The 141,326-nt window shown below is 52.0% G+C and overlaps 1 protein-coding gene across 3 annotated transcripts; it reads left to right on the top strand.

The window, feature by feature from the left end:
- Positions 1–32,858: 32,858 nt before the first annotated feature.
- Positions 32,859–139,166, top strand: LTBP2 (latent transforming growth factor beta binding protein 2). 3 transcript variants are annotated; one of them, XM_058739664.1, is made up of 36 exons: positions 32,879–34,054; positions 41,484–41,554; positions 56,075–56,324; positions 83,444–83,634; positions 85,588–85,758; positions 86,563–86,769; positions 87,578–87,855; positions 88,932–89,034; positions 100,671–100,745; positions 104,141–104,263; positions 108,480–108,644; positions 108,905–109,120; positions 110,216–110,235; positions 111,357–111,396; positions 112,106–112,219; positions 114,354–114,482; positions 115,139–115,267; positions 120,098–120,217; positions 125,468–125,587; positions 126,666–126,788; positions 127,033–127,158; positions 127,602–127,727; positions 128,499–128,621; positions 128,723–128,848; positions 129,254–129,376; positions 130,074–130,205; positions 130,493–130,618; positions 131,188–131,331; positions 132,173–132,364; positions 132,485–132,568; positions 133,252–133,380; positions 133,704–133,841; positions 133,930–134,097; positions 134,390–134,671; positions 135,654–135,803; positions 136,251–139,166. In XM_058739664.1, the coding sequence occupies exons 1-36, from the start codon at positions 33,561–33,563 to the stop codon at positions 136,394–136,396; spliced, it is 5,454 nt and encodes a 1,817-aa protein (XP_058595647.1). In that variant the 5' UTR covers positions 32,879–33,560; the 3' UTR covers positions 136,397–139,166. The 3 variants fall into 3 exon arrangements, with proteins under 3 accessions (XP_058595649.1, XP_058595648.1, XP_058595647.1); XM_058739665.1 differs by lacking the exon at positions 125,468–125,587 and having other exon boundaries at positions 32,878–34,054; XM_058739666.1 differs by lacking the exons at positions 134,390–134,671; positions 135,654–135,803; positions 136,251–139,166 and having other exon boundaries at positions 32,859–34,054; positions 133,783–133,841; positions 133,930–134,045.
- The last annotated feature ends 2,160 nt before the right edge of the window (positions 139,167–141,326 follow it).

The raw sequence follows: 141,326 nt of genomic DNA, 5'->3' as shown, positions 1-141,326 counted from the left end.
GTGATCTGATTCCTGCAACTGGCCTGGCCTGGCTGTAGTTAAATCCCTGGATTTTTTTTTTTTTTTCCAGAAGAAACTTTGGTTTAAAAATTAAAGAGGTAAATTGAACCAAGAAAATGCAAAAGGAGAGCAATTTGGCTTATGAATCCTGATATCTCCTGCTGTGAAGTCCAACCCTGAGTCACAAATTCACTTTGAACGGTGACCACAGGCCTCATCTGCAATCTGTCCTTTGCCTTGCCTGATGGATTCAGGGTTGAGGGGCACCAAAGGAAAGGAGAACCCAGAATAATAGTGAGGCACCCTCTTCTCCTTCTCACACACCTACAAAGGAGTGGCTAAAACCCACAGGTCTTCAAGTATGATGCCTCACATTGAGTCCAGCCACCAGAAGCAGGTGTCCAGAGAAGCTAATGGGCCATACACACCTTGGAGCTCCTGGCTTGCACGATCCCCTTCCAAGGCCATATTTTTTTTTTTTCAAGATCACGTATTTTATAAGATATCACTGTCTCCATGACTTCCTCTGACACACCCTTATGTCAGGTGGGGGGAGGTGGCTGTGGCATTCAGGGGCATGACTAAGGGAATTTGAACTGGGAATACATTCAGTTGGGTTTACTGTCAGATTGTCATTTAGTTATGTTGGGAAAACGTTTACTTGGGTTATGTGTAATACGTTTATGCTGTATAATGCATTTATTGCTAGCTGACGTGGTTAGAAGTGGCTTTCTGGAATGTTCCTACTGCCCACTGTAGGGATTCACTTGATACAGTGACAAGTGCAGCGCCTAAAGCTTATCACAGTACCAGAAGTATTCAGGTAGGAGAAGAGAAACAAGGGCTAAAATACACAGATTCAGAAGGCAGTCTGTGAAAATTCTTTTACTCATCAGATGGTCAAAGTATATTGAGGTTTCCTGTCATCTGAAGCTAAAAACTTTGGGGATCCCTTGTTAAGAAAAATAATACAAATCAGGTATGAAGGAGGATATTTATTTAAAATAAGAAAAAAAAGGTCACAAAAGATTTTTAAGCTAGCGAATAGCACACACATCACAAAGACTAGAAAAGTAATCCAGACCAGCATCAGGATCTGCCTCTGTCAGCCACTGTATGTCTCTGTGTGGGTCTGCCATTTCCCCTCTGATGGGATATGGGAAGAGAAACAATAAGGGATTAATTTCAGGATAACCATTGGGGGTTCCCAGAGGTAGAGAAAGATGATAATGGTTAGATACGAATTTTATGCCATCTTTTGGCACCTTATGCAGGTCCCTGGAGGGAGGACACAGACAGTCCCAAAGCTAGTGTCTCCGTTTCTTGAGTTGAGGGCTGAGAGCTAGAGGCCAGGGACCACCCTGCCAGCTTCCTATGGCACTGACCTTTGTGTGTTCAAATACAGAGAGCACAGATTTCCTCAGAGTTAGGAGCCTATTGTCACTGATTCTTTAGGAACAGGCGAGAACCCACCTTGACGGGAAGGTAGCACTGCACGAAGACGGCTTCAGGGACACCTCCTAGTGTTTATTGGGCATTTCCCAGTGTCTTCAGTTGGATTCCCCAGAAGTAGATCCTGCAACAAGGATTTGGGTGAAAGTGATGATTTCTTTAGAATATTCCTAGGAGTGGGGGAGGGTCCTGGAAGAGGGGGGCGCCAACCAAGGATGCAATGTCAAGCCAGAGGCCACAGCAGGAAGTGGCTCAGTGTGCAGGGAGCTCTGGAGATGGAGCTGTTTATACCCCACCCTGGAGCTGTTGGTTGGGGGCTGCCCTTGGGGGCCAAGGGCAGAACTCCACAGGCACTTCCCTGACCTCCACGCAGGTGGCCAACGCAGGTTCTAACAGCTGGAGACAGGTGCTGGCACGGTGTCCCCAAGTGGTACAGAGACCGGAAGACACAGGATGGGCAGAGTACTGACAGCACCTGTTGTATCCATGCCCTGTCTGCTGCTAACTGCTTTAGCTACACGGTCCTTATTCTCTCTAGTTATCACGTATTGATTATCTCACCAAATCCTCCCAATTTCACGGGTGAAGCAACCTGAAGCTCAGAGACAGCCGCTGTGACCTGTTCCCTCCGCAACGTGCACTCCCAGGCCCTCCCTGACCATTACCCCTGGTCTCACCACCCTTTGCTTGCTTTCTGAGCAGAGTGCCCCGATGTGGTTTGCTCACCATGCGCACGCATTGCCTAGCACAGCGTCAGCACGTAACAGGTGCTCAGGGCCTAGGTTCTAGAACCGAGGGTTTAGCCACCACAAGCCTCCAGAGTCCAGGCCTCGTGATGTGGTGCTGTGGTGATGCCCACTCGGCGCCAGCCCCAGGCTGGGAACCACAGGGTGCCCCAGGGTGCAGACCAAATGCCTGCTTGGAGAAAGCAGCCCTGAGCAGAGACTTGGAGAGTGCCAGGGAGACAGGCCCCAGCTGTATTCTGACAGCATCCTCATTCACAGCCGCAGAAGCATTTGTGAAACTGCCCTCTAAACAATTCCAGTTTCCTAGGAATGACAGCAGCCTGTTTTCAGTGTGCCCTCAAGATCCACACCCCGCCCCCCCCCCCCCCCCCGCAAATTTGTATAGCACTCACGGCCTGTACACAAATTTAAAGTTAACGTGTGAGATTACACAGAGAGACATTGGGAGACACTAGTGGCCTCGGGAATGTGCCACAAATGGCCCCGAGGCCCTGCCTGAGGGCTCAGAGGGCTGTGGACAGATTCATAAAAGAAAATAACACAACTGGATTGTGGAGCCCATATCAATTGGATAAAGTATTTAGACTGTACACAAGCCAAAGAAAAAGCACATTTGCCTTTGGAGACTGTCTGAGGCCCCGCAGGGGTTGAAAGGGAAGGGCTGCTCCCAGCTCTTGGGAGAGCAGTGGGGGAAACAAAACACACCCCATCCTGTCCTGCCTGCCCTTCACCTGGGCCTGTGTTCTTGGGGGAGGCAGTGACCGTGGTGCTCAGCTGTCCTGCCTCTCCCTGGTGCTGGAGAGGGCAGGGTGCAGACCAGGAGGCAGAGAGAGACGTCACACTGAAGAACCTCAAGCCGGAGAGGGGCTGCCGTGGAGCTGCTCTTGCAGACTCTGGAGCTCCAGGCTGGTTGCCACCTGCCCTCCCCAACTCAGACTAAATATCCAGCCCTACGGGTAAGTGAGAAATTCTTGGCCTCGGCCTGCCCAGGCCTCTCTGGCTTAAAATCTCCTTCTTTCATGGAACTGGGGCGTCTGCCCTTAGCCTGTTCTTCCTGTTCCTCACCCCAGGGGCTCAAGCTGATTGGCAGATTTATCCAAGCATGGAGGGTAGGGGCACTGGCCTTGGTAAGCAGCCAAGAAGAGGGAGGGAGTGAGAGCCAGAGACAGAGGACAGACATAGAGTCAGAGACCGTCTGAGAGCAAGAGACAGAGTAAGGCTGGCAGTGACATGAAGACAGAGACAGAGTGAAAGAAACAGGGAGACACTGGGAGATGGAAAGAGAGACAGAAGCTCAGAGAGACACAGGAGTACAGGCATATCCTATAGGAATGCAAGACAGAGAAATGCACAAGGGAAGAAAGAGAAGAGGGTCCACAGCTGAGCAGACTCGGCCAGGAGCTGGGGCTCCTGTGGTTGGGGTTGGTCCCAGGGCAGCCTTGCCCATCAGCCTCGCACAGGGAAAGGGATGAGTTCTCCAAGGTGGGCCTTAGAAGCTGGAGCAGGGACTTTCCACATCCCACATCTGCTTCCCATCTGCATCCCACTCATGGCGGATTTGCATCCCCAGGCTTTCTCTCCAGAGCCACAATCCATTCAAAACAAACCTTGGCTTTTCGTTCGTAGCTGCAAATCCGTGCAGACATCTGCAGCTCTTCTGGTCATGTGGGGCCCCTCAGCTCAGGCAATGCCAGTGTAGAACCAGGGATGTGGCGTGGGTGACAGAGGGCAGAGAAGGGGAGCCTTTGGGGGAGAGACAGCAGCCCAGCAGCCTTGGCCCTGCCCTGGAGAGGACTTGGAGTCCTCACTGAAGGGCTCTCAGGAGGCACCTCAAGTCCACTGGACCTCCCAGGCCCTTCCCCAGAGGCTGCACCTGGTGTGCTGGTGATCTGACCAGCTGTCCTTCCCACATCTGGGGGAGTGATACGCCAGAGCAGAGCCTTCAGCCATCAAGACTGACCACGTCAAAGCAAGATGCACAATGTCCTTGACAAATAGCACGTCCATAAAAAAAAAAAAAAAGTTTTACAAAGCTAATAAATGAACTCTGCAAAAAGCCCAACCTCCAGGTTTTATGTGAACACTAAGAGATCTGGTGGCATATCTCTGTCCTGCCATTTTGCCATAGTATCTGCCCCATCATCCTGCCTGTCTCCTATCTCTGCTCCTCTCCTCCCTGGGCCCAAGCCCCTCCCCTTCTAGGGCTTTTTGATCCTTCTGCCACTCCATCCCAGTCCTGTTACTGTCTCTCCTTATTGGTCTATTCATTTATTCATTTGTTCACTCATTTCACCATCCATTCAGTAATTCTTTATTCAACCACTCTTTTCTTCATTCAGTGTTCATAGGCACTGTGCTAGGCTTACATTTGCTATGGTCTGAATGTGTCCCCCTCAAACTCACATGTTGAAGCCCTAATCCCCAGTGTGATGGGGCCTGGAGGTAGAGTTTGCGAGGAAATTAGGTATAGATAAGGTCATGAAGGTAGGGGCCCACGATGAGATTAGTATCCTTATAAGAAGAGGAAGAGTCCAGAGCTCACTCTCTCTCTGCTATGTGAGAACACAGCAAACCAGGAAGAAGGCTCTCACCAGACACTGACTCTGCTGTCTCCTTGATCTTGAACTTCCCAGCCTCTAGACTGTGAGAAGTAAATTTCCGTTGTTTAAGCCACCCAGTCTATGACATTTTGTTGTGGCAGTTTGAACAAGACAGCAATCAGTCAAAGAGGCAAATCATATACTGAGTAAAAGCTAACACAACAGGGATTAGAGGACAGTACAAGAAATGTTAGTGCAGTGGTATAGACAGTGAGTTCCCTAGAATCTGGAGAAGAAAAACAGCAATCTTCTCAAAGGAAGTGGAAGTTTGGGTTCCTCTGGTCTGCCATTAGGAAATGGCTTCTACCAGGGCACAGAGAGTTCAAACATCCTTGAGTCAGCTGCTCAGGCCTAGACTTAAGAAAGACCCTGGGGACAAGTTAGGTTATGAAAAGGGGGTCTTCTAGGGTGTGAGCCTCAGTGTGACTCCTGAGGTTGCAGGACGATCTCTCTCCTGGGCAGCACCCCTCAGTCCTGCTGGACAGGAGGAGGCGGGGCTGCAAAAGTCGAGACTGAGGACTGGGAATTCAGCTAGACTTGCCTCAGAAAGAGGACAGACGAGTTGAGAGGTGTGTGTGTTTGGGGGGCAGGGGGTAGGGTGAGCAGAAGGGAGAGGCTCCAGCTCTGGAGAATGGGGGAGGGAGGGCTGATCGCTGCTCTTGGGAAGCAGGGGAGTGGGCCCGAGGTAGGAAGTGGGATGGAGTGGTGACGGGTGTGAGTGTGCGTACGTGCGTGTGTGTGTGTGTGTGTGTGTGTGTGTGTGTGTGTGTGTGTGTGATGGTTTGCCCTCGAGGTCAAGGCAGGAAACTCAATGCTTAGAGGGAGGGCAGGAGCTCAGAACAGGGTCCAGCTTCCTGCTGAGGTGTCAGCTTTCTGAAGGATTGAAGTAAGCTCAGGATTCTTTCAGTAATGAGTAGTAAAAGGGAACTTATTGGGTTGTGTAATTGAAAAGTCCAGAATAGGGCAGATTGCAGGCCCGTTCTTGACTCAGGAGCTTGACTACGGCCACCAGGGCTCGGTTTTCCCCCTCTCAGCTCTGCCCTGTGTGGTCGTAGCTTATTCTCAGGCCATCCGCCCACTGCCTCAGCTCTGAGTTCAGAGGTTCTGACCAATAGGAGCCCCAACACAAATATCTCCCTGTTTCTGATTGGGTCGTGTGTCTTTGCCTGGACCAATCACTGTAGCTAGGACAGTACGATGTCTTGATTGGCTTAGACTTCAATCCCGTCGTACCACGAGGAGGCTCCCCAGAGGAAAGGGAACACTTTTACCGGGAAGGGGTGAGTGGTTTTGGTGGATGGCCAAAGCAGCTGTTCCCATCCCCCCCACCACTGTCTTAACAAGTATCGCAGCCTCTTGTGGCGTTAGGCTATTTGTGCTCTAAGAGAATGTACACTCCATGAGAACAATGACTCTTGTCTTTTGTTCACGGATGGAACCCGCTCACAACAATGCAGGCCCCAACGCTCAGTAAATAATTGCTGCAAATGTGAGACCCCTGGCTAATGGCTGTTGAATGTTTACGTGTACCACAGACTGTCCTAAGCAATTTAAACGTTTAAACTCATTTAGGCATTACACAACATCATGGCAAGTGCTGTTATTATTGCTTGCATTTTACCACTGGGGAAACTGAGGCACGGGGAGTTTTCACAGTAAGGAGCAGAACTAGCCAGGCATCTGGCTCCAGCAAGTGTGCTCTTAAGCACCACCTCACACTGCTTAGAGATGTTAAGCCCATGAATTGAACTTGCAGGGCAGACCAATGACCCAGCCTACAATCTCCACAGATACCCTTTCTTCTGCCTTCGGGTTAAAAGTTTCTCCCACTTTCCCTGACCCTCATAGGGTAGTGGAAGTGAGTGATGCCGTGAGTCATGGGAGCATCTATTCCTCCTTCCAGCTGAAAATGGAATTGGATGCATCTCCTAGATGGGGAATCACAGAGGGGCTGAGGTTTCTATACACGCACCTTCTTTTTCATTCTACCATTCAGTCATTCAAAAATATTCACTGGACAAAATGAACCTGGAACATCTTGTGGTGACAGAAAATAAGGAAATGCTTGCAAAAGGATTGGGGGGTGGCAAAAGGACAAGGCACCGACTTGTGGGAGCTCCCGGTGGATGGAACAATTTGAAGAACAAAATAAGATAATAATAGTAAGATTGGAGTATAGCCCATAGAAAAAAAATAGCCAAGAGTCCTTACTGAGTCAAAAAAAAAAAAAAATTAAATTTTTTTAAATGCTCATTTTTTGAGATAGAGACAGAGCATGAGTGGGGGAGGGGCAGAGAGAGAGGGAGACAGAATCAGAAGCAGGCTCCAGGCTCTGACCTGTCAGCACAGAGCCCGATGCAGGGCTCGAACTCACAAACCGTGAGATCATGACCTGAGCCGACGTCGGTTGCTCAACTGACTGGGCCACCCAGGCACCCACCCCCACCCCCATTTTTTTTTTTTTAGAAAAATGGGGAAGAAGGAGCCGGTCTTCTTTGTAGAAGAATTGCAGTTAATAAATACAGAATGAGAGGGGCGCCTGGGTGGCTCAGTCAGTTGGGCTTCCGACTTGGGCTCAGGTCATGATCTCAGTTGGTGAGTTCGAGCCCTGCGTCAGACTCTGTGCTGACAGCTCAAATCCTGGAGCCTGCTTCGGTTTCTGTCTCCCTCTTTCCCTCCGCCTCCACTGCTCACACTCTGTCTCTATCCCTCTCAAAAATAAATAAACATAAAAATACATACATACATACAGAATGAGGGAAATACAAAACCACCACCAGACAAGCACAACAGCAGTAATTGTTGTAGGCAAGATCCACCCAGTGATGGATGCTAACATTACTTGGCAAGAAGTTTGAGGACAGTCATAATATTTGCAGAGTCTCAAAAAAATCCCTCTCCTCCCCTGCCCAAGATACTAACTACAAAGGGAGGGACAGCAGTGGTTTTACAGTAGGAAAACCAATGGACAACCCCAGCAAACCCAAGCTTACCCAAGTGATCAAGGTTCACATCACCACTAATCACTTCTGTGATATTCTTGCCCAAAATGCCTAACTTTAATATAATCATGAAAAAATGTCAGGCATACTCAAGGAGACAGACTAAAAAGTAACTGAGGAGTACTCATTAGCAAGAAAGGGACAAACTGCAGAACTGTCACAGATCAAAAGAGACTAAGGAGACCCAGCAATGAAATGCCATGAGGGGTCCTGGAATAGAAAAAGGACATTAGGGGAGAGTGATGAACTTTGAAAAGGAACTGTAGTTTAGTTAATTTACCCATGTTGAATTGGTAACCACACTGTGGTTATATGCGCTGTTAACATCAGAGGAATTGGGTGAAGGGTATATGTGAGCCTGGTATGATTTTTGCAACTTTTCTGTAAGTCTAAAACGATTTCAAAATAAAAAGTTGAAACATATTTATTGAGTACCTACTTATTGCCAAGCAGCTGGGATACAAAGCTTACTTGTCCAAAGATAACTTTGCCACGGATAACTCTTGCTTCCAAGTAGGAGAGTTTTTCAAACTTTAATGTGCATTCAAATTACTGGGGATCGTGTAGTACCCCTTTATTTGTGGTTTTGCTGTCTGTGGTTTCAGTTACCTAAGGTCAGTCATCGTCAGGTCCAGGAGCAGATGAGTCTCCTTCGGACATATCACTGGACGGTTACTGGTAGCCTAACACGGTCACAGCGCCTACGTCATTTACCTCATCTCATCTCATCGCCGAGGCATTTGGCATCTCACATCATCACAAGAGGAAGCGTGAGTACAGTGCCCTAAGATATTTTGAGAGAGAGACCACATGCACGTAACTTTTATTACAATGTATGGTTCTATTTTATTATTATTTATTGGGGTTACTCTATTACTGTGCCTAATTGATCAGTTAAACTTTCTGATAGGTATGTACTTATAGGAAAGACCATTTTGTGTGTGTGTGTGTGTGTGTGTGTGTGTGTGTGTGTGTGTATGTATATATATATGGCTCAGGACTCTCTGTGGTTTCAGGCATCCACTGGGGGTCTTGGAATGTATCCCTCACAGATAAGTGGGGGGATTACTGTATGCTGATTCCGCTCCAGTATTCTGTGAGGAGATTCAACATTCCTAACAAGCTCCCAAGTGATACTGCTGCTGCTGGTCTATGGGCCACACTTGGAGTGACAGCGACTTGAAGTAGAATAGGAAAGCAAAACGTGCACACACATGGCCACAATAAAAGTCAGTAAGCTCACTGTGCAGTGAGGGCTAGACAAGACAGGTGACAGGAGCCAGGGGCTTCTCATGCACAGGTGCCTGCCCAGAGAAGGATCCTCCAGGCTTTTCACTCCTCTGGCCTAAGCCAGGCTCTCAGAAAGGTTGGCCATTTCTTTCCAGGCTGCCTTTGGCTGCAGCCTTGCCGGGCCAGGCCAGGCTGGAGCTGAGTGAAATTCCATCAGTGCATGTGAGAGCCAGGACTGAGCCTGGGCTTGCACACATGTTCCCGTTCAGACCTCCGCTGGCCAGCAGTGGCTCATCCCTGGCCCGTGGGCCCCTCTGTGTCCACACTTGCTGGGGCAACTCTACCATAGTCATAGCAAAGCAAAACATCTGCCTCAAAGCAAGCCTTGTGGTCAATGTGAAGATGACAAGGCCCACCTGACTCTGGCCCATCCTATGCCCAGGGCCTCCCAGGAAAGCTGTTGTCATTCTCTCTCTCCATTCTGATGCTAGAGACCCCATAGGTTCCTGTTCAAGCTCTGGGCCCTTTGTTGGACAGCCACATGACCCTGCTTTAGAGGGGTAGCAATTCTTCATGTTCCAAGGATGGGGGACCTCCTGATGTTCCACTTTTGGGTCCCATGTGACTTCTGGGATCATCTTCCAGCCTGAAAGTTACCTCTCTTTTGCTTTACCCGTCCTGTCCTTCCTTCAAGTAGGGCCCACTCCGTCTAGGATGCTTTCCCTGCCTACCCCAGCACACAACATCTTCCTTCTTTGTCATTGTCCCTCATCACCAGAGGCTGTACAGTCTGGAGGTTAGCAGTGCAGGTTCTGGACTTAGCTATCAAGGTTCAAACTCAAGGCGTGCCATTTGGGAATTGTGGGACCTTGAGCAAATTATTTACTATTTCCAGGTCTCGGTTTCATCATCAGTTAAAGGGAAAGACTAAAAACAATTTCTACCTTTCTGAGTTGTTATGAAGATTAAAAGAGAGAATGTAGGTAAGCTGCAGAGTCTAAAACCTGGCAGGTAGTAACTGCTCAGGAAATATTACTTGTCAGTAGCTGTTGGTATCAACTTGCAATTCGTCATCAATTTTATATTATCTTCTACCAAGGGGATCAGGGATAACTTGCTGATGTGGTCACAGGAAGAGGTCTCTCAATGATGATCATTGCAACAACAATATGCTGAATACGGATTCTATGCCCGGCCCTGGGTTAAGGGCTTCACTCACATTATCTCTGGACTTCAGGAACCATCAGCCCAGTGACTGACCAATGAAATATGGGAACTATATTATGTCATGAGGGTCATTTGAAATGAAGGGGAAGTACAAATACAAGGGTTTTAATTTATTGTTTTGTTTTGTTTTGTTTTGGTCTGCATACGTGGGAAAAGACAAAGACCCAGAAGGTACAGATTCACCAATGTGTTTCCAGCTTTGTCCAGGAGGAAAAGTGTTCTGATTCTTTCATGAGCAATAGATAAAATGTCTCAGATAGAGCAGTGGGGCCAAGCTGAAGCCCTTCAGTTTAGGATCTGGGTGACTCAGGCTGTGGCAGCTGGGAGAGTTGTACCCACCATTGCCCATCTCTTTTTTCTAGGTGGTTAAAAGCCAAGGTTGATTTGACTCCCTGTTCCATTCCTCACAAACTGTGTGACCTGGATAAGCTGCTCAACCTCTCTGAGCATTTGCTTCCTTATTTGTGAAATGGGAATAGTAATGCTTGTCTCCATGGGTACCCTTGAGGATCAAACAAAATAACATATATCAAGAGCATAGGATAGTATCTGATACTTGGGCACAACCAATAGCTCTTATGACTTTCCTTATCTTAGGACATGAAAACTGCCTTATAAACTCATCTCTCCCCAGATTCTTGGCTTTTTATGTTTTGCTCTATTTTCTTCTCAGTTTTCTAGATAAGTTCCTTTTGAAATATTCCGACCATGACTTAGATACACTTTGGGAAAATAAGTGTGACCAACCCTAGACAGGGAGTGCCATCTGCCCTTTGAGTCCAGCCACCATAGTGGCAGGTGGAAGTCAAGGGAAACTGAGGTAGGCGGTGCAGTGGAACTGTGAAATGAGCTATCTGAGATTGTGGGAAGCAGTTCATATTTTTTCCCTTCTCACATGAAGCCATTAACCTATAGTCTCGTGACCCCAGTGAACGATAAGCCCCTTTGTTGAGGTCCTTAGTTACTCTGACTCAACTTCTCTATCTATACATTAGAAACAATAATGGTATCAATTTCATAGGGTTGTTATGGGGATTAAATGAGATAATATATTTTAGTGCTTAGCACAAAGCCAATAGTGTGTGCTCAACAAACAGTAGCTTTTTATATTTTATGGTGTCCCTGATGCTTAGCATTGCTGGGTACACAGTGAGGTCTCTGGGTCCTGGATCCCACTCTCAGGAGTCAGTGCTCTCTGTCCTGACTCCCTGCAGTCTGCCCTAAGTTTGGCCCCACCTTGTTGATCCAACCAGGAGGTGAGGTTGAATGTAGCTGATGCTGTCTTTGTGGGGACTCTGAATTTTTCTGGACCTCGTGTGAGCAGTGTAAAGGGGACCATCCTTACAGACATCCTTAATGAGGAAAACAGGAGCTAAGTGGCTGCCAGAGGGCAATGGAGCAGAGAACACCAGCCCTTCCTCTGGAGGAGACACTGTCTGCCCAGGCTCTTGGCTGACGTGTGTTGTGAGATCTGACTTTCCTCTTCCCGTTTTCTTTATAATAGAGAGTACCCGCCCACTATCCAGCCCAGCCTCTAGCTTGGAAATGAGGTGTGAAACTTTTGGAAGCTCTCCCCACTTATCAAGTACCCCATCCTGAAAATTCAAATGTGCCCCGGTACTTCCCCATTTCCCCCCTCCTCTCTCCCTATCACATTAGGAGTATCCATGGTTAACTAAGATCTCTTCTTTCATTTTCTCATCCAATCATTTCTAGAGTCCTACTGTCGGTTTCACGCATCCTGCTTTTACAGAAGGGGAAGTGAAGTCTCAGAGAAGTGGCAGTCGTTGCTGAAGACCACACAGTTACAATGCGAAGCAGCTAGGACTTGAATTCTGGCCTTCCGACACCTGTTCCCTTGTTCCTCTCTACTTGCCTTCCTCTGGGGGAGGAGGGGACGATAGGCAGGTGCCAGATGCTCACCGAGTGCCCAGATAAGGGGCTGAGGGAGAAGTGGGAAGGAGGAGGCTGTCATGGCACAATTTAGCCTCAGGCCAGCCCCAGTTGATGAAACCACCTTCTGGACCCCAGGAGACTTCTTTCTCCAGAGCTGCTCCTGATCTCACCCAGACGCAACTGCCTCTGCCTCCTGCCTCATCATCAGAGCCTTTCCACTGCCTGACCTTCTTGGCCTTTGTCCCCTTGCATGGCTGCAAAGGGGTCTGTAATGCCTGTCTCCCTGGCCCCTGCTGGGGGGTCTTGGTCCAGCTTCTGTCTTCAGGCTTTCGCCTAGGAGCTGCGGAAGGCCAGTGAGGGTCTCCAGAGAGGCCAGAGCCTGGGGTTTAGTTAGATGAGGACCAGCCGAGTTGGGGCAGGAAAATCCCAGCCTCAGCTCAGACTCCTGCCATGCACCCCTCTTTCTTATAGCCAGCTTCTATTTCTGCTTCCCCGGGCTACAGTTGGTGATCTCAGACCCCTCCTCCCCAGCTTTGCTTTGAGAGCGGGCTGGCTGCTCTCCTCTCCAGACTGTCTTCTCAGTAGCCGCCCTTGTAGCTGAGGGCAGTAGCTGTAGATGTCAGGAGGCGCCTCCATTCCCCAGGGCTTGGGAAAATACCCCACACTTGACCTTGACCCCCGGGTGGAGAGGAATGTTGAGGCTGGAGCTTGAGTGGGATCTGCTATCCTGGCAGGCAGCCTTCCTGTGCCTCTTGATGAGTGACGGGGAGGGGCCGTGGGTGTCAGGGACTCTCTCAGCACAGGGGGAAAGACAGGGGCAAAATCCCATCCTTGGGGGCCATCCCCCATGCCAGACCTTGGGCTGGCCCCCAAGACTGCCCCTCCTTCTTGCAACAATTGGTTGTGCAGTGTTCTCAAAGTTTGTCCCCAGATGGTATCTGGCCAACCTCTCTCCAGGGAGGCTGGGTGAGGTGCCCAGAGTTGACAGAGAGGGCACTGGGGGTGGATGACTGCCAAGTCTCTCTCTTCTCATCTGAAAATGGCAACTAGGGCCAGATTAGGAGTTTCCAAGCTGTGTTCTGATAAACTCTGTGATTCCTCCAAGATGTTTCAGCGGCTACAAGGCAAGTGGATATGGGTGTGTGCGTGTGGCAGGGAGTAGGAGGAAGGCCCCTTCTCAGCTACAGCAGCTCCCCAGTTTGCTGCCTCCATCCTTGAGCTGGCCCACGAGCTGGCATTCTGGTCCCTGCATCCCTTCACCTTCTTTCCCTACCATCTGACTTGCCTGGCGTCACCACAGCGACCTTCTGCAATTTCCTCCGACGTAAGTGCTTTCCAACCTCAGGGATTTTTCTCATAGTATCCCCTGCCTAGACCTCTCTTCTCCCAGTCTCTTTGCTTGTTTCCTACGCACCTGCCAGATCTCAGCTCACATGTCACTTCTCTGGGGATACCTTCCCCAACACCAGCCCCCAAGTCCATATGAGGCCACCTAGCCACATGCAACTTTTTTACAGTTCTACTTCGACTGTAACTCATTATCGATCTACTTACCTCCTTATTGGCTTAATGTCTGCCTCCCCCTGCTAGGCCATAAGCTCGTGAGGGCAGGAATCATGTCCGTATTGCCACTGCTGTATCCTCTGGCACAGTGCCTGGCATACAGCAGGCATCCAATAAATATTGTTGAATGCTGAAATACTGCACAAAGATTTTTTTTTTGCTAATTTTTAAAAAAGTTTGAAAACCATGACCTAGAGGCCTCCTTGAGCCCCGGTGAGTTCTGCACTCACATCTTTAAAGCTTAGATGCAGTTACTTTCACCACCAAAATATTTCTGGCCCTCCCCATCAAACCCTTACCTGGACTTCTCCTAACTTCCAGGGTGCTCAGAGGGAGGACTGTGGACAGGAATGGGAAGAAAAATAAAGGAATCCTAATAAGGACAGGGTAACAGCCCCTCCTTCACCACTGGAGAACCATGTGGGAGTGGGGAGGGCAGCCATATGATGGAGGAAGAGGGCAGGACCCAGTATTGAATCCCAGGGGTTTTGCTCGTCCCAGGACACACTTGTCCCATGTCCATCAAGCTGCCTGGTGGGGGAAGGGTGTGCAGCCGCTTAGGACACAGTGACCATGGCTCTCAGGCCAGCTGTTTCCTTGCCTTGGAATTGGTGGCTGACCCTGAGCTGTCCCCGGTCTGTTCCAAGCAGCCTGGGAGACTTCCAAGCATGTCTCTTGCAGGCCAGATGTGTGTCCATTGGCTGTGAATTGTTGCATGGAGAACAGGTGGGTGGTAATGACTCTAGCAGAAGCCGAGTGTGACTGGAAGCTGAGGAGACAATTCTATCAAGCTGTCAAGACCAGAAACAGTGTTCGCTTTTACAGGGGAAGAGGGAGATGGAATTCAGGGCTGGAGCAAGAGCCTTGGCCCCTATGGAAGATTCTGGTGTATCCTGGAAATTCCCACACTCCACCCCACTCATCTCCCTCCACTGTAAATTGACATGCCATGTGTAGTGAACATCTGTTGTGTGCCTACCACCCCTTCCCCTTCCTCGGAGAAAGGAGCTCTGTTTTCCTTCGGGGAACTCCACTGCACCAATCCCAGGCACTCCTGGTGGGACTGCCAGCCATGGGGACTCTCCCACCCATCCACCCCCAAAGGGTGGGCACAGGACCCCAGGTACATTCATCAAACTCTCTCTTGGGGAATTCGAATCTGGAGTGGGGCCACTACTGACCACAGAAAACAGTTGGTTTGGAATCATCCAAGCCAGCCAGCAAATGGGTTCCTATGACCCAGACTCCCAGAGCTTCCCTGGTTCCCTGGCTTCCCAGGCCTAGCTAATTGAACACCTCCTTCAATCTCCTTCACTTATTTTATGGAACAGATGCAGGGTACTTTCTTTCTCCCCACTTAAGTTTGCCTGAGTCAACTTCTAGAACCTGAAGCCAAGGCCGATGTGTATCTCATGCACTTGGGCCAGGCCTTCTTTCCTAGAAAATGCTCACCCTCTGGTTCCACCTATAGACTCCTTTGCACTTTCCACACCCCGTGGAAATGCTCATAGCCCTTTTTCTTCTATCCAGGCCCACTCTCATGATTTATATTTCAGAGTGAATGAAAATACTGTTTTCACTCTTCCAGGGGTAGATGCATTTTCAGCTCTATATCTAAGTGTTGCCTTTTGTCTCAGGAATTAGAAGTATTCTTGAAGAGGCAGAAGAGATATTTTGGGGGGCAGAGTGGGCCTTCCCCCAAACACCTCGAAATGAGCCCTGACCACTTCTCCCCAGCACTCATCACTTGGATGCCTTGGGATTCGCCTTGTCCCAGCCCTGGTCTGTTCAGTAGCTGATTCTATCTGCCCTCCACATATTATCCCCTGATATTTGTTAGGTTTTGTCCCCATTGCAGTTACCTGCTTCAAGCTTAGATCTTCAGTCAACGAAACTGCACACTTAAAGCACGCAAGACCCCAGACCATCTGTATCTGGAATACAAATGTCCTTAGTTGTTGATGCTTGCAGTCTTGTTAAGCAAATAGACCCTACTCACCCTTGTCTCCTCTATGACCTGAGTGCTATTGGAAAGCTGAGCCAGTTGGAAAGCAGGATCACAAAGGAGGGAGGCCTGCGGAGAGGAGGGGCCTAGCCTCTAATCCACCTAGCCTCTCTCTCTCTTGCTTTGTGTATAAATTAGGGTTCTTTGGCTGCAAGCAACAACAACAAGGACTCTGACTAATTTGTACATAAACAAAGAGTGGGGTTACCAGTGAGATTTTAGGAGCAAGCAAAATGAAATAAGAATTAAACAGGTAGATATCAAGAAGGTCAGGGGGCGCCCGGGGGCTCACTTGGTTAAGCATCCGACTCTTGATTTCGACTCATGTCATGAGATTGAGCCCCATGTTGGGCTCTGCGCTGGGCATAGAGCCTGCTTAAGATTCTCCCTCTGCCCCTCCCTGTTCATGTTCGCTTGTGCTCTCTCTCTCTCTCTCTCTCTCTTTCTCTGTCTCTTAGAGAAAAGAAAAGAAAAAAGAAAAGAAAAGAAGGAGGAGAAGGAGGTCAGGAATCTAGGCAGCAATAAGGGTCTCAGCCCCAAGAACTCCTTGGAGTGTTTTGTTTTGTTTTTTTGGAAGCTGCCATTGGATGGTCCAGTTATAACTGTGTGTCTCTGCTTCAGGGTCAAATCATGGAAGAGAATCTGATTGGCTACTTTGGATCATGTGCCCTGTGGCAGGTATTGCAATTGGCTGCCCCATTAGAATGATCTAGGAAATGGAAGGAAATTCCGTAAAGAAAAAGGAATGCTATTCCCAGAATAGGACAGAGCAGGGATGCTTGGCAGACACGTTGATAAAGCCCACCTTCCTCACAGGCTAGTGACTGCCTGCCTGCCGGGTCCACCTTTGACTTGGGCTGTTCCCATGGCAACCGCAGGCTGAGGAAAAGGCTATACCAATGAAAATCATTGCATACAGAGCTCGCTCAATCTCCTCACGTTGCAGGTGGATAAACTGAGGTCCCAAGACAAGAGGTGACTTGTCCCTGGTCACAGCCTCAGTTCAGGTCACAACTTCAGTCAGTGCTGAACAAGGAGCATACAGATCAGACCGGTCAGACGGGCTTCTACTTCTGGTAGATTTCTGCCATCCTGCCCTGGCCCCACCTGACACTGGGAGGCAGAGTTGGCTCCTGCACACCAGCGCCGTGCCTAGGGTCCAAACAGAAATGCCAGGATTGAGTTCCCGGACCCTGGGCCCCTGAAGGAGTGACCAACCCACCTGGGGCTTTGTCAGCTCCTGGTTCTAGTGGGGCTTTGTGAGCTGGCTGCGGAGCTCCCAAAGTGTCCCTTCCTTCAGGACCTCTGGACAGTTCAGTGAAGAGAATGCCAGGCTCTGCCCTCCATCTCAGCCCTACCCCTCCCCTGCCCGGCCTGGCCAGGTCCCTGCAGACCCAGACAAGCCCCGTCCCTCTTGGTGTTTACAGTCTATGAATACTTGTGGCCATTTCTGCCGCCCCCGGCGGGGTTGGGACGACTCATCCGTTCTGTCTGCCCTTATTAAGCCAGTTGGCCATGCAGACTTTGCCTCTGTTCAGTTTCTCTCCTCAGGATCTGTGGCTACAGCTGATGACCCCCCTGGGGACTTTACCCTCCGCAGGGTTGGCAGGGTGCCTCTGTAACCCCTTGGCTCTCTCTCCCCCTATGCCACCGACCCTTGGCATCTTTCTAATCCCCTTTCCCCCAGGAGGCCTCATTCCGGCCTCAGCTGATTTGCCCTGACCTCCCAAGTCCCTTCTCCTGGAAGTCCCAGCCTCCAGTTTGTGAATTCAGGGTGTGGAGAGGGGACGGGCTTTGTTCCCACCCCGCTTGGTCCTCTCCCGTCCAGCTGGCATGGGGAGGGCCTTCCCTTTGCTGGCTTTCACATGCTGAGCTGTTTCCGCCTGCTTCCAGCTCATTAGTGCAGGTACAACAGGAGCCAGACCGGTCTCCCACCCAACACTGAGCTCACAGCCTGCTAGGGGCCCCTTCCCGCACCCCTGCCCCAGCGCCCTCTGTTTCTCACCCAGTATAGAGCGTTTGGCATGCAGCATGCAGCCCTCCTCCCCTCACCGACCCTGCCAGTCCTCTCTCTCTCTCTCACTTTCCCTGGCCTGGCTCTCTTTCCAGGGTCTGCAAACGGGGAGGCCATTCTGCTCAGGGATCCCACCGATCTAACACAACCTTCCTGAGCTAACACCCAGCCAGCATGAAAGTCCCCAGGTGGCTTTTGTTGGGGCGATCTGAGAGGTCATGAGCGCTAAGGGCTGGACAAGACCACCTCAAGCCATGAATCCCTTCCCCATCTTCTGAAAAAAAAAAACAAAAAAAACACAAAAAAAACCAAACAAAACATTAAAACCATTCCAGATTGACAAGAATTTAACCAGCCTTTAAGGACATCTGCCTTTCTTTTGCCTTTAACAGAAGGAATGTCACATGAACCTCTTTCAGCATGTAAAGCTCTTGCTGCCCCTTCTTCACATGTACTCACCTGCAAATCCTGTGTGGAACTGAAATCTGTTCCACTGCAGTGTTCTGTCATCTTCCCTCCACACTGTCCTCAGCAAGCATGAAGAATATGTCCTCACCGTTTCTCTACATTAAACAAACATCCTCATACATATGAAGACCTGATAGAATCTTCCTTTGCCTCCTTTTTCTCTGAGCTGAGGGGTTCAAACCTTACTTCTGGGGCATATACGTTGACGATCCCAGTCACTTCTAAATGACTGGCCCCCTTGATTTGCCTAGTTATCCGACCTCTTCGGGACCACAGTCCTAGGTGAGCATTGTAATATATTCGTGGGTTGTGAAATCAGTGTAGTGAGTCACAAACAGCACTCCAAAAGAAAAAAAAATGAGAGCACATCGCATGTAGCAAGGGTAATTTGCTCGTTAAGGATATGAGCCCATGTGTGGTGAACCATGCTGTAAGATGTATTTCTTTTTTTTTTTTTTTTTTTTTTTTATTTATTTTTGGGACAGAGAGAGACAGAGCATGAACGGGGGAGGGGCAGAGAGAGAGGGAGACACAGAATCGGAAACAGGCTCCAGGCTCCGAGCCATCAGCCCAGAGCCTGACGCGGGGCTCGAACTCACGGACCGTGAGATCGTGACCTGGCTGAAGTCGGACGCTTAACCGACTGCGCCACCCAGGCGCCCCTGTAAGATGTATTTCTTACCATGAGCTGTGGTTACAGAGTTTGAAAGCCACTGGTCCCGGCTGACCTGTGCTTCTGGTACCATTTGGTGCGGAAGTAGGGAGGCCACGATCATCTGAGAAACTGCCAGGCTCTAGGACTCCCTGGGGTCAGGGCATGTGGAAGGAGAGACCAGAGAAGGCAAAACCTGGAACCCTCTGTCTATTGGAATCTGTGGTTGTTGGGGGAATTGGAGGGGAGGTGGATGGGTGGAGATTAGGTGACTGCTGAGGTCCCTTTTGATTCTGAGATTCTGCTGAGACCCCACCTTTACACTGCACACCTTGATACTTTTCCTTTACTCCTCTCGAGTGCTGGGACAGTAACCCAGGCCCCTTGGTTCTGATTCCTCGTGGCATGAGCTACGGCATTAGGAAAAGTAGTTCTGGTTACTTATCTCATGCCAATGCCCCGGTGGCTGGGAAAGCAGCAATCCAGATATTGGTAATGTCATCTATCCAATGAGACAGCAACCACACACTGTTGCTGTCTCCTCCTTCCTTCTCACTTCTCCAGCTGTGGTTCTTGTCTAGAGAAAAGAAAGACCGCTGGGTTTGATTCCATGAGGCAGGCTCAGAAGCATGCACTTAGCTTGTCTTTCTCCAGCTCTGTTACCCACCTGGGTTGGCATATTCCCTGGAACTTTGGGCAGTCTTCCTTGTACCTCAGAATGAACAGACTTCAAGCTCTGTGAGGGGCCCTGGCACATGGAAGATTTTCTGGATGAATGAATTGCCTTTTGAGTGTCTGCTTTGGTGACCAGGAAGCACCGTAGCTTGTCAGGTCCACTAAGGAGCTAAGAAGGATTCTTTCCCTTTTGCATTGGAATCAGAGTTCATGCTGGAGCAAAGCCAGCAGCTACAGTCATGACCATGGCAGCTCGGGCCATCCAGCAGCTTCACCCAGCCTTCCAAGTCCTTGAAAAATAGACTCTTCCAACCTTTAGATGTTGGTTTTTATTTCTATACCATGGAGGCTATTTCTGGCAGGTGACAAAGATTGGGCACCAAACAAACAAACAAAGCTCCAATTAATAAAGCTGCATTAAATTCTTCTCAAATCCACTCACACGGTGGGTCCCGCTCCCTTTTGCCCCTCAGGAGATGTGCATTTACATTTGTGTTTCATCTCCTCCTCTTCTTCCTATCTCAGGACCCCTCCCCACGGTGACCGTGAACTTCATCTTGCCTTCTCTCCTTCCCATGTCCTAACTCTGGGGGGATGGTGGACAAGTGTGACTTTAAAATGAGTACTAATCTTCTCGTGCCATCTCTCTGGCTCTTCAGTCTATTTTCCCCTGGTCTCCCAGGACTACTCGATTCTTTGCATTGACTTTGGCATGCTATTGTACAGACTGCTACCCCCTGAGCTAGCTCACAGCTCTAAGGAGCCCTCAGTGGCTGTAGGACGCCTAGGGTTTCAGGAGGCAGAGCCACTCTGCTTTCCCAAAGGGCAGCCCTCAATGTCAGAGACGAGGACCTCAAGGCCAAGAGTGGAGAGGAGGCCTTGGACAAAGAGAGGTAATCAAATCTTCGGAAAACCCTGGCCCTTCACAGACTCAGATACTCCTTGGAGGTCTTCCTCCCACATCGAAATCCTTTCTGTGATGCCCACCCGACCTCTCTGTGAACACCTTCACTGTCACAGAGCTCATTACTCAGTAATGGGATCTGTCCTGCTGTTGGACAACTCCAAAAGTTGCATCTACTGTCAGTGGCAATCTGTTTTTCCTCATTTCTGATCCTGGATCTGGAACAACACTGTGAACTCTGCTGTGGCAGAGACAATACTATTATCATTCTATGTGTCACCTCAATAACTTTGGTCAGAGTTGTCTTTTTTCAATCTTCTCTTTCCTTGGATTCTGTGTCACTTCCTTCTCCCACTTTGGATATTCTTTTTAAATTTCTTTTATAGGATTATTCTCCTTCCCTCAACCTTGAAGTACTAAATGCTTAACTCTTAAAAAAAATTATTGAGGCATATTTGTATGTAATATAATTCACCATCATCAACTGTAGAATTCAATTATTTTTTAGTAAATTTACTAAGTTGTACAACCACCACCTACACTCAGTTTTAGAACATTTGTACCACCCCAGTAAGATCACTTGTGCCCATTTCTTGTTAACTCCCCTCCCCCTTCTCCCATCCTTGTCCCTGGGATCTACTGTCTCCACAGCATTGCCCTTTTCTGATATTTCATATAGACGGAAGCATACAATATATGGTTCTGGGACTGGCTTCTTAGAGCATAATGTTGTTGAGGTCCATCCATGTGGTAGCAGGTACTGGTAGCTCACTCCTTTTTACTGATGAATAGTATTTCATTGTATAGATATACCAGATTTTACCAGTTGATGGGCATTTAGCCAATAGCTAAGCTTTGGTTTTTATGTATAATGTTGCTAGGTCCGCATTGTTTGTGTGCAAGTCTTCATGTGGATATATCAAACTCTGAACTCTTCCCACTCCTAAAGCAGTCTTTTCCAAGTCCACACCCACAGCCTTTTTCTCCAGTTAGATTACATTTTCCAGCCTCCTTTGTCGCCAGGTATGATCATGTGACTGTTCTCCTCAATGGAATGTGGACAGAATGGTCCTTGCTTCTTCCAGACATTATTGCCCTTAAAAACCCTGTGCGTCCTCCACCTTTTTTCCCCCTCTCTCCCTCTATTTATTGGCTGAATTAGGAGGAGGAAGAATGTCTATATTGGAGTTCCATGATGGAAGGATCCTAGGGGGCCCTGCATGACCCTGTGAATTGGAATCCTACTTGACATGAGCAAAAATTAACTTACTCTTTTGAGGTTCTTTGTTACTGAAGTTAACCTGTTATGACTAATGCAAACACAGAACAACTGTGTTATTCTCTTACCCAATAATCTCGCAAACAGTTGAAAATTGCTAGACTCTTCTCCAGTATCTCAAGTATTCCTCCTAGGTTGTATTTATCTTCATTCAGGTCACCTTCTCCTGGACATGCTTCAGAGTTGTAACAAGCCATCTAAAACATGGCAGCAGCATTAAGCACAAAACTGCCATTCTAATCTTTATAGCTTGGAGTACATTGTTGCCCTTCCTGTTCTAAGCCCTGGATTCTGTCCAAGAGGGCACTAGACTGTTTAGAAGTTTGGTTTGTTAGTTTATTTCAAACCAGTAGTTAACCGAGATCTCCCTTTTGGACAGTCTCTGTACCTCCCCTCAACACCCTGCCCAAATAAAGTCCTTTCACATGAATTTCTATCAAAGTAAGTATCGCTCATCCTTTAATCATTACTTATTTTGGACCAAGATGTAAGACTTTTTCACTTATCTCTCTTAAATCTTGATTTATCTAGATCAGTTTATATCTTGCTTCTATCATCCAGTTTTTATCATTTATTCCTCCAGTTCTATGTCATGTGAAAAGTTCATAAAAATGCTTTTTCTGACTTCATCCAAATTGCGAGAAGTCTTGTGAAGGTGCCAGCCCTGGCTCATACGCTACTATAGACCTCAATGATCTCCACCTATTCTTCAATGTGAGGAATGGTGGTTTCAACATCTACACATAATTCTAACTGCATTACTGTAGGCTCCACATTTCCCCAGCCTATCCACATTGAATATCATTTGAATATCATTTGACTACCATTCAAAAATCTGGCAAAAACTTTTCTGATCAGTAACTCCGTTGAAGAAGGAAATGGGGTAGACTCTGGCGTGGTTTAATTTTTGCAAACTTGACTCTGGTATTCATTGCTGTGCCTACTCCTCACTATCCTTTCCTCCTGCTCCAGGCTGAAACTTGTCCTGCTTTCCAGACCCTGCTCAAATGGCATTGTCAGTAGGATCTTCCCTGACCAAAGTTGCCCCACACTCCCAGCTGGGAGCGCTCTGTCCTTATATTCAGTGATATTATATTGAGCTTATCTCCACCATAGCATTTACCATGATAGATGTTGCTGCCTTTCCTACCACGACGGATGCTCCTTGGGGATAGGGACTAAGCCTTATTCTTCTTGGCAATCCTGATGCCTGACAAAGGGATGATTAATGAATGATGGCTGAAATGCACCAGGCACTCCCCAGTCCTCTGTTTGACATCAGTGCATATGGCTTATCTATGTATGGGGCAAAGCTAAGCTGGAGGGTGCAGAGTGGGACTTGGAGATTCATATTATGGTATGAGGCATGACATAGCTTCAACAATATGAATTTATGGGATTGGAGAGGAATCTGAGACCAAGCAAGAATGAGACTGGGGGACAGGAGACTGACTGTGGGGCGGGGGGGAGCTGAGTCTCTAGGAAAATCTGGGTCCAAAGAGAGTGGAGGAATTCAGGACAGTACTTGGTGAAAGGGTTGGAAAGAGTTGGTGGGTCATGGCAGTAGGAGCCTGGGGACAGGCCAAACCTGCCAAATTGGCAACTCCACAATTTCTATAAAAGTGGAGCTGTGTGGGGGAATAGACTGATTGGAAGTAGGGCTTGGGGATTGCTTTTAAGCATGGCAGGCTCACTGGCTTTATGTCAATTGGTGTTTGTTTGGGGTGGCTTTCTGTGGGTTGACAGGTTATGAGTTATGAGCATTTGTATGCTTCCTCCCCATACAAATGACCCCCTGCTATTGACCAAAGGACATCAGTTTCAGAATTCCAGATAAATAGTCTGTCCCCTCCAGGGTGATGGCTTGGATGTGGGGAACAGGTTCATCTTTCTGAGAAAAGGAGCAGACTAGAGTTAAGCCTCCCATGAGCTGACCCCCACCTACCCCTCATCTCTCCTTCCATGACCTCTGTTCCTGTCTAAATTCCAGCCATATGAGCTTATTGAAATTCTCCCAATAGCCCAGACTTCATCTAACATCCTGCCTTTGCATAGGCAGTACCTGTGCTTGGCACATTCCCCTCCTCTACATGGTAAACTCTCCTTTAGCCTTCAAGATTCAAGTCAAAGTCAAGACTCTTAGAAATTCCTCCTAACCAACTGCCACTCCGCATGGCAAGCAATTCTTCAGTGAGCCCAAGAGACTGTTAATTCCCTATTGAAGCACCCACCATCGCACTGGCAGTGAGGATGTCCAACCCATCCCCAGTGCCTAGCGCAGTGTCTGGCAAATATTAGACCTTCAAAAATGTTTGTGGAAGGGGAGGGCATCATGACAGGTCAAGCATCAGAAGGTAGACAGATCCTTAGCGACATCTCAAGCAGTGAAAGCAATTCCAGGTCGCACCGAATAGTGCCCTTGAGAATATCAATACACATCTTGAGACCAAGGATGTGGGGTGACAGTTTTCAGCAGCTAGGCAGGGGTGGATAGTGTATGTGTGCATGTGCGTGTGCATGTGCATGTGTGTGTTTATGAGAGAGAGAGAGAGAGAGAGAGAGAGAGAGAGAGAGAGAGAGAGATGCCAGCCCTCCATGGAGCAATGGCTCAATCAGAAGTGGGGGTTGTTTTCCCTCAATCATCATGGACCCTTCTCTGTTTCTTCTTGCCAACTGGAAGAGGAGAGATGCTGACAGCTTATCTCCAATACGCCCTCCCTGGCTCCTAGCCGCATCCCTCCCCACCAACAGCTTTGGCACTTGTACCTATCCTGTCGGAGATGTTCCCAGGCTCTGAGGCTCTGCTGCTGACATGCATAGCCACTCTTGGCTCCCCTGGCTGAGACAGCCAAATAGCTCCCAGCTTCTTGAGGGAGTTGAAAGGGAAAGACTTAAGAGGTCTGGGAGTCAGGAGACCCGGGTTCAAGAGCTGAGGCTGCCAAGAACCACTCATGTGACCTTGGACAAGTATCCCTCCCGCTTTGGGCCTCAGTTTCCTTGGCTGTAAATTGAAGGAATGGGCTGGCTGATCTCTCGAGGAGGTCCCCTCCAGCATTCACATTCTGTGGATCCTACAGTTCTTGGAGCCATACCCACCCCTGTCTGTCTGCTCCTCAAATCAAAATCTTAGTGTTGACATTGAATTTGAGTTCATCCAGTAAAATCCTCTCTTTTTAGAGATGAGGAAACTGGCGTCTGGAAGAGGAAGGGACAGGAACAGGCAGACACCAGGGGCACATGGGGGACTAGAACCAGGGCCTTTGCTCCCTGCTATGATCTGACCTTGTCTGTTAAAGGCTTCCTTCAAGGGTGTAGCTCTTTGTGCAAAAGCTGGGCCGGCACAGGTTGATGCAGGCATGGTGCCTCCTTGGTCTCCTTCAGACAACTAGCTCAGAGTCACATGCCTTTGAGCCTGTAGCAGGGGCCAACCACCCTGGAAGAAACCCAGCTCTAGAGATCTGAGCTCTGGCCCTCTCTGTGTTTCTGACTAGCTGCGTGACCCTGGGCAAGTAGCTACACCTGTCTGGCTTTTTTGTCCTATGGTTATATGAACCACCTTGGACTGCAAGCTCACAAGAACTGGGACTTGCCTGTTCTGTTTTGATCCCATGGCTTGGCTTTCAAAGTAAAGTCTATTAGTTCAAATTTTCAACACAGAATCTGATTTTTCCAGTAACCATTGATGTCTGCATTCAAGTCAGACTGCAGAAGTCTTAGGTCACTGACCAGCTAACGAAAAGGCTACCCTTGGGTCAGGTGCTCCTCTCTGGTCTGGTCAGTTATACCTGGAGTGTTGTGTGGTCGGTAAGTGCAGGTGCTCTGTCTAGATGTGATGCTTAGAAAGACACTCATTATGGTTTCTATTTCATTGGTAAGGAAACTGTGGCTCCAACAGGTTATGTCACTTTAGCCAGGGACATATGGCTGGTAAATGAGAGTGCAGAGTGGAACTCCAAAGCCCCACGTATTTCCCACCACTAAGGACTGGCAGCTGTGGACTAGTCATGTAGGGTGGAGTGAGGTACACTGAGAGCTACAGGGGTTGAGTGGAGGGAGCAAGCTTTCCAGACTTGGGGTGGGGTAGGGGTTCTGGGACGTCTTCTTAGAAGATGTGGCCTTTGAGATATGAGTTAAAGAAGAGGCAGACAGTGATGGGAAGAATATTCCAGGTGAAGGAAATGCTGTGAGCCAAGGTATTTGGGTGAGGAGACATGGGGGAGGAAACTAGGGGCAATTCTGAGCAAGTGGGAATACCATGAGGGGACGTGTGTGAGACAAGCTTGTGTGCTAGGCCTAGTAAGAAGTTCATGCTTGATTTGTGAGGCCATGGGGAGCCACTGAAGGTTGTTGAGCAGGTGAGAGGCCTGATCAGAACTCTGTTGCCAGAAAACGTGTGATGAGCTGTTTACAAGTCTGTTTCTCCTCCACTGTTGTCTTCAGGCAGAGGTGGGGAGGAGTGCAGTGGAGACAAGGAGTGCCCATGGCACAACCATCTTTGGGCGATGACCTGAGGAGGAGTGAGAAGAGAGTGGGCAGTGGCCAGGGCTTCACGACTGATGTAGGGGATAGAGAGGAGGGGGAGATGTCGGAGACGCCTTTCCTTCCTCCCTTGGCCATCATCGTCCTCTGGCCTGAGGTCTGGTCTGGTGAGGCAGAGCACAGAGCATGCCTCTGCTGTCTGTGTAAGTTCCTGAGCAGTGAGATCTTTAATTTTTGTCTGCTGAGCCCCGATGGGCGAGGGGCCAGCCTATGTTACAACCTTCTGGAGGCCCCTGGGCCAAGGCACTCAGACCAGAGTGGACGGAAATAAGGAATGAGTCATGCAGGCAGGCTGGGGCCCACTGGGATCTGGCTGCACCTCCTCCCCCACTCCCCAGACTGGTGTCTGTGCCCTGTCTTGAAAAATTTTAGGGTCCAAGCGTATCCCCAAGGGCTTGGGGTCCTAGAGAGAGTATTGAGGGCACCAGGATATCTCCATTCTCAGCCTATGATCCAGGGGACAATAGAGGTCAAGAGATGATAGCAGGTGTTATCCCCCTTTTCTTTGCCTGGATGATAAAGAACGCATGGGAGGCTGCTTACGAGCCTCCCTGGGAACGGCTTTTTCTGGAAAAGACTGGACAGCACCTTTTGTTCTCTATCCCCACAACTCTTATCCTTTGGAGCATGAGAGAATGCCACTGCATCCAGCAGGACGCCATGGTGGGGACAGGCTGGGAGACCCCAAAGACAGCCAAAGGAAGTTGTTCCTACTTGCCTTGTCCTCAAATTCCAGTACAGCCACTCCAGAATCCTGGCTAAGTCTACACAGTCCTTTGGCCCACGGGACTACAGAGTAAGGGATGCCTCCCCATCCAAATAAGCCCCCGCCCCCACCCCCAGTAGAGCACGTGAAGCCCCTGTGGTCTTACTGGAAGGAAATAAAAGGAGGATCCCTTCCAGGCTGCCCACATTGTTTTCTTGCTCAGGTCTTCAGAGACTCTGCTTGGAGAGAAGCTATGCTTCAGCCCTCCAGGAGTTCTAGAAGATTCTATTCTGGCCAGAGGCTGAAGGAATTTATGCAGGTGAATAGGAAATGTTGCCTGAGCTTGAGCTAAGCGCCCAGAACTTTCAGATCAGCCCACTCTGAAAGAGACTGGAAATGAAGAGAAACGGAGTAAAATCAGTTATTTTGAAGAATTGCATTTCCACATCATTGCAAAACATTCTGGAGCAGGTGTAGCCTGCTATAGTGGAGACAACATGGGCTTTGGAGCTGTTAGACTCTTTAGTGGAATTCTGGCTTGACTCCTAGCTGCATGACCTTGAGCAAGAGTCTTCACCCCTCTGGGTTTGTGAAATGGGAATTATAATGCCTACTGCACAGGGGCGCACACGTGCTCTATTGATGTCATTTTTCTTTTCCAAAGAGAAAAGCTGAGGGGGGAGATGAGCCTTACTTAGCAATTGAAACCGATTTGGTGTAGGGTAAGCTTGATTCCCTCCTGCTCCTTGATGAGAGGGAATCAGATTCACTGAAACTCCCCTTGGCTTGATAACATTATCTGCCCCTGACCCAAAATGGATACCTAGCTGTAAACAGATTGAGGAGGGTGGGGTGTGCTTGGTGGTGGCTATCTTATGACAGCAGCCCAAGTGGCCATCGGCACCCCCCCACACACACACACACAACACCACCCCACAAACAGCTGTGAATGTTTCCAGTTCCCAGTCAGAGGTGCGGAAAAATGGTCCTCTGGAAGCTGACATTAGTTTCATGTCTGAAACCAGACAAGCCAGGAATGAATCCTAGTAGAGCCATTTACTAGCTTTGCGATTGTAGCTAAGCCTCTTTACCTCTCTGAGCCTTCATTTCCTCGTCTGCTCCATGATGAAATAGAGCACTGTGAGGATCAGAGGAGAAAATGTCTGTGCAACACTTAGCACAGTGCCGGGTACATTTTAAGCGCTCAAGAAAGATCGGCTGGCAGATGCAATCATGGTAATTGATTCCCCGTCACGGGTTAGATGGGCTGCTTATCTTATCTGCCCTGGAGATTGGGGTGGCAAGAGGAGTGTCTTTGTTTCCATTTTCAGATGAGGAAATAGAAGCCAAGCACAGCTGAGAGCTGAGCTCAGTTCACAGAAGACAGAGGCATTGATGCCCACCCGGAAAAGACAGTACTGGCAGACCAAGGCAGGGTGGTGGTGAGCTCTGGGCAGATGCCAGGCCGTGGCGTCTAAGGTGGAATGGTCTCCGCAGCCCCTGTGGGCCTTGAAGGCCTCATGCAGGAGGAAGCTGGGGGCTCTTCATCCAGCCCCCACCTTCCAAAAATGGAGGCTGAGGCTCACAGTGTAGAGGTCCCAGCTGCCCAGCGTCTGGACAAGAACATCTGAGCCCATGGGCTGTTCCAGTCTGGAAGGCTGGGGGCCCAATCCAGCTTCCGTCAGCTGTTCTGCCCACTGATTAACCAGGAAATGTGTTATTTGTTCTGAGCAGGGGAACAAGCTCTCCTGGGGAGAGGAATTCAGGGCTGGAGGTTCAGTCACTTCCAAGGAAGAAAAATCCCTGGAATTCTGTTGGAAGTCTGGGTCTCAGCAAAGGGAACAGAAATTCATTCCTTGCTTTTGGTCCCAATTTACCAAATTAGTTTAAGTTCTGGTAGCTATGTGGCTGCCAGCATTATTCCCACAAGACACAGGAAAGCAAAAAGGTTCCCCTGGGTGTCCAGCAGACTGCCGTGGCCTTCTGTGGTGCATGCATCCCGGCAAACCTTTCCGACAGGAATCTTTTATCAGTCCCTTCTGCCTCTCTCTGCAGGCCTTCCAGAGATGGGGTGACTAGGCTCAGCAGCATTCTGTGCCTCATTAGGGAGGAAGCTGGGATCAGGGGTGAGGAAGTGACACACAGTGAGTCAGGGGCCATGCTGGAAACAGTTAGCCCCCCTTCTCTTACCGGACAGATGGGTAGAGAGGGACAGAAGGTTCTAGGAACTCATTACGGGGGAACTGAGCTGTGAGCTCGCAGGCAGGGAAAGGGGCAGTGGGGAATATACAGTGGACGGGCATAGGTAGTGCCAACAGCAGAGGTGCTGGGAAAGGTACCACTTCAGCTATGAGGAGCCCTGCCCAGGCCCAAGCCCCGGGTTAAAACAGCACGAAACAGGCTTCCAAGCTTGGCTCAGGTGGAAATGGCCAAAGTTGGAGTCCTGCGTCCGCTACGTGCCAGCCGAGTGATCTTGCACAAGCAAGTCGGTAGCAATTCCCAGCCTCAGTTTCCTCCTTTGGATACGGGGAAATCATAATGCCTCCTCTATTTCCTGAAATGAGCCAATTTACGTAGCACGCTTAGCACAGTGCTTGGGCCATAGTAGGCTCCATAAATTCTGGCAGCTCAAAAACAGAAAAACAAACAAAAAGCTCAAGTGTTTATGGGACTGGAGAGGCTGAAGAGCTGTAGCAACAAATCCAGTTATAGGGAGAGGAGGGATGGGCAGTGAGCGGGAGCCAGGACAGGAGGATGGCACCAGGGTGGGGCAGAAGGAGAGTCTTCAGGGTAGATTAGCCAGGCTGCAGCCCCTGGAGACCAGGGTGGGAACTTCCAAGGACCACTTGTACTCACCAAGGAGTAGGCGGGGCGCCTAGTGGTGAGGGAAATGTGTCTGCGTGAGGGTTTTGGCTGAGGCCAGCGGTGAGAGACTGAATGGGCGGCAGACTTCCAGCAGTGCAGACGAAGGAGACGGAGCAGTAATAATGACTTGGACACATGGGAGGAAAAAATAGCTCAGGGACGAAGATGACGCCAAGGTTTCTGGCCTTGGGAGGCTCGTGGGGCTGTAAGGTGAGCATCGAAGGATGAAGCGAGCTCCTGAAGGAAAGGGGCAGGTAATGGGGAGCCCAGAGTTAAAGAGTGGGGTGGATCAGGGGGCAAGGTGGGGGGGTGGAATGTGAAGCCGAGGTTTTCCCAAATCTGGGAAGGTGCAGTGTCTCAGGGAGACAACCGAGCATTCCGGAAATTCAGATGGCATTCATCTCAAAACACAAGGCACAAGAGTCAAGGAGATCCTTAGGACCAGGCTTGGAGGAAGCCAGCACACGAATTTAGACCAGTAACTAATACCAGGAACTGAGTTTTTCTCTCTTAAAATGGATCTAGTGATACCATCCCTTAAAAAAAAAAAAAGTTATTTATTGATTTTGAGAGAGAAGGAGAGAGAGTGACCAGGGGAGGGGCAGAGAGGCAGGCAGAGAAGCTCAAGCAGGTCTGCACTGTCCGCACAGAGCCCGACATGCGGCTTGATCCCACCAACCGTGAGATCGTGACCTGAGCCGAAATCAAGAGTCGGATGCTTAACCAGCTGAACCACCCAGGCGCCCTGAAACCAGCCCTTTTTACTTGATGGGACCATTGTGTCATTCGTGTACTTAGCCACCCAGTGAACACATATTTCATGGCTGTCTGTTGGAATCAAGCACTGTTCTGGGTTCTGGAGAAAGAGTGGTGAGCCACGTGGACAAGATATCTATTCCTTTATCATTGTGGCTTGGAAAATCAGACATGATTTTATAGGTTGTTGAACAGGATTTTTCTGTGATCTTTGAATTTCTTCTGAGGCTGCACAGCCTAGAACAATAAAGACTAAATATTCTCACATTCCAAAGAGAAGTACTGGACACCTTCCTAAAGGCAGAACAAGTTCAACAACACTTAGCCACATCCCTCGATTCCAGTCTATACATGAAAGGGATTGAAGAAAGTTGTTGAGGTAGGGAACCGCGGTATTAGTAGGCCAGGCTGAGATTTCCCCTGAGGGCACTCCTCAATGCAAACCAAGCCCCAAAAGAACCAGTCATAGAGATTGGGGGCCTCCAAGAAGAGGAGACTAGCATTCTCCTTCCATGGATGCTGGCTGAGTTGCTGGAAGTCGCAAGCATTCCAGTGCCCCCAAGCACATCAAGGACATTCTGGAAGGATCCCAACACATGTCTTCAGGATTTGAGGATGGGCATAAGTGAAGAGACTTGTGTGCATTTCTTTTGTCTGGAGAATTCTGACTGTGGAGCCTGGCTGGAGTGGCCTCTATGGCAGAGCAAGAGCAGCCAAGTCACCAGTGACTTGCTGGCATTGGCAGGCAAGTCCCACAAGAGGCAGGAAATACAGGGGTCTGTAAGAGGCTGGCCAGAGAGCGCTCTGGTACAGCAGTGCAGGATGGAGGTCCTGCAGAGAGCCTCCCAAGAGCCCACAAAGGTGCCCATGAAAGGGCAAGCGCTTGGCACCTGCCAGCCAAGGGCACCTGTCACATAGGATTTTGCCACTTTCCCTCTGACACCTCTCCCCCAACTCTGACACAAGGGAGCCACAGCAGCAAAGGAAGATTAGAAAAACAGACCATGCCCTACTCTCCCCACAACAGGATCTCCAGCCAGGGGACAGGCCCATGGGGGAGGGGAGGGGAGGAGTATTAAATTGGATGGGAAGATTGATTAAATTGGATGAGGTTTTGATTTGGATAGGACCAGACTTTTTAGTGCCTGGAAATTGGTCTTAATTGCAGAAATGAGACTGTTCTTGTGAGTGGTGGGGATGGGCAAGCCAAGGACTCTGCTTGAGATGTCATTAAAGGCAGAGAAGAGGAATTCACCGTAACATGGGTAAAGGCAGTGAGGGGAGGAAACTGGAGCTATTTCCCGATAGTCCCTCTTCAAGGTCAGCCCATTCAATAGGTCAGTTGCACAGGCAAGCAAATAAAAAGGATACTTTCAGCTAGGCATTAGAGCAATGACCGCAAAGCAGGGTGATGTGCTGCAAGTGAGCGGGAGGGCTGCTCTAGATTGGAGGCTCAGAGAGACCACTCCAGGAGGTAGGTGATATTTGAGTTGGGAGGGGAAGTGACAAAAAGCTAATTCTGTAAAACATCTTGGAGGTGAGTGTTCCAGGGAGAGGGAAGCGGGCATGAATTCCAACATCAGGTGTTGGCCGACCATACTTTGGTAGTGTGGGAAGTTATCCACGGGTGCCGTCCTGCCTGCTCTGTCACTCTTCCTCTCTGGGAAACAGGAGGCTGTAGAAAGCCACCCGGGACAGCATGGTTGCCAGGCCTTTAGACTTTGGGGCCGAGGGTCATGGTGTGAATGAGCTCACTGCGCCCACCCAGGTCAATCACAGACTCATTGAATCCGCCCGCCCGCTCCCCCACCTCCAGGAAATTCCCTTGGGAAAGAGGGGCTGGGGGGTCCAGAGAATGGGCTTCTGAGCTTGAAGCAGGAGGCCAGGATTTCATTCCCTTTTTGGATACACGCTGTTTCCTGCGTGACCTTATTCTAGATCCTCTATATCTATACCTTTGTTTAAAAGATGGTATCTCTTCCAGGATCCGCCATCGCCGCCTCAGGCCTAGTCTGGACCCTGACGCAACAGGAAAAGGATTAAGACCTAGGAGCGAAGGCGGCCGGCAGCGGCTGCAAGGTGGCGGAGGACGCAGCCAGCTCCACTAGAGGGCGCGCGCCCCAGGCAGGGCGCGCGCCCCAGGCGACCTTCCAGCGCTCACGCGTCCTGCCGCGCGGAGGGGGAGGCGAGCTCCGTGCGCTGCCCCGCGCTGCCCCGCCCCCGCCGCAGGCTAGCCGATCCCGCAGAGGGCGCCCCCACTGGCCGGGGCGGGAAGCGAAGGGGCCGGACGGCGGTCCCGCCGGGCCAGTCTCTTGTCACGCCGTTCTTAATACCTCTCCTGGCCTCCTTCAGACCTTCGAGGCCGCAGCCTGGGTCACCCAACCGGGAGTTTGTCCCCGAGCGCGGGGGCAGGACATAAATGCGCACAGGTCAGCAGTTCGAGCTTGCCCAGCACGAGAGAAAGGTGACCAGGTGCCCCCGTCCCGGCAGGCGTCGTCTCCCCCGCCAGCCGTCGGGTCAGCTCTGCGCTGCCCCCAGCTCCTCACGGGTTAACCCCCCTCGCCGCCCGCTCGCGTCCCTGTGCCAAAGTGGGTGTTGCTGGAATTCCTCTCTCCCTCTCCCGTAATGAGGGGGCTGAGCTGTCCCTCCGAGGAGGGGGCATGATGTAGATAAAAGAGACGAAAAAACAGGGGGAAGTTTCCAAAAATAAAAGCGTCCGTCTCCCCTTCAGAAGGCCGCAGAGACCGGGAGAAGGCGCGAAAAGTGCAGCGGCGGTGCGCACCCGGCTGGAGACGAGCGGACGCCAGGCTCGGGGCGCCCAGCCCCGGAGCGCTCACGCCGCCCAGCCCTCGCCCGGGGAAGGCTGGCTCGGAGCCCCTAGACCAGGAGTAGCGGGCCGCCGGCAGGGGAGCGGAGCGCAGGCGCCGCAAGCCCCCGGGGCTGTTCCCCGCGCTCACCGCTCTCCAGTCGCCCCCGGAGCCATGAGGCCCCCGACCACCCACCGCTGCACCGGGCGCGCCCTGCGGAACCCCTGCGGGAGCCTCCTGGCCCTCACCCTGGCTCTCTTCGTGGGCATGGGTCACGCTCAGAGGGACCCGGTGGGAAGATACGAGCCGGCTGGCAGGGAGGCGAACCGGCTGCGGCGCCCCGGGGGCAGTCACCCCGCCGCGGCTGCGGCCAAGGTGTACAGTCTGTTCCGAGAGCAGGACGCGCCCGTCCCGGGCTTGCCGCCCACGGAGCGGGCCCAACTCGGCTGGGGGAGCGCCCGGAGGCCCGCCAACGCGCTGGCCAGGAGGCCGCCCCGCGCGCAGCAGCCGCGCCGAGCCCAGCCACCTGCGCAGACCTGGAGAAGCAGTCCCCTGGGCCAGCAGCAGCCCGCAGTCCGCGCCCGGGCCGCCCCGGCTCTCCCGCGCCTCGGAACCCCGCAGCGGCCCGGGTCTGCGCCCCCAACCCCGCCGCGAGGGCGACTTACGGGGTGAGCACTGCAGAGGGGTCGGGGGAAGCGAGGGCGGGTCTCCGTGTGCTCATTAGTGGAGGGATGGGCAGGCGAGAGGAGAGAGGGCCCCGGGCTCGTGCCCTTGGTTCTTCTGGCCTCAGGACTGCAAGCATACAGCACCGGGGTCCCGAAGCTGAGGCTCGGAGATCCGCCCCACTTTCGAAGAGTTGAGGGCAGAGAGAAACACCATCCTCACCCTTTCGTGCCAGCTCGCCGAGACCTGACGTTAGATCCTTTCGCAAGGCGCGGGTGCATTCGCCTGCCCTCCGCTAACTGGTGCCCGCAGACTCCCGCAGCGCTGCCGGGAACCAAAAGGGAGCCCCGAAGGGGCAGCGGGGTGGGCGTTCCAGGCGCCTGAGACCCGAGAGCGGTCGAGCGGGCTCAGAGCGCAGGTAGGTAGAGGAGGTCGGGGCTCCAGAATGCCAAGGCAGATGCATCTCCGGGAACGGAGCTGGCAGCGACGCCTCAACTAGGCTATAAGTGTATATACAGTTGGGACGCAGGTCTGCCTGGGCCCTCGCGTGGCTGGACGTGGGAGGGGGCAGGGGCTCAAGGGCACTTTGGGTTCGAAGCCTGTACCCGCTCGAGCTGGCGTACAGTAGGTACGTGGGAGAATGGGTCTGTGTGCTCGTCTGTGCAGCTACGTGTCAGCACGACTCGTGCAATCTACAGGACTAAGTCTCTCCCCAACCTTGCGAGTTGCTTTTTTCCCCTCTCCCCGGGCATCCCTGCTGCCCGCTGGGGGCGCCCTCGCAGCGTCGGGAGCGTCCCAGGCAACCCTCATCCCAGCTGGGATCCTCATGGCTGAGGGGCACTGGCCTTGTCTGGGTATGACAGGTGTCTCTAGAATAGAGGACACGGGAGCCCTGGGCAGTGAGCGGCTGGTTGGGGGCAGGATGAGGGAGGCTGGGAAGGGCTCTGGCTTTATGGCCTGGGCCCAATATACCAGTTGGTTTCAGTCCCAGTGCACAGTAAGGACACTTGTACCCTCAGTTTTATCCTGGAGGACCGTGTGCCTCATGGCCTTCCACCCCGGGTTTTCCTTGGCTGCTGCACTCTTCCCACTTCAGCAGGATTGCCTCCCTTCGTTCAGATCTCTGCTCAGACAGGTCTCTGATTACTCCTGCCCCACCCTCTCTCCCTTCACTCTGCTTTACCTGTTTCTGTTTCCGCATTTATGGTTTGGTCTCCCAGCCCGCACTAATGTAAATTCTATGAAAACAGAGGCTTTGTTTTGTTCATTGCTATATTACCAGTGCCTAGAACAGTGCCTGCATATAATTGATGCTCATTGAGTATCTGTTGAATGAGGGGATGAAGTCCCTGCTGCCCACGGAAGGCCCAGCTTCAAGCAGGCCGAGAGTACACCCACGCACTGCCAAGTTGCTCACACCCAGGATCAGCCAACAAGGGTTAATGGAGCACCCACGTGTTTCAGTTTTTTCCTTTCGGGATGTGTGCAAGTTGATACATGCTTCCTAAGAGCTAGTGTGCAGAGCAGGGGATAGGAGATGGCAGCCCAGTGACAAAGGCATTGTTCCTGCAGGGAAAGCAACTCAATTACTTAAAAGTTAGAGAGAGGGAGTTAGAGAGATGAACAGATATGTGCCAGTGAATGTGCTTTCTAGTAACGGAAAGTTCATGTTAAAGCATAAAGAAATGGGACAGCTATGGCTGAGGAGCTCGGAGGAGAAGGCAGCCCTGTGAGCTGCAGTCCCTGGGGGTCAATGGACAGTTTGTGGGGAAGCAGAGGGGAGGCGGCAGGAGTGGGGTCCAGAGGTGTAGCAGTGCCAGAGGACAAGGCCCTTTCACTATTGGCACTGGCCTGGGAACAAGCGGGCACCCTGGTGTAGGGAAGCCATAGGAGTGATGCTGGAGCCATAGGTTGGGCCAGATCATGGGGGAACTTATTCATTGGCATTTAGGTGGAAGTTGGGGGGGGAAGGTAGGATAGTGCAGGGTGGGAGTGGAAGGGTGCACTATTAGAAGTTGTGAAATGAGGGGCGCCTGGGTGGCTCAGTCGGTTGAGCGGCCGACTTCGGCTCAGGTCACGATCTCGCGGTCCGTGAGTTCAAGCCCCGCGTCGGGCTCTGTGCTGACAGCTCAGAGCCTGGAGCCTGTTTCGGATTCTGTGTCTCCCTCTCTCTGACCCTCCCCCGTTCATGCTCTGTCTCTCTCTGTCTCAAAATTAAATAAACATTAAAAAAAAAAATTAAAAAAAAAAAAAGAAGTTGTGAAATGAGGTGAAGATGTGCAAAGCAGATTGTCACCACAATAGAGCCGGTATATGTGCACAGGCGTGTAAGGACATGGACAGGGTGCCACCCGTAGGCACCTATCATACACAGGCGCACACAAGGTATCACAAGTTGTGTATCTGGGGGTTCGGCTTCTCCCCCAGGTAGTCTTCTGCAGCTCTGATAAAGGGTGAGTTCATCTGGCAGTCCACACAACCGCTCCAAATCAGCTGGGGAGGGCTGAGTGGCAGTCTTGTCCATCTGCTTCCTCTACGCAGGCCCATTCTGGCTAATGGCTTCTGGCCAGGCTGACCTCTCTGGCAATCGCCTAGTGGGTTGCTCAGGGCCAAGGACCAAGTGCCACCTTCTGGTGGAGCTTGGAACTGCGTTACTACTTCCCGGATTCTTTATTCTTTCAACAAGTATTTGAAAAGCCTCCTGTGGGGCGCCTGGGTGGCGCAGTCGGTTAAGCGTCCGACTTCCGCCAGGTCATGATCTCGCGGTCCGTGAGTTCGAGCCCCGCGTCAGGCTCTGGGCTGATGGCTCGGAACCTGGAGCCTGTTTCCGATTCTGTGTCTCCCTCTCTCTCTGCCCCTCCCCCCCCCTTCCCTTCATGCTCTGTCTCTCTCTGTCCCAATACGTTGGAAAAAAAAATTTAAAAAAGAAAAGCCTCCTGTATGCCAGGTGCTGCCTGTATGCCAGGCGCTGTGCTGGATCATGGAGATAACAGCAGTGGCGGGCACAGCCCGTGTCCTCACGAAACTGGCATGTAGTGGGAATTTATTGCACACAAGGATGATTTAGTAAGCATGTGCGAGGCACAGAGGCACAATGCTAGGTGTGTGAGATACATTGTAACCATGGCCGAAAGATCCTGCACTAATAATGAAATTTATGGTCTACATGGGACTTAAAAAATTTTTTTGATGTTTATTTTTGAGAGAGACAGACAGAGCACGAGCAGGGGAAGGGCAGAGAAAGAGGGAGACACAGAATCTGAAGCAGGCTCCAGGCTCTGAGCTGTCAGCACAGAGTCCTCAGACTCACTAACGGTGAGATCATGACCTGAGCCCAAGTCTGTCGCTTAACCAACTGAGCCACCCAGGCACCCCTACAGGGGACTTTTAAAGCCATTGTCTCAAAATAGGCAGTATATCTTGAACTAGCCTCACAGCCAAACACTTTCATAATATTTTCCTTGATCTTTTCCCTCTTCTATTATTTTCCTTTGAATTTATATACTGTTAAAATAGCAGGATTTTGTATTTTATCAATTTTAAAGTATTTTATAATATGAAGTTTTGTACAAACATACAAAAAGGTATTGGAAATAATATGCCTAACAATCCAGATTGTTCAAACCTTAAGATTTTGGCACATCTTGCTTCTGATTTTTTTCAGTTGAAAATTCCTCTATAAATTTCTCTCTCTCACTCTCTCTCTCTCTGCCCAGAGTTTTAACCACTACCCTGAGTTCATTCATGATTCCAATGTATGTTTTTACACAATTACTACAAATGCACGGCTCCGTAAAATACACAGTATTGTTTTGCATATCTTTAAACTTAGATAAGTGATACCATACTGTATTATCCTCCTACACTTTGCTTTCTCCCTTCCTCATTAGATTTTTAAGTTTAACCAGGTTAGTATATTCAGCTCACGTTTATTCAGTTTAACTGTGGTTTATTATGCCATTGTCTGAATATACCAGTTTATCCACCCTCCTGTTTTTGACCCTTTAGATGACTTACCTTTTTTTGCGATTGCAAATAGTGCTTGGCTCATTTTTCTACATAAATAAATTCATTTTTCGAGGACACTTTGTATCACTCTTGTTGAGCCGAAAATAGTACCACTTGTCATAAAAGGAAGGTAATTGCGGGAGAATTGAAATAATGAAATGTTCTCAAATTCTAGTCAGACACCGTTATCTTAGGAAGCTCGCCCCTGTGGTATGCTTCCTATTGAAAGGGGGGACTGGGAAATGTTAGGGGAAGGACCTGGCGTGGAGACCTAACCTCAGGCAGATTTTTTTTTTTTCACTCATCTAATCAGGCTAGAAAGATCACTGAAAAGGGAATCTCTTGCATTGTCGAATGCTATGATTGTGGAAACCTAAAACCCCTTTCCTACTCTGGGTGTGGCTCCCGTTATTTGGGAAACAGTGGATTAAGTGGAACAAAGAAGTATTAAATGTATACCAGGTGTCAGGCATTGTGTTAGACACAAAGAGGAATAAGAAAGACTTCTCCAGATAGTCAAGATGGAGACACATATTACCAATAACCCAAGACATCAGTTCTAAATCTTTAAAAAAATTTTTTTAATGTTTGTTTATTTTCAATAGAGAGACAGAGACAGAGCATGAGCAAGGGAGGGGCAAAGAGAGAGGGAGACACAGAATCCAAAGCAGGCTCCAGACTCTGAGCTGTCAGCACAGAGCCCCATGCGGGTCTCGAACCCACAAAATGCAAGATCATGACCTGAGCAGAAGTTGGACACTCAAACGACTGAGCCACCCAGGTCCTGAGACAATCCGTTCTAAATGAATGCAGTGGATGGGGAATGGGAAAGGCTGAGTGTATATCAGGGGAGGTTCACACAAAGGAGGTAACATTCGATCTGGAAGTCTTGGAGTATGCAAAGGGTTTCAATCAGCAAAGAGAAGGAAGGCATTCTAGATAGAGAGCAGTTTAAGCAAAGGCATCAAAATGTGATCCTATGTGGTGCAATTCAGGGACAACACATTTTGCAGCCTTGGAGGATCATAGCTTTGGTTGTGGACGGTCATGGAGACAAGGGAGGGGTGATGGGGGCAATTAGACTGCACAGGCAGGTGGGGGTCTGGCCAGCTTCATGAGAGGCCAATGGAGAGCCTTGTGAGGTTTTTAACAAAGTACCAACGTGACCACGTTAGTCCTAGGTGGAACAGCAGCTGTCCCAGGCTGTTAGCCAGATGTGTCCCCAAGGGCTGGACAATGATGCTGGATACTGAGTTGATGTTTGCTGAGAGGTGTCACCTGGAAGGTTGGGCTCAAATGACCTTCCAGGGAGTCAGAATCCCTGGGTCATATATGCCCCAGCTAGTCAAACACTTGCTCCCTCCAGCTAGCCAGAGCCTGCTGAGTGGTCATTTCCCACCTCCCTGGGCCTCTACACAAGATTCTGATACTGGCCTAGAAGGAACTCTCAGAGTCCTCCATTGAGTACCCAAATCCCTCTTGAGTGCCCTTCCAGCCCCATTCTGGCCCCCTCTGCCTGGCAGTCTTTGATTCTGACCAGGCTTCACTGTAGTCTACCACTAGCAGGCAGGGCAGAGCTGGCTGCTACCTCCTATACTCAGCTGCAAAGCTGTCCTGAGGGCTTTGGGGGTGACAGCTGGCTCAGGGGGCCTCCTTGGGCTGGGCTCCATGCCATGACCTCCTAGCCAAGTGGGCCCCTCAGTCTGTGCTGTCTGAGCTCTAACAGACCTGAGTTCTTAGGAAACTCCCAGGGGATGCAGACTGTTTCCTTTCAAAGACCCCTAGGCCCCTGTGAGGACTGGTCACTTACGAGTGACTTACAAATGGGTGGGTAAAATATCCACCCCTTCCACCGGCGTGCACACTCAGAAAGCCTGGGTATGAGGACCAGCCCCTTCCTCAGAACCCAGTGACTTGGACCCTGATGGGGAGGAGGTTCTCATAGAGCCAGGAAGCTGCTGAAGGCAGTGGTCCAGAGAGGCTACAAGGTGGCCAGAATGGCACAGCTTTTGGCTGGGAGGATATTCTGGGAGCTCCCTGGGAGGCAGCTCCCCACAACTTTGGGCCAAAGGGCTAGAAATGGGCATCAGCTTTTCCAAGCTGCAGGAATTCATTTTGAATGTTTTGTAAGACTGCAAAAACCACACAAGCTTTGGGGTCCGTTGAAATGTCAAATAAATTCATAAGCGAGACCAGATGCTTACTCCCCTGGCCACAGAGGTCACAGGAACAGGCCCCTTCCCTGTCCTTCGCCCTGATTCTCCAGCTCGTGCTCTGCTGCCCCACTCATCCTGTTTCAGTGAGTGCGCAGTAGACCATTTCTGATGCCAGTAATGGGGCCCATGAAGCCAGGGCCAAGGCCCTCAGAAGCCTTCTCCAGGAAGAGTCCTTCTAGAGAAGTCACCCAGGTCTGGGCATTTGAGTCTTCAGACGAAGAGTGGGGGCTAGTGAAACCTGCTGGGGCTACAGGGGTCTGATCACACACCTGAAAGCAGAGTGCGAGTGAGCTGGGTAAGTGCCCCAGCGATCAGTATAGACCAGTGTCTCCTGCGGATGCCCTCAGTGCGAGAACCAAGGAGTAGCTGGGGAAGGACTATCCCCCATGGAGTAAGTTCTATCAGCCTGCCCAAAGAAAAAGTGTGCTCACTATGCAGAGGCAGCTTAACCCAAGTACACAGTTTCATTTTCTTACCAGCTCACCACCTCAAGCCCCTCCTCGATAGAAATTCTATAACCCCAGGTCCCTCTGTCCCCACTGCACACCCACTGGCCTGCCAGGGGCAGGCTTCTCCCCATGTGCATGTGTGGGCAGGTGACGCATATGTAGGTCCTTAAGACTGTTTTACATGTGTTTTCCAGCTTCCCCTACATGGTCAGCATTTGTTGGGCAAAGGACCATGGTGTTTCGTTTGGTGAGAGGCAGTGTGGGGTCGGAGCATGACTTAGAGACGGGCCAACTCAAGTTTGCATTTGGCTTTGGCACTTACTCATTGTTTAGCCTCAGCAAGTGACTTAAACTTTCTTGAACTTGCTTTTTTCATCATCTGCATGATCACTCATTATAGTCCCAGGAGAGTGACTTCTTTGTGTTAGGTACTGTATCTCTCTCTCTCTCTCTCCCTCTCTCTCTCGTTTAATCATGACAACCACCCAGTAAGGCAGGTATTATTATGTCCATCATCCTGATGGAGGGAGTGGACTTTCTCAAGATCACTCAGAGAATGGCAGTTAGGAATCAGTGTTAGATCTGCAGGATGTCAAAGTGCTTACCGCTGGGCCATGTGGACTCCCCAGAGAAGGGGGACAGTGGCCAGCCTGGCAGTGTTCCCCCAGGCCCTGCCAGTAGAGGGCGGCACCACCAAAGCAGCCCTGTGAATAGTACCACTCTGAGCACCCTGTGCTGACCCCGTTTTGCTGATCCGGCAGGAGGAACGTCTGCGGGGGACAGTGCTGCCCAGGATGGACGACTGCGAACAGCACCAACCACTGTATCAAACGTGAGTGCCTCCGCCGCCTTCACCCTTCTCCCCCCTCCCTCCCTTGAGGTTGGCCAGGCCAGGGGCCTATGGTGGAAGGGAGGAGATTTTAAAAAGGCCTCCAGCTGGAACAACTTCTCGGAGAAAATCCCCCGATTATGTTTTTTAAAGCTTCCTGCATTCCCTTCCTGCTGCCCCACTGTGTTGGTGCCCCACTTGCCCCATCCACGGGGTCCCTTAGGTGCCCACATGCCCCTGTAGTCTGCAAAACATGCCTGGCCCCAGAGTCTCCGCGTCCCACATTTCTAGGGACACCATTCACATTGTGTGCCATGGGAATCCACCCTGCCATGGCCCCTGGCCCTGCTGGTCCTGGCCTCTGTCAGGCGTCTGCCAGGATGAGGCTGTCAGATGAGGCTCTGATCCCACGTCTGGAGAGCCTTTTGAGACTGCTCTGAAGCTGGCAGGCTGGCCCCGATGAGAGAAAAGAGAGAAGAGTCATCTTAGTTACATGGAAACCAGGGAGCCAGGCAGAAAGAGCCAGGGGTCCATGCCTAAGCCTCTCGGAGAGGCTTCGTGGTGTAGAGGCGGTGACAACGACAAGAGCCAATCCCTACACAGGACTCGCTTTGTGCAAGCTACACTTTATATGGCCAGGGGGGCAGGGAGTACTACTCTCCATTTGGCAAATAAGGAAACTGAGGCACAAGCAGGTCACAAGCACGTTCCGGGTCACTTGGCCTGGAAATGGCGGGGTTTGATCTCAAGTGACCTGACTCCGGGGCGTCCCTCTTCTTAATCACTAGACCCTGCTGCCAGATGTCTTATCTTACCTTATCTTTGTGGGCCTCACTTTGTACACTTGTGAACTGGGATCACTACTGCTATTCCTACTAGCTAAGAGCTGAGCATTCACTGTGGGCCTAACACTGTGCTAAGCCCTTCATGTACATTATCAAGACTCTCAATAATCCTGTAAAGTGGGTATTTACTGACCATTCCCACTTATGGGCAAGGAGGCTGAGTCTTGGGTTGATTAGGAAACATGGCCAAGGTTACACGACTCCAAGCACTAGATCTGGGACTGGATCCAGGCATTTTGACTTTAGAACCCCATACTCTTCTCTGTGGGGGGGTTGTTCCCTCCCGACACAGCTGAGGCCGGGCCTTCTGGAATTTGGAATCCTCACAGGTGAAAACATATGGGGGCTCCAGAGAGCCCCTTGGATCTTTCTCCTTCACACCCCAGGGCTCCTTGTGAGCACTCATCAGCTCCCCAGGCCTGGTTGGCCCAGGGGCCTCACTTGTCTCTTCCTGCCATTACCTTCTCCCAGGCCCTAAGCCTGGATACAGAGATTCATTCTCAGCAGAACCCCTTCCTGCCCAATGACAAGCCCCAGGCCCTTTTCAGCGCGAGGGTTTCACAGCTAATGGTCTGGGTATTTGACCAAACCTGTGGCGTTCCCAGCCCTGATGGATGCCCTCATCTCTCTCGAGATGGGGATGACAGGGGACAAAATGGGCATGCATCTGTTTCTGTGGAGATGGACCTACTGGCTCCCCAAGCTCCTGGTTCTGCCTCAAACTCCATGGCCCTGACCCTCTCCTAGCCTGACAGCAAAGCTCAGGCAGAAGCTTGGGTCTCTCTAAGGGTCTCCAGATAGACCAAAACCCCAAGCTCAAAAACAAACAGCAAAGCAGAACTTTCACCTGAAAATTCTTTTCTTTTCAGGGAGCCTGGATTAGTGGGGCTCTCAGAGGACAGGCCCTCTGTGGCTGGTGGCAGAGTTGGGGGAAAGACACTTTTCCTTCAGAACTATAAGATGAAGTCATTATGCCTCGGGTGGCTTGCGTAAGGTCACAGGCTCACTGGGGGAGGATCTGAGCCTCAACATCAGCCACACCACTGGGCAGAGGAGACAAGGGATGTGGGTAGCCAGGTGCCTTTATGCTCAGCAGAAGATTTGGAGTTAGAAGCTAGGGCCTGGGCACTGGTATATTTTTAAAACAACCCTAGGGCAATTCTCACCAGGGCTGAAGACCACTGAACAGAGTTTAGTCAGTCAGAGGACGATTTGCCTTGGGGGCCCTAACTCAAATCTGGGATGTTCCCATGACTCCTCTGGGATCTTACTGAAGTACAGATTCTGACTCAGCAGGTGTGGGGAAGGGGCTGGAGAGTCTGAGTTTCTAGCAAACTCCCAGGTGCTGCTGGTGGTTCAGGGACCACACTTTGAATATCAGTGCCTTGGGGCCCTCTGGAGGACTGGGGAGGGATTCTGGATTAGGGACGGGGAGGAGGGTTGATATGTTCTAGGGAGCTCGGCAGAGAGTATTGTTGAGAGTTGAGTCGAAGCTGGAGCGGGGTGGCTTTCAGAGGGGGTGGGCTTCTCATCTGCTACCTGAGGGGTCTGGGCATGGGCCTTGCTCAGGGCCTCCAGCCCTGGAGGTTCTCAGTTTCCTAGCTTGTTCATGATTTTCCAGCGTCAGTCTCCACCCAGCTGGAGTGTTGACTCTGGAAACTCAAAAGTTGGGGGAGTCTGCAGATTGTCAGACCCAACACGCGTGCGTGCAATTGTCCCCAGCCGGGAGATGCGCCGGCATGCTGACATATCCCCAGTCCACCCTGGGAGTCCTCAGCCCCCATATTTCTCTCCGGGTCCCCTCGCCCTGCTGTTCCCCTGGTCATCCCCCCTTGACCCTGGCACGCAGCTGGCAGCTCTCCTGGAGGAATCGCCAGGGGGCCTTTCCCAACTGGAGGTTGGCTTGCCCACCGAAGGTCTGTGTGCTGGTTAGCTGGGCCTTGTACTGTTTGCTTGTTGCTGTTTTGCTGCTAAAGAGCCTAACGAGAACCACGTGGGCGGTGGGGTGTTGGCTCTGTAGAATGTGGGGCTCTTGGCACCACACCCTGTCAGCTGGCTCTCTCCTGCCTCCCCCTGTTGGTTAGTATCTTCCTCTCCCTTCCCCACAGCTGCCCTCCTGGCTGGAGCCAAGGTACCAATGCTGGAGAATGCTCGGGACTCTTCCCTAGCACTTTCACACATGTGGGGTGCCTCCTTGGCCAGCAGGAGAGGGAGGCAGACGAGGAGGACTTCCGTCACTTCCAAGAATGAAGTCTAGTCCCAGGACCCTATGGAGACTCAGTCTGTCCCCCGGTCTCTCCCAGATATCTGTGGGTCCAACCCACTGCCCATGCACAGGGAGGGATGGCCCTTGCCCGCTGGGCCACACCCTGGTCCCCTCTCACCTCCTCTCGCAGAATCCTCGGTGGCTGTGACATACCGGTCCAGCCGCCCGGCCCCTTCCTTCCTCCCTGTCCAGTGTCTGGACCTCAGGGAGCCACTGCGTCTGTAGGCAGCCATTGTTCGAATCCCAGCTCCTCACTCCACCTTGGCAGGGTCGAGAGTTGGGCTCTAATCTCTTCTTCTGCTCTTGGTCTCTGCCTTCCCGTTTGTGGCTTTGCCAGCTCTGCCCCAGGATTTATGTGTTTATGTATTTGTGGAGGCAGCTGACGGGGGCCTGCCTGAAGTCCTTCCTGAGGGGAAGCACCGTAGAGTGTGGGCTGACTGGATCCTGTTTATAGCTGGGGCATTTGGAAGACTGTCCAGCCTTTCCAAACTGGCTCACCCCCATCACCACCCCAACACACACACAAGCTTTGGGGGCTTCTGAAGGCTCATGCGGGGAAAGAAGCTTTGAAGAATACTTTGATTTCTCATTATTTTCTCAGCCTAGATGCACAGAGGCTGGGACTCTTCTGGGGAGGGCAGAAGGAGTCCCTGTAGCTGTTGAGGGGGCTAGGTGGGTTAGCCCACCGTCACCACCACTAAGCAGTAAGGTTCAAGGTTGAGAGCGTGTGCTTTGGATTCTGGTGCCAAATCCAAGGAGTCGTGGATTTGAATCCCGGCCCTGCGTCTTCAGGCAAGTGACTGGCCCTCTTCTACCATAAAGCCTCATCTGTAAAATGGGTGCAACCATCTCTACAGTGCTGTTTTTGAGGATTAACAATAATAACAGTCTGTAGCTATTACCATATTTCAGGTACTGTTCGTATGTTGTTCGTTTTTAATCCTCACAATCCTATAAGTTCGATTTGATCTTTCTGTCCCTTTACAAATGAGGCTAACTGTTCCCCTAAGCCATGCACCTAGGAATCGGCAGGGCCTGGCTGTGAATCCAGGTAGCCTGGCTCTGGAGGGACAGGATTCTTGGTCCTGATAAATGACAAGTCTGTGCAGGGAGCCTGGCACTTGGTAAGTTTGGCTGTCATCTTAATCCACATCCAAGAGATTGTGCTGACTACCTGGGTTTAAATGCAAGCTCTGCCACTTAGCTATGTGACCGTGGGTGAGATGCGTAAGCTCTCTGTGCCTCAGTTTCCTCACCTGTAAAATGCGACTAATAGTAGTCCCTGCCTCACAGAGTTGTAAGAGACAAATGAGATAACTCAGGTTGAACGTTTAGCTCAAGGCCTGGCATGTTCCCTGTGCTCCGTGCGTGTTTGGCCTTGACGTCGAGAGAAGGGATTGTGTCTCGAGGCCCTCGGCGTGCAGCACAGTGGCAGGTGCTCATTGGACATGGTATAAAAAGGCTCAGTCAGCATGTACTGAATGATACAGGGCCCATCCCAGGATTGTGCTGACTGCTCTCAGCCTCAAGTTTTTCCACGTGCCAAACAGGGATAAGAATGGCACCCGTAGTAGTTATAAGAATGAAGAGGAGTGGCATGTGTAAAGAAGTTAGCCCAGGGCCTCATAATGGTAAGTGCCGAACAAACATTAGGGAAAAGAGTCACAGCACGGGTGGGATCTTCACTGACTGGTTAGGAGCTTCCAGGAGCCAACTTTGAGCCTCTGTGTGGCTTGTCTCTGGAAGAACCATCCTCTGAGACTCAGTGGTTGGCGGGGAGTGGAGGAGAGCAAGGTGAGAAGTGGCCAAGGGGAATAATCGCACAACTTCAGTGGATTAACATGAAGGTGCAATCCTAGCAAGAGACCATCGTCTCTCCCCCCGAGCATATACGGGTACCTTAGGATTTCCTGGTGGGCAGGTATGTGCCCCCAAGGCTCTTTGCTCAAAGGAGTATTTAGGAGATGTTCTTACCCAGGGATCATGAAGCCAGGTGTTGTGTCCTGTTGATATCAGTGAAGTGTCTACCTGGTCCACGGGTGGTAAAGGACTGAGTAGGTGAAGGATCACATGGGTGGCCTGGTAGCTTCCTTCTGCCATCCCCAGCTGCCTCTTCTCACCTCCTTGGCTGGAGTCTCCTTTTCTTTTTCTTTTTTTTATTAGAAAATTTTTTTTAATGTTTATGCATTTTAGAGAGAGAGACAGAGGGCGAGTGGGGGCAGGATGGAGAGAGAGGGAGACACAGAACCGGAAGCAGGCTCCAGGCTCTGGGCTGTCAGCACAGAGCCTGACACAGGTCTCGAACCCGCAAGCTGTAGGATCATGACCTAGGTGGAAGTTGGACGCCCAACTGACTGAGCCAGCCAGGCGCCCATCTTAATGCTGGGATTCCCCAAGACTTTCCACAGATCTTCGAAATCTCCCCCACAAAGAGGGAGGCCATGGGAGCCAACCCAAGCATTAGTCGTCCCCCATTATTGAGCCCTAGTAGGCACTCTTAACTGTCAACAAACACACAGCAATAATAGCAGCCATGTTCCGTTATAGCCAGGGACCACACTAAACATTTCACCCCCTTGACCCTGTGAGTGGTCATCGTGTGTTCTCTGCTGTGCTCCCTCTTCTGTCCCTGGCTGTGGCTTGTCCTCTACCCAGTGACTAAACATTGGGTTCCCCAGGACTGAGTCCTGGGTCCACTTCCTTCTCGCTGTACCGCTCCCAGAATGATCTCACGTATCCCCATGGATGGAAGCATTATCTCTGGGCTGACGACACCCAGATTTATATAGACGGCTTCAGCCAGACCTCTTTTCTGACCTCCAGACTCCTTCGTCGTGATGCCTACTCAACATCTGTTCTTGATATTCTCCAGACATCCCCACCCTCTATTGGTCCTAAAGGAGCTCTTCGTTTCACTCCCTCTGCCAGCTCTCCTGCCCAGGTGTTACCCCACCCTGTTTAAAGCCATCCACATCTACCTGAATGCTCGAGTCAGATATCTGGGGGCCATCCGGGACACCCCTCACTGAGCCCTCTTTGTTTCACTTCCTAAATCCCTCGGGGGCCTGTCTGCTTCTCCCTGCTGCCCCTGCTGCCTCTCCAGTCTAAGGAGCCAGTATGGGCTCCTGGGTGACTGCCGCAGCCTGCTGGCTGCTCTCCCCACTCTCTGGGTCTTTCTCCATAAACCATATCATAACACATCTCTGTGCACTCCTTCCTGCCGCGGCGTACCCAGCCTCGTCTCCCAGAACTCCCCCGGCTCACCGAATCCAGCCTGGTTTCCTGGAAGACACATCCTCCAGGCTGTTGCACATGCTGCTCTGTTTGCTTTTCCTTCTCTCTCTATGCAGCCAGCTCCTTGTCATCTTTCCCATCTCTGTTTCAAGTGCCTCTCCTCAGAGGAGCTCCCCTAACCCTTCCGTCAGGGCTTGCCCACACCAGCCTTGTTATTCTGGATCCTAGCCCCCTTGACTTTTTCCCCTCCATGACTCATACCTTGATTTGGGTTTTCCTATTTATGTGTTTATTTGTTTTGCGACTCTCTAAGTTGGAAGCTCCATGAAGGAAAGGACAATGTCTGTCCTGCTTACCATCCTAGGTAAATAGTAAATGTTGGATGCGTGACCATTTTCTAGATGACACTGAGGCTCACAGAGGTGAGCTAAAGTCCCACAGAATCTGAACACAGGTCTCAGACTGCAGGGTTGTTCTCCCCTCTGTGCTTCTGCCGTGACCTTGGCTGAATTGTAAGCAGGAGTGGTGTATTCCCCTGCCTCCTGATCCTCCTGGGTCCTGGGCAGGGATCTGGTGCTCCTGGAGAACAGCGTGGTGGGCTTCATGTCAACCACAGAACTCTCTTCCATGCCCCGAAGCTACTCCCCTGGAAAAGGCTGGTTCCTGGGCTCATCCCTGTTGGAGGTTGTCCTGGGGCCCCATCCCATCCTTCTCTCCTCTCCAGAGGCCCCTCTGGCACTGACACCTCCAAACCCTGCCTGTTCTCAGACAAGGCCCCGGGGCTGCAGGGATAGTGGGGTAACTCTTCTGCTTTGGCGCAGGAGCTGGAGACAAACCCAGGCCTGAGCCCTGGGCCGTGAGCCCTGCCCAGTGGTCTCCCTCCTCATGCCTGCTGGAGCCGGTGGGAATTGGGCCTGCTCTCTGCCCTTGGCCTCCTGCCCCTGACTGGCCCAGCGTTGTGGCATTTGTTAATGCAATTAGCAGGGCGGTCCATGCCGAGGGGCTGGGGGCCAAGGTCTGACTCACACCTCCCCTTCCTCCCCTCTGGCCGCCAAACGGTAGAGGCCCGCTTGGCCTGCCAGACGGCGTCTGCAGAGAGCACACGAGGGGCCAAGAACGGCATCTTTCTCTCATTAGAGGCTTTTATGTGAACACAACTGCTATTTTGGAGCCGGGTGCTTGGCTGGCCCCTGAGCCCCAGTGCTGTTTCCAGCCGTCCCGAGAACAGCTGCGGCGGGAGCCGGGCAAGTCCTTGAGGACCTGACTTTTCCCACAGCCTGGGGTCTCAGGGCCCAGATTGGGGCCTGGAGACACAGCCGCCGGGCAGAGCTCGGGTATGGACAGGGCCTAGGTGGACTCTGAAGTCGTCTGGGGACCCGACGGGCATTTCCTTGCCTCAGAGATCTCTAACAATCAAAGTCCCTTTCTGTGGAAAGCAAAGGTCAAGGCTATGCAGAAACTGCTCAAGCCGTAGTGGACACCCCACCCCCTGTAAGAGAATTCCAGGGCCAACCAAAACCTCTGGGTGAGGGCCTAAGTTGGGGTGCCCAGGGCAGGGCTGAGATAAACACTGAGGGTGGGGAGGAGACTGTCCTGTCTGCAAAGGCCTCTGGATGTAGAAGGGGACAGGGCCCTGTCCTGAGGGAGGGATCGGTAATTTAGTGGGTAGGTTCTTTGTGTCCCACTGACACGGATTTTAGGGAAAATGGAGGTTTAATCTGGGGAGCAACTGAGCTTCAGGTGAGGGGGTGCTGGGCCCAGAGTCTGACCTGCAGCCAAGGCTCATCTCCCAGACAAGAGGCACCAGAACTGTGGCTTCTGTGACTGAGGAACTGAATTTTACATTTTATTTGATTTTAATCAATTTCATGTTAAATAACCTCATACAGCTTGTGGCTGCAGCATTAGACTGTTGCGTCGCACAGCTGTAGAGAGTGCAGTGCCCCTCCACACCCACGATCTCTCTTGAGACTCACATGACTCTTTGAGGCAGGAATTATCAGCCCCCTTTTATAGAAGAGATCACTGAGGCACCGGTTGAGGCATCTCGCTGAGATGAGACGAGTCCAAGGTCACACAGCAGGGATGTGGCTGAGCCGGGGTCAAACCAAACCCTTCTGACTCCCAGCCTCATGTTCTTTCTGCTACCAAGTAGCTGATCAGAGGCTCAGAGCAGGAGTAAGGCCACACGGCGAGAGCTATTTCCAGAATCCCCCCGGGCCTGCCCATTCTGAGTTTGGTCTCCTCCCAGAGGCAGGGGTTTGTGTGGAAAATCTGAGCAAACCTCAGCTCGACTGTTCTGGAGTGGAGTGAAGGGAGAAGGGGCACAGCCAGAAGATGGGGGTTGGAGGGAACGATGCCTTCTATTTCTTACTTTCAAAGCAATTTCAGGAGTTTTCTTTTTATTCCCCTCTCTTTCGGCATCCTGCTAACTGCACAGAGCTGAACTCCCAAAGTTGAAACTTTCCACATGTCCAATCCTCAGTGAGGAAGAGAGTGCCAGGAGAGTGTGGAAAAGCAAGGGTTCAGGAGAAGCCCAAATTATGAATGGCTAAGGACTGGCATTGGGGAGTGAGCACTGGGGAGGCTGAAACAGCCTTGCTTGCTGGTTGTCTGAGGAAGCTGGCTTCTGGGTGGGGGTGGGGGGTGCTGGCTGTGCCCTTCGTGGCATCATGATTGACAACCTTTTTACCAATAATCAATGAATACTCACGAAAGCCATGTACCCCATCCTGGTTAATTTCTCAAGTATAAAGCATGATCTCTGCTCCTGTGGAAAAGTGGGAGAGAGGAGGCTCCAAGAACAAAACATAAAGACTTCCCGGCTGGCCACGGCTGGGAGTTTTCTCTCCTAAAATTCTCGCAAAACTGCATGAAGCTGCCTGCCCCGGGGCCCTTGGCATTTCCTTTTCTGCTTTATGCAGCAGGCCCTGCCATCGGCCGTTCTGACAGGGATGATTTCCTTTCTGATCCTTCAGCTTTGAAACCTGTGTTCATTTGACAGGAACGTTTTGCTTCAGTCTCCTTTCAACAAAAGGACACATGACCACTCTTGCCGAAGGGTCCCAAACTTCTGGATTTCATGCACCAGTAAAATATCCGAAAACCTCATAGGTACCGAAGTACAGTAGCCAACTTCTCATTTTGCCACGTGAGGATGTTAGAAATACAAACTACCGGGGCACCTGGGTGGCTCAGTCGGTTAAGCGTCCGACTTCGGCTCAGGTCATGATCTCGCGGTCTGTGAGTTCGAGCCCCGCGTCAGGCTCTGTGCTGATGGCTCAGAGCCTGGAGCCTGCTTCTGATTCTGCGTCTCCCTCTCTCTCTGACCCTCCCCCGTTCATGCTCTGTCTCTCTCTGTCTCAAAAATAAATAAACGTTAAAAAAAAAATTAATAAAAAAAAAAAAAAAGAAATACAAACTACCATTTGCCATCACTTTTAATTTAAAAAGAACATCAAGGGGTACCTCCGGGGTGGCTCAGTTGGTTGAGCGTCCGACATCAGCTCAGGTCACGATTGCCTGGTTGGTGAGTTCGAGCCCCACATCGGGCTCTCTGCTGTCAGCCTGTCAGTGCAGAACCCGCTTCAAATCTTCTGTGCCCCTCTCTCTGCCCCTTCCTCTGCTTGCGCTCTCTCAAAAATAAACAAACGTTTAAAAAATAAATTAATTAAAGGGGCTCCTGGGTGGCTCAGTCGGTTAAGCGTCTGACTTCGGCTCAGGTCATGATTTCACAGTTCATGGGTTCGGGCCCCACGTCAGGTTCTGTGCTGACAGCTCAGAGCCTGGGGCCTGCTTCAGATTCTGTGTCTCCCCCTCTCTCTGCCCCTCCCCCGCTTGCACTCTGAGAAATAAAATGAAAACTTTAATAAAAAAATTTTTTTTAAATATATAAATAATAAATAAATAAAGAGAGTACCAAAAAAAAAAGTAGGAAAGACATTATCTCAAAATAAAAGACACTTTTTAAATGGGAAAACAGCATTATAAAAAAACTCGGGGCAACTTTTTTATTTTCTTTATTTTATGGCAGACCAGTAGAAAACGGTCATAAGAATGTGCTCTTGACAGATGGGCACTAGGAACCACCACTTTGAACCATTTGGGGGTGACTTTGGGGGTAGTGAGAGAGAAGAGAGGAGTTTCAGCTCCAGTCCCATAAGGCAATGACCCGCTCAGAACAGAAGCGTGACCCCTTTAGTGAGGAGGTCAGGTAGTTCCCTGCATCTTGCTGAAACACGTAAAACAACTCAAGAGAGGGTGCAGATCATGTCAGTGAGAGCTGGCTCAAAACCTCCAAAACCCTGACACCTGGCAAATCTGGGCCTCTGTGCAGTTTCGTAAATGGTTGATCCAGAGAGGTTATCTTCCCCAGCAGGTTTTTTTCTGCCAACCAACCTGGCTGGCTTGGAAGCCTTTTAGAGCTTTTATTTACCATGGTATTCCATCCATCCATCCATAAGTGCTGTTTTTATGGTTTCCCTCAACCACCCATTTTCAATAAGCTGTTCATTGTACCAGCCGAGGTTGGCCAACCCTGGTCCTCAGTGAGGACCTAATGCCCTGCCTGGCAAGGGGCTTCTGTGGTTGTGAGAACCCACCCTTGGGCAGAGCTTCCTCCACGCGGGAACCAGCTTTGTTGTCTTTGTGCACCACCCCCCCACCCCCCGGCAGCCAGTCTGGCCAAGGGAGGGTGCCCACCAATTGTTGATGGAATAGAGTAGCAAATAAGGCAGAACCAGAAGTGAGTGAATCAAAATAAAAGTGAGACAGGGAGGCCTGCAGGATTTCAGGTCTGGGGTTTCTAGAGTGTGAAAGATCTTATTATTAAAGTCAAGGATGGGCCATCCTGGGGCCCAAGAGGAGAAGGACAGAAGCCAGACTGGTTTTGAAAAGCTGTCTTAAGGCAAGGACTGCCCACTCAGAGGTGGAAGGGAGACTGGGTTTGGGACAGGCTGTGTGACACTCCTCTCACCCAGGCCAGGCTTTGGTCACAGCCGGCAGGGAGATGGTCCGAGAGACTAGGCGCCCTGCGGTGTTCATGGGAAAACACTCAGGCCTTCCCTTTTTACTTCCTCTCAAAACTAAAGCAGGGCCAAGACCTGCCCTGGACAAACCTGCTTCCGCAGTGTTCACTGACCTTGGTTTGGCTGCCTGGCTGGTCTCTGGGGTGGTGGTGATGGGGCCTGGTGGGTGGTCAGGTGGGGGCCAAGTCCCCAGAGTGGCAGCCAGGAGATAGGCCCAAATCTTGCCACTGTGGCAGTGTGTGTTTGGGGAAGCGCTCAGGGTCAATCTTCTGACATGGTCTGTTTATCTGGAGGCCAGGGGCCTTCCAGGAAGTGATGCTGAGGCAGTCAGGAAATGCTCTGGCAACAGGATTCAGCTCATGGTTGGAATCCTGAAGTAAGACCTGTATTTCCCCACTCTCTCCTGAGTAGGCAGATTGCCCTTGACCGACATGATGCCCGATCAACACATCCTTTGTGTCTCTGATCAGCACCACCTCCTCCAGGAAGCCTTCCGTGACTTTCCCTTCTCCTTGCCTCAGCCTGGGTTCGAGGATCTGGCTGACATTTATCACATGACCTATCTCCTGGCTTCCATACGAAACAATACACTTCATGCATGAGAGATTGGTTCTTTCTGCCATAGGCCTCGCACCTAGTGAGTCCTCTATGAATGTTCACTGGATGAATGCATGAACTGGTAAACATGGTCCATCATCATCTAAGATTTACTGTGTGGGCTCTGGAGAGGGACAGGGTCCTGAAGTCTCCACCACCTGCAAAGGTGCATTCGGTGGCTGACTTGAAGCCACCAGATCCCTTCATTTCATCAGCAGCTCCAGGTAGAGGTTCAGAAATGGTAGGGAGGAAGCAGTGGGGAGGAAAGAGCCTGGGTTTTGCAGTCAAACAGACCTGGATTCGAATCCTAGATCTACCACTGACTAGCTGGGTGACCTCGGGCAAGTTTTTACCCCCTCTGAGCTTGAGGCCTTATCTGTGAAATGAGCATCATAATCACCCTTGCTGCAAAGGATTGTTGTTAGGGTTAAATGAGATAGTATATGCAAAGTACTGTGCCTGGCATAGTGTAAACACTCAATAGATAGTAGCTGCCTTAATAAAAAATAATCTGTCATTGGTGCGCATATACTAGGGCTAAGGATGCAAAGAGGTGTAAGGGACAGCCACAGGAGCTGATCACAGGAATCCATGGGGAATTGGGCCACGTACGTGAACACCCATCATGCTGACGGCAGCATGCCCACTGAGCGGTGTGCACGGTGAGTGCCAGTCCCAGCTGCTCACAGGAGGGTGCACTAGCTCGAGGCGGTCATCAGGGATGGGGAAGATGCCTTAAGGGAACGGTAGGACTTAGGTTAAGTGGAGAGGAATTGGAAAGAGTTCCAGGGAGGGACCACAGTACACACAGAGGCAGAAAGAAGAGAGAGCCACACCCACAGGCCAGTCTGGCCACCGAGGATTAATTTAGAGGGATTGATTGTTAGAGGGGGATCAGACGGGGAAGGTGTTCAGTGCTGATCTCTGGAGGCGCCCGGGAGCCAGTGAGTGTCTCCGAGAGGGGGGTGGCATGGGCCAAGTGGAATTTTGGAGAGATTTATCCAGACTGGCCCCTTGTGTGGACTCCAGGCCTGTTCTCAGAAAGAAGAGTACAGCTCAGGAAATCCCAGGCTCAGGATCTGTGTCGTGGTGCCTGGTATTTTAATGCACTTAGAATAACTGAGGCCCACGAGGGTCTGCGTGATCTGCCTCTATTTCCCTGACCTTGCATGCTCTCCCCTATCACCAGACCCCAGCCTCCCTGGACCTCTGGCACTTTCTCGAACGTACCCTGCTCCCGCCAGCCCCCAGAGCTTTGGATGTGCCTGGCTGGCTGTCTGCCTGGAAGACCTTGGCCTATCCACCTCCTTTGTATCTGTTGTGGCCGGCTCTTCAGAGAGACCTGTCCTGATCTCCCCATCTAAAGTCACGCATGGGCCACCGCATCGCCCTGTTTAATTGTCTTCACAGCCTGAGATACCGCCCGAAGCAATGTTATGGTACTTTCTTATTTCCTGTTGGTCCCCCCCACTGGAGTGTGGGCTCCACGTAGACAAAGACATTGTCCCCGGTGCCTAGTAGGGGCTCAGCAAATATTTGTTGAGTGAATGAGTGACAGATAGAGGCGACTTTGGGTTTAGAGGATCCAACATGAGCCTAACCATGCTCTCCTGGGTTCTTTTGTGTTCGTGTTCCCCATGCAGGGCCCCGCATCCCGATGTGTACCTCTGCATGGGACTCTCTCTCCTATGACTGCTAGTCACTGGAGGGGACTCCAGATTTGGCAAGGTGATGAAGGGCAGTGAAAAGTCATGGCTCTGGGGGGCCAGTGGCTGCTGCACAGCACCAGCTCAGAGGAAGGGGCCCCGGTCCAGCCCCACTTTGCCCCCAGGCTGGATCCAGGGCCCAGGAGCCAGAATTCTTCCTGCTTTCGGGCAGGAGTTCTACCACTTGCTAAGGAAGGTGAGGAGCTTGAGAGCAGATGCTCTCCAAAGAGGAAGAAGAAAGACTATCAATGCTGAAGATGTCTTTGAGAGACCCTTAGGATGCCCCCAGCCTCCTCAGCTGCCCTTCATGTGATTCATGAGGAAATTGGGGCTCAATGAGATCAAGATCACGTAGCTCACGGAAGACAGAAAAACCCTAACAACTCAACCTCCCCCCGCCCCTTGACTTTCAGGCCAGTGTTGAGCCCTTTCCCAAGAAAGAAACTCATTCATTCATTCATTGTTTGTTTGTTTGTTTATTGAGAATCTACTCTGTGACAGTCTCTATTCCAAGTTCTGGGGCAGCCGGAGGGAAGAAAACAAAACATCTGCCCTCTGGGACTTTCAGTCTGGGAGGAGAGACAGACAACCAGAAGTGAGCACAAATGTACCATACAATGTCAAGTGCCTCACACCTTTGGCCATTCGGTGTCTGCTTGGCTGTTCAGAGATGACAGGGGAACCTCACCCTGGGGACCGGAGGGGGGAGGCGGGGACAAATGGGCCCAGGGAGCCTTCTGAGGCCAGAGTTGGGCTCCCTGCTTGAGTGGGGAAGCCCAAGCAGCACCAGCCAGGAAAGTGTCAGGACGTCCGGGCCCCTGCCCTCATCCCTCTCCCTGTCTTCCCAGCTGTGTGCCAGCCGCCCTGCCAGAACCGGGGATCCTGTAGCCGGCCCCAGCTCTGTGTGTGCCGCTCCGGCTTCCGGGGAGCCCGCTGCGAGGAGGTCATTCCTGAGGAAGAATTTGACCCCCAGAACTCGAGGCCAGCGCCCCGGCGCTCAGCCGAGGGGTCACCCAACCCACGCAGGAGCAGTGCGGCCAGAGAAAGCACCACGACACCCAGAACACGCTCACTGGCCTCGCAGCTGCCGCCAGCCAGGTAAGTCCTCAGTGGGACCTCGGGTCCAGGGGCAAGTCTCTCTCTCTCTCTCTCTCTCTCTCTCTCTCTCTCTCTCTCTCTCGGGATATCTTCCTTAGGACTGTTTGGTGAAGGCCTCGGTGGGGAAGACCAGAGTTGTTATCCTTCCTTCCCTCCTCCCTGCTCTCTTCCCCTTTCCCTGCCCTGACCAGAGGTGCAGGGAGCAGAAACGTGGGTGTTGGGGTTGGCACAGGCTTTTTCAGGCTGGGGTGGCCAGGAGAGGTGGGAAGTGGAGTCTCTACCCTCCAGTCCTGGGAGAAAGCTGAGGAGGGCATGTACCCGGGCCCTCTTGTTTCGAATCCTGGCGTGGCCGCTTCCTGGCTGCGTGGCCTTAGGCAAGTTATTTACCTCTCTGATTCCTCATCAGTGAGGCGGGGACAATGATGATAATCACAAGCATGGAATGGTTGTAAGGATTAAGTTAGTTAATGTAAAGAAAGTGCTTAAAACAGTGGCTGCCACATAGTAAACTCTTTATAAGTGTTTTCCTCTGGGGCATCTGGGTGGCTCAGTCGATTGAGCGTCCAACTTTGGCTCAGGTCATGATCTCACAGTTTGTGAGTTGGAGCCCCAAGTTGGGCTCTGTGCTGACAGCTCTGAGCCTGGAGCCTGCTTCTTCAGATTCCGTGTCTCCTTCTCTCTCTGCCCGTCCCCCACTCACGCTCTGTCTCTCTTTCTCAAAAATAAATAAACATTAAAAAAAAAAATGTTTTCCTCCTCCACCTCCTGCCCTGCCTATGGTCCATGCAGGAAGGACCCCTCTGCCTGAAGAAACCCTTCAGTTCATTCACTGCTCAGCAGTAACCTCTCTCCTTGAAGGGGAAGAAAAGGAGCATGTGGGGTGAGGGGAATGTTCATGGGCAGGATTCCCTGGCCTGCTTACCAGCCAACCTGGCTAGACTTTTTCTAGCTCTGGACAGGAAATCTGAACTCTGTAAACTGGTCCATTTCTAGGGGGCTGTGTTTTCCTTTTGGTTTTTCAGGCTTGTTTTTCCATTCGCTTCCTACTTAAGATGTTCTTTCTGAAATGTTGCAACCTTGTCTTGCTGAACTAAGGGGAAAAAGGAGTGGTCCTCTGGGAGGCCAGGAGAACCAGGGAGAGGAGGCTGACCTCAAGATCAGGGCCCCAGCAGAAAAGCTCAGGAGAGAAAGGAAAGGAGCTTGAGATCGTCCAGCAACTCGGAAGGGGGAGGCAACCAGGGTCTCAGTAAGGTAGGGGTCCAGAGCCCCAACCACCCAGGCAGGTAGTTTCCCAGGGCAGCCAGAAGCACAAAGAGCACAAGGATAGACTCAGGCTGAGGTCTAGGGAGATCCAAATCAAAACCAGAAGAGCCAGACCCTTTGGCCAAGGCCTTGGGGATGCGGGGGCAGAGAGAAGGGCAGAGCTAGTGGCCAGGTAGACAACATAGGAAGCAGAATGAATGACCTGGGAGTGGCTGTGAGCAGGTGGACAGGGCCTGAGCCTTGTTATGGTTGGTCCCAGCTGTTGATGCAAGGTAGGTGGGCCTGGTGTGAAGGCATCTGGAAGAACACCAGAGGTACAAGCTCCAGAGTCAGCCCAGAGCAGGATGGGAGTAGAGTCCTTCCAGCCTGGAATTCACCAGCAAGCTCTCTTTTGGCTTGCAGGGCTCGTTCATTTTATAATGCACAGAATCCCTGTTGTTACGCACGAGCGGGGATGGGGGATAGTTGCCATGCTCTCCGTTGTACTCTGGCGTCAGAGCTGTTCAACATCCCCTGCCCCATCTTGCCAGCCCATCCCGCCCCTGCTATTCAAGGCCCAGTCCCACTTTCTCCAAAAGGCCCTCTGATCACTTCCGCCCAGCTCTCTGACCCCCTGCAACGCATCCCTTGTGCATCTGTGCCCTTTGTCTGCAATCAGACTGTGTGGCCTGGGCCCTGGAAGGCAGTGACTCTGTCTCTCCTTCTTTGGATCTCCCGCAAAGCTCCTCCCACAGTCCTCACTTACAGAAAATGCTCAGTCCACATTTGCTTCACTGGGTCCAAACTGAAGAGTCACCTAGAAAGCGTCCACCCAGCATTGGCTCCTCGCCTTGTACCTGGAACCAACACACCAGCCCCTGTGATGCTCTGAGTACAGGAAGAGGTGAGGCTCTGTGCTTCCGGGTGGAGCACCTCACACTCTCCCTCGGGACGGTCCGTTCATCTGCTCACCAGACCAGAAGCTCCCTGAGAGTAGGGACTGTGTCCTGCTCTCTTATGGATGTGTCCTTGATACCCAATACTATGCTTGGCTCGCTGTAGGTGCTCAACTTATGTGAGCGAAATGAATCGACGGATGAGGCCCAGTGCTGGGGAGAGGAGGAGGCTGGGTTACACGAGCCTTCCATCCCCCAGCAAAGGATCCATGTGTGCGAGAGGCCGTGGAGGGCGAGGGCCCACAGTGAGGTCAATGGCCCACGGCAGGGACGTCCTCTTCGAGCCTCACAGCCTCCCTGGCCAGGGGCTACCGTGTGGTCGTGAATGAGCTACAGCCTCCAGGCCGGCCCAGTCTCTCTGTCTCTGCCCCGGGACCTCAGTGCCATGAAATCTGGGAAAGTCCGAGTGGCCCGCTGTCGGCCCAGCTGTGTTTTGCTTTGAGAGGCCAAATCCCGCTTGCCTGGTGGTGTCAGACATTTCCTGTGAGCTTGGCTAGGTTCCCCAAGCAGCCTTTGGCCTCTTTCCTGATGGCAACTTGCACAGGCCCTTGGTGTCCAGATAGAGGGACTGGCATGAGGCAGGGGGCACTCTAGAAGTGAGAGGGGGGCCCAAAATATCTGGGGAGGGGAGACACTGCAAGGATTGGTGATGTCCGGGAAACCCCCTTCAGGAAAACACCAGACAGAGGCCAAGAGACGTGTGTTCCCGAAGGAAGTCGAAAGGGAGGGGCCGGGAACGTCTAGGGCAGCAGCAGCAGCAGCTCGCCCTATGCAGAGGCAGACGTGGATGGAAGTCGTCCAGCTGTGGCCTGGGCCGGCTGCAGGGGCCTGGAGACTCCCTCCGAGACCCAGGTCCGAGACCTTCCCCAAGACTGGTCAGAGGGCCTGCCCCACCTGGGGAGCAGGAGCCAGGCAGCTGGGGACAGGCCTGAAGAGGTGGGGCGGGGGTGGTTACAACCACCTGGGACAGACCAGCCAGCCATGGAAGAGCGCTTTACATCCACGCTTCCCAGGCTGCAACGGGCAGGTGCACCACCTGGGAACTTTGTTAACATGCAGCTGCTGATGCTGCAGGTCTGGGGAAAGCAGCTCTAACGTGGCCTCAGGTGATGCTGATGCCGCTGGTCCATGGACCACACCTTGAATAGTGAGGGTCCGGCCTGGGCTTTGGGCTCAGACAATCCTGGGGAGTCCAATTCTGGATTTTACGACTCACCAGCTGTGTGACATTAGGCAAGAATCCTAAGTAATCTGAGTCAATAGTCCCCACCTGATAGGATTGCAGAAAGGACGAAATGAGACCGTGTATGCAGAGCACTTAGTAGAGTGCCTGAGAGTTAGTCCTCAGTGTAGGTTAGCCATCAGCAGGCTGGTTCTTTCTGCTGTGGGGACGTGGGTGGCAAAGAGCAGACAGAACGTGGGGTGCATGCATGTGTGCATAGACCTGCTCTGGGGAGCAGCCAGAGGCCCAGGCCAGCCTCAGAGGAGCCGGGACCAGCAGATCCCACAGCAGCACCCATAGTGGGTTTGGCTGGCTTGTTTCTTCCACCGGGACCGTCCTTATGGTAAGGAGGGGAGCCCTATGGGAGAGGGGGCTGAGCGAGGTGTCACATTTCTCAGAATGTGTCACATTTCTCAGCACCTCCATTGGGTTTGCTCCTTAGCCTGACCTAAGGACCTAGAAGCTGGGCTCTGGGGACATTCTAAGCAGTCTTGCTCACTCCTTGGGCAACAACAGGCCTGGAGGACAGTGCTAAGCAGGGGTCGGCGGGGGAGAGGTCTGGGAAGCTGTGGGCCCCATGGTAGTGGCTGTCCGTTGGCTGCTCCCCCAGAAGGCAGCTAGAGTTCGCCTTCTTTTTACTAACCCGGTCTCTCTCTGTCTCTCTGTCTCCCTCTCCTGGATCTCCTGTCCACACACCCCACGTCTTAATCCACTGTGTTAGTTTCTTACGGCTGCCATAACAGATTGTCACAAGCCAGCAGCTTAACACAATGCAGATGCGTTATCCTACAGCTCTATAAGTCAAACATCTGACTCCGGTCTCACCAGGCTAAAGTCAAGGTGTCAGCGGGCTCAGTTCCTGGAGGCTCTAGGGGAAAATCCATTTCCTTGCTCATTCGGGTTGTTGGCAGAATTTAGTTCCTTGCAGTTGTGGGACTGAAGTCTCTGTTTCTTGCTATCTGTCACTTGAGGGCCGTTTTTAGCATATAGAAGCCATTTACACTCTTTGGCTTGTGGCCACCTTCCTATCTTACAAACCAGCAATGGCACGTGAACTCTTCACGTTTTGAATCTCCCCTCTACCTCCCTCTTTGGCTGACTCTTTCTCACTGATTTGTCTGCTACCTTCCTCCACGTTTAAACACTGGGCCCCCCTGGGTAATCCAGCTGTTTTGTCAGCTGATTAGCAACCTTAATTCCATCTGCTACCATGATTTCTCTTTGCCATTTAGTTTTGTTTTTTTTTTTTAATTTTAATTCTAGTGTAGTTAACGTACAGTGTTATATGGGTGTCATTCCTTTTGTCATTTAATGTAACGTATTCAAAAGTGTAACCCTAGGGGACAAAGATCATGGGGGCCAACCAAACCCACCCACCGCAGCCCATTCCAGCTGGGACCCTCCATCTGAAGTGCAACAACTCCTCTTTTCAAGGGCTTGCCACAGGGCAGCCCTACACGATTTGGCCCCCAAAACCTTTCTGACATCTCTGATGTCAGGTTTGACCATCCATTACTCTCATTCACTCTGCTTCTGTCGCATTGGCCAATGCGACATATTCCTCAAATATGCCAGAGGTGCACCTACCTCAGGGCCTTTGCACTTGCTATCCCCCCACCCCCTTGGGATACCGTGTTAATATTTCCTAGAGTGGCCATGACAAATTACTACAAACTTTGTGGCTTAAAACAACAGAAATTTATTCTCTTCCAGTTCAACAGGGCAGAAATCCAAAGTCAAGATGTCAGTAGGGTTGTTCCTTCTGAGAGAGAATCTGTTCCATGCCTCTCTTCTAGCATCTGGTGGCTCCCATCAATCCTTGGGGTCCCTTGGCTTATAGCTGCCTCATACTAATTTCTGCCTCTGTTACCACATGGCCTGATCTGTGTGTGTGTGTGTGTGGTGTCCTTCTTATAAGGACACCAGTCATTGAATTTAGGGTGCGCCCTAATCCAGTATAATCTCGTCTAAACCTAACTGATTACGTCTGCACAGACCCCATATCCAAATAAGGTCACAATTATGGGATGAGGGTTAGGACTTCAGCACATTTGGTGAGGGGTACAATTCAAACCACATCAAACACTCCTTCTAGATCCTCACATGGCTCGCTTCCTCCCCCTTCAGCCCTTCTCTTCTCAGTGGGGTCCTCTGTTCACCTGATTTAAACCTGCACCCTCCCTAACCCTCCCTCCCTACCCCAACCCCAGAGATTTTGCTCCACTGCACTAATGTCTTCTGTGTTTTACTTATTTGTTTGGCTTATTGTTTTTCTTATCCCGGTAAAAAGGCCAGGTCCAGGAGGGCAGGGGGCTTTATCTGCGTTCTTGCTGCCACACCTCCAGCACCCGAACACAACTGGCCCAGAATGGGGATAGGTGAACACGTGCTGAGGGACAGGCTCAGGTCTCCACCCAGTCATCTCATGTACCCGTCACAGCTCTGTGCCGTTCTGTTGACGAAGCTCAGAGAGGTGAGGTCACTGGTCTGCACTCCCCCAGCCTGGCCTGAGATGCGGGCCTGTGACCGGCCTCTCCAGGCTTCTGCCTGTGGGAGAGGGAGGAAGGGCAGGTACCAGCCAGCCCCTGCTGAAGGCCCAGCCTCAGCGGTGAGAACCAGGCCACTGAGCACGTGTGGGTGCATGTGGTTGGTTGTAGGACTCGCCTCCTCAGGGCAGGACCCTCGAATTGTTCAACCCCCACCTCTCTACCTGGGCCCCCTTTGGCACTTCCTGACCTGTGACCTTTAACCTGCTGGTGCTGAGACTGCGCCCACAGGCTTCCCATGGGAGTGCTTCCCCCTTCACTCCCAGGCCTTGCCTGGGCCTCCTCTGGTGGGTGCAGCGTCTCAGCTCCCAAGGGGTGCTCTCTGCCCAAGTAGATCACTGCACCAGGAGCCACCGCAGGGGAGACCCGGGCACCCGCTGCTTGACAGAACGGCAAAGAGGAGACTGATGACCCAGAACCAGAAACTAGGTAGCTGGGGTGAGGGCAGCTGGGAACGGAAGGAGCCGAGCAGGTGCGAGGAAGCAGCCAACGTGTGTCTCAGGGGAGAGCTGGGTTTTGGAGCCAAGCCGAAACCCTGGTGCCCTCACAAACTAGTTATGCAAGTCACTTTACTTCACTGCAGCTCAGTTTCTTTGGCTCTGAAATGGGAAAACTGATGCCCATCTCATAGGAGGGTTGAGAAAATCCATTGAAATAATGTATGTGGAGGGATCGGTGGGGTGCCTGGCACACGGGAGGTCCAATAAATAACCTTATCTATGACAAATCAGTGTGACACATCCCACTTGCCAGGCTGGGCTTTCCTCCACCCCACTGTCTAGACTTACAGATAGGGAAACTGAGGCACGACAAAGCTTGGCAGCTGGGTTAGGGGTCTGTTCTGGGAACCCAGGAGATCCTGACTCTGGGCCACTCTGAAGGCTTGCCAGGGTCCCCTGAGCCTGCCTGCTGCTCCAGCCACCTCCCACCCACTCCCCTCCTCTGCTCTGGGCTCTGACAAGCTGTCACATGCCCTCTGCTGGCTCCTTTGGGCAACATGACCCTCTGCCCTCCCTCCTCCCTCATTCAAGGCCCCTTGGACCCAAGACCATTCTCCAATTCCCCTGGGACATGATGAGGGACTGACTCATGCTAGAAGGCCTTGGAAAACTCCTTTGCCCTCCGGGGCCTCAGTTTCCACATTTGTAAATCAGACACATAGAGTGGGTCTTCTCTGAGGTCGAGCTAACGGTCTCAGATTCTGGCCTCCAGCTTGGTCATTTCCTGTCCCAGATGGTGAAATGTGCTTAGTCCCCTTTTACCTATTTCCAAGATCATGACAAGGATACATGATGCCTTCCCTGGGGCAGACCTTAGCTGTCCGTGACATTCTGGCCTCAAGTTCTCCTTGGCAAGGCTGCAGTGGGGTTAAGCAGCCTGCATCTTTCATGCTGTGTCACCCCTTCCTCACAGCCATGCAGTGGCAGACCTGTTAGGTTAACTCAACCCTACAATCCTGTCTGAGTCAGGCTTTTGAGATCTCTGGGGACTGAGTGTCATCTTTCCTTTTTTCCTTTCCTTTTTTTTTTTTTTTTTTTAGCCTTATTTTTTTCTGATTTGTTTTTCTAACATTGAGCCCCAAGCTTGCCCCCTGGGGTTTTTCTGGACTTCCCCAACCCTGAGGACCTTGGATACACTATTTTGAAAGGACTTAGAAGCAGGAGACCCAATTTTCTTTCTGGCAAGGACACTAAGTAGCTTTGTGGCTTGGGCTAGCCACTTAACTTCACTAAGACTTATTGTCTCTATCTGCAAAATAGGAACAAATAATTCTTTCCTCACTGGGATGTTGTCAGGATTAACAAGAACATTGCGGGCAAAAGATTGCGTTGTGAACCGTAATGCTTTTTGTAAATGCTGGTTAATGTTGTTAACTACCAGTCTTGACAGTGAGCTGGGTATTTTCTTATGTCTCCTATTTGTGCATGGGTTACTTTTCAGGAGAAGCTCCTCATTGAGGCCCTTCCTGACCACTTTTCACCTTAGGGTTAATCTTAGCCACTGGATACAAACCAGGGGATGTACTTCACGGCACAGAGCACAGTGTCTCTGACGGGTTCCCCCACAGTTGTGCAGTGCACAGCCCATGCAGCTGTATGTGGCAATCCTGGACCTGGTTTCTTCTGGGAGGGAGACATCTCCTAGCTCCCTATCACCTAATATTGTAAACCCCCAATCTGAGACTCTTCTCATCTTATTTACTTTTTATTTTCATAGTACTTTTTATTTTCTATTTTCTAAGCTAATTATTTGTTATGTTTAGTATTTATCGTCTGTTTTTTCCCAGCTGCAATGTGAGCTTCTCAAGGGCAAGGATCTTGCTTTGTTAACTGACATATCCCGATATCCTAGAGCAGTGCTTGGTATATAGTAAGCCCTCAATAAATAAATAGCTACTGAATGAACACCCCTATTGCAATGCATCCCCTCTTGCTATCTGGAGCAAAGAAAGATGGTCTTGCGTCCGTTCCCTTCTGAGCTGACACTCAGCCCATCCCCTAGCATGTCATTGATCAGGAAGGAGATCTCCCAGTCCTCCCAGCAGGTGGGAACCTGCCCTGTCTCTGCCCCGTGGCCTGGAGGCTCTGGAGCCAAGGTGGGCCTAGGGCAATGCTTCTCTCCTAATGGTGACTAGGTTGGGGCAGAACTGGACTTAGCAGACTCTGAGGAGGCTGGTACAGGACTGTGGCAGCTGTGAAGGGGCTATTCTTCCAGCTTCTTCTGCCTCTTGGGCCTTAAATGAGCCCCATGAACCACCCCCTCTCCCTGGACTTGTGGGTTTGGAAGAGGGAGGGCTCAGAGGGAGATGCTCACTGTGGGCCTCCAGCCAGAGCAAACGGAGAGGGTATTATTTTCCCAAGTCTGAAATCCCAGAAGCCCTGCTGCTGCTTTTTGAGGAGAGCAGAAAAAAAATCTGTGTCTCAGCTAAGCGCTTCCTTTACTGCCCATGCCCCTCTCCCTGCCGCTTGTAGAGGATTCTACAAGTGTAGATGGGCCACATTAAGGTTTTTCTGCAGGGTCCCTCGGCACTGCCCAGCAGACTGCTGGTAATGGCTAGGTCTGAAGTGCTCCATTCCCACCAGGGAGAGGAGTGAGACAGGCTATCCTGTGCTGGACATTTCCATAACTGGATACAACAGGAGATGTCCGTCACCTCACAGTCTTTATGATAGGTACTCCAAGAATTGTGCAGTGCACAACCTGTGCAGCTGTGTGCAGTGACCCCGAACCTGGCTTCTTCTCAGGAGGGAGATGTTTCGCAGTTCCCCCACAAAGTATGTTGCTTCAAAGCAGTGCTCTATAACTGGGCATGGCTGCTGAGGTCCCTTCTAGATTTCTCTGAAATGGTAACGTTGGGGTGGACCCCTGGGGCTATTTAGAGTGTTAATATGCACCTCCTTGACCCACACATGTACCTGAGACCCAGAGAGCTCAGGGCCTGGGCGGGGTCTTGGCTAGCCATGCATGAATAACAAAAAGATACAGACTCTGGGCAGATGCAGCCCGAGACATGCATTCTGGCTATGCTTTGCCTCTAGGCCTAGTGGTCCCAACAGAGATCACGAAGAAGGAATATTCAGCCCAGTGCAGACACCTCTGGGTTGGTGGAGATGCCAAGCTCAGGCCTCTGAGTGCTCAGAGGAGAAGGGAGCCCAGCACATTCTAATACCTCTCCTGCTCCCCACGTAGGACAAGTGGGCAGGCTCCAGGAAAATGGTGTCTGCTTCCTGCACCCTTTCTCTTGCCTTCCTTTCTCTCCTAGTTAAGCTTGAAGGCGAACATCTGACCTGAGGAAGCCCCCAAATCTCTGGTGAAGACTGTGTGTCTCCCTTTTCCGGGAATCTCTTCCTTTTCCGGGATTATCAGAACCTCGCTAGGTGTGATTACAGAGAGGAACTCCAGCCCAGCCCAGGCGCTAGCCCTCGAAAATTCTCTGAGCTAGGAGCTCGTAACCTCCGTTCTGCCCACAGCCTGCAGCAAAGTGATAGAGAAAGCTAGGGAACTTCCTCCTCCTCCACGCTCCTTCTTCCGCACACCATCGACAGCATTATGGTGCCCTGCTGTGCTAGATTTCCTACCCTCCTCTTTCCTCTCCTTGCCCTCCCCACACCAAAGCCACCAGCTCGGTGACATGCGGGAAGCAAATGTTGCACAAATGTCTTTTGGCCAATCACGTGGAGTCTAATTAGTGGGGTATAAGTGGAGTGAGGTGACAGGACGGCACCTGTCGGTGGGATGGGGACAATCACCCAGGAACAAGCAGAGGGTCAGGGAGACCTCCCAGTGCTCGCCCCTGCCCTGACCCTAGTCTGACCCTGATGGGGTGTCTAGAATTGTGGTTACAGTGGTGAATGCTTGGGTTAGGATTGGGTGGGACGAGGGATGTGATGAGGGTGATACTGTATTTCACAATAGGGTGGTGGTCGGGGTGAGATGAGAGGGTAACTTTAGTGTGGTGTTACAGTGAGATTTTAACCTTAGGGTTGTGGCTAGGGCTGGGTTAGGGCTATGCCAGAGTTGAATTTAGGATTGTGGGGCTCTTTTTGCGTGTGGTATGGTTGTTATTTTAACCTACCGTTTGTGGAGCCTTATTGAGTGAGCTGGCCCTACTGTGCAAAGGACTCAACAGGCACCACCTAATAACGGGGACCATATGACTTCGTGGTTAAGAGCGTGGGTCATGAGTCAGACCTCTGTTTCCTCTGATTCTTTTGCTCACAGCCATTTGATGCTGTGCATTCCTTCCCCTCCCTGCGTCTCAGTGTAAAAGGATGATGCTAACCCTGGCTGCCCAGGGCCGTGATGAGAATAAAATAGAAGTGGGTAAAGTGCTGAGTCACAAGGCTAAGTGTTCAATACTCAACAGCTGATGCTCTTTATCCGTATCAATCAGAGTTCCAACAGGAAACAGATGGCGCACTCGATGAGCTCAGTTTGATAAAGGGTCTATCTGCAAAGGCACGGACAGGGTTAGAGGAAGTAATAAAAGGGATGGGATATCCCGGGGGTGGCTGTGTAGGGAAGTCCAAAGGGGCCAGGGGCCAGCGGTTACTGGAACCAGAGTAGCTTCGGCCACAGGAGAAGGCCATGACAGGGCTGTGGCCTCTGTTAGAGGAATACACCGCTGCTGCCCCATGGTGCCCCGTCAAGAGGGAGCTGGGAGGATCAATACTTCCACTCCCTCTCCTGCCCGCTTGCTGGGGTTCCCCTTCGGCTGAACAGGACTGGAAGGCAGAGGGTGACGGAGCCTCCTGGGGCCCAGGGTCGGGTGGAGAAAGGTCCAGAGGAGCGAGTGGAAGATCAGTCAATGCTCTCTTTCAGATGCCCCAAGGGATGTTTGGCCCATTGGTTGCTTTGCACAGAACTGTGGGTACTCCATGAATGTCACCCTCTGGGTAGGGGTGTGTGTGTGTGTGTGTGTGTGCACGCGCGTGTGTGGCATGGGTGGGAAAGCTGTATGAGAGAACATGCCTCAGAAATAATAATGGAGATTTTTTTTGGACCTTGTGAATTCTCCTTTTGAGTTCAAGGTTTTCAAATATATGTATATCAGGTTTCACCCCTTGTCTGGGACGTAGAGGAAGTTTCTGATTTATGGGCCCGGTAGTTTTTCCAGTTACACAAACTTTAAATCTGCCATCAGTTAATTAATTTGCCACCGTCAGAAAAGGCACAGTCAGCTTCCCAGGTGAAAATCGCTTTACCACACTGGTACTGTGATAACAATAATAAAAAAAGGGGCCCAAACGTGTGCTTTGTGTCCACTTGGGGGACTAGCGTGGAACTAACTGCATCAGGGTCTCACATTCCTCTCCTGATCACTGGCACGTGGGTCTGCACGTGGGTGTACACGCACATGCACACACGCACACGCCCCCCACTGGAGAGGGCCCTAACGAGGAAGCATTAAGGCTTGCGGGATAATTTCCTGGAAGAAGGTTAGAAAGGAACAATGAATTAAGTGCAAAGTCGTCTGATAACCATGGTTGTAAGATTGGCTGCTTAGTACTCAGAGGGGCGTGTGTGTATCCGTCTGTCTGTCTGCGTGCGGATGACATAGTAAAGATTGCTAAATGAGTTCCAACAACAAAATGTGAAAACACATAGTTCCTTTGTCAGCCACATAGCTGTGGTTTTGTGTCCGTGATTCATTGTGGAAGTGAGTAGCTGCGACAGGCATTTTGTGGGGTTTTTTTGTTCTTTTTTTCTCCTAAAAAAATATTTGTGAAAGGTCTAAAATTCAAGGAAGTGCAGTGCTGTTTGAAAAGAAAAATTCCCGTTCCTTGCAAAACGGAGATTGCAAATCAAACCCTCTGGAGCTACCACATTCCGGCTTCTAGCCAGCTGTCTACACTGCATTTCCCTCCCAGAGCCTCAGCCCCTGACTACTACCTGACATCCACTCCACCCACCTGTGCACCCACCAAGAGGTGGGGGTTGCCCCTTAATGGAATCTGGTACTGGAAGGGGACCTCAGGCCACACTCTCGGGGAACATATTTCTTTTTTTGAGGTTCTTGGGTCAAGGTCAGAGGCTCTGGAGCAGGCAGTGGTGTGTAGGGAATTATGAAAGTAGTTATGTCTTAAAGAAGTCTGGGTCTAGATCTCAGCTCTGCCACTTAACAACTATGCAGCCACGAGCAAATGCTGGAAGCCTGACAAGCCTCAGTTTTCTTATCTATAAGATGGGACTGTCCGTCACTACCTTACAGAATAGTCAGGAGGATTTACTAATACATGCAAATGGACCTGGCACCTTTGAAGTGTTCTGTGAGTGACACCGATTCTTATTTGTCCCTGGACTCTGGAGTTACCTGAGCCTTTTGTCGACATCAGAGAAGGAGCAGAGGTAACTAGAAACTCTGAGAGGTTGCCCGGACCACACGAAGTGTTTCTGGCCCTAGTGAGGTTTCTTGCTATGGGCAAGGGTGAATATCGTCCATCAGAGGCAGACAATGCTCAGGCCTTGAGACCCACCCCAGCACTTCCCTGCTGGTGGTGATCCTGGCCAGAGTAACAGCCTCCCTCTGCTTCAGTCTTCCCTTCTGTAAAATGGGGGCCGCTAGTTCCTGTATCATAGGGTTGTTGTGCTAATCACGTGACGTGTCAAACATAGAGAGCCCAGAAAAAATTTTAAAAATGAAACTCCTGTAGTAGATGTGTGGCACGTAATCAGTTGGTAGGTTTGGGCTGCTATAGTGCTGAACGGAGGCTCCTCGGGTTGGGGCCCCGGTTCTCATAGAAATCTCCTTTTGTTGATGTCCTGGGGTAGAGTTTCAGCCCCTGGAAAAGCAGGCTGGCTGTGGGCTACCAGCACTTTGGCCTGCCCCTGAGGAGTATTTCATTGACCCAGGCCCCCCAGAGGGCCTATCTGGGCAGGTCCAAAAGTGGGATAGACTCATCTGATATCATAGACCTGTGTTTGCTGTCCGGTAAGGCAGGCCTGCTAAGCTCCATACACGGGGATGTGTTATGGAGGATAGAGGGGTCCCAAAGGCCATGAGCTGGGAACTTGAGGGTTCAGGAGGTGGCCATTTCATGCCAACTTGATGGTGGTGAAATGCCCATATACCAGGCTCTCCGTGGCTTTGGGAAATGGTCCTAGCTCAATGCCCTCATCCTCAAGCCCTCTCTTTTCCCTGCTTCACCTCCAGCCCCTCATCTCCTCTAATCTCCCAGAGCGCTTACCATGCCCACCACCACACCATGGCAGCAGCTCCGAGGAGAGCACCATCAAGGGCGTGATGAGCTTTTGCACATGAGATGCACAGGTTAAGGCCCAGACTCTTGGCTTTACAGCTCAGTCCCAAAACATAGTTCTCAAGCTGCCTTGATAGTATAGGGGTTTGGAGTACAGGCTCCGGAACCAGGATATCTGTAGGCTGTGTTTGATTCCCAGCTCTGTTAGTCACTGACTGTGTGACTTTGGACGAGTTACCTAGCTTCTCTGTGCCTCATCAGTAAAATGGAGATAATAATAATACCTACTTCCTAATTTTAAAGATAAATTAGTTAATATATATCAAGTGCTTAAAATCATGCCTGGAAGTAATAATACCTACTTCCTAATTTTAAAGATCATTAAATTAGTTAATATATATATATATATATATATATATATATATATATATATATATATCGTGCTTAAAATCATGCCTGGCACGTTGTAAGCACTGTGTAGCTACTTGCTATTATTTACTGTCATCCTCGGCCCCTTCTGTTTTCCCTTTAACCAGACAGGCCTCCTTCTTGAACACCACCTGTTAACAGCACATGCCTGAATTTGTCCCCTTGTGCTCACGGTTCTCTCCCCACTCCTTTTCTCCGGCTCATATCACACAACCACTAGAAAGCCTTCCCCACGCATCTAGCTGTGAGATTCCTGGCCCCTGCTGCTTTCCTATCTTGGACTGTTATGAATCACTCACATGCAGGGTCTTGTCCCAGGGCTGCTGTGTATGGGCGTGTGTGCCGTGCCCTGCACGAAGATGCTGCTCAGGGAATAAATGTGGCAAAAATCTAGCCTGTGTTCCGCTCACCCAGCTCTGGCACCGGGAAGGAAATGGGGCAACTTCTGTGAACTGGCCGCCCCGAGGGGCCCCTTGTCTAGTTTACATCAAGGCCCCAAGTGCTGGCCCTCCCCCACCCTCTGCCTCCCTGTTTGGAGGGAGCAAGGTGCCTTTCCTACTGTGCCCACATGGGACGATGCACCTTATAAGGTACCCATAAATGCACGTTGGAAGCGGGTGAATGATGAATTCGTGACATCCAGGCTCCCCACAAGCCGACAAGTCTTCCTCGGGGAAGTCGGAGCCAAAGGCTTCAGACTGCCCGCTGGCACCGGCTGGCTGAAGGATGGGGCCCGGCCAGGGCTGGAGAGAGCTCCAGTGAGGCGAGAGGGTTGGAAGAGGCCCCTGGGACGGTGGAAGTTCACGTGATAACTATTTGGGGACAGTAGCTATGTGCCCAGCACTGTGTGACTCCCTGGAGAATATAAAGAGGGTGAGACTCGATCCCTTGCCTTTCTCTCTGGGGGGATCTGTGTTCCTGGCCAAGCTGCAGCCCTTGGGGTGGTCTGCTGGACCCAGAGGGAGGCAGAGGAACTCTTGGAAAGGCCCTTTCCTCTGGGGAAAGGGCGATGACCCCAGTAGTTTGACACTTGGACAAGGTAGGTAGAAAACAAGGGGCATTTCTGGGGACCAGGGCAGCCTGCTCAGGCTCTCCTGCCCTATTCCCTTGCCCAGCCAGGAGAGAAAAAAAGGCAATGCAGGGTCTCAAGGGGCCAGGGCTTGGCCACCTGACAGCATACAAGGCAGGCTGCTCAGTAGAAAAGGGTATGTCGACATGAGGGGTCTAGAGGGTGGAGGAGAGAGATGAGGCCTAGAGGGGTCTTTGAACCCTTGGGATATGAGGCAGCAACTACTTCAGGGCTGCTTTGGAGGCGGGGGTCAGGCCCAGGCGAGGCTTGTGCTCCACTGACATTCCCCTGGACACGCACACCTCCCGCCAACCTCTGCCTCTTATTCACCTGCAGTGAAACAGGGGTGCTCTTTCCTCCTGAGCTGCCTGGGAGAGCAGAGCGGGCAGAGACTGGGATGACAGACTCCCCCAGGATTCTGCCCCCAGCCTGCCCCCCAGTCTGGTAGAGGCATTCCCTGGGGTCTGTGTCCCACATCTCCAGAACTCTCAGACCTGGGTGTGGCCACAGAGCTAGAGACTCAGGCCTCAGAGCTTGGGGATATGACTCACAGGCAGCTGACAGGGGCCGGGCTGGGGACTCCAGCTGACCATGAGGCCCAAGGGATTAGGCACAGCAGGGTAAGCATAGCAGGGTTAGTGGCAGAGGTCTTGAGACAGCCAACTCTCAGACATTTCAGGAAGGCACCAGGGAGTGAGTTATACCACATCAGCGTGCCAGGAAGCAGGCAGGGGCGGGCACCCTGGGCACCACCCCACTGAGCTTGCCATGGGCCTGGAGGCCTATGGATTCCTCTCTGGCGTGCAGGAGCACAGATCCACTATTCCTGGGACAAAAAGCTCCCGCCTCAGGGGCGCCTGGGTGGCTCCGTGGGCTAAGCGTCCAACTTCAGCTCAGGTCATGAGCTCACAGTTCATGGGTTCGAGCCCTGCGTCAGGCTCCGTGCCAACAGCTCGGAGCCTGGAACCTGCTTCGGATTCTGTGTCTCCCTCTCTTTCTGCCCCTCTCTTGCTCGTGCTCTGTCTCTGTCTCTGTCTCTTTCTCAAAAGTAAATAAACATTAAAAAAAGAAATCTCCTGCCTTTTCGGGGTCACCGTGTCACTGGAGCCAGGGTCAACCCTGGCTCTTTAAAAGCCCTTCCTCGGGGCGCCTGGGTGGCGCAGTCGGTTAAGCGTCCGACTTCAGCCAGGTCACGATCTCGCGGTCCGTGAGTTCGAGCCCCGCGTCAGGCTCTGGGCTGATGGCTCGGAGCCTGGAGACTGTTTCCGATTCTGTGTCTCCCTCTCTCTCTGCCCCTCCCCCGTTCATGCTCTGTCTCTCTCTGTCCCAAAAATAAATAAAAAACGTTGAAAAAAAAAAAAAATTAAAAGCCCTTCCTCACACTGTGCTGAAAGTGGCTCCCCTGTGGCATGGTCCTGGGTCTGTCCTCTGGAAATCCAGTCTCCTTCCTGCCTCAGGCCTCCTCGCATCTGATGACAGATACTGCAGTTTGGGGGAAGGTAGCAAGGTTTAGGAGGGTCCTAATTCCCCCAGGCACAGTCAGGGGACCCTAGCAACTGGGGTATGAGCGAAGCCTTCAAGGGACAGAGAAGACAGAGGAGCCAGGAGAACCTTCTAACTGATAGTTACAGGCCAAGATAGACTTTCGGGGTGCAAATGCTGACTCCTCCGTTTTCGATACCGTACTGTCCAATATGGTAATCACCAGCCACATGGGGCTGTTTAAATTTAATGTGATGTAACACTCAGTCACTCAGCCACACTAGCCACATTTCCAAGTTTCAAATGTGGCTGGTAGCATATTGACTAGCACGGACTATAGAGCATTTCCATCAGCACAGAAAGCTCTTTTGGACAGAGTGATGCTAGACAAATGACCTTGGACAAGTTTCCTTGACCTCTCTGTGCCTCAGTTTCCTTTTCTGAAAAACGGGGCTAATGACAGTGCCTAGCCCCTAAGGTGGTTATGAAGATTAGATATCATAATGCAAATGTAATAATTAATACACAGCCCAGAATTAGTGCTCAATAAATATTCATTATCATTGTCTAAGACACATGGGACAGGGTTCAAGCCCTCCCCTCCTGACAGTGTCATCAGAGAACCCATCGACCAGGCACGTCTTGTACCCAGATGCTGAAGAGTGACAGCTGACGAGTCTTAGCCATCCTGGGTCTCACCTGCTCAGCCACCAAGCCGCGCATCGTCTAGAATCAGTGGGCTCCCGGCTCCTATGCCACCACCGCCACAGTGTCCCCTCCTCCTTATCCACCCTGGCTGGGTGGCCCCTTGACCTCTGCTGAGGCAAGGCAGGTTTGTGGCCATGCCTGGAGCAGGATGTCTGGCGACACTGTCTTGGGTCCCCCAGGGTTTGGCACAAGGGCTGGCTGACCCTGGCCTGGGCGTGACGCCTGCCTGGCCTGAGGAGAGAAAGGGTGGAGTTCCCGGGCCTCGCAGCACCCAGATCCTCAGGGGAGACTGAACCCCTTGGGAGGCGCTAGGGCCTGGTCACCTGCAATTGGCTAAGCCTGCAGTCACAGGAGGGCCAGAAGCAGAGATGGCCTTCTGGGAATGCCCTCCTGTCTCAGTGCTCTCTCCGTGTTCCCCTCCTACCTCTCTGGCTGCTCCTTCCCCGACCCCTTCACAGCCTCTTCCTCTGCCTGCCCTCAGGGGACCCCTCCTCCACCGTGCCTGTTCCCTCTTTACCCCTGTATTTCTCAAAGTGTTTAGGTGTCAGGGTGCCTGGAAGTCATAAGGAATGCCATCAATGTAATTCATTCCATGATTAGAGCTGGGAACTGTTTTATTAGCAGAAACTATGACGATCGTCTGTGTGTTCAAAATAAAAACCCAGCTCTAGGCACACACGTGTATCCATGAAAAAAACATGCTGTCAGGTGAAGGGGATGGCTGCCACGTTTTCTGTTAATGGTCGCTTACTGCTTGTTCATTTGTTTTATCGCATGCTAGCAGACAGACGGTAGCAGGTGCCAAAGGCTGGAGACAAATTTATGGGCACAAAACTTAAAACTGAGGCCAGCCTATTCATTAACACATTTTCCCTCCTGAAATGGGGAAGTGTTAGCAGAGTTAACGCCTCAGTCCAACAGGGAGCTCTGAAGCATGGTTTGTTCGACGCGCTCTCCCTGAGTGGTGTCAGCCCTCCCCCTTAACTCTGTATCCATCACCTCTATCTACCCTTATGAGTCTCCCTTCTCCCGACTGTATCCTGTCGCTCTCCTGACTGCTGCGTCCCGAGGGCTTCCCCGTGGAGATCCATCCTGAGCCACCCGACACTCGACACTCGTCCTGCCTAAACTTAGCCACTTCTTGGATCTCCCAGTTGAGATCTTGATCCGTGGAGCTCCCTCCACCCATTGGTCTAAGCCACAACTGGGAAGTCTCTGTGTCTTAAAAAGCCCTTGAATCCAGGCTTTCTTCTCGGTCCCAGCCTTGGTCCCTGCTAGTCTAGAGCACAGCCAAAACCTTCCAGCTGGCCTCCAGCCCTCCCCTCTCTGGTCCATCTACACTGGGTAATCTTTTACCAGAGTAATAATCATTTGAAAAGGCCCATCTCATCATGTCCTAGACCTGCTTGAAGACCACGAACATCTCAAGGCTAATATGCGGCTCCCCTGTGCCCTCACACCTTTGCTGGGGTGCTGGACCCTTTGCCCAGGCTCCATGGGAGCAGAGAGGGTCTGAGGGTCTTTGCCACCCTTGACCTCAGTGCCTGGCATGTGGCAGGCATTCAGTAAGTGCTTCTTGAAGGAGTGAAAGAGGGGCGCCTGGGTGGCTCAGTCGGTTAAGCGTCCGACTTCGGCTCAGGTCACGATCTCACTGTCCGTGAGTTCGAGCCCCGCGTCGGGCTCTGTGCTGACAGCTCAGAGCCCGGAGCCTGTTTCAGATTCTGTGTCTCCCTCTCTCTGACCCTCCCCCATTCATGCTCTGTCTCTCCCTATCTCGAAAATAAATAAAACGTTAAAAAAAAATTAAAAAAAAAAGAAGGAGTGAAAGAAGGTGGGCTTCTCCAAGGACCTCCTCACCCACTCAGTTGAGCCCAGACACCTCTCTGTAATTTCATGCTGTCCATCGTAAGAACTGGCACCTATCTTTCTTTAACCCTGCAAAATCTCAGTGTCCTCATCTGTAAAATGGTGATACAGAAATAACAAACGGAGGGGTAGCTGTAGGATGAACTTACCTGGTTCGGTAACCTGGCTTCTGCCCTTAGGAGTTCTGTAACCTCCAGGAAGGGAAAGAAACTTGCTACTCTGTTTCCTTGACTGTAAAATGGGATAATGGGTAATTCTCAGAGGTACTGAGGGGCCTACATGAGATAATATGTGCACCGTGCATTATTGGCATGGAGCCTGGCACAGAGCGAGCACTCATTAAGTTGTGGCACAGTTTATGCCCCACCCGCCCCCCTCCTGCTGCCTCCCATCCCACATGCATGTTAACCACTGTGATTAATTTCCAAGGTAGCCTTCCAAGGTTGCTTTATAAATATGCAAATAAATGCAGCACGTATACTTATTTTCGCTACTTTTACACAAAAATTTACATGCCCCACACCAGGAGCCAGCAAGCTTTTCCATAAAAGGCCAGATAGTAAATATTTCAGGCTTTGTATGACATAAAGTTTCTGCAAGTACTCAGCTCTGCCATTGGAGACCAAACGCAGTCACAGACAACGAGTGTGGCCGGGTGCCAACTAAACTTTATTTATGGAAACCTAAATTTGAATTTCACATCACTTTCTCATGTCATGAAATACATTCTTCTTTTTGACCTTTTCCAACCATTGAAATATATTAAAAAATATTATGTCACTGTCCGTACAAAAACAGTCAGTGGGCCACATTATGGCTGGTTTTTTCGCTTAAAAAATTTTTTTTGAAGTTTATTTTGAGAGAGACAGAGAGAGTGAGCAGGGGAAGGACAGAGAGAGAGGGAGAGACAGAATCCCAAGCAGGCTCCACAATTCAGTGTGGAACCCAATGCAGGGCTTGAACTTATGAACCGTGAGATCATGACCTGAGCTAAAACCAAGGGTGGGACGCTTAACCGACTGAGCCATCCAGGCGTCCCTTTTTCACTTTTCATTATGTCTTAGAGAGCTTTTCCCTATCGATGTAAAGGAGCTGCTGCTTTCTGTTTTGAAGGCATATGACTTCATCTCATGGATGTATCTTAGTTTGTTTAACCAATCTCCTACTGAAGGACACTTAAGTTGTTTCTATTCTTTGCAAATATTTTGCTATTACAAAATAGTGCTGCTATGAATAATCTTGTTCATCCATCACTTTGGACATTAACAAGTGTCTTAGGTCACATTCCTCTGGAGGTGGAGCTGGGACATGGATTCGGGTGTGTGTGATTTATTGGGGGATTGCCAAGGGAGGGAGGGAAGCAGAACGGGAAGGTGGAAAGAGCCAAGCAAGGACTGGTCCCAGAGAAAGGGAGCACAACGCCTGATGGAGGGTGGAGCTTGCAGAGCTATCCCACCTTGAGGCAAGGGGCAGGGGTTTTGAACTTCCCATTGGTTGTGGGAGGGGCTTGTCAGGTGGTTGCATCCACCCAGGGCAAGGAAGAAGCCAGTAGAAGGTGCACCAGCTGCAAAGGGGACCTGGGAAGGGTGGCAGCAGCACCTTCCATGGCAGGTTTAATCTGCAGCATCGTCTTGGAGGTGGAGAGGCAGGAGCAAAGCACAGGTGCATTGCAGTGTGGATAGACTTGCCAAATCGCTTTCCATGAGGGCAATTTCGCTGGATCGATTTACATTCCCACCAGCAACATTTGAGAGTGCCGGTTTCGGCGCAATCCCGCCACATTAGTCTATTATTAAACTTTTGAATTTTTGCTGATCTAATGGATTAAAAATACTACTTCAGAGTCATTTTCATTTGCACATCTCTTAGAATGAGCATACTGTCATGTGTTTAGCAAACATTTGTATTTTTTTTTTTCCTGTGAACTATTCCTATTCCTTTGCTGATTTTTCTTTTAGGGCTATCGGTCTGTCTTTTCCATCTCTAGGAGCTCTCTATATATTATGGAGATGGGTCCTTTGTGATAGGAGTTGTACATATTTTTCCGTTTTGCCATTTGTCTTTTTACTTTAAGGGTTTTGGCCACACAGATGTTTTTATCATAGGGCTGTTTGGACAAGTAAGTGATACATTATGTAAAACACCTGGAATGATGCCTGCTACCCTGTAGGCACTGACTGGATATTATTTCCTTCCCGTCCCTCCCCTCCATTCTATGCTTAATCCAACCATGCTCATTATTTTCCCCTAAATATGGCCCATGCTTCCCCCCTCCATGGATTTTCTTGTTATTTTTCTTATCTGGAATGTCTTCCTCCTCCTATTGGACAGTGAAAATCCTACCCATCTCTTAAGCCCCAGCTCAAATGTCATGGTCTTTCCTTCTTTTTTTTTTTTTTAATTTTTTTAAACATTTATTTATTTTTGAGAGACAGAGTATGAGCAGGGGAGGGGCAGAGAGAGAGGGAGACACCAGAATTCGAAGCAGGCTCCAGGCTCCAAGCTGTCAGCACTGAGCCTGACGCGGGGCTCGAACTCACGGACTGCGAGATCATGACCTGAGCCGAAGTCGGATGCTTAACCGACTGAGCCACCCAGGCTCCCCGTCATGGTCTTTCTTAAATCTGAATTCCTGTACCTCTTTAGCCACTACAGTCCACCTTGGATCCTAGTTTTTTGCACGCATTTCCCTTGCTTTTCCTGAACCTCAGTTTCTTTACCTATAAAATGGAGCTGCTGTGGGAAATATTTATTCTTATTCCCAGATGATGCATGTTTACTGTAAAAAATTTCAAATTTTTTACTGAAAAAAGTTCCAAAACTATAGAAACAGGGGCAGCCTCTGTTTGCAGACCCTTCCAGATCTTTCCTATCCCTGTATCAATATCTATAGGGGAAGAGAGAAGTTTTTCTGAAGACACAAACCTGGAAGCATACTATCCATATTATTCTGCAACCTACTCACATTCAATAAAATAACGTGGATGAGATGATGCATTTAAAGCACCTAGCTCAGTGCTCAATGTGATAGCTCTAACTACTCTGTGCATCTTCTAGTGATGTTTTTAAACTTTCTTTTAGCAGCAGAAGGCTTTTCAATCAAAATGGTATTTGGAACCCCAACTTGTAAATTAGATGGAGTGGAGGTCCTACAATGTTTGGTCCTTTGCGGAGTTGTATATATCCTAGTACTTTGTGTTCTGGCTGGGGTGCACTTGGATGGGGTGGAAGGTATGGAGGCCCTCATCCAGTTGTCTCCCCATTGCTCTTGAAAATCTCAGTGTAAGATATCTTTTAAGGATGGCAGGATATGGGCACACCACAGTTAACTGAGTGGCACCACGGGATGCACCGTCCAGGCAGTTTTCACTTGGGTCTGAAGATCCCAGCCGGCAAGGACAGGAAGTCTTCTCCCCCAAATGGGTCAAAAGAGCCCAAATGTCCTCAGACTAGAGCAGACCTTGGGCGATCATGTTGCCCAGTGGCTTCCCCTTGGCTTGGTGCTAGCCTGTCATGAATTTTTTATTGGTCCATGGAGAAACGAAAATAAAGTCAATATGGTAAGGTTTCTGTCAAGTTAAGCTTTAGTCAAATGTTTCTTTTGACATTGAAATGTCTTTTATTTCATGGAATTATGGCGGTGATAATTGGTAGGGGTGTGTGTGTGTGTGTGTGTGTGTGTGTGTGTGTGTGTGAATTTCTTACTTACCTAAATAAAAAATTGACAACTTTATGTTTTTCCTCTACATTTGTTTCAAAACTTTACTGATCCACAAGATCCTAAAGTCTAGAGACAGCTGTTTTGGTTCATTGTGGCTGCTTTGCCAGGACTTCCCTGGAACAATCCCAGAGAGATAGCAACTTCTATTCTTGTGCCAGGAGAGTTCGAGAACCGCTATCCTTTGATGAAATCGAAGCAGCTCTTCCAAAGCTGAGTGGACACGACCTCTCCCAAAGGGCTGTGGTCCAAGAAAGTCACCTTCTCAGTGAACCTCTAGCTTGCCTCTGTCACCACCACGCTTGCCCTTAAGGGGGCACTGCTTCTTTAGACCACTCTGGGCAGAACATGATGCCACAGCCTTTTCTTGATGTCCCATAACCTGGGGCATACGAACAAGCTTTTGCTAACGGCTTGTGGTTCACTTAAAAGAAATGAGTACAAAGATAACACAAAGCCAGGCTACTGGGCTTACAGACTCCTCAGCTCACAGTCTGCACCCCACCCTAGATGCCTGTAGTCTTCGAAGTGCTGATGGCACGAGTGACCAGCCAGAGACCAAGGGACCTGTACCCCTGTTCACATGGTGGACCTCAGTGCCCCTCTCCAAGGACTGAGCTGGGGCTTATGAAGGGAGATGGCAATTTCCTTATAGGGGTACTTTCGGTGGAGGAGATAGAAACTATCAAAGAACCAGGGGCTTCCTCCTTTATTCTGGGAGCCTCTCAGACTGGGCAGAACTTTTCATTTCTGTCATTTACCCTCACATCCCCATCACAGCAGTAGATGACGATGGATTGGGTTCAGGAGACTCTGGTTGTTAAAATTTGTGTGAACACGAGATTGGGCACTTGGCCCTTGACCTATAAGGATGTGTGGTAGTAAAACAAAGTATTTGGGGAAGTCTTTTATTCTCCTTAGATAAATAAGAACTTTCAGGGGCTTGTCTAAAGTGTATCTAGCACTGGGGTGCCTGGGTGGCTCAGTTGGTTAAGCAGCTGACTTTAGCTCAGGTCATGATCTCGCAGTTCATGAGTTGGAGCCCCATGTCTGTGCTGACAGCTCAGAGCCTGGAGCCTGCTTCAGATTCTGTGTCTCCCTCTCTCTGCCCCTCCCCTGCTCATGTTCTGTCTCTCAAGAATAAATAAAAATGTTTAAAAATATAAAAATAAATAAATAGATAAATAAATAAATAAAGTGTATCTAGCACTTTTGTTGTTGTTGTTGTTCATGTGATTTTAAATTTGGGGCGTATTTTTCAACTTGTGACCATTTGTTTATATTTGCAAAGCAATCCCATGGCCTCACTGTTTCTCTTAGTCCTCACTGCAGCCCCTTGAGCTGGTATCACTATTCCCATTTTGCTAATGAGGAATTTGAGGCTCAGAGGAGCTAAATGACTTGCTCAAGACCATTCTTCTAGAAGAGGAAGAACTGACATCTGCCCGGCCTAATCCCGTTCTCTCTCCTTGGTACAGCCAGGTCCTATCTACAACTAGGGAATGCATGACTTTCTTTGTGGGCGGTGTTTTTTTCTTCTCTGCAACATTAACCTCTAGCCTTAGGATTTGGACTCAGGAATCTTGGGGCCATTAGCACTGAGTTCCATTAGAGAAACAAGTGACAGCAGCGACAACAATGACAACAAACCTCCAAGAAAGCATCCTTTGAGTTTCCACCTTGACCAGATTGGGGATCTCTTTGTTGGTCAAGTTCAAAACGGTGAAGAGCTGAGCAGAACATGAGCTACTCCCTTCATCTTTCTAAGGTGCTTTGTGATGATGGCACTGAGCTGAGCCGTGGCACCAGCCTGGTGCCACCAGGAGGAGACTCCCACCAACCCACCTGCTTGTTCTCTCTCTCTCAGGCACTCTCTGGGAAGCTATTGAAAGGATTGTGTTTTCTGCTGCAGCTGGTTGTGTTACTCTTCTCCTAGTAGTGAGGAGCAGGTGCCTGAGGCTTGGGCTCCCCATTCTGGCCCATTACATCTCCTAGAACTTCTCAAGTGGCTAACAGGACCTCTCTCCCACTCCAGACCCCAAATCCGGGAAGCAGGGTGAGGCATGGTTCATGCCCGTCAGAGTAAGGATTTGTTGCTGGTGGCCCTGGAAGGAAGAGCTGCATTAAAGCCTAAGGGAGCCAAGCTTTGAGCAAAGGGGCCTGGGGAAGGGTCAAACATTTCCTGGGGAAGCACTGGGGTGCTGGCCTCTGGCATCTCTCCTGATTGGGCTTCTGCCAGGGAAGGATAAGAGGAAGTTTGCTCATGGCCTAAGCACCCAGGGTCAACAAAACTGGAGTAGGGGCAGCAGAGGGAGAGGGTCCCAGGACCTTGGGCAAGGAATCCCAAGTAGGGTTGGGACCTACTGGGGGAAGGAGCACCCTCCAGGCCTGAGCAGATGCTTCTAGGCTGAGCTTCCATCGTGGTCTGGGCTGGTCTATTGGGTGGCACAGGAGTCAGGATGCTCTAGGTTGGAATCCTGGGGCCCAATCCCAATTTACCTGTTGTATAATCTTGGACTAGGAATTGCTCCCTCAGCTTCAATGGCCCCAGTGTGATCCCACTCGCCACAGTCCAGACACCATCATATACAGGTTCATATACATTGTGAAGTGATGGAATATTTACAATGGAGGCTGCTTTGTAGAATGGCCTGATAATAAACATATGAGTAACATGTTCACATTTGTGAGACAAACAACTCAAACGGTTAAGATGTCAAAGGACAGGAGCAGAAAGTTTTCAAGGCAGTAAATAGATCCATGAAGAACATGTCAACTCAGAAGTAATAAAGGAGAGAAAAGCAACAATGAAGTACCATTTTATCCTTAATTAACCAAGCATGAGAAATTAATAATACATTAGGATGTCGAGGGTGCCCTCTGAGTGGTACATTAATACCTTTGATAGAACCTTCTCTGAAAGCAAGGCACCAGTGTGCACCTAAAGCCAGACATGTTTAGAACCTTTGAGAGGGTCATTCTAGTCCACAGAATTAATCCTAAAATAATAGTCCTTTTTATTTTTTTATTTTCTATTTTTAAAAATTTTTTTTCAACGTTTTTTATTTATTTTTGGGACAGAGAGAGAGCATGAACGGGGGAGGGGCAGAGAGAGAGGGAGACACAGAATCGGAAACAGGCTCCAGGCTCCGAGCCGTCAGCCCAGAGCCTGACGCGGGGCTTGAACTCACGGACCGCGAGATCGTGACCTGGCTGAAGTCGGACGCTTAACCGACTGCGCCACCCAGGCACCCCAATAATAGTCCTTTTTAAATGTCTGTTATACATATTTTTCAAATATACAGAATAAAATAGTATAGTATAGCGAATCCATTGGGGCGCCTGGGTGGCTCGGTCGGTTAAACGTCCGACTTCGGCTCAGGTCATGATCTCACGGTCCGTGAGTTTGAGCCCCGCGTCGGACTCTGTGCTGACAGCTCAGAGCCTGGGGCCTGCTTCAGATTTTGTGTCTCCCTCTCTCTCTGCCCCTCTCCAGCTTGCATTCTGTCTGTCTGTCTCTATCTCTCTCTCTCTCTCAAAAATAAATAAAAACATTAGAAAGAAAGGGAATGTGCAAAGTATTTGAGGGGTGGGGGCAGGGGGATGATGAATTCGATTTTTTTTCTCCTTGAATATTGTTGTATTATTTGCACAATGAAAATAAATGAGAGGGATATTCTAGGCTCTGCCTCCCAAATCAATCTATGAATCAGCATTTGCTGGGCACGTAGTCCACAGGTAATTTGTGTTAAGGGTTGAATTATGAAATGGCAGGGGGTAGGCACAGGACTCAGTTGGGGGGCAGAGCTTGACTGCTAAGAGTCTCAAAGACTCTCAGAATGTCAGAGCCACAGGAGACCAGTCTAACAACTTCGTTTTGTAGTCGAGGGCCCTGAGGCTCAGAGAGGCTCTGACTCACCCAGAACAGCCCAGCAAAAGCCTAGCTATCCCTCGTAGGGATAGGCACTCCCATGGAACAAACTGGTGGACCTTACCTCACTCCCCCTACCTCAGGGCACCTCCATATCCCTGAGTCACTGCACATGGATGGAGAGAAGGCAGCCAAACAGAGAGCACTCTTCTAGTGCAGAGGGAGCGGGGTGGGTGGCCGGAGCGGGGACAGAGAGCACAGGGATGCTGCTTCTAGGTGGTAAACCCCTGTACCATGATTATCTCCACAGGACCCTGAGTGGGCTCAGCCAGACACAGCCCTCCCAGCAGCATGTGGGGTTGTCCCGGATGGTCCGGCTTAACCCAACCACCGCAGCCAGCGGTCAGCTCACCTCCAATGCCCTGCCCGCAGGGCCAGGCCTTGAGCGGAGGGATGGCACCCAGCAGGCGGCGTATCTGGACCACCCGTCATCCCCCTGGGGTAAGGATGCCCTGTCTCAAGGTCCTGGAAGAGCAGAGCATCTAAATTGCTGACCTTCCTCTCCACTCTCACAGAGGGGCTGAGTTTCAACTTGTCACTCATCCTCTCAGCCAATCAACCAACAGTCGTCAAATGCCTGCTTTGTGCCAGGCTCCAAGGGTCCCAAACCAGCTGATCGGAGACTTTGCCCCGTCACACGTCCTGCCTTTGCTTCCTTCATATCCAGCCATGAACCTCACCTCCCTGACCCTGTTCCTTCCACCTCATCCTTCCTGCAAAGCACAACCCTCCTGGACCAACCTGACCAGTTGCTTTCTTAGCACCCACAGCCGGGCCTCTGCTTTCTAGAGGAGACACCTGACCATCCCTGCAGGTTCATGCCTCTGCATATTCTGGTCATTGCCCAACAGTCCTTCCCCAGGTGCCTGCGCTCGCTCTCTCGCTCTCTCTCTCTCTCTCTCTCTTTTTCTGTCTCTCTCTCATCCCTCAGAGCAGCTACTCCAAGCTGCCCCCACTTCCCCGAGTGCCATCCCGTCAGCACATGGACCCCCTGCCACCCCTGGGAGAGCTCCTCACCTTCCTGCCTACCTGCCTCACCATGTGACCATGCACACCATGCCCTTACCTACACCTGTGCCTGAGCTGACCTCTTTTCTTTTTTTTTCCCATTTTAAAAGTTGAGGTGCAATTCATATAAAATTAACCATTTTAAAGTGGACGCATCAGTGAGTTTTAGTGGATTCATAATTTTGCACAACCACCACCACTATCTAATTCCAGAACTCTGTCATCACTCCAAAAGGAAGCCGCATGCCCATTAAGCCTCTTTCCCAAGCTCCAGCCCCGCTAGTCTACTTTATCTCTACAGATTTGCTTATCTTGGACATGCCGTAAACTGAGCCTGTCCGATATGTAGCCCTTTGTGACTTCGTGTAATGTTTTCGAGGTTTATCCCTGTCCATATTCGTTCCTCTTTTTAGTCCGTGACCACCTTTCTTACCATCTTGGAAAGGGGGGCGTCCACCTTCTTGATTCCTCTAGAACACTAGACCATCCCTTGCCTTCCCCCCCGCACCTCTCTCCTCCCTCTTCACGCTGTCTCCTCTCCCAGCCACTTCCCATCAGCAAATATACTTGGTCAGCTCTCCATGCTCACACCCTTGCACGGGCACACACACACACACACACACCCACTTCCCTTGGGCTTCCTCTCTATCTCTCCTCTCACCGGCTAGCTTCTTGAACACACGGTCTATGTAGACTTTTTAAACCTCCCTCCTCTACCCCTCTCCCTCTGGCTTCCCTCCCTGGGCTCCCCATGCTGAATGAACACCTCTCCTCTGTATTTGCACTGCCACCACCTGTGTTACAGAACCAGCTGGGACGGCCAAAGTGACCTCCCAACTGGTCACCCTGCCTCCCCTTCCACCTGTGCACTCCAGCTGGGAGGACATTAGCTCCCCACACTGATTCTGCTCTGGCAAGTCTGAGCTCGGTCGTTTCTCTCTGGCTGCTGGCTCAAAGCCCAGCTGCAGCATTTGCTAGCTGTGTGATTTGGGGCAACCCAACCTTCCCTGAGCCTCAGTTTCCATATCTGTAAAAGAGAAACGTTAGATTAGGAACAGTGCCAATGTTCAGTTATCTTAACCTACAGAAATGGCAATTTCTAGCGGATCAACCTAAAATAATACTCAGCCAAGAGGGATAAGAGCTAATTTGCCTAAAGCATGAGCTGAATGGTTGGCACTTTGGCGTCCCCCAATAGCTGTTGGACTGTGAGCTTCTCAAAGGTATTACCCTGCCCCCACTACGGGACCTTGCTTCCAGTAGGTACTTAGCAAATGCCCTTGGGATGGAGTCACCCTTGACCCCGTGGGCCTCTCTAAGCAGCCTCTGGAGGTCACAGCTGTGCCTCTCAGCCCTGCCCCCTGGACCCAAGCCCTCTCTCTGCAGGGCTGAACCTCACTGAGAAAATCAAGAAGATCAAGATCGTCTTCACTCCCACCATCTGCAAGCAGACTTGTGCCCGTGGGCACTGCTCCAACAGCTGTGAACGCGGCGACACCACCACCCTGTATAGCCAGGGTGGCCACGGGCATGACCCCAAGTCTGGCTTCCGAATCTGTGAGTCCCTTCCCCCTGAGATGGCTCCCAGGCCCTGGGAGGGGACAGGGTGGCCAGAGTGACAGGCTTGCCTTGGGCAGGAGCCCAGGCCTCCTGCAGGAAGGAAGCCCACTGCTCTCCTCCTGTGGCTTCTGTGAGTTGTTCCCAGTCACACAGAGTGCCGAGTCCTCACCCAGCTCTGTCACAGCCAGGCTGTGCGACTCTAGGCAAGTCACATAACTTTCCTGAGTCCATGTTTCCTCCACAGAGAAGTTAAGGGAGTTCGTAGTGCCACTGCCCTCCTGTCCCCCAGGTTTCGGTGGAGGGGGGAGGGGTCCCACCGTACAGTGGGGTCTAGGAAAGGCGTGCAAGGGCTCTTTAGAAAGGCAAGGGCTGGATGGGGCGCCTGGGTGGCGCAGTCGGTTAAGCGTCCGACTTCAGCCAGGTCACGATCTCGCGGTCCGTGAGTTCGAGCCCCGCGTCAGGCTCTGGGCTGATGGCTCGGAGCCTGGAGCCTGTTTCCGATTCTGTGTCTCCCTCTCTCTCTGCCCCTCCCCCGTTCATGCTCTGTCTCTCTCTGTCCCAAAAATAAAAAAAAAAAAAAAAAAAAATGTTGGAAAAAAAGAAAGGCAAGGGCTGGTTATTGTCTACCCTTCTTCATTCCCGGCCTTCTGGGAAGTCCCTGCATTTCAGGGTGTGCCGGACTCCCCAAGCCACCCAGATTTGGGTTCCTGCTCCCCCTGCTTCCCTGTGATCACCCGCCAGCCGTATGGTGGGTGCTGCTGTGTTCTTCTACCAGCAGTCACCTTGAGGTCAATGTTACAGATTTCTGCCAGATCCCCTGCCTGAACGGAGGCCGCTGCATCGGCAGGGATGAGTGCTGGTGCCCCACCAACTCCACTGGGAAGTTCTGCCACCTGCCAGCCCCGAATCTGGACAGGGGGCCTCCCGAGAGGGGCTCCCGCCACAAGGCCCTGCTGGAAGGCCCCTTGAGGCAGTCCACCTTCACATTGCCTCTCTCCAACCAGCTGGGTGAGTGCGAGACTCGGGGTGCACTGGGTAAGGACACAGGGGTGCTGGTCCTGTGGTGGAGGGCAGGGAAACTGACTCTGGTCAAACCTCCCTCCTTCTCGGTTTGACTTCCCTCCCCCGGGGCTCGGTTTCACTTGCTAAACTTCTCTTTGCCCTTCCTCTGAATTCATCAATATATATATATTTTTTTGCCTTTGCCCCCTACTGGGTGCTATGGGTGTAGGAGTATAAGGGCAGGGGCCTGCCTTCAGGGAACAATAGAGGCGGGCTGGATAGGAGAGAGAATATCATCATAAAACATTTCATTTCCCCTGCCTTCCATTATCAGGTACCAGGTAAAGGGTAGCCAAAAATGCAGACTACTATAGGAGGTCAGCAGATAGAGAGCCCCCTGACTGTGCTCAGGAAAGCCATTAAACAATGGAGAGCCTTTGACTAGGCAGAGAGGGTGGGAGGGGTTCCCCTGCAGAAGGGCCAGCCCGTGACCACATGTGTGGAGGTGGGGCCCTGCAGGGTCAGTTGGGCTGGAATTCAGGGGTTGTATAGGATTGTGGGGGGAGCTAGAATCCAGAGAGGTACTTTGGTGGTTGATAATGAAGGTCCTTCATTGGAAGGTGCAGAGTGAAGGAGTTTGTGCCCCGTCCTGTCCTCGCTGGGGAGTGGTCCCGGGGTTTGAGCAGAGAGTGAAGAAACGGAAGGAGAATTTGGGGGAGACATACAGCCAGTGGCCTGCACGGCCCAGGGGTGGTGGGCCCTCTTCAGAAGGCGGGTCCCTGTTTTCCGGCTCTGACCCAGCCCCTGTGCCCAGCCTCCGTGAACCCCTCCTTGGTGAAGGTGCACATTCACCACCCGCCGGAGGCCTCTGTGCAGGTCCACCAGGTGGCACGGGTGCGGGGCGAGGCCCCGGAGGAGAACAGCGTGGAGACCAGACCCTCGCCCCGGCTCCCCGCCAGCCCCCGCCACAGCCACTGGGACAGCAACAGCATCCCCGCCCGGTCTGGAGAGGCCCCTCAGCCCCCGCCCCCAGCAGCACCCAGGTCTCCGGGACTGCTGGGCCGCTGTTATCTGAGCTCTGTGAACGGACAGGTGAGAATGCATCCCCTGCCTCAGCCCGGAGGGCTTCCAGAATAGCGACTGCCCCTCATTCTGCCCCTTTTCCTTCTCTGTCTCCTCTTCGTCCTGTAGAATGGATATGTGCAGTCTTCTATTCCCCGTACGGGAAAGCTCAGGGCATAAAATTGCCCGAGTGAGGAGAGGGCTCCTTACTACCTGGGCTCCACAGGATACTTGTCAGTGCCAGGCCTGCCGAAGAGGACCCAAAAGAGTCCCCCTCTGGAAGGACATCGGCATCCTCTGTTCCCAGTAAATCCTGGCCTCTCCTGGAGCTGAGCCTAGGACTCCCGGTGCATGAACAGTAGGGCTGTTAGGTCCAGACAAGAAAGAGTTTGGTATTCAGTTGAGATTGGGGCCACAGAGGTGGGGAATTAGAAAAGGCAGGTTAAACCCTAAAGCCTTGGGGGTAAAAGATGAGAGACACTTCATCCCCGCCCCCCCCCCCCCCCCTGGAGGCATCCGTAGTCAGTGATGGGAAATCAGGTGAGTTTTTCTGAGTCTAGGCATCTAAAACTATGGGGCAAGCCAGACCCAGGATGGTTTTTGTTGGGGATGCATTTTGGTGTTTCCAGAACCCCCTCCTGGGGTTAGGGAACTGGAGGCGGTAGGAAGTAGCCAAGGGATAGAGACTCTGAGTCCCTAGATCCTCCTTGACCTCTCAACATGTAGTGTCCCTGAGCCTAGACCCTGTTCATGGGGAAGGCCTGCATGGTGGGTGACCCTATAGTTCCCTGGAGTTTGATGGAGGAAAACCCATCTTTTGGGACCCTCTGTGGGCTGGGGGCACGGAAGGGGGCAGTTTGCAGGCCTGCACAGAGCAGATCTTTTCTTTTCTGGGTGTGCCCTGCCCCCAAGTTTAGGGTTTGGTAGAATAGACTGCAGGTCTCTTTGTTTTCTGCCGGGACATCATCTGACTCTCTTCTCTCCTCCCTCGGGTGGAGGCATCCTGTAGCAGGAAATTGGGGTTGAGCTCCTGTCTGGGGTTTTCCTGGGACATTTCTGTGCACGGCAGGGAAGGGTTTGATGGGTGTCCACGGTCTCTTTTCCAGTGTGCCAACCCCTTGCTGGAGCTGACTGCCCAAGAGGATTGCTGTGGCAGTGTGGGAGCCTTCTGGGGGGTGACCTCGTGTGTCCCGTGCCCACCCAGACCAGGTGAGTGCTAGGTGCCAGGGTCTGGGGTGAAGCTTTCCCAAGGCCTGGCCTTCACTTCATCTCCCATCGGGGTCTCAGAGGCCAGGCAGGTAGAACAGGCTGGTAAACTGGGCAGGCTTTCCAGATCTGCTCTGAGGGTGCTTCTGGCTGGTGGCTGAGGCTCCCGACAGCACATGCAGCCTGGACTGCCTGCTCTATCTGATTGCCTGGGAGGGGTTCCTCCCTCTTGCTAGCTGTTCTTGCTCAGACTTTAAGGATCCTGTCCCATACTGGGCCCCCTTCTACCCCTCGGCCCCCTTCTACATACCTACCTGCCCACGTATCAGGGGCCCAGTGATCTTGACTTAGTGACTCAGCGTTTCCCTCATTCTTTCCTTGATGGGGCCTCCAGGACTCGTCTTCACCGCCTTGCTTCCTGTCTCTCCAACCCAGTCCGGGTTGAGTGTCTGTCCCAGAATGCCCTCTGCCTTGGGATATGGGACACCCAGTTCCCTGCCCTCTTTCGGATGGTGGGCAAACCTAACATGTATTCATTCGTTCGTTGATTCGTTCACTTATTCAGCAAATGCTCACCAGGTGCCTTGTGTGGGCCAAGCACAGAGGCTTTTGGAGTCAGCAAAAGGCCCATTCATGCTGCTCTCATAGACATCTACCTTACAACTGGGAGGTGGGTGATGAGGTGCCCGTGCCTGAGTATGGCTTCTGCCCGCTCAGCCCGTCTTCTCCCTCCAGACCCCACTCCTGGGCCTGGGCCCAGGCCTGGCATGTATTTCTTTTGCCTGTCAACAGTTGACTTGGTGGGTTGGCTCCGTAGGGGGTCTGGCCTGGAGCCTAAAGGTGGGAGGGACAGGGCTGTTCCTAACTTCAGACTTGGTTGTGGGGCAGTGACCGTATTTTCCAAATTAAAACTAAGTATGGGTGGTTTTGCAGTGCGATGGAACTTTTGGCAAAGCAGCAGAGGGTAGCATTCAGCTTCCGGGCTTGAGCGTGCAACTCATAGGTACCAGTCTCAGTTCTGCTGGCTGACCTCTTCTCTGCGCCGTCTCCAATCCGCACGATGAAGACAGTGATAGTCCCAGTAGGGCTGCTCTGGAGCGTAGAGGATGCGTGTCCTTAGCATTAGGTCAATAAACAGTAGCTGTTGTTATAATTGCTAAAAAGTATACCTCTAAAAAGGGAAAAGAGAATGGACACACGACACTGGCTCATGGTTGGGGGGCGGGGGGCGGGAGGTGGGCAGGGGCAAGGCCTTGACCTGCTCAGCATCTCCCCCTGCAGCTCACAGATCGGTTCACCCCTTTTCTTCTCCACCCCCTGCCCAACCCATTTCTGTTCCTTCTAGTTAGGCCCACCCTTGAGACTCCCGTATCCCACATTCCATTCAGTCAACAGATACTGACATTAACGAAGCACCCATCTGAAGCGTCCCTAGTGTGCAGGCCCTGGAAAGACAGTGGAGAATGAGGCAGAAGCAGTGCCTCCTTTCTCCAAGCTTACAGTCTGAGGTGTGGGGGGTATATACAGGTAGTGCTAACTAGACACATGTCAAGTGCTGTGGGAACACAGACGGCAGAACCGGGACCACTGATAGGTCCTATGGCACCTCTGTACAAATTAGAGGAAGGTTCTACTTCCATTTGTTCCAAACGGTCTTTACAAATACAAATCTAGGATGCCAGCGATTCTCGTAGATGTGGTGCTTTTGTGCAGTGCACAACCTGCACATCTGTTCCCTGTGCAGTAGAAGATCCTACCTCAAACTTATGGATCCGGCAAAGCTTCTTGTAGGAGGTGACATCCAGGATGAGAGCTGAAGAATTATTAGAGTAGACCAATAAGATGGGAAAGAGCTTAACAAACAACCCAAGGGAATTGCAGAGGCAGGTGAGACCAAGAGAGTGAGCGACATTTCCTAGAGCACAGCACACCCAAGTCTGTGCCCTCACCTCCTCCCTGGCCCGGTTAATGCCTCCCACCCCCTTCCCCCACTGTGTTCAGCACATCTCAGCAAGCTGGGCACCAGGGTGCAAACCCTAGAGTGTGAAGCATTCCAGCACACCAAGCAAGAAATAACAAAGACCAGGGAACGCAAACATTTAAAACACATTAAAGTGCAGCTGGGCATCGTATAGAGACAGGCTAAGACTGAGGAGCCTTGTGTGTGTTGACAGGGTGCCAGACTGAGCCTGGGGCTGCGGGTGGGGGATAGATGTTTCTCTAAGTAGGCATGACTAGCAGGCTACAGTGCAAGAGACAGCGGAAGAAAAGTTACGCTGCTGGGGTGGGTTTGGGAATGGTTGGCAAGACAGGCAGGACTTCGGTGTTCGAGAACATTCCCAGGCCCGGGGGCTTTGCCCCTCTGAGCCTCTACTTGTCTTCTGGTGAAATAAGGCTGTGTCCCTCGGGGAAGAGCTTTGTCATCCTGTTCATCTAGCAGGATCAGGGGGTGAGGGGAATAATAAAGCCAACAGCCAGGGAGCTATGTGAGTTCATGGCTTCCTCTAAGTCCTTTTGGCTTCTGAGGTTCCATGCTGGACGGTCAAAGTCTCCTGCAGAATGATGCTATTTCTGAGGAGGAAAAGAATTGCCTTGAAGTCTCATTTACATGACACAGACAAATCCCTTCTCTTCCGCAAAAATTCCTCTTTCTCCGGGAGATGGCTCGGCTCGGGGAGCCTAAGATCCCCTCCCTTCTCCCTCCACTCTGAGTGGCAGATACAGCTGACCTTCCAGGACCCAACCCCAGCCACGTCTTCCTAACCGTTGGGAGTTTTTCGAAGATTCTGCAGTTCCCCTGCTGGGTCCAAAGAGCACACAGCTCTCAAAAGCCACTTTGATTGAGGCCACATTTTTGAGTTTCTGTCTGAGAAAGACAGACATCTGGGTCGACTGGAAAGTTGGCCGCTGTCCCATCTGGCTTGGCATTGGCTGTGTCAACCCCAAGGCCCCTTTGCTCGGGCAGGCGTGGCTGGCACTCTGAGCTCCAGCTGTTTGCCGCGAGATGATCCGTCCATCCACCTGGCATGGGATGAGTTCACCTCAAAACCCAGGCCCCTCCCTGTACCTCCAGGGACTGCTGATTCTCTTGCTCTGCCCCTCAAGGAGTTCTGCATCTTTCCATCTTAAAAACAATAATAGTGGGGCGCCTGGGTGGCGCAGTCGGTTACGCGTCCGACTTCAGCCAGGTCACGATCTCGCGGTCCGTGAGTTCGAGCCCCGCGTCAGGCTCTGGGCTGATGGCTCGGAGCCTGGAGCCTGTTTCAGATTCTGTGTCTCCCTCTCTCTCTGCCCCTCCCCCGTTCATGCTCTGTCTCTCTCTGTCCCAAAAATAAATAAAAAATGTTGAAAAAAAAAAATTTAAAATTAAAAAAAAAAAAAAAAACAATAATAGTCACTGGATGCTGAACTTTTACCCTATGCACGTCTCTTCACTTGCCTGACCTCACCAAATTGTTGCAACCACCTTTGAGCTAAGAGTCTTTATCCCCACTTGACAAATGAAGCTCAGAGAGGGCTGAGGAACTTGTCCAAGGTCATGCAGCTAGGACAGGGGAGCAAGGCTTCACACCACAGAGTGATTCTCAGCTGACCAAGGTCTCCCTAATCATTCTGGGGAGGGTTAGGCCTGCCCAAAGACAGCAACACTCAGGACGTTTGACTAGGAGTTCACAGCCAAGAGGGGGCTGCCCAGGATTGTGTTTCATGAGTTATTTGTGCCCAAAGGACATCCCTCAAGAAGATTGGGATAGAATAGACAGGCAGGGCAGCTACCTGAAGCTCAGGCCTAAGGGTTCACGGAGATGCGTTAAAAGAATTGTCCCAGAGGGAAGCTGGTGGGATTGTTACCTGTGGTTCTTGGAGGGCTAAAGCCAATGTGAGGATGTTTCTGGTGAGCAGAGCTCAATTCGAAGCACAAGCAACAGCTTATTAAAAACTGCAGCTCATTGGGCGTGCCAGGGTGGCTCCGTCGGTTGATTTTGGTTGAGGCCATGATCCCAGGGTTGTGGGATCAAGCCCCGTGTCAGGCTCCACGCTGAGGGTGGAACCTGCTTGGGAGTTTCTCTCTTTCCCTCTGCCCCTCCCCCCAGCTTGTGTCCTCTCTCTCTCTCTCTCTCTCTCTCTCAAAAACAAAAACCCAAAAACCAAACCCCAAAACCGCAGTTTATCAAAACCCAACGATATAATGGGGTGTGCCCAGAAGAACTGAGCTCTCTGCCACAGAGAGTTTGGCTCCTAAGAACAGGTTCGTGGAAGGAGTTGGGAAAGGAAATTTATTTTTGAGGGAATGGAGGTTTACTATTTATGTCTGCAAATGTATTTGAAACCCTCAGTAGAAAGAAAGCTTTGGTTTGCCTGGGTTTTACCAGGGCCCTTGCCGCGGGGACTGCTTCAGGTGAGGCCAACCCCCGGAGAGGGTGGGTATGTGAGGGGACACAGGCAATTGGCAGGATTTGGGGCAGAGAGCACCAGAGGGCAAGTCACTGCAGCAACCTCGTTATCATCACCATCATCATTAGCAACCGTTTCTTTGGAGCACTTAGCAAGTGCCAGGCCCCGATGTTAAGTACTTCCTCATTCCGCCGCATCCTGACCCTGTCTCTGGGCGTTGGGTGTGACTGTCTTCATTTTCCAGAAGGGGAAATTGTGTGCCCGTGACTCGGGACCCCTGCCTCTAACCAGCCCGTAATCTTCCTCTCGTGTGGCCTCGTGTGCACTTGGCTTAGAGAATTTGTTCAACCAGAGGACCCCGGCTTAGGGAACAGCTGTGCTGGGGTGGGGCTCCTGTTCTCTGGGACTCCGGGTGAGACGCCCAGTCTCCTGCCCTAAAGAAATGGGATTTTTCAGAATTCCAGTTGTTGGGCTGACGAAAAAGCAGTGTCTCTCTGGCTCGGGGATGTTCTGAAAGCTTCTTCCAAGGGACTCGAGGCCTCCTGGGAGTTGTGCCTCAGCTCAAGTTAGCGCCCTCCTTACCCCAGAGCGGTGTCACCGACACGTGGCATCTCTGGCCTGGAGAGGTCCAGGGAGGGCTGTGGTGGGGTTGGCTGGAGTGGCGCCTGTCTGAGCCAAGGGTCTGACCAGACCCCTCTCTACCTCATTGCTTGCGGTAACCAAGATACCTTCTTTGGGTCTAGTGCTGCCCCAAGGAAGCAGTCAGAGCCCATCTTTGGGTGCGATTTCCACAATCCTTGAGGGGATCCATTAGGACCTCACCAAGCAGAAAATCTGGAATAACGAACATTATAATAATCACCAGTGTGTGACAAGTATCATGCTCGGGGTTTTGCACAACAGCATTCACAATAGCCCCAAGGAAGGAATTGTCTTCCACATTTTACCGATAACAAACTCAGAGAGGTTGAGTCATTTGCCCAAGTGTCTCCAGCCAATGAGGGGCAGCAGCCAGCTTGCTGTCCTTGAAACTGTGTTATGGAAGGAAGGAAGGGAGGAAGGGAGGGAGGGAGAGAGCATAGAGGGAGGGAGGGAGGGAGGGAGGGAAGGAAAGGAAGAGAGAGGAACTAAGTGTTGGGGAGCATCTGCAGGGACTTTGCTAGGCACGGTGCTAGCTTCAATGACACTGATTGTTTCAGTACAGTTGACCTTCACGAGCCATGACACGGAGTGTCTGTCCCCACCTGTGCAGATGAAAAAATTAAGACCGAAACAGGTTAAGAGATGTGTGCCAGGTCACACAGCTAGTCAGAGTAGAGCCAGGGATTCAGTGTGGGTCTGGCTGCCCCAGGACCCACACTCCTTTCACTGCTCTGGGGGAGCAGAAGTTTCTTTCCAGCTTACCCACCTGAGGTTTGCAAATGGAGTATTCAGCACCAATGCGCTCACATGCCCCGGTGCATCGAGCTTAGCCTCATCCAGGGTGTGTGTGTGTGTGTGTGTGCGTGTGTGTGTGTCCGTCTGTTCTCTGGCAGAAGCGTGTGTGGCCGGGCACCCTCCACAACTCCCTGCTGTGGTCATCTGTCATCACGGGCTGAGATCAGCGTGGCTTGTAAACAGCTCCGTGGCCAGACATATGTCTCCACCAACTCCTCCCTGAGCTCTGTCGTAGAGTCAGGGCCAAAACTGTCTCCAGCAATTAGTCGGTCCTGGTTGAGACCTCCTGGGGAGTCCCAGCAGCCAAGGGAGAGAGCCAGCGGGGCAGCGGCAGACTGCCGCCAGGGACCCCTCTGCTTCCTTCCCCGGTGTATGAGCCAGCTCAGGTGCGGTAGTGAGTAAACAGGGCTGGGGTCAGGGGCCCCAGAGATGGCAGGTTCTGGCCCCCAAGGCCCGGGTTTCCTTAGGCAGGAGGGGTACACACCTCCACTCTACAGGCTTCGTGGGCATTTTGTGATGCTCAGACTCCTTGGAGTTCAGGTTGATCCCGGCTGACCCCTCAGCAGCCGCTTGGGCTTTCTCAGGCCTAAGAGGCCCAACCTCAAGGTCACCGGCAGCTGCTCTCCACGTATCTCTGCGAAGCACCTGTGGGAAGCGTAGCTGAGCCTCTCGATTTCCAGACCTACCTCTCTCTGCTTTCCGACCCGCTGTCTTCCCCTCGTGTTGGCCGAGGGGCCATGAGGGGTAGTGCGGGTTCTTACCCATTGCCTTTACTGATTCTGCATGGCACTTCGGTTGTAGACCTTGTGGGGCATTTACCCAACATCTGAGTAGTTCTTCTGACCTCCATCTGGGTACCGCTGCCTTCGTTTTTCCCAGTCGCTCTCCTGGTCCCTTGTTTCAAGAAAAAGGGAAGAGAGGTTTCCAAGAAGGGTGATATATTTCCTGATGGACACACATCTCCCTGTAGCCTGCGGACCCTAGGATTCCTGACCTAGATAATTCCTGAGGCTTGTCATGAGTTCATGCATTTATTTATTTGGAGGCAGTAGAGAGGAATGGTTCAGAATTTATCCTCTGGAGGCAGACGGCCTGCGTTCATAATCCCAGCACCACCCACCAGCTGGGAGACCTGGGGCCTGTTTCCTGACCTCTCTGGACCTCAGTTTGCTCATCCATAAAATGGGGACAATATCAGTAAGTCCCCTCAAGGGCTGTTATGAGGATCAAATAAGTTAATACACGTAAGGACTTTATAACAAAGCCTGGCCCATCGTAAGTGCCATTTTAGTGTTTGCTATTATTAGTCATCCCACTTTGACTGAGTGCCTCTAGTGTTCCGCGTGCTGTGCTTGGCTCTAGAGACATGGCAACAATAAGACAGGGTCCCTGAACTCAAGGAGCTTACACTTCAGCGGGGGAGATGGGCAAGCAAACAGGCGGTCGCAACAAAGCATTTTAAGTGTCAAGAAAAAGGAAGGCCTGAGTGTGTTGAGAGCACTTGGGAGGCAACCTAGGGTGGGTGGCAGGGGTGGTGGCGCCTGCCCTCCCCCCTCACCATGAATCACAGCTCACTGGCTGCCAAGATCACTCCTGGAGCCGCAGGTGGGTGCTGGGTTCCACCTGAGCCAAGGTTCTCCCTTCCACATGGCTGTCTAAACTTCAGCCTTCTAGGGGTGCCTGGGTGGCTCAGTCGGTTAAGCATCCGACTCTTGGTTTCAGCTCAGGCCGTGATCTCACAGGTCGTGAGATTGAGCCCCACATCGGGCTCTGCGCTGACAACCCGGAACCTGCTTGGGATTCTTTCTTTCTTTCTTTCTTTCTTTCTTTCTTTCTTTCTTTCTTTCTTTCTTTCTTTCTTTCTTTCTTTCTTTCTTTCTTTCTTTCTTTCATCATCTATCTCAAAATAAGTAAATTAAAAAAATAAACTTCAGCCTTCTATCCCCCCCCCCCCCCCCACTAGATTGAAACTGACTTTTCTAGATTGGATGCTGCACTTGCTCTTACAGAAGCTCGTAGGTGGCCTCTGTGAGGTGTGGAGACAGGTCTCGGGGCCCTCTTTGGGATCAGGTCGGGGTTGCTGGCAAAATGGGAGTTTCACCAGGGACAGCGGCTTTGAAATGCATTCCTCCCCAGAAGCCTGCCTTCACAGATGCTTATCCATCCAACAGTTTCTCTTTCCTCCTCCTCCTCCTCCTCCTCCTCCTCCTCCTCCTCCTCCTCTTCCTTCTTCTTCTTCTTCTTTAACATGCATTTATTTTTGAGAGGGAAAGAGATGGAGCGTGAGCAGGGGAGGGGCAGGGAGAGGGGGAGACACAGAATCCGAAGCAGGCTCCAGGCTCTGAGCTGTCAGCACAGAGCCTGATTCAGGGCTTGAACTGACAAACTGCCAGATCATGACATGACCTAAAGTTGGATGCTTAACCTAACCGACTGAGCCGTCCAGGCGCCCCCAACAGTTTCTCTTAAGGCCAGCAAGAGGGCAGAGCCCTCTGGAAAAGAAATCACTTTATAAGAAAAGCACATGAATCTGGACGAATGAATGAACACAGCTTTCTCAGTTGCCACCTTCCCCAGGTTCTCGCGGTGCCCTGAAGGTGCCCGCTGTTGTTCCACCCTGGTTCCTGGCTTTAATCCCAGCTCGGACCACTCATCTCCCACTCGCTGAGAAAGCGGGGTCCTTCTGCCTCACGATTCCCCCCCTGACATCTTGGTGCCACCCTGGCCCCCTGGCCCCTCTCTCCTGCCCGCTTTCAGCAGAGCGGCACGCGAGGGATGTGGCCTTCGCAGCCAGAGGCTTGGGTTCAACCGCTACTCGGCCCCCTCTGAGCTACGCTTTCCTAATCTGTAAAATGGGGATAATGCTCCCTGCCTTGCAGGTCATTGTGTGGGAAACAGGATTCTATGTACCAGTGGCCTTGCAGCTCCAAAGCCCCGTCCAGATGTTCTGGCATCGGCCTTGCATTATTCTTTCCCACCTTCTGCTCCTCATAATGGTTGCAGGCTGCATCTAATCAGCTTGCTTTCTGAGTTTCTCCAAACAACTTCCCCTCTCCCTTTCCTCCTCCCTGTCCTCAGCCGATGCCACCGGGCCCCCTGCCAGGGGCGCTAACGTTTCCCAACCTCACTCCCATCCCTCTGTCTCAATAGCGGCGTGTTCAGAATCCTCATTTATCTCCACTGGGCCGCAGCCCAGTCCCCACCGTGGAACGACCTGTCAACCCTGAGCAAGACTGTCGTCCACAGTGGGAAAAGATTTTACAAATTCCACTGACGATTTTTTTGAATGTGAAAAAAAAAAATTAAGCTTTACTAATTTATATCCTTGCTTGGTCTGTATGGCAGACTGTGGGACGTCGTGTTTGGCCTGTGGAGTGTCCTCAGGGAAGAGAAGGTTCCAGAAAAACATGGCACCTCCTCTTGTTTGTGTCTGGCCTATCACAACACGTAACCCACAACAGTGCTGGGTTTACGGGGTCTTTCAATTATGTTGTCAGGTTTTAACGAAAACAACCCTCGCCACGGGGAGAAGTGACTCTAAAAAAAATTCCTGCAAAGAAACAGGATTCAAAATAATACTGATAGCGTAATCGCCAAGTAATGATTTTTTTTTTTAATTCAATGCTGCCGCTTCTCCTCTGACATGTAATCAACCATGTTCCAAAGTAAAAATGATCAGGACCTCTTAGACATGACCCAAAACGGACCCCAGAGTCCAAATGATCAAGAAGGCTGTATGAAATAATATATCGTTAATAACAGACTTTGCCCTGGGGGCGCCTGAGTGGCTCCATTGGTTAAGAGTCCGACTCTTGATTGTGGCTCAGGTCATGATCTCACAGTTGTGAGATGGAGTCCCTCATGGGGCTCCTTGCTGGGCGCGGAGTCTGCTTGGGATTCTCTCTCTCTCTCTCTCTCTCTCTCTCTCTTTCTCTCTCTCTCCCCCCCCCACCCCCCACTCACACTTGAAAGAAAGAAGGAAGGAAAGGAGGGAGGGAGGAAGAAAACAGAATGTGCTGGGAAACAGCAGCTAATGATAGAGTAAAAGCCATCTGGATTAGAAACACATTTAAAAACTCCAAGATGCTCAAACTTTGCTGTATAATTGGATGGAAGTATAGGTACCTCTAACGTGTCTCTCGGTATTTGCGAGAATCTATTTCCACAATAAAACACATGAAGAATTATCTTTGTGCAAGCAACTAAAGAAAGGATCAACCCCCAGGCATATATTCCCAAACGTTAAATGACTTCTTGAATAAAAGTAAGCTTTTCCACCAACTCCGTAAGGGTCGTTGCTGATGCCCTGACTGGAATAAAAAGGAATCCAGGTGAAGTCATAGAGGTGGAGAGCACTCTATGGAAAATTCCCTCACCGCAGCACTCACAGACAAGCTATTGCCCCGAGGAAGTGAAAGTCAGAAGGAGACAAATTGCTAGAGGAAGTCATCATGCGGTTCGCTCTATGAAACAAGACCTTTAAAATCGAATGGCATTTTTATGGAACGTGATGTCAAAACATCACGAAAATCCCTGGACCCCTTGAGAATTGCGGGCTATGTCTTGGCAAAGAAATGGTCAGACTTATAGATGAGCTATTCTTTTGGAAAAAAAAAAAATGGGTGTTTCACATCTGCTGCCTTTTTCTATGATGACAGATGGCTGTCAGTAATCCGCTACCTGCTAGAGCTTTTCAAGAAAAACCAACCAACCAGACAAACCCCAAAAAAAGCCAAACCCTTCCAAGTATTCCTCTGGAGGCTGACACGCCAGTCCATCCCCCCAAAGGAATAGAAATGTCTTCCCTGTTTTTAAATAGGTTTTTCTTTTTCAAAGCACTTTTTTCTCTTTAACGTACAGGAGAACACTGTGCGATCAGGTAGGGCGGGTGTCAGCACCAGAATTCTGAGACTTATTTCCTTGTTGGTCAGTCTAGAGTCAGACATTGCCCGGTTTTGTCTGCTTTTCACTTCAGGCAAGGGCTGCTGGTCAAGAGACTTGTACCACAGAGAGAACCTTTTGAAAATGGATGTTTGGAAACAGTTCCATCGTTACGGGATTTGTTGCTAGAAGCCAACTCCATTTGCACACTTAAAAAACTGGAAAACTGGAATTTTCTAATGTACCTTACATCTGTTAGGAACCACTAGCTGACCTCAGGGGAGATGGAAAGCTACCAGCCAAATTTCAACACCAGCATCACACAGTTGGTGAATGTGAGTGAAAAATGAATAGTGTGGTTTCATGAGTGCAATCAAGGATGGCCTTCTTCCATCTTGAGCTGAGATACCTTGTCGGCTATGGCAGCATTAACACCAAGTATCAAAATAAACAGAACTTAGAATTAGACTGTGAATTGTTGTGTCTAGAGGTTTAAAAACTAATAAAATAACCATCGTTACATAAGATGTAACCTATTAGGAGAAGCGGGGTGATGGACACGTAGGACTTCTCTGTGACTGTTTTTTGTAACTTCCTGTAAATCTATAATGACTTGAAACCCCCCCAAAAAAAAATTAGATAAATAAACAAACAAAGCTTGTTTAATCACATTATAGTGTATAACATTGATATATACAAGAATATAGTCACTGAGGGTCATTTCTAGTAAGAGCAAGTTGGGCCAAGGGTAACCTGGTGAGAGCCAGGGAAGGGATTGCAGCCAAGATGTCATCACAGCTACCCACAGTGGTGACTTGGGGGGACAGAGCCTCACAGCTGTGGAGTGGGTTGTACCCCACTTTTCAGCATGAGTGACAGGGGAACCCAAGGGCCTTCCAGTGAGGCCCATCTATATCTTCACTCCTTAGCCTCGCCGGTGGTTGAAAATGGCCAGCTGGAGTGTCCCCAAGGGTACAAGAGACTGAATCTCACTCACTGCCAAGGTAAGGATGACCGGGGCCAGGGCTGGGCTTGGGGAGGGGAAATGATGAAGGTCTGATGATGCCGGGGCACTACCCCCATCCCCAGACAGAAGGAATGGTGTCGCTGAGTGGTCTTCTCTGGGTACCGCTAAGCCCCAGCTTGGGAATGCTATGGGGTCTGCTGGTTCCAGGAGCCTAAGGAAGTCGGGGAGATAATGATAGAGCAAGCCTAGAAAGGACCTGGGAGCTGAGCCTGTCCCTCCTCCCATCTCCACCTGTCCCCACTGGACCTGGGCCAGGTGGGTCTCTAGAGCTGTGGGTCTGTGTGTGAAGGTACTGCCCTGGTCCCTACATGTTTACTCACCTCCTGGGCCAATCTCCCTGGATTGGGAGGACTTTTGACTCCAGGATCAAGTCAGCCTGAGTTGATGGGGACCTCTCTGGACTTTCCCCAGCACCGCACCTTCAGCTACTCATACCTGCCTCCCACAGCTAGGAGGGGGAAGAAAGAGGGAACAGGGGGGCCATAAAGTCTAGCCCATGATCCTTGCTGGCCTGGCTGACAGGCTCTCTAAGGCCAACCAAGGCCTGGAGCACTCTGCATTACAGAGCCCCCAGAGGGGCAAGGCCCAGAGGCATCTTAGGACAGATGGGTGGGAGGTGGGTCTCAGCTATGGCTTTGTCACTACAGGGAGTTCCAGTGGAGATGGGGAGTGGGACCAGGATGACTGAGGGTCCAGAAGCCTTCACTGAGGGGCAGCTGTTACCACTGCACCGCTAAGGCTCTGAGCAGGGAGCCGCTGTTGGCTATGGGCCTGGCGGTAGGAGAGGTGAGCAGGGCCTTCCAGCTGGGAGGCTCCTGAGGCTGACAGAGGTCAGTGGGGAGCTGAGGCAGCCTCCCCTTTGGGGAACTAGACACACTGCTGTCTGTATGACTTGCTTTGAATGAAGCTGGGTTAGAGACAGGGGATTGACCCAGATGGCTTCCTAGGTACCTCCCCCGGAGGCGTCTTCAGGAGAGAGGGATCTGAGGGAGTCCAGGGCCGGGGTGGGGGGGGGTTGGGGTGTCTGCTGTGGGGTGCCAGGCCCAAAGGGGATTTCTGGACCATGGATAAAGTGCTTGGACCAGGAAAAAGGGCAGGCCTCTGACCCAGCCCAAGGTCAGACTCCCCTGGGGGCAATGGGGACTAGTACACTAGACAGTGGGTGTGGAGAGAAGTCTTCAGTTTTGCCCTTGGAGGGTACAGTAGGGCCATTCATATCTCAACTGTCCCCAGTGGCCTCTCCTCCTGGCTGGTTTCCCAGTGCACAGGATTAAAGTTATTCCCAGGATTTCAAATGAGCTCTCAGCCCTCCCTCCACGGAGCCTCAGGAATATAGGAAGCCAGGGGGCCCTCCCCCAGGAGACCCTGCCCCTTAAAACTCCCCCTTCCCATGTCTGTGGGCTTGGTCTCCGTATCTGGGAGGGGACCTGCTCACCTCTACATCCGTGTGCATCACCCTCCTCTCTCTTTCTCCAGCCTTCTCTCCTTCCACGGGACAATTTTGGGGTCTTGTCATGAGCTGCATGCATTGTGCTAGGTGCTTAGTACACAGTGACAGATAAACACGGAAGCTGCCCCAGGTGAATACAGACGCTTAAACCATTACACCCCACGGGAGAAGTGCTCTCACCGGAAAGAAGTTCTGGGTGTTGTGGGATCCCATGGTGGGGACCCCTTCCCAGACTGGGAGGGTAGGAGAGGCGCTTCAGGTGACACCTCACCTCGACTTAAGGAATGAGTAGAGGTGACCAACTAAAGGGGATGCGGGCATTCCAGGCCGAGGAAACAGCACAAGCAAAGGAACAGTTTAGGCCGGCTGGAGTACAGCCTGTGGGCCCACAGGAGATGACACAGACATCCCAGAGCCTTGTCAGGGCCAGCTGCCCACCCACAGGCTGTGGGGAAATATGGTGGAGGGCATTGGATGCCCTGTGAGGGCTTAGGAGCTCCCTCTAGGAGGTGAATGGGGACCAGAGGCATGTCAGATTTGCATTTAGGTACTTAGACACATCACTATGGCCACAGTCCAGGGGCAGGTGGGTCTGTTCCCTTTCCTAGATCTCAGTGGCATTTCCCCAGGCACCTCCCTCCCAACAGGGTATCCTGCCAAAGAGTAGTTGGGCCATCTTCTAACCCTTCATTCCTGTGCTTACTGCACAGGCTTCCCTGAAGCCTATGGGTGAGCATGCGACTCTGGTGACACTGGGTCACCATGTCTAATCTCCCGGCCCTGGAGGCAGGAGATCTGCCCCTCACGGATCTTCCTCACTTACCATCATCAACAAGGGTGCCATCACCAAGACTTCTTGGAGCTGAGTAAGGGTTGGGATTTCCCCTTGGCAGGAAGAAGTTTCCAGCATGAAATGTTTTTGAGATCAGAAGGGAAGCTAATGTCACTCCCTTGTTTGAAGAACAGCATGTGCCCCCACTGGTCTTGGAGGATGTGTGGGGCCTGCCTGAGGCCTTCTGCCTCCTGGAAACATAGCCTCTGGCCTCCTGCCTCCTCGACCTTGCTGGGCCCCTCTGTCCTGCGGATGTGTCCCCCAGACCTGCAGAGATGCTTCAGAGTCTCTCCAGGAAGGCTGAATAGGAGGGGCTGGGCAGATGGTTCTCCACTCTCCAGCCCAAACTGTGCCCTTATCTGCTCCCCACCGTATGCATCCCAGCATGCTACTTACTAGCTGGGTGCCTTTAAGCAAGTTACTCCTGGAACCTGCTTCCTCGCCTATAAGATGAAGCCCCGTGGACCTACTTGATAAAATTATTGGTAAGAACTAAATGGGGTATCATAGGTAAGCCACCTCGCCTGGTACCTGGCACATAATAGGCACTCAATAAACATTCACTTTTAATATTATGACCATTATTACCAGTTAGTGGACTAAGTGATTTGCAATTTTTATCTTGTTTTATTCTCCTAACAAGACCATCTGGTTGTTACTATTTTTTTTTAAATTTTTTAAGCGTTTATTTCCGAGACAGAGAGAGACAGAGCATGAGTGGGGGAGGGGCAGAGAGAGGGGGAGACACAGAATCCGAAGCAGGCTCCAGGCTCTGAGCTGTCAGCACAGAGCCCGACGCGGGGCTCGAACTCACAAACCGTGAGATTATGACCTGAGCTGAAGTCAGTCGCTCAACCGACTGAGCCATACAGGTGCCCCTGGTAGTTACTATTAATGTCCCCATTTTATGAATTAGGAAACGGAGGTACAGAGAGAGGGACCACACTTAATAGATGGCAGCTCCATTGTTGTCTTTTTTTTTTTTTTTTTTTTTTTTTTGGAGAAAGTGTTTGCAGAGCTCTGCACCGGCCCCTCCCCTCCGTCCAGCCTCGGTGGGGCGGGCGCTCGCTCACCTCCTCCAACCCCACAGATATCAACGAGTGCCTGACCCTGGGCCTGTGCAAGGACTCGGAATGCGTGAACACCAGGGGGAGTTACCTATGCACCTGCAGGCCTGGTCTCATGCTGGACCCATCCAGGAGCCGCTGTGTGTGTAAGTGCTGGCGGGGGCCAGGGGTGGGGGACACAGGGAGGCAAGATGGGACCCTCAGGGTCCCCCGGCCAGGCCCAGAGCGGTAATTTCCCCCAGGCTCCATCCCAAGGCCTGGGACCTGTGTCTCAACCGGGAGCTGGGCCCGATGTACAAGAACTGATCTGCCCCCGCCTGCTGGAGCAGAGATGGTTACGACTTCAGTTTGGGTTTTTGGCATTTCTTTGGGGGCTTTGCAGCTGGGGATTTTCTGCTTCTGTTTATTCTCTAATCCTTTCTGTCCTATCTGTTGCCTCATTTACTTTGAGGGGGCGGGTGCGTGTGTCACCTCTGTTCTGATGTCTGGCTGAGCTGTGGCTGCCTCTTCCAGGGCCCGAGCTTAGCAGCCTGGTCACTTGGCTGCAGCCCTTTCTTAAAGGGCCTGTCTGGAGCGTGAAGGCCTGCTGCCTGACCCCCAGGCCTTTCCCTAAAACGCGCGGTCCCTTATGGTTTGGAACGTGTCCGGGTCCACGAATATATACACGTCACTGGTCATATCAGCACTGTGTCTGTGTGCGTATGCACTGTGTGTGTCTGTATGTGTGCATGTGTGTACCCCCAGCCAGCTGTTTCCAGCGGCCTGTGTGGTTTCCTGCTAGGAGAGGCCCAGGCTGGCAGCACCCCCAGATAGCAGGACTGACGCCACGGCCCAGACAGGGCTCTCCTTGGGCAGGGAGGCCCGACCAGAACTGAATAAAACCAGTCCCGACTGGCATCTGGAAAGTGGCAGCCCAGCTCAGCAGAGCTCCCTGGGGCTGGCCAAGCCCTCGGCCTACAAACCGCCAGGTACCGGGTCTGGGGAGGCCACAGGATGAGCAAGACTCCAGTGCCACCCAGAGGGAGCGTCCATGTGAAGGGAAAGAGGAGAATGGACCCAGTAAGCGTCTCCAGAGAGAGGAGACAGTAAAAAAGGCTTAAGAGGGGACACCCAGAGAGTGAGGAATCCCAGAGTGGGGAGAACACGTCTGGCGGCTCTCAGGAAGACTTGACGGTGACCAGACATGTGATCAAGGCCTCAAGAGACGTATAGCACTTTCTCCTCATCTCACCCCCCACTTAAGATTCCTTTATTAGGCAGGCATATTTCACACCTGAAGTGACTTTGACTTGTTAGTGCCAGAAAGAAAGCCTTAATACAGGGAGGCAGAGATGGCCCTTGGGTGTTCTTTATTGTTTCTCCCTGCCTACTGTTACCCCCTCCAGCTGATGATTTACCTCCCTGTAGGCAGAGAGGGGCAGGCATGAAGTTTCTCTTCTCTTCATTTCTGAACTTTGCCCTCTTCCCTGCCACCTGACCAGGGCCAGTTAGGGCAGTCTACAAGGGTCCCTCTGTGCTGGGGCAGTCTCCTGATACTTTCAGCCGGGTCACCTCCACCCTGGGGCTCAAAAGGACCAAGTGCCACCACACTGGTGGTACAGAGCCTGCTTGGGATTCTCTCTCTCCCTCTCCCTTTCTGCCCTTTCCCCACTTGTGCATGTGCTCTCTCTCAAAATAAATACATAAGCTTAAAAAAAATAAATAAAAGGACTGAGCCATTCCCTACAGTATTGCAAGGGAAGTAGCTGCTCGAAGCATAGATTATACCTGGAGACCCAGGCTCATGCACTGACCAGTGATTGACCTGTGTGTGTAGCACATAACCTTTGACAAGGAACCTTCACATACATCATTGTGAAGAAAGTATATCAGACAGGGGGCGCCTGGCCCCTGTGACTCTTGATCTCATGTGACTCTTGATCTCACGGTCGTGACATTGAACCCCACGTTGGGTATAGAGATTACTTAAATAAATAAACTTTAAGAAGAAGAAGGAGAAGAAGGAGAAGGAGGAGAAGGGGGAGAGGGAGAAGGAAGAGGAGGAGGAGAGGAGGAGGAGGAGAAGAAGGAGAAGGAGAAGAAGAAGGAGAAGAAGAAGAAGAAGAAAGAGGAGGAGGAGGAGAAGGAGGAGGAGGAGGAGGAGAAGAAGAAGAGAAGAAGAAGAAGAAGAAGAAGAAGAAGAAGAAGAAGAAGAAGAAGGAGGAGGAGGAGAAGGAGGAGGAAGAGGAGGAGGAGGAGAAGGAGAAGAAGGAGGAGTAGGAGAAGGAGAAGAAGAAGAAGAAGGAGGAGGAGGAGGAGGAGGAGAAGGAGGAGGAAGAGGAGGAGGAGGAGAAGGAGAAGAAGGAGGAGAAGGAGAAGAAGAAGAAGAAGAAGAAGAAGAAGAAGAAGAAGAAGAAGAAGAAGAAGAAGAAAAGACAAAGAAGAAGAAGAAGAAGAAGAAGAAGAAGAAGAAGAAGAAGAAGAAGAAGAAGAAGAAGAGGAGGAGGAGGAGGAGGAGGAGGAGGAGGAGGAGGAGAAGGAGGAGGAAGAGGAGGAGGAGGAGAAGGAGAAGAAGGAGGAGAAGGAGAAGAAGGAGGAGAAGGAGAAGAAGAAGAAGAAGAAGAAGAAGAAGAAGAAGAAGAAGAAGAAGAAGAAGAGGAGGAGGAGGAGGAGGAGGAGGAGGAGGAGGAGGAGGAGGAGGAAGAAGAAAGTATATTTATTAGTCAGGAGTCTTTGGGTTGCAAGTGACAGAAACCCAACTCAAACCACCGCAAGGAAAAATAATTAATTGCTCCACACAACTGCAAAGTCCAGGGGTAGGTGTGCCTTAGGCTTGGTTGGATACAGGTATTCACAGTGTCTTTAGGATGCCTCTTGCTGTTTTCTTTGTGTTGATTTCATAATTCCTTCAAAGTTGGCCACCAGACACTCAGACACTCCAGACCTACATCTCCCAGCCTTGCAAACTCCAATTTAAAAATAGAGAAATTGGGGCGCCTGGGTGGCTCAGTCAGTTGAGTGTCTGACATCGGCTCAGCTCATGCTCTCACAGTTCATGAGTTCAAGCCCCATGTCAGGCTCTATGCTGACAGCTCAGAGCCCAGAGCCTGCTTCGGATTCTGTGTCCCCCCCACCCCCGTCTCTCCTCTCCTTGCACTCTGTCTCTCAAAAATAAATCAACATTAAAAATAGAGAAATAAAAAGAATCTCCTTTCTAATAATCCATGGAAAGTCCCAAAGCTGATTATTATCACTGGGCGTACTTGGTCAAGTGCCCGTCCCTGACCCACTCGCTGTGACCAGGGCTATGGACTCTTTCAGCTAGGAAGTGGAGTCAGCCTCTACTCCACATGGACAGAGTGAGAGGCAGGGTAGATCCCACAGGAAGCCAGGGTGCTATTACCAGAATATAGGGGTATAGATGCCAAGCAGGCAAAAACACAGGTGTCTGCTCCCCATGGAGTTAACATCATCCTTATTTTACACATGAGGACAGTAAAGCCCAGGGAGCCATGTAGCTCCTGGCGGAGCAGGGATTGGAACTTGGCCAGCTGAGTCCTGGGCCCTGACCTGGACTTCCCCAGGGTCATTCTTTCCTTAGTTTTGAGCGTTGTCTTCTCTGCCCTTTTCTCGTCCCTTCGTCTGGCCCTACAAGGAAGTCAGTCCGTTCCAGTGTGGCATGGCCTCTTTGTCCTCCACTGAGATAACGTACAAGAGGATAATCTTTAATACTCATTATCAAAAGACGAGAAAGGAGACAATGGTGATGGTATTATTGTCGTGTAACACCAGCATAGCTCACGCCCACGGTGGTGCACGGGATTTTGATTCGTGGATCTAACCGTCCACCTACATTGGTCCAGCGAGCTTTTACTGAGCATCCGCATGCACCGGACCCTGCACAGGGTGCCTGGGCTACAAAGATGGCCCAGACAGGGTCCCTGTCCTCAAAGCTCCCCATCAAGCCTTTGGCTCTCACCTTGTCTCATCTCCCCAGGGTGACTCTGGCCCTAGAGCACACTGCTCCCCACCCAACCCCAGGCCTGTGGTAAACACTTGTTAACTTGGCATCTGGAGACAAGCACATACATCCCCATATCCTGCCCTCAGGCCCTCCGTGTGAGAGTGGGAATCAAGGGGCCCCTCAATCAGGTAACGCAAGGAGAGAGACACCAAAGGCTTCCACTGTGATTATTCCTCCCAACGTTCTTTTGAGCCCTTTCAGTGCCCAAACCTGCAGACTGAGACTCTGAGACTCGGCTGGGCCAGCTGGGTGTTCACTGCCAGCAGCCGCTCCCATCAACTGCCCCCCTCACCCACCCCCACCCTGCACTTCCCCCGTGGCTGGCCACCTGCCCACCCCACCTGCGGTGTCTGTTGCAGCCGACAAGGCCGTCTCCATGCAGCAGGGGCTGTGCTACCGGTCGCTGGGGGCTGGCACCTGCACCCTGCCTTTGGCCCAGAGCATCACCAAGCAGATCTGCTGCTGCAGCCGAGTGGGCAAAGCTTGGGGCAGCAAGTGTGAGAGATGCCCCCTCCCTGGCACAGGTAAGCATCTTGCCTGGTCTCAGCTCTGGCCACCCAGGGGCTTCCTCCAAGCCAGTGGCCACTTTCTCCCACCTGGGCCTCACCTCCAGCCAGAAGACCCTTAGTCTCTTCCATCCTTCCTGCTCAACTCCTTACCCCAACCTGGGTCCCTCCTCCCCTGTTGCCACAATTGCTTGTCCCCCAAAGGGAGGGAAGGGAGGGCCCTGGGCTCCTGCAGGAACGGCACCTCTCAGCTTGGCCTCTGACCCCTGACCTTGCAGAGGGCTTCAGGGAGATCTGCCCTGCTGGCCACGGCTACACCTACTCGAGCTCACATATCCGCCTGGCCATGAGGAAAGCCGAGGAGGAGGAACTGGCCAGGCCCTCCAGGGAGCAAGCACAGAAGAGCTATGGGACCCTGCTCGGGCCAGCGGAGAGGCAGCCACTCCGGGCAGTCACTGACACCTGGCTGGAGGCCGAGACCGTCCCTGACAAGGGTATCTGAGCTGGGGGAGGTGCCTGAGGGATTCCCCTTCTCCCTCAAAGAGCCACTGGGTGTTTATCCTGGATTCATGGCTTCCCAACTCTGGAGCATTAGGGGAGGGAGTTTAGAGCAGCAGCTCCCGGAGCCCTGCTCTCCTGGCCTGGCAGGATGGGAAGGTCTCACCTCCTTCCCTACCCATATGGGGTCAAAGGTGCCCACATCCCAAGGGTTGCTGGTGGAAGCGGGCGAGGTCAGCCGCAGGCCCCACCCCAACCCATCAGGCCTTCCTGGCCCATGGCCCCTGGTCCCATGGCCCTGGCCACACAGCTTCTGGGGCTGGTGCTTGCTTCAAGGCCTGAAGGGCTAGTAGAGAGACCCTGGGGAGTCTGGGCCCTGTCGATCCCCTCCCCTGGCCTTAGAATCAGAGTGCCAACTCCAGCTCAGTCGCCTCGGGCCGGGGAGGCACAGGCTGGAAAGAGATGGCCTGAGGCACCCCTGGCAGGAGCCCCAGGAAGCCAGGCTGCAAGCACACCCGGGTCACTGGTAGCCCTGAGTGCAGGAGGCCAAGGACACACTAGGACAGGACAGCTACATGATGGCCAAAATTGCTCCAGGAATCTGGAACAGACAGGGAAGTCCGGACAGAGCCCCAGTCATGGCAATTGGACGCTGGCCAGGCCAGGAGCAGCTCTTCTCTTTCTAGGACTGTTGCCCTGGGCCGTAGCCCACGGCAGAGGGTGGAGTGACCTGGTGTGGCTGGGAGGCTTGAGGGGGAGGATGTGGCAGAACAAAGAGGAGAGTTACATCCAGGACAGATGGGTGGATGGGCCCGGGAAGGGGCGGGACTCCCATCACAGGGGCCTTAGAGGAAGGCAGGAGGATCCTTCTCACCCAGGGAGCCACGTCATAGGCCCTCCAGACCTGGCCTTCTGGGGTCTGTGGTGGCCAGTCCCTGCAGGCCAGGAGGGGCAGAGGCTGTACTGTCTCCACTGCTGACCTCTGGGGACAGGTCAGGAGGTCAGTGACTGAACGAGCCTGGCCGTGGGTGGAGGGAAGGAGGCGGCCCGGCTCTCCTCCCTGAGCTCATGCTCTCACCTTTCCTTCCCAGGAGACTCCCAGGCTGGCCAGGTGAGTGCATCCAGGGATCGGCCAAGCGTGGCAGAGAGCGGGGCAGGGTAGCCACTGAGACTGCAGGGCAGTGTCCCCTGAAGGAGGAAAGGGAGGCAGAGCGGTTATGTGTGGCGTGTTACCTGGAGAGATGCTGGCATTGGGGTGGGGGGACTCACCCAAAGACCTAGTTTTACCCCAAGGGAAGTCAGAACAACAGCTCTCAGTCTCTCATTTGGGGTGCTCTGGGGCCCCCCTCAGAAAGGAAGTAGGAACAGGTCCTGTACTGCAGCTAAGGTCTAGAACTGGTTCCAGATGAATTCTGGACGCAGCACTTTCTGAGCCTGGTTTGCTTACACCGCAGGATCTCCCCTGTGGGTGGCTTGTGGGGAAGTGGAAGCACGCCCCTTCACTCCCTTCCCTGCACCCAGGATTCCCCCGGGAAGAACCGAATCCTCCCGGAAAGACATCCCACAAGAGTGAACCTGCTTTTTCCCTCGCCAGTCTGCCGGTCCCTACCCTGTCCCCTGCCCCTCCAACCTGCATACCTGACTGTCCCCAAGCCCCATTCCTCCAGTGAGCTGCTTCTCTCCCCAGAGAATCACATATTGTCCTCCCAGACCAGAGTCCACTTCTGCGTCCGCACAGCCCCCAGCCTTGCTCCTGGCCCGCTGTTGTCCCCTGCCCCTTCTCTCCTCCTGGTTCACCACTGCTGTCTGTGAGCTGTGGTGAGGGATGCCAGGGATGGCCTGGGGGACTCGGATTCACCGCACTGGTCCTGTGACCCTAGGTAGGCTAGTTGACCCCTGGAGCTTCTGTGACTTTCTCTGGGCTCCTAGCATTGAGATGATCATTGAGCATTGCTGATGCAACACAGATCTGGCACACCACATACATCAGTTCACTTAATCGTTACAACCTGCTATCATAGGATAGTTGAGCAGATTAATTCAGACAGTGGACATAAAGCGCTGGCAGAATGCCCAGCATCTAGGAAAAACTCCTCAATGCCTGGAATGAATGAGAGAGTGCATAAGTAAAGTGGACAGGAAGCCCGGGGGCAGGGGTGAGTGTGATGGAAGAAAGAACATCAGAGAGGTGACAAAGGATCCAACTGTGACTGTCTCCTCTATTCTGTGCAGGTCACAACCAGTGTTACCCAAGTACCTGCCTGGGTCCCAGGTGAGTCCCTCCTCCTAGCAGCTCCCAGGAAAGAGAGACCGTAGAGTTTGTACCCTGGGCTGAGGCACGGGGCTCATACCAGATGACGTCGTGGGTGGCGTGACACGTGAAGGCTTTTTTTTCTGGGTGCTCTATACACCTAAGGTGCTGCAAGGTCGGTGAAAGACACCGAGATGTTTTGCGATTGTTTCCCTAAACACCTTTCTGCATTTCACAGTGCCACTCAGCATATAAACGAGACCAAAGAGGAAGCACTGATGAAGCAGGGGCCCATCAGGTCCCCGGAGCCCTTCCCTGGGGGCCTGTCTCCCCTTGGGAAAAGGTTGGAGCTCTGCAGAGGCCAGCTTGCAGAGGGTCACTGGGGTTGGGGACAGGGCACTGTTCAGGGGCTCTGTCTCCAACAAGCTAGCTGGCCTTGGCCAGGTGGTCGTTTCCACGAGCCCGTCTCCTGACCTGTGAAACGGAAGCTGAGACTGGATGTACTGGCGGACCCATTCGAGCTCTCAGATTCTCTGACTCTATTTGGAACAGACAGATGGGGAAGTCAGGACAGAATCCACCCTAGGCTCCACCCCTGGTTCTCCAGCTGGAACGGCAGGAAGAGGGAAGAGCCACTGCCAGCACCTCTGGAGGGCACACTGTCTGGGGATGGGAAGGCAGGTGGCCAAGGGGCCATGGCTCATCCGCTCTCTCCTCTCCCCCACTACAGGTGATGCCACAGAAAGACCAACACCACCACTGCCTGGACAGGAGATTCCAGACAACCCAGAAGAAGAGCAAGTGACCACCCCCCATGACGGGCTGGAGGCCCCGGGCCCCTCAGGTACCTGGCAGCCTGGCGAAGTGTGGCTGGTCAGAGCCAACTCCGGGCCTCCTCGCCCACCAGATGAACAGTCTCTAGTGAATTCCTGCTCATCTCATCCCAGGGGGCCCCTAATGAACACAGCAGTCCTGTCAGGAGCACAAGTCAAGTGGGGAAGGAGAAAGGGAAGGGAGGCCTCGGAGGCTCCTCTTACTCAGAGACCTTCTAGGAGAACCCAGGGGCCCTCGCAAGGAGCCTCCGGGAGCCCGGCTCCTCCCGGCTGTTGACCCTGAGTCGGCTGAGTGCCCCGGCAGCGAGCAGCCTCCTGCCCACGGGGCCGGTCAACTTTCGGGAAGGAAAGTGGTTCTGTTCTCAAGGTTGTTTAACTGTCGGGGAGCCTGAGCTCCCCCTCTCCGGTCGGCTACAATGGCGAGGGGTGCGGGGTGGGGGAGATCCCTGGCAAATCCACCTTGCTCGCCAATGCGCCCTCCTCAAAGGCTCATTGTCTGCAGAACTGCTGCTCCTGTGCACAGGTGTGCTCACACGCGCGTGCCCTCACGTGTGCCCTCACGTGTGCCTCGTCAGGGGCTGGCTGATCTCTTAAATTCACAGACTGAGCTCACGTCAGGGGAGCGGGTATTTCCGGAGTTCTTCCACCAGAGAGAGAGAGACCAGGCTGCCGGGTGGAAGGAACAGCCCAGAGAGTGTGGGGTGGAGGAGGGGCTGGCCTTCCCAGGCCCGAACCGGGGGTGTCCTGCCACCCTTTCCTCTGCGCTCACTGCACTGCATCAGGGAGCATCCTTATCCCCCTCTGCTGGGCAGGCAAGATGAACTGGGTTAAAGGGATCCGTTGGGAATTCTCTGACCAGAAAAATGGGCCTGGAGGCAGGGACAGAGGTGGGGGGGGGGGGGGCAGGAGGAAGAGCCCTGGTGAGGCTCAGCAGTGGCTCTCAGCTCTGTGGGGGGACAGAATCCCCCCCTCTTACCACCCACAGCTTAATCCCCCTTCTCCCCTGCCTTCCCCCAACCTCACCCTGCTGGGAGCATACGTAGAACCTGGCAGGGGGTCCCCATAAGCACCCCCCCCAGCTGACCCAGACTTGGAGCCAGGCCAGGGACAGGCTAGCCTTGCCAACAGGCTGGTATGCACATTCGGTTCTGTCCTGCTTAGCAAACGCCGTGAAGCCTTCCTGTGCACCAACACAGGCATCGCCCCAACCCATTCCCCTGGGCCTCCAGGGTGACCTCAGTACTGTGGGGCAGGGCAGGGGAGCCCTGGGTATGTGGGCTTCTGGCCATGACCTCAGGACAGACACAGAGGCTGGACGTGTCCCTCACCCATTCATCCAATCGGTGGTTCATTCAGCACATGCCAGGTACACTGCTAATATTAAGGACACAGTTCAAAAAAGCTAGAGTCTCTGCCCTCTATACGGCCTCAGCGCTGAGTCCGGGTGGGTCAACAAACTGTTTCTGAATTCAGCATCCGCCTCCCCACTTTTTACCCCACCACCCAGGGAGTCCTCATTTAAATTACTTCAACAGGTTTCTAAGAGCCCCCGCCCCGTGCCTCCCGCCCTGTCCATCAGCCATTTGCTACCTTTCTGAGCAAGACGGCATAGCCAGATGAGTGGTCTTTCGGAGACAGCTCTGATCATACCCCACCTTGCATGACCCCCTTTCTCATAGGCCTCTCTGAACATGGCATTCAAGGCCTTGTTCAGTTGGCCCCAGCCCACTTCTCCTTTCTTCCTCTGGCAGTTCTCCCTCAACACCCTGCTTACCAGCGCTGTCTGTCTGTCTCTGGGACTGTGGGTGAGAGCCATGCCCTTATTCAGAGAGGACTTCAGGCGTCCGAGAGTCCCCCTGCTGGGACATGGGCTAGTGGAACCCACTGGGTTGTGGCCAGGGGGATGTACTACTGGGAGCTCCCCCCTGGGACTCAGGGTCCTGGGAGGAGTGCCGTGGGGTGTTATACAAGGCCATGCTACATGTGGATATGGGCAGGCCCAGCCAAGAGAGGAGTGAGGCTTCTGTGGGTCCTCTGAGGCCCCTGTGCCCTGCGTCCCACCCTCTCCGCCCCCACCCCACTGCCCCGCTCCCCTGCCTTTGCCTGTCCTCGCTCCATTATGACCTCTGCCTCGCTCTGTCGCAGGCGTTGACCGGTGCGCCGCTGGAGCCACCAACATCTGCGGCCCTGGAACCTGCGTGACCCTCCCGGACGGGTACAAATGCATCTGCAGCCCCGGCTACCAGCTGCACCCCAGCCAGGCCTACTGCACGGGTATGCACTAGGGCATCCTGGGCTCGCTCGGTGACTGGGGACAGAGCCAAGAGTCCAGGCAACGGAAGGCCCGAGCAGTGCCGTGTGCTCCGAGGAGTTGAAAAAGAATGCTGTGGCTGTAGACAAAGCTCACCTTAACCTTGGGGAGACCAGTCTCCGAGAGCACCATCCAATGAGTCTCCAGGACTCCGGAAGAGTGCAAAGCCCCTCAGGGCTTCAACCCATTCCTGGAGCCCTCAGCTCTGAGATCAGCCCACGCCTCCAACTAGCCATCTTGCAGCCTACAGGGCAGACCAAGGCCTACCCTAGTTGGAAATGTCTCCACTGACCACTCCCTCCATATTTTTATTCAAGAGAGAAACGTCCACTGTCCCTTGAAGGAAAGGAAGTGATTAGGAGGCCACTGGGGGAGGGGGACATGGGCAGGGAAGAAGTGCTGGGCCACTGGCCCAGGCCCTTGGTTCCTGAGTGGGCCCTAGGGGCAGACCTCGTGACCCCAGCCTTAGAGATTTTTCATCTCCCTGGCCTCCTCTCTTCCCTCATCCCCTCCTTGACCCATAGCAGCATCCCCTGTACAGCTCCTAGCATGGGCAGATTGCTGGCAGGTGCCCAAAGAAAGGTCTCCCTGACCTCCCTCCCCACCTTCCTCTGCTCAGATGACAACGAGTGTCTGAGGGACCCCTGCGCTGGAAGAGGGCGATGTGTCAACCGAGTGGGTTCCTATTCCTGCTTCTGCTACCCTGGCTACACGCTGGCCACCTCGGGGACGACGCAGGAATGTCAAGGTAAGCCAAGTTTGCCTCATCCCCGGGATAGGCACAGGACCCCCTAGAGAGTACTGAGGTGGAAGAGGATCCAAGCATTCACAGCACCCAGCCACTGCTCTGCAGTGTGTGGAGCACGCGAGCTGTGAGAACAGAGACTCAGGGCAGTGACCTGGCCCTGGGAGGAAGCCGACCCCTACGCTGAGACCAGAAGGAGAGTTTCAGACCTGTAAGACCGCAACATTCACAAAGGCTCCGAAGAGGTGTGGCTGGAGCTGAGAGTGTGAGAGGTCTGGGGACATGGCTGGAGATGAGGACTAAAAGCCTGGTCCCCAAATTCTGAGTGACTAGGAGCCGCTTTCATTTTGGGTAAGGAAGGAGACGCGTGAGGACACAGACTGGGACTCCTGGCAGACGGGGGAGCAGACTTTGCAAGAGGAGCGTGGGTCCTCAGCAGCTCAGAGACCTGGCAAGTCTTTGCGCTTCCCTGGGAAGGCCTGGCCCCCCGCACGAGGCCCCCGGGCAGAGAAGCTTCCAACACAAACCCTTGACTATCCAGCATTTGTACTGCAATGCAAAAACCCTCTGCATACATTTTTATGAATGAGCTCACAGAGAATATGATGAGGCACTTTCCAAGCAGGGCCTTAAGATGCATAACCCAGCTGGAACACTTCACGGGAGAACTCTTCCTGAGGCTCGCATTGCTGGTTCTGGCTGGGGCAGCCCAGCAGTCACCCACAGTCCCGCCCTGGAGGCCAGGAGGCTGTGTATCCTGACATTACCAGGGACCCCAGGTTCTAATCCCCCAGAGATCTCGTCTGCAGAGACCAAGCCCGTCCGGGTCTCCTCACCTGCTATGGGGGAGAGGGAGTAGGGGAGTCTTAAGAACCAGCTAGCTTAATCAGGGTGGGGGATTGCACTTGATCATATGAAGCTCATCTTCCCAGCCCCAGTCGGTAGAAATCCTTACCCATTTTATAGTCAAGCAAACTGAGGCTCAGGGAAGTGAATTGAAATGCCCAGGGACCTCGTACCTAGTTGTGGCAGAGCCAGAAACAGAATCAAAGTCATTCTGGTGTCAAAGCATGGTTTGCTTCCAAAAACATGCACAGCGAAGGAATGGAGAAAGCAGAGAGTGTTCCAGAGAAAGGGAATGAACCATTGCTACAGAGGGCAGAGTAGTGACCAAGCCTGGCAGGCTCTGGGAATAATGATAAATCCAGTGTGACTGGAGCATGCGGTATGTGGAGGAAGTGGCAGGAGCTGAGGCCAGTGTGTGAAGTCTTGAGTGCCAGGCTGAAGGGTTTGGACACCATCCCGCAGGCAGTGGGCAGCCAGTAGAGGTTTATAAGCAGAAGGTGGTGACGCACTCAGCTGGTCCTCAGGGAGGTGACTCAGCAGCACTGGCAGGTGCTGTAGGTCAGAGGCGCTGCTCTCTGTGGGCCCAGCCCAGGGCACCAGCCCCGGGGACAGGCAGTGGCTGCTGCAGGGAATGGCGTCACCGGTCCCGGATGTCTCCGCCAGCCCCGGCAGCTGGGGAGGGAGGTCAAGGTCAGCTTCAGTGCTTCCCCCAGTGGGACCTGGCTGCCCCATGATGGGACCTTATTCAGGATAACATCCCCTTTCTAAAGTCTGCCAGTCTTCTGAAGCAGCATCTCATTATTTAATTATGTGTGAATTATTTCATTAATTTATATAACGAATTAATATAAATTATAACAGTTTCTAGGAGTAAAATTAATGCAATTAATTATTATAAATTGTTTGCATGTTAAATATTTTTAATATTTTTTTTTCAACGTTTTTTATTTATTTTTGGGACAGAGAGAGACAGAGCATGAACGGGGGAGGGGCAGAGAGAGAGGGAGACACAGAATCGGAAACAGGCTCCAGGCTCCGAGCCATCAGCCCGGAGCCCGACGCGGGGCTCGAACTCACGGACCGCGAGATCGTGACCTGGCTGAAGTCGGACGCTTAACCGACTGCGCCACCCAGGCGCCCCAATATTTTTAATATTTTTAAGTTTACTTATTTATTTTGAGAGCGGGAGAGAGCGGGGGAAGTGCAGAGAGAAGAGAGAGAGAGGGTCCCAAGCAGGCTCCGCACTGCCAGCATAGAGCCTGATGCAGGGCTCGAACTCACGAACCGTGAGATCATGACGTGGGCTCGGATCAAGAGTCAGACCCTCAACCAACTGAGATACCCAGGTGCTCCTAAATATTTTTTTTTAAAACATTTACTTCTCAGGGTGCCTGGGTGGCTCATTTCAGTTAAGCGTCCAAATTCAGCTCAGATCATGATTTCATGGTTCATGAACTGGAGCCCCACATCAGACTCTCTGCTGTCAGAACAGAGCCTGCTTCAGATACTCTGTCTCCTCTCTCTCTCTCTCTCTGCGGCTCCCCTGCTGGTTCTCTCTCTCTCACACAATAAATAAATAGACTTAAAAAAAAAAACAACCACATTTACTAATAAATATGAGCATCTCTTCATACATTAGCCTTGGGGTTTCCTTATCTGAAAATTGCTTGTTCCTAGTTTTTTGCTCAGTTTTCCAGTGGCTGCTGGTTTTCCCTGTGGCTCTTTGGGAGTTTCTTGTATATTCCAGATACTTGCCTGGGTTTAGATATTGTAACTCTCTCATTTCATCCTTTGCCGTTAACCTTATCCACATGTCCTTCTTTTTAACAGAAATCCTTAATTCTAACATATTGAAATTCACCTTTTTTGCCTTATTTTTTATGCTTTTAGGGCTTTATTTAAAAAACCCTTCCCCATCCCAAGGCCACAAAGATATCCTTCCACACTTTCTTTCATAAAAGTTAGTTCACCTTTTACAGCATGTTTTAATCCATCTGGAGTCTGTCTGTACAGACGTTATGATCTGGTTTTGTTTTGGTTTTCTATTTTTTTTTTTTTTTTTTTTTCGTTTCTGTGCCTGTTGCTCTGCACAGAGCAAGTTCGCTTTCTCAGCCTCGTCCATCAGTCACCCTGGCCCTGCCGGTCTGTGAGCTCTTCCTCAAGAGGCATGTGTGGTTCTGCCTCTGAGTTCTCTCTCCTCTTCCCCTGGGATCCCAGCTTCTCGAAGTGAAGATGAGTTATTTCAGAAATGCCCGGAGAGGTATTGCAATGCAGGCTCCAGTACTGTGAGGGCAGAATCCCTGGATTTGGCCCCGGGGGGTGTGACTTTTTTTTTTTTTTTTTTTTTTATTTTATTTTATTTTTTTTTTATTATTTTTATTTTTTTTTTGGGACAGAGAGAGACAGAGCATGAACGGGGGAGGGGCAGAGAGAGAGGGAGACACAGAATCGGAAACAGGCTCCAGGCTCCGAGCCATCAGCCCAGAGCCTGACGCGGGGCTCGAACTCACGGACCGCGAGATCGTGACCTGGCTGAAGTCGGACGCTTAACCGACTGCGCCACCCAGGCGCCCCACCGGGGGGTGTGACTTTTACGCCTTCTGCCAATGACTCCGCTGGGCACTACAGTGGTACAAAGTACCACTCGGATGAAAACACTGTCCATAAACAAATGATTAGTATTCCATTCGTGCAACGAGCACTATTTGGGGTTCTGTGCTGGACATTAGGGACATTCGGATAATAAGAGCCATTCTCAGCAGTCGGAGAGAAAAAAGCAAGTAAATGAACAGTCACTATAGTGGCTGAGTCCTAGGGGAACCCTGGGGAGGGACATATGGGGTGGAGGGGAGAGGTCAGCCTCACCTGAGAGATGAGTAGGAGGCAGCCAAGCTAGTGGGCAGGAAGCCACTCCGGACAAGCAAGCAGGACATGCCCAAGTTCAGGAGCAGGTCCTGTGTGGCTGAGGCTAGGAGGCAGGAACCAAGGTGGGAGAAGCAGACGGGGCCAGATCGTGAAAGATCTCACATGCCAGGCCTAGGAGATCAGATGTTATAGGGTAGGTTTAATGCTAGAATAATAATAGTTAACATTTCTTCGGTGCTTACCCTGTGCTAGGCCCTTCGCTTGGATTATCTCTTTTGATCTGCGTAGGGACCCCATGAAATGTTTGAACCAGTGCTGGGGGCCGGGGGGCAAAGGTAAATTCTCCATTGATTTGACTGTGGGGACAAGGAATGGGGAGGGGCCAGAGCAACCTTTGAGTGGGTCAATTGAACCAGTCCTTGAAATGGAGGTAGGACACTGCTGACCGTTGAGGCAAAGAAAGATGCTCCAAGTGGAGACATTTGTATGAACAAAGGTTTGGTGGCTGACCAGTGGGGACCAGCAAACACAGCAAGGCTGGGGCCGAGCGGCAGAGGCCTTGTGAGCCATACCGAAGCATCAGGGTACCCCAGTAGGGATTTAAGCAGGGGAGTCGCGTGACGAGGGTCAGACTTTTGAGCCACTGTGGGGCACCAGTATGCTTTGGGACAGTGGAATAAACCACTTCAGTAGATTCACGGCTGCCTAAGATGCTATCTTTCTGGCTGTTTAATCCCTAACCTTTGAGAAGGCCCTTAAGAACTTTAGGATCAGACCTCTGGAGGATGCACTGGGGTTCATGGGGGGGCTTTATTGGCCTCCTCGGATCACGCCATATGGACGGCCACGTGACCTCAAGACCAGCCTTTGCCTCAGGGTGGGAAGACAGCTTTGAGGGTTCCCAAGGGCCTTGGGAGAAAGGAACTCAGGAATTTGCAGGGGCCTGAGCTAGATCAGTCTCAGAGCTGGCATAGGAGCCCCCCCACCAATCACGGCTACAGCAAGGATGCCTTTTCCTGCCTGGGCCTCAGCACGGGCATCCTTGTCCTGGGCCTCTGAAGGGATGCCCCGGGACCCCTGCAGGGCTGACGCCAACCCAGGACTTGTTTCGTGTGTTCACAGACATAGATGAGTGTGAGCAGCCAGGGGTGTGCAGCGGGGGACAATGCACCAATACAGAGGGTTCGTATGACTGCCAGTGTGACCAGGGCTACATCATGGTCAGGAAGGGACACTGTCAAGGTAAGAAATGGGATGAGGGAGGGCAGCCGGCCGCCCTACCATCTCTTGGCCCCGCCCCAGGCGCTGGCTACCCCCACCTCCCCTTCCAGCTTCTCTCCGACTGGGCCCCTTGATGCTGAGCCCACTCTAATGGACAGAGATCTGTCTGGGAATTCTTGAGGCCTTCCATCCCCTTCAATGATATTTTGGCATCCTGTCTGCCCCCCAAAGCAGGGGAGCACAGCAACTTTATACACACGAGACCCCGGGAACATCCCTCCGTACACCTCTTCCCCTGGCCTTGAGTCATACTGCTCTCCTATATGACGGAGGAGAAGCCGGTCTCTCTGGGAGGTGCTTGCGGCCTCAGCCATGACCGACTTGCTAAAGCTTGTTAGTCCATGGGCTCCTCAGGGCTGGACCATATCTTTAGATGACCCCTGTGCACACACCTGATAAATGTCCTGCATTGGACAAACGTTAGCAAATGCTAGCTGAATGAGTAAATGAATGAAGAATGATTGATGGAGCCCCAATCCTTGCTCCCTTTCCCAGGCCCTGCCAAGAGGTGGCTGTGACATTGACAATCAGTCTCCCCACAGACTGGCTTGGAGCTGCCACTATCACACCAGTTCCTGGCAACTCTCCCACTACTGCCTCCTGGCCAGGCTGGGGTGGCAAATGCTCGAAAGAGGCCTGGGTTGTGTGCGAAGAGTGGTGGAGACAGGAATGAATGAGGGTAAATCAAGGCTCTTTCTGGAAAGAAATCCTGTCCTGGATCTGAGGTTAGGACCAGACACCTCTCAGCCTCCAGGTTCTTCCTGGCCAGGACTTGCCTGATTGCACAGGGTCCTGGAGGTGAGGGATGGGCTTTTATACCTTATGATGGGAGGGTGTGCCTTCCCAGTGCCATTAGCAGGGAAGCTAGGTCCGGGGTCCTAGAAGGTCTTAGCAAAGGGGAGACATGGCTGGGGGTGTAGGGAAGACAACTGTCTGCACCCCCAGGGTGTCACCTTCTCCTTTCAATGCCTCCCTCTTGGTGATTTCCCTTTCATACTCTGGACTACACATGATCAAAGCCAGAATGGCCTCTCTTTGTCCTCATAAGCATGATGGAGGCACACAGCCTGGCATTTTCCAGGAGAATGGAGAGTTGATGAGGGCCTACTATGTGCCAGGAGGTGTCCTAGTACTTGACAGATTACCTCATTCAAGCATCACAACAATACATTTCAATTTTTTTTTAATGTTTTGTTGTTTTTTTTTTTTTTGAGAGAAAGAGAGAAGGACAGAGTACAAGTAGGGGAGGAGCAGAGTGAGAGGGAGACACAGAATCTGAAGAAGGCTCCAGGCTCCAAGCTGTCAGCACAGAGCCCAACACAGGGCTCGAACCCATGAACCATGAGATCATGACCTGAGCTGAAGTCAGACATTTAACCGACTGAGCCACCCAGGCTCCCCAGACAACATTACAGATGTGACGTTAGACTTTATTAAAAAGAAAAGCAAACCCAAAGGAGGTGAACCAAGAAAATACCAGGACATTAAAAACATCAGATTTATACAAACCAGTCCATGTTAAGGGCATAGGCTCTGTAGAGACAGGCCTGGGTTTGACCCTTGTCTTGACATCTGAAAATGGAAACCATAATGCCCATCTCGGAGGTTCTTACGAGGACCAAATAAGCTAACACATACAACAAGACTCTCAGTGAATACGGGGGAGTGTTTCCATCTGAAAGCCCCATTCTTTTTTCACCTCTAGACACCCCTCACGCTGCAGTCCACGCCTCCAGATTGTCCCCTTCCCTTCCGGAAAAGTTCCGGAGGGAACTTTTTCCGGAGGAAAAGTTCCAGACGCACACCTCAACTGGGAGGTCAGGCTGAGTTCCTGGCCCAGGCCAGACATTCAGTCTGCTGAAAGAAAGGCTGATGTAGCCTGCACACTTCTCCAGGTTTCCATCAGTAACCACAGACCCAGCCATCACCCTGGGAGCCCAGTCAATTTCCTCCCCCTCTTTCTTCTCACTCCAACTGAGAAACCACTCTCTCCACTTAAACTCAAAGTCTCTGGTGGAAGGCCTGAGTGCTCTGGACAGCGGCCCATCCAAAGTCTCAATGGCATTTCCGTCATACCAGAAACTCTGGGTTCCCACAGAAAGGGGTTGGATCCCCTTGCAGACTGCCTGGGCTTTGCTGTGCCCCAACCACATCCCAGGTCTCCTGCGCTTCTGGCCCCTGACTGAGCACGCTCCCCCTCCCACTCTGTGCTCTCACAAGGAGCGGAGATGGGCAACCTCACATTTCCTCATGCAAAGAATAAAGCCCTGGTTAGGGAAGACCCAGGATCCCAACTTGTACAGACAAGTTGGCAAGCTGGTCCCTGGGGTGCCTGTGTCCCTGGGTCCTCTGGGGTCTCTTCAGAACCTCATACCAATAAGGTGTGACATTTTAGTCACGTGGTCTCATTCTTGCCCCCAACTACCAAGGTATTAGAACCCAGCAAAATATACGATAATTTTAGATTTAAATTCAAACCCTAGACTAGGGAGAAAAATCCAGCTCTAGTCCACATACCAAGGGATCGATGGAACAGCTTCAAGATATCTGGTGACATTAGAGCCTTTGCCCTTAACATGGACTGGTCAGAAGTGGAATCTACTTCATCCGGAATCTTTCTCTGGCTCCTTTTGATGGGCTTGGCAGATGGCTCTGTTACATGCACTCCCATTTGGGAGAGCCTTTCCTTGGCTCATGGGGTGACTAAGGGCTGCTTTGATCTTCTGCCTTCCCTCTCCCACTTGCTGACAGACCTCCCACATACAATAATCGTGGCTGGGGCTCTGATCTGAGGAAAGAAGCCAGCAGTGGTGTGCCGGGCTAGAGTATGTTATGCTACGTTAACAAGCGACCCCAGCCCTCATGACTTAGAACACAGCAAAGTTTACATCTGATCAGTGCTACATGCCCCTCGTGGGTCAGCTGGGGATCCTGCCTCATGTTTCTGCACTCTAGAACTAGCCTAAAGGGATAGCCAGCATCTTGAATGTGGCCAGTCTCCATGGGAGAAAGGAAGAGTTGCTCACAGTTATGCCTTGGTCCATAAATTATATGCGTCATAGCTCATCAGCCAGCACGAGTGCCCTGGTCCGACCCGAAGAACCAGGAGGCACGGGATGCCTGGGTGACCCAGTCAGTTAAGCATCTGACTCTTGATTTTGGCTCAGGTCATGATCTCACAGTCCCTGAGTTCAAGCCCCATGTCAGGCTCTGCACTGATAGCACAGGGCCTGCTTGGGATTCTCTTTCTCTCCCTTTCTCTCTCTCTGCCCGTCTCCCACTTGCGTTGCATGCACACACACACACTCTCTCTCTCTGTCTCAAAATAAACTTAAGAGAGAGAGAGAGAGAGAACCAGGAAGCACAAGCCTACCTGGTCCAGCAAGGGGGAAAGCTGGAATATTTAGTGAACAGCATCAATACCAGGAGTCTCCTAATGCCCAGTAGAGGGCACTTTGTGCAACACCTCCACAGATGTGCCCAGAACATTTGGGGCAGGACAGGCATCAGGGCTCTTTGCTCCTGGTAAATCTAATCTCCTTCTTACACTACCTGATCCCTGTAGGAGAGATCCAAAGATTTCATTTTTTCTCAGTGTGGTCTTAGAAAAGGGTCCTCACCTCTGTCTCTTTATCTCCCGAAGCAATGATCACTTATCACTCCCAATGGCTTTGCCCATCCTTCTTCTGGTACCTCAGCTAAGGCCGCAGGCCATGGAGCTGGCTGCTCTCTAATGAGCAGCCAAAGTTGGTGGTCCTAGATGCTTCAATCCCCCTCGTCTGTCTCATTCTCTTCAATTCTGTCTTTACAGAGATCCTTAGAATAGGTTAGCCCAGTGTCACCACAGCCCAACCAAGAGCTGTTGGCCACCCTCTTTCTAGAGACGAACCTTATCTCAGTATCCCCAAGATTGCCTTGGGGGCCTGGGTATTTCCTTGCAGATACCCAGCTGAACAACCACCTGCCCTCTGTATATCTTCCTCTTCTGGACCCTCAGGGTGAAGTTTTGGCCTTGAGAGGGCCCAGGTGCCCTGGGATAGAGGGCTCTGATGTGGCCCGGCTTCTGCAGACCAAACAACGTCAGAGGAGACTTATTTTCACTCTCCACTTCAGGGGCCGTATCGCGTTCTGTAACAGCTGCTGGCTTTCGTCCCTTTGCAGAGAGCCTGCGTTCTGACCCTTGGCCCTGCCGCCTGCATTTCCTCCATGGGTGCTGAGCAGATCTTCCTCTTGGGCAGTAGGTCTTCTGCATCTGCATAAGCTGGTGGACTTCCTCCAGGAGAATGACAGTTCCCGATTTAGGAAGAGTAGATCCTCTTGTTTCCCCTGGAGCTCAGTCAGTCTGTCTGTCACTAACAGTGGCTGGCAGCCTCACCCTTGAGCCCGAGGCACATACTGCCTTCCTGCAGTCCCAACCCAGAGTTCAGTCCCTGTGTTATGACCTCCTGAAGTCTGCCCAAGTCCCCTGTGTGCCTTGAATGAGGACTTCTGGGTATGTCAGGTCGTATCAGGAAGAACCCTGCCTGCAGCCAACCCCCCCCCCCCCCCGGGAGCAAGATCTCTGTCCTCCTCGCTGCCCCAGGCTCATCCTTTCGGACTCTCTCCCAGATCTCACCAGAGTGGGCATTGGCAGCCCTACATGGTTCTCACCTGGAACAAAAGTCTCTCCGGCCAAGAAGCCTTGCCAGCCTCCACCCTTGACTCTGCATCAGCCTCAGGGCTGGTCTTGGTCACATCCGAGATTGGGGGTCCTCCTCAGTCCCCATTTCCTGCTGCAGGGGAGCCCATTTTGCCCTCATTGCCCGGTGACCTGTTCTGGGGTCTCCGGGACCTGCCATACCAAGCAGGTACAGTCCCAGTAACGTAAAGGAACAGGATTCACCAAGGCAGATACGAAGGCCCTTCCCAACAGGCCAGCTCATGGAGTAGAGCTCTCCCACCCTCCCACAGCTGTGGTGACCACGGCCTCTTGCCCCACCCAGGGAGTCTCCCTTTCTAAAGTTCTTCTGTCTCTTTTGTCCAGGACAGTGGGTGGGAGGTGAAGCTGGGAACACCAGACAGGACTCACTTTTTCCTAGTTTCCATCTGTACAGAAACTGGCATCCCTCCCTCTCCCCCACCAAGGGCAGGGTCAAGGATTTGCTTCCTCTCAGACCTACCCATGTGCTGTGGTTCCCAGCGATGACCAAGGGTGGAGATGTTATTTTGCAGATATCAACGAATGCCGTCACCCTGGCACCTGCCCGGATGGGAGATGCGTCAACTCCCCCGGCTCCTACACTTGCCTAGCCTGCGAGGAGGGCTACAGGGGCCAGAGCGGGAGCTGTGTAGGTGAGGGCTGCTTGCCAAGGCAGTGAGAGGGCTGTTTGGCCTTGGGACCTCTGGTTGAGCCCACACACAGGGAGGGAAGGAGATGGGCAGGGGGAAGTGGCTTGGAGGCCATTGTCCTCCATGACCTGGCTGGGTTCCCACATGATGTTGGCCATGAGATGGGTGTGCTTCAATTACTGGTGTTCTTCCCTCTGAATCAGCTTGTGTGGGGGCCCCTTTGGTTCCTTGACCATATCCATCCAGGAGCTATAGCCCAAGGTCCAGAAGCTTCTAGGGCTGGATCCTGCTCGGTAGAGTGAGTTGCCAAGAACCTTAGGAAGAGGGTGGCTCCGGTGCTGTGAGCTGGCAGCCGAGTCCTCCCGGGGAGGATGGCCTTCTGCTTTTCTGCATCTCAACAGCAATGTCCAAACAGCAACACCTAACTCAACAGTGGGTGTGCTTCTCCCTCCAGAGGAGGCTGCGTGTCAGCTGTAGGAAGAGTGTTCTTTCCCCTCAGTCCCTGCAGGAAGAAAGGCCCAGGGTTCAGAAGGCCAGGAGGGACTGAATTGTGAATAGATGCTTTGAGGCTCTGGAGAGGGCAGGCATTTCCCAGGCCCTTGAGACTCCGGTCAGCCAGCCAGGCATAGATCGGCCTGTCTCTGCATTGCCCACTCACCTATTGAAGCTGGCTGTTGGGCTGGGAACATGGAATCATACCAGTTTGGTTGGCAAGTAGGCGGTCAGAAGGGTTCAGAGCCACTGTAAGGTGAGTCAAGGGTCTTGGACATTTCATTCCAGGTGTCCTCAGATGGGCCAAACCAGCCCCAGGGCTGGGGAACCTGGCCTCCTTTTCTAGGACATGCAAAGTGCTGTGTGTTACCAGATAGAGCTGCAGCGGGCCCAGGCGGGAAGGGCACCCTGCCCTGAACTAGGTGGGTGGGGCCAGGAGCAGGAGCAACCTGATGGCCTTCCCAGGGTGGCCTGTGGCCCCTCAGAATGCCGATTCCCTGGCCTCATAACTGAGATGCTCTAAGCCTGACAATGGGGACCACGTGAAGGAGAGGAGGCCAACCTGCCATCTTGGACTTCTCTTCCACAGATGTAAATGAGTGTCTGACCCCTGGGGTCTGCGCCCATGGAAAGTGCATCAACCTGGAGGGCTCCTTTAGATGCTCTTGTGAGCTGGGCTATGAGGTCACCTCAGATGAGAAGGGCTGCCAAGGTACATAGATGCTGAAGCACCCTTCCTCCATGCAAATCCACCCGCAGCTCCTTCCCTCTGCACACCCACTGCTGATCCAGCCGTCGTCCCACATCCCTAATCATGCGGACCCAACCACACATCCTGCCAAGTCCCATCCTTCCCCCCCCCCTGCCCCCCGCCCACCGCCCACCTGTCAGTTCCGTCCGTCCTGGCATGTCTGTCCTGCAGAGGGTCCCACACAGAACCCAATGGCCTGTTTCAGATGTCGACGAGTGTGCCAGCCAGGCCTCGTGCCCCACGGGCCTCTGCCTCAACACTGAGGGCTCCTTCACCTGCTCCGCCTGCGAGAGTGGGTACTGGGTGAATGAAGACAGCACTGCCTGTGAAGGTAAACCCAGGGAGGGGCTGGCAGAGGGGGACCAGGAATATAGGCTTTCTTACCCCCCAAAGAACACTCCGTTTGTCCCCCAGCTTTGGGCTGATGCTCAGGGTCTCCAGGCTAGACTAGAGGACCTTACCAATGGACTTGGCCCCAAGGGGAGCATCTATTGTCATCGTCCCCAAGTTTGGAGGCGAGGATAGAAGGAAAAAAAGGGAGTCGCGGAGACAGGAGGGAAGCTGACCGTAGAGCTGCCCCCAGAGTGTTCTGGGGAGAGGGTGCCAGGGTTGCCCTATAGAAGGCCCCCAGCTTGGGTCTGCCTCTCCCCACGGGCCCCAAGACAGTCCTATAAGCTCCGAGAAGGAGGCCACGTGTGTGGGAAGCTTCCTGCCCTGACAGGTAGAGGGAGCTCTCCCGAGCCCACAGGGTGACTGGCTGGCTGTCTGCCCCAGACCTAGACGAGTGCGCCTTTCCGGGAGTCTGCCCCTCGGGAGTCTGCACCAACACCGCGGGCTCCTTCTCCTGCAGGGACTGTGAGGAGGGTTACCGGCCCAGCCCCCTGGGCCACACCTGCGAAGGTGAGAGCCCCCTTCCCCCACCACCGAGAGGGAGGGGAGCACAGATGGGGCGCAGGAGACCAACCCACCACCCTTAGAGAAGGGAGTGACCAGACACAGCAGGGATTGCTTCCAGGCGGGGGGCCCTTCTGTCTACCTTGGACTGGCTAGCTGGGGACACCTATTCTCACCCCTCCCTCAACAGGAGTTGGAAAGGTGACTACACATCTGGGTTTAGGGGGCCAATGAGCCACTGGATCACAAGCCTCAGGGGAGTCTGGTCCACGTGCAGCTTCGTGGGTTCTTTGTAAGGGTGGGGGCTGGGACCATATTTTGGGAAACATCGGCCTGTACCAGGCAATCTGTAGGCCTGCTTAAAGAACCTAGTTCCTGTGACCTTCTTAGCTTCTCTGTATATTTCCTTCATTTATCTCTCATTTGTTTTCCCATTGCTTCTCAGAAAAATCTAAGCCATCTCAGCCATGGTCAGGGCAGTGGCTTTGGCCACTGTAGGCCAAGGTCGCGGGGAGGGGCCAAGCATCCCCAGAGGCACTGTGTGGGCAGCTGGAGAGGCCCAGCCAAAGGCTGCTGGGCCAGGGCAACGATGGAGGGAGCTGCAGTGATACTGCTCCCCAAAGCCTCCCTCGCCAGCTGCTTTATAAGGCGATGAGGCCCCTGTGGGTCCAGACTCCTCAGGCAGGGGACTGGTCCTCTGGAGACCTCCCTGTTGGTTCCTGTCCTGGTGGGGGTGGTGCTGCCACGGACTGCCTTCCCCCCTGTGTGACCCTGCAGATGTGGATGAGTGTAAAGACTTCCAGAGCAGCTGCCTGGGAGGCGAGTGCAAGAACACGGCTGGCTCCTATCAGTGCCTCTGTCCCACAGGCTTCCAGCTGGCCAATGGCACCACGTGTGAGGGTGAGTGGCTCCCTATCCCCAGCGGGAACCGTGGACAATGAGTGGGGCGGGGGAGGGGGCAACATGCCTGGGAGACACCGCTGCCTACCTTCTCCTTGCAGATGTGGACGAGTGCGTGGGAGAGGAGTACTGTGCACCCCGTGGCGAGTGCCTCAACAGCCACGGGTCCTTCTTCTGTCTCTGTGCACCGGGCTTCGCCAGCGCGGAGGGGGGCACCAGCTGCCAGGGTGAGAAGCCAGCTGGGCCATGTCTGCTTGCCAGCAGCAGGGGGTGCTGGAGGCTCTGTCTAGACTACTGAAATAAAGTGCTCCTGGCCCCCCACCCGGGGATGGGAGGCGGGAGGCTGAGTGATGACAGGGAGACAGGTTTCAGGAAGGCACTCAACAGGGCCTCTCCATGGTATCTACGACAGGCATGTGCCCTTTGAACGCTTTGGGTGTCACCCTTCTGTCCTTGGTAGTGTCCCAGTTCTGGGGCTCCTCCCCCGAGCCTGGCCTCTGGCCTCCAGCTCCAGACTCTTCCTTAGATCTTCTAGCCCTTTCCTAACCTGAGGCACTCTCTGGCTCTCCTGTGGACTACTTAGGGCCCCAGGGAGCCATGGCTGGGCCTGCTGACAAATGTCTCTATTCTAGATGTGGACGAGTGTGCAGTCACAGACCGGTGTCTGGGAGGACACTGTGTCAACACCGAGGGCTCCTTCAACTGTCTGTGTGAAACCGGCTTCCGGCCCTCCCCAGAGAGCGGGGAGTGTGTGGGTAAGGTCGCCAGGGGGGAGTGGACAGGGCTCTGCCCCGTGTCCGCCCACCTCCACCCCTGCCTGGTCGTCAGCTCCCTGGGACCAGGAACTGCAGCTTCCAGAAAGCAGAGCACTTTCCACAGATTAATCATCCAATGGAGAATGCATTTATTGACTGTCCGCTGACTCCGGACGTATCCAAGGATGACAAAATAAAGACAATCAGGATCCTTGTGCCAGCAGAGCACACAATCTAGTTTTTAAAGCCAAACTGATTCAATAGACATTTATTAAACCCCTGCTAGGTTCAATGTCTTTTGCTAGGACAAAGTAGACAGTTATGGACAATCTTCAAATTGAGCAAGGGAGACAGATACGAAGACAATTTTCAGTAAATACGCTTTGGTGCAGACTTATATAAAAAGAAGCATAAAGTACTCTGCCGTAGGGAGAAGGGGGTGAGGGAAAAAATATGTCACAGAAGGCTAAGAGCTCAGTGCGTTCCTAAACAGCATATAGTTTTCTACCTAGACACTCATCCTGCCGGGTCAGGAGAAATGATCCTGAACTTAATGTTTTGGGGGTGAGTTGAGCACAGTCATTTGCAGCCGATCAAGGACCCCAAAGGTTGTGGGGCATGACCTTGTAATGCCAAAACAGTGGGGCCAAAGCAGTGACCTGCCCACTTCTGCCCCCTCTCTTGGCTCTGGGGACAGATATTGACGAGTGTAAGGACCACGGCGACTCGGTATGTGGGGCCTGGAGGTGTGAGAACAGCCCTGGCTCCTACCGCTGTGTCCTAGCCTGCCAGCCTGGCTTCCACATGGCTCCGACTGGAGACTGCATTGGTGAGTAGGAATGGGGAGTCGGAGGCAGGAGGGCTGAGGACACCTATTTTCACGTATCCAGCTAGAAACTGCTTTCGCCTGAGGACATTGTGTTGGCAGCTGTTGGAAGTTTGCGTGTTTTCCAAACAGCAGGGCTTACACAAAAATTGAAGAGGAACGTCAATGTTAGAGTGTTCTTGTCCTGTGTTTAGAAGTTACTTTTTACAGACATTGGTGTCAATAGTCCAAGTATTCCCAGCAAACAGAGCAAGAGCGCACCCTACACCCTAGTCCCCACTGTCCCACAGACATAGACGAGTGTGCCAACGACACCATGTGTGGGAGCCACGGCTTCTGCGACAACACTGACGGCTCCTTCCGCTGCCTCTGTGACCAGGGCTTCGAGACTTCGTCCTCCGGCTGGGAATGTGTTGGTGAGAAGCCTGCAGGCTAGCCAGGCTCCGGGCCCGGGAAGGGGAGGCCCTTGTGCCCATCTCCACAGATTTTGGCTGTCCTGGAGAGAGGCCCTAGGGCCCTCCTCCTGAAGGGCTCGAGGTCACACGCCTCCACAATAGGTCCTCATAGAGTGGGCAAGGGAGGGGGATATCGGCTCTACCCTACAGCAGGCAGGGGGACCAGGTTGGCAGGAGAAACGTGGCCATGTTCTACCAGCAGGGGGAGCAAGCATATCAGCGAAGGAGCACCACCCTTCCCCAGAGACCTCTGGGTCTCGAGAGGCACATTTGGAGAACGTGCCGGAGGGAGGAACCCTTCCTCTTTGTCCATTTAGTGACCCTTTCCTGCCACCCGTCGCCTCTCTCCCTTCCCACGCCCTCTGTTCATCGGTCCCTCCTTCCTGCTAGCTCCCTTCTGCTCTTCTCCCAAGACCTAGTCTGTTTCTTTTGAGGGGATGGATGAGGATCTGCCCCCTGGGCTGCGGGCAGAGGGGCAGGGGCACAGGCTGCGTCTTCTCCACCCACAAGCCCATCCTCGTGCCTGGCAGACGTGAACGAGTGTGAGCTCATGCTGGCGGTGTGTGGGGCGGCGCTCTGTGAGAATGTGGAGGGCTCCTTCCTGTGCCTCTGTGCCAGTGACCTGGAGGAGTACGACGCCCAGGAGGGGCACTGCCGCCCGCGGGTGGCTGGAGGTGAGCGTGCCCCATACTCTACCCAGTCGTTGCGAATGACCACTCTGCGGCTTACAAAGCACTTCAACTGCGGCAGCTACTGAGAAGGAGCCTGGGCCAGGCCCGGGGCAGTGTGGGCAGGGGCACCACTTAGGAATGCAGTGCGGCAGGGCAAGGAGTCGAGTGCAGCAAATGTCATGACGGGGGGGGGGGGGGGGGGGGGGGGTCTGTCCCCAGCCAGGGAATGTCTGGGAGGCTCGGGAAGCTCTGATGCCAACTGAAGGTGCCCAGGGATCTCAGATTGAGCCTCACGGGGGTCCCAGGGCACGTTTGGTGAGGGAGGCCTTGAAGCTAAGCCTCACTCTCTCCTGTCCACTCCACTCTTGAGCTGCCGGGTCCAGCCTGTCACCCCAGGCTGGATTAGGACTCAGCTGGCCTCCTCTGACTTGGGGAAAAGAAAACAGGACCTGGAACAGGGAAGGTGGGAGGGGCTGGGGTAGTGTGAGCTGAGGAATGGGGGAGGCTGCCTCTACGGTTATGCCAAGGACTGGGGGCACCCCCTATCGTGGGGGATAGCAGGGGGATAGCAGGGGATAGCAGAAGAACAGGGGTCTGGGCCACTTAACAGCTGGTGGCTGTGGTAAGTCACCTAGTTTTTCTAAATCTTAACTGCCTCATCTGTGAGAGGGAGGTGACAATATAAAGTTGTTGAAAGCATCAAGCACAATAATACAGGTAAAAAAGCATGTTTACACTGGGAAGTGCTATTATATAAACATAAAATTTTGAAAATAAATTCAAAGCCTAGGGTGCCCTAGAGAGCCACGGACAGACAGTAATAAAGGGCATCCCTCACACACAGGTCAGAGTATTCCTGAGGCCCCACCAGGGGACCACCCCCCGGGCCCCATCCGCATGGAGTGCTACTCTGGGCAGAATGACCAGCTGCCCTGCTCCAGCCTTCTGGGCCGGAACACCACACAGGCCGAGTGCTGCTGCACTCAGGGTGCCAGCTGGGGAGACGCCTGTGACCTCTGCCCAGCTGAGGACTCAGGTAAGGCCCCCAAGAGTCCCAAATCCTCAGTGTCAGCTCTGCAGGGTGACCCTGAAAGAAGGGGCGAGGAGATGGGGGCAGAGCCCTTCTGTCTCTAAGCTTGGATGCCTCCTTGCACAGTGGAATTCAGCGAGATCTGCCCTAGTGGTAAAGGCTACATCCCTGTGGACGGAGCCTGGATGTTTGGACAGACCACGTACACAGGTAACCTCCCTAGAGACCCTCCTCCCCAGAATCCACTCACCTGAGCGGGCCCGGCCTGGTCCTCCGGGAGGGTCCCCAAGGAAGCTCTGCATGAAGCCCCAGCCTCCCAGGTGGCTCCCCTGGTTCCTGTCCTGGGGCTGACTACCTACGGATGTGTAGCTGAGGTTCTGACCTGAGCTCCCTCTGCTCCCCCGAGGCCGAACCCTCCGGAAGAAACTATGACGCCTTGACTAACCCAGTCCTGGAGCATAGGGACAGAGTGGGAAGTACTGCTATACCGAGGCAGCTGCTTATCTCCCTGGCCTCACTTAGCCAGAAACTTTGGGGGAACCCACACTCAAAGTGGGTAGTTCAGGCATGAGCCCTTCCGCATCCTAATCCTGAAGCTGGAGAAGGAAATCACAGAAACAGAAGCAGCTTTCCTTAAGTGCTTGCTACATGCCAAGTGCTATTGAAGCACCTACATATATTAACCTCTTAATCTTCGTAACAATTGTGAGAGATTAATAGCATCCACGTATTTTTAGGTAGGAAACTGAGGCAAGGAGACCTGAACAAGTTGCCCAGTCACCTGACTGGCAAGTGGCAGCACCAGGACCCAAACCCAGCAGGTCTGGCTTTGGAGCCCTTAGTATCACATTCTGCTTCGTACTGCTTCTCACCTCGGCTCCGCCCTCCCGCAGATGCGGACGAGTGTGTGATGTTCGGGCCTGGGCTCTGCCAGAACGGCCGGTGCCTCAACACGGTGCCTGGCTACATCTGCCTGTGCCATCCCGGCTACCACTACAACGCGGTCCACAGGAAGTGTGAGGGTGAGGACACACACCGCCCCTCCCCGCCCCCGCACCCACAGCCGAATGCTCTCCCAGCCCCCACCAGCCAGCCCCATTCTTGCTGGGAGCTCCCACTGCAGCAGGCAGGTCTGAGGTGAGGGGAGCTGTTGGAAAGGCATCCCTGGGGAGGGCCCCCCCTCCCCAGACTGGACTGGGTCGGGGGGGGGGGGGCGGGAGGGGGAAGCAGGGTGCCACCTCTTCATTGTCAGTTACAAGAAAACCCCCGTCCACGAAGGCGGTCCGTGGGCAAGCCGCCTTGGTACTGCCCCCCACATCCCCCTTCCGTCTTTCTGCCACCACAGATCATGACGAGTGCCAGGACATGGCCTGCGAGAACGGTGAGTGTGTGAACACTGAAGGCTCTTTCCACTGCTTCTGCAGCCCCCCGCTCACCCTGGACCTCGGCCAGCAGCGCTGCGTGAACAGCACCGGCGGCACGGGTCAGTAGGCCTGGAGTGGCGGGGCAGCGGTGGGGGGACTGAATCCGGGCCGGGAGGGCTCACGTGCCCCTGTGCGCTGTGCCACCAGAGGACCTGCCTGACCACGACATCCACATGGACATCTGCTGGAAAAGAGTCACCAATTATGTGTGCAGCCAACCTCTGCACGGGCGCCGCACCACCTACACAGAATGCTGCTGTCAGGATGGCGAGGCCTGGAGCCAGCAGTGTGCCCTGTGCCCCCCCAGGAGCTCTGGTGAGAAGGGTGACCCGTGCCTGCCTGGGGGGAAGGGGCCCCAGGGAAGGAAATGCCCTCACCTGGGAAGGAGGGATTTAGGAGTAGAGCAATCAGAGTGTGGCCATCTTCCATCTCTATTGTCTGGGGACAGAGTGGGGGAGGGGCTGGGGTGACGAGGAGAGCACTGTCAGGAACTCCCAGAGGACACCAGTCCCAGCATGCTCCCTCTCCCCGGGGAAATGAGCCTGGGAACCACACTCCAGGCTTTAGCTATCAGGAGCCTGGCAGCATCCTCTCTCCCTCCTGACAGAGGTCTACGCTCAGCTGTGCAACGTGGCCCGGATCGAAGCCGAGCGGGAGGCTGGAGTCCACTTTCGGCCAGGCTATGAGTATGGCCCCGGGCCCGAGGACCTGCATTACAGCCTCTACGGCCCAGACGGGGCCCCCTTCTACAACTACCTGGGTCCCGAGGACACCGTCCCAGAGCCACCCTTCCCCAACACAGCCAGCCGCCCAGGGGACCACCTACCAGTTCTTGAGCCCCCCCTGCAGCCCTCAGAACTCCAGCCCCACTACGTGGCCAGCCACCCAGGTCTGTGTTGCTGTAAAAATGGGGAAGCGGCGGGCACCAAAATGGTTTCACTTCCATCTCCTCTACCTACTAATCGCTGCCAGCGGGGTGAGGCCCGGGGAGGGAAAAGACCCAGCCAGCCCTCTCACAGGTCACTCAAGGGACAACTCCAAATGCCTGGGTCAGACCCAAACAACTCTGATGAACCAAAGAGGTACAGGACAGGACACCATCCCAACCTCAAAAACTTCCCTGTGGGGGTTGAGAGAGCAAGAGAAAGCAGGTACACTCCGGTCCGTCTCTCTCCCTCCATACCACCCACGGTGTGCAGAATAACCTGGTCTACAGGCTCACACTCGTGACCTGAAATGTGCATTCAGGATTTCTAATCACTTTAGAGGCCCACTGTGGTGACTCGGTTTGTAAGTGGCAAGGACCCCAGCATATAGGACTTGAATTCTAATGAAGAAGTCAGGCCTGGCACCTGTGCAACGGATGTGGTAGCTGCCCCAGGCACAGGCCACTGTATCAGACAAAGGCTTCACGGGGACCAGGGATACGGTCTTTCTCAGGGGTCGGGGCCTGCTTAAAGAGGAGAGGGTTAAGCAGATCCCTAAGTTTTGCTTCGTGTTGGGTGAGGGTAATCCCTTTTTGCTGCCAATCTCCTCCCCACAAAAACCATCTAAAGATTTTAACCACCACCAACCACAAAACCAACACTACATAGACATCCACCTGCTCGGGAACCCTGGCACTATGAGAGCAAGGAGTCTCAACCTTCCCGGAGCTAACATTTAAAGTACCGCAGGTCTCCGCCACCATAAAGTAATGACACATAATTATCTCTTAAGGGTAGTGCCTTTTGTTTTAGCATCTCTGTGAGAGTTTTAGACCCTCCCAACCCCGACCTTAGGATTTCAAAAGGAGCAACCTTCATAGTGGAGGGTGAGGCTCCCAAGGCTGGGTGCAAGGCCTCAGCTTCCTTCTGACTCCCTCCTACCAGAGCACCAGGCCGGCTTCGAAGGGCTTCAGGCAGAGGAATGCGGCATCCTGAATGGCTGTGAGAACGGCCGCTGCGTGCGAGTGAGGGAGGGCTACACCTGTGACTGCTTTGAGGGCTTCCAGCTGGACATGGCCCACATGGCCTGCGTGGGTAAGTTGTGATGTGAGTGGCCCAGGGAGCAGGATGGCCCTGATGGCTCCAGGTGGAAAGGTCAGACTGGCCCACCGCTCACAATACAAGGCTGAACTTGAGAGTGGAAAATACACTGCTGCCCCCTAGTGGGGCTGTCTGGAACCAGGCCAAGTGGTGAGACAGCACCCAAGGAAGGTCTCCTGTTGTGTATAGAAAGCCCTTTCCGGGGAGGTTCCTAGAGAGAAGAAAGGCAGGGACAAAAGAGCATGGTCACTGTCCAGGGGCACAGGATGGGTTCACTACCACCTGCTTTGTGTCTCTGACTTGCCTAGTTTGGGGCAATGACCTCAGCTCCTGGCTGCCACATGTAGGATTCCACTGCGGGGCAGGGGCTGGTGCTTAGTGACCACAACAGCAGAGGCACCCGGGTTCCCCACAGCTCTCTCTTCCTTCTCTTCCTCTTAGATATCAATGAGTGTGACGACTTGAACGGGCCTGCTGCACTCTGTGCCCACGGTCACTGCGAGAACACCGAGGGCTCCTACCGCTGCCATTGCTCCCCAGGTTATGTGGCCGAGGCCGGCCCCCCACACTGTACCTCCAAGGAATAGCAGTGAGGGCTCAGTGTGGGCAGCTACCTGGAAATGGGCCCAGGCCACACAGGCAGGGGCCTCGAGGAGGCTTTCCTAGCTGGGAAGACACCATGAAGAAGCAGGCAGAAGGCCCTGCAGCCCAGCTCCCAGCCAGCCCCGCCTGCTTTTCATCTCTCCCAGCTTAGGCTCTGGCTGAGCTTCTGTCACTGCCTTCATGCTGCCGTGCCCTTGCTTGGCTCAAACACCACCAAATGCTTTAATGCTTCAGCCACTGGCCATGAGGACCAGTCTGCCATCTGTCCTGGCCTTGCTATGGATGCTTCCTAAAGGATGGCCCTCATCCACCCCCTCAAGCTGTGCAAACACGCAAGGTCACTCGGACTCACATTGCAGATACCCTTTCCCAGCCATGATCCACAGGACATCCTGATGATTCCACAACTGGGTCAGAGGTCACATCTGCCCAGGGATGGTCCTTCAGTATCTCTTGAGCAAAAAAGGATTGGGGGGGGGGGCGGTTTGGGGAGTGACTCCAAGGCCCCCTCCAGAGAACCAACACTTCACTCAGCCAATCCAGTCTGGGCCAGATTTTGCCACAGCTCCATCCAATAGCAGTTCTGTGGCCCCAGGGAGGGGCAGATCAGCTCATCTCATCTCGGAAGAGCAAGACTGATACCAGCTTGCTGAGTGTAGAGACACAAGTGAAGGGGAACAAGAAGCCTAAGAAAGCAGCAAGAGGGCAATATGAAAAATACGGGGAGTTGTTAAGAAAGGGGGAGCCAAGGCTTTCAACAAGTCTAAAGAAAACGTTCAGTAACTTCGGGTAAACACTCGCCATCTACCCATGATAATTTGCGTGCACCCAGCAAACGCTGCCACAGGACAGGGTGCCCATCTCCGAAGACCTGTATTAAATACATACTGCTTCTTACCGGAAACAAATCTCTCCTGGGTTCTCCTTTTGTGGATGCCAGTTTTGAGGTACTAAAAATAAAGGGGCCTATTTTCTAGCTTGTGAGATACAGTGTAGTCTTATTTAGGGGAAGCCAGATTTCCTATGTTGTTTTTGTATTCTCAGATGCCCCTGCCATCTTTCTTTCAAAAATGGGATGGCTGGTATCCCTCTCAGTTTACAAGTAGAGACCCACTCCAACCTTGGCTAGCCCGAGTTTAGAACCATTGTGGAATAAAAAGATGTACATCTGGGCTTTTCTGTTTTTGTTTTTATTTCATATTAAACCAAATTTCTTTACCATGTTGGCTAAGTCTAATTATTAGACATGAGGCTGTGCCTACCCTCTTGCCAACTCTGCCAATAGCCTAGGAATGGGATCCAATGGGAAAAGGTTCCTTCTTCTTCTGAGACAAGGAAAGCTCTGCCTTTGCATTTGTCTGATGAAAGGCAATGTAAATGAACGAGACTCCATGCGCCTGAAGACATAGGGACGAATGTCATTTTCTTAATTTAATCTGTCCTGTCCTAGCGGTTGCTCTGATTGTCAGCCATCCCATAATAACTTCCCAATGCCTGTTATGTGCCAGGCACTGTGTTGAGTGCTGGACACAAATTTCATTTAATCATCCAACAATCCGACTATTTTTATTCCCAACTTACAGCTGAGGAAATTGAGACACACAAGAGTTTAAACAATTTGCCCTAGGTCACTCTACTAGCTAAGATGTTTTCAGCCAACAAAACTATATAGTTCTTATACATGTAAAAATATTCTGACCTTCTTTCGTAATCAAAGAAATGCGAATTAAAACCACGCTGAGATACTTTTTAAAAATTGTCAGATTGGCAAAGATCAAAACGTTTAAGACTCCTAGTCGGCAAGCATCTGATGAAAGAGGCACTCACATACACAGCTAACAGGGACGGAAACTGACAGAACTTCTGAAAAGGATAATATGGCAATGTCTTTCAAACGTATAAAAGCTCTTACTCTTTGAATCTTCTAGGAATTTAACCTTCAGATATTTCTCACCAAATGTGAAACGACACACGTCAGAGGTTATTTATTATAGCATTACTTGTAACAGTAAAAGATTAGAAACTATTAGTTGAAACGGAGGCCTAAAAGAGGAGGGAAAAAAAAAGGGGGGCTCTAAATGCCTTGATAAGAAATCCAAACCAGACTAAGGGGGGAAAGAAGGTCATATAACAAAGTATAATATATGCTGCTATTTATCTAAAGAACGGGGGAAGACAGCTGGGTATCTGCTGACCTCATCCTCGCCACTCTCCTTACACCCACGGTTCAGAGAACTTCTTACCGCTCTTCAGTACACCTGCTGGCGCTGTGCCTCCTCTCAACCCTCGCCTTCCTGCTCACCCTTCCAGAAAAACTTCATGCACATACACGGATTTCTTTGTATCAAAACACAAAGAGCACTCTATGCATGCTGTTCTGCGCTTTGCTTTTTTCACTTAATCCGTATTTTCACATAAAGAGTTGTCTCGTTCTATATTGTAATTGTGTGCTATTCCACTGAATGGATAAATCATAATTTGTAATCAGTCCCCTATTGACAGATGTTTCCACTGTTTCCTATCTCTTGCTATTTATAAGTAATGCTGTAATGAATATTCTTGTATGTTATTTCACATTATATCTATGGATCATACCTGTAGGGTAAATTCTCAGAAACAACAGTGGTTTGTGGGGAGGGTGACAGGGTACATGGGTACAGGATTGGGACTTTTCACTGTATCCCCTTTTGTGTCTTTTTGAATTTTGTACCATGTGTATTGCCTTTTCAAAAAAATAAAATATTTTTAAATACAGCTGCTGGCCACAGACCACTTAAATGCTCCCTCCTTTATGTCTTTATCTGACAGTTAAAGCCCCGCAATTATTGCAAAGCTTCTTAAAGCAAACTTCCTTTAAACAGCCCTGCAGCATTTCTGTGGAGAAATGGAAAACAGGGATTCTGAAAGAGCAACCATAAACACCAATGCTAGATACCTAGAAAGTAGAGGTGTTTCCTGCCTTTGAGACACACATGCAAAACCATAATTATGTTCCCCTGGACAGTGTCAGGTCCCGTCCACTACCAGCGGCACGAGACCCACTCCGGGCCAGCACTGACGGGAGGGCTACGCCAGATGATCGGTGCTGCCCACTTCTCAATACAGGATGCTCCTACCAAATGTCAGCCCTCCGTTTGAGGCTTTGTAACAGAAGACCGAAAGAACGGGTTTCAATTCTTAAGAAGAGAAGTTAGAAAGTTCTTGGACACCTACTTCTAACCCCTTACTTCTAAACCTGTTTTCTCCTAATCCCTTGTAATCAGTCAACATTCCCACACAAACGAAGGGTGGGACACCTACAGTTTACATACCACCAGTCACTATCAGTCACGGAACTGAAGCGTATGATTCCACAAGGTAAGATCTGGATGTTGACCCAGAGACCCCCTCTTTCGAGGGAACACCGTAAAGCAGATCCACAACATGAAGCAGGCGCAGGGCTCCCTTGTCTTTGGTTCTTGCTAAAGCAAAGGGGGGACATGCCGCCCCAGACACTCTCTAACTTTGCATAAATAAAACCATAAAACCAATTCTGCAACAAATAGGGCCTTTCCCCTTGAAAGTAATGGGGAAGCAAAAAAAAAAAAAAAAAAAAAGTCCTCCAATGGATACTAGAGGAGTGTCGAGTTTTCGTAAATGAATTTGCACAGTGAGCAAAATTTGTGAAAACACCTGCTGGTCTTTACTGCTTGCCAGAAAGAGGGCATCTGGTCAAAAAGGGCCTGCAAAAGACCCTAAACCCATTTTACTATACTTACTATTTGTTCCAAGCCAACTGCCCACCGTCCCCTTGATGCTATCATTTCTCTACACCCCGTGCTTTTAAAATTTCTACGTCATCCTACTCCAATGGAGGCTTCTTGTTATCACTTCAGATTTTCCCCTGAGGCTTTCTGAGTGTAATAAAGTGGGGTGATTTCTCCCAAACCCACCCTTTCTAAAACACAGAAGTCCAAATCTCCCATTAACAGCAAGTACTTCCATAAAGGCATTCAAAGGTTCGGTTCCTGTCTGACTACTGCAATTTAATGATTTATTTAGCAGCTAAAACTACCTTGCATGTGCTCTGCATGAGTTTTAAAATCACCAAATCATGAAGCATCTGGCTGGCTCAGTCAGTGTAACATGCAACTCTTGATCTCAGGGTCATGAGTTCAAGGCCCATGTTGGGTACAGGGCTTCCTTCAAAAAATAAACAAAAATAAAGTGCACTCTTTAAACAGGTTCTAATACATAAAATGTAGCAAAATCTCTTTTTAACGAGGATGGAAAAACACAGTCTGAGCTGAAGATCTTATCAGGCCCAGGTACTGATGCATCTTTAAGTATCTAAGTAAAGCCACACAGATGCCCCTATGGTATGCTGCTCTCTGCCTCCTTCCATGGAAAACTGCCAAGAAAGCTCAGGTATCTGAGCCTCCCTTTGTTTCCTCTTTGTACTCACAATAGGCTTGCTTTCTCCAAATCCTAGGTTTTCCCACATTGAAAATATAAGTACCTAAGCTTCTGTCCCAGATACTTTCTCTAAACTCTGCATTTCCCTTTTTAATGGTAAATTCTTTTAATGAATGACCTTAATTCCAATCCAGTCCAGAAATGCAAGTTTTGCCGTAACAAACTTTAAGGCTCTTGAGGAAAACAAGGGTTTAACCAATAATTCTTCCGTAATCAATTTGGTTGTGGTTTTCCCGACATGAGCATTAATAAATCATTTGTCATGGTAGTGGTATTTCTTTTTTTAGTTGTCTGTCCATACAGTTCCAGCTCCCCCAGCCCTGTCACACACATGCCACAACTATTTCTAGATCTGTAGACTAATTAAGTGCCATACCCAAACAAGTACTTTAAAATTCATCGGGGGGCGCCTGGGTGGCTCAGTCGGTTAAGCGTCCGACTTCGGCTCAGGTCATGATC

This window comes from Neofelis nebulosa, chromosome 7 (genome assembly GCF_028018385.1).
Source record: "Neofelis nebulosa isolate mNeoNeb1 chromosome 7, mNeoNeb1.pri, whole genome shotgun sequence".
NCBI classification, from domain to species: domain Eukaryota; kingdom Metazoa; phylum Chordata; class Mammalia; order Carnivora; family Felidae; genus Neofelis; species Neofelis nebulosa.
This window is presented reverse-complemented; position numbering and strand designations above follow the sequence as displayed.

Coding starts and splice junctions, on each gene's coding strand:
- LTBP2 (XM_058739664.1), top strand. CDS start 33,561: ATGAGGCCCCCGACCACCCACCGCTGCACCGGGCGCGCCCTGCGGAAC. Junction 100,746..104,140: donor GAATCTCACTCACTGCCAAG/GTAAGGATGACC, acceptor CCAACCCCACAG/ATATCAACGAGTGCCTGACC. Junction 109,121..110,215: donor CGAGACCGTCCCTGACAAGG/GTATCTGAGCTG, acceptor TTTCCTTCCCAG/GAGACTCCCAGGCTGGCCAG.